The 144179-nt window shown below is 27.7% G+C and overlaps 8 protein-coding genes and 2 long non-coding RNA genes across 16 annotated transcripts in view; 8 read left to right on the top strand and 2 right to left on the bottom strand.

Moving 5' to 3' along the window:
* The window catches only part of LOC140667956 (aminopeptidase N-like), an 11402-nt gene extending 7911 nt beyond the window's left edge, over positions 1–3491 (top strand). The window contains exons 10-13 of the mRNA XM_072896405.1: positions 85–396; positions 484–553; positions 2985–3077; positions 3226–3491. Coding sequence (XP_072752506.1) covers positions 85–396; positions 484–553; positions 2985–3077; positions 3226–3327 — 577 coding nt within the window. The 3' untranslated portion in view covers positions 3328–3491. The remainder of the gene's footprint in view (positions 1–84; positions 397–483; positions 554–2984; positions 3078–3225) is intronic.
* A 2720-nt stretch (positions 3492–6211) lies between these two features.
* LOC140676204 (glutamyl aminopeptidase-like) lies at positions 6212–21274 on the top strand. Of its 3 annotated transcripts, none has more exons than XM_072911029.1 (13): positions 6212–6359; positions 7831–7923; positions 10768–11232; positions 11776–11965; positions 12480–12627; positions 12844–12922; positions 13229–13614; positions 14043–14323; positions 16365–16561; positions 18017–18328; positions 18420–18489; positions 20808–20933; positions 21083–21274. In XM_072911029.1, coding segments are annotated over exons 2-13 (2382 nt in total). In that variant the 5' UTR covers positions 6212–6359; positions 7831–7921; the 3' UTR covers positions 21209–21274. The 3 variants fall into 3 exon arrangements, with proteins under 3 accessions (XP_072767130.1, XP_072767107.1, XP_072767118.1); XM_072911006.1 differs by having other exon boundaries at positions 7336–7923; positions 21083–21271; XM_072911017.1 differs by lacking the exons at positions 20808–20933; positions 21083–21274 and adding an exon at positions 19737–19760 and having other exon boundaries at positions 7336–7923.
* Positions 21275–24132: 2858 nt separating this feature from the next.
* Positions 24133–37631, top strand: LOC140664144 (aminopeptidase N-like). Its single transcript, XM_072888998.1, has 13 exons — positions 24133–24273; positions 25232–25819; positions 28693–29157; positions 29707–29896; positions 30412–30559; positions 30862–30940; positions 31155–31541; positions 32004–32305; positions 32708–32748; positions 34396–34589; positions 34705–35016; positions 35104–35173; positions 37500–37631. The coding sequence occupies exons 2-13, from the start codon at positions 25263–25265 to the stop codon at positions 37629–37631; spliced, it is 2877 nt and encodes a 958-aa protein (XP_072745099.1). The 5' UTR covers positions 24133–24273; positions 25232–25262.
* A 3228-nt stretch (positions 37632–40859) lies between these two features.
* LOC140676206 (aminopeptidase N-like) lies at positions 40860–52630 on the top strand. The gene is made up of 13 exons (XM_072911045.1): positions 40860–40993; positions 41917–42501; positions 43355–43819; positions 44233–44422; positions 44933–45080; positions 45367–45445; positions 45751–46133; positions 46599–46879; positions 48982–49175; positions 49291–49602; positions 49690–49759; positions 52084–52197; positions 52363–52630. Exons 2-13 carry the CDS (start codon positions 41948–41950, stop codon positions 52501–52503), a joined length of 2931 nt encoding a protein of 976 aa, XP_072767146.1. The 5' UTR covers positions 40860–40993; positions 41917–41947; the 3' UTR covers positions 52504–52630.
* Positions 52631–56063: 3433 nt separating this feature from the next.
* LOC140664092 (aminopeptidase N-like) lies at positions 56064–67531 on the top strand. The gene is made up of 11 exons (XM_072888866.1): positions 56064–56193; positions 57127–57710; positions 58493–58957; positions 59467–59680; positions 60198–60345; positions 61604–61884; positions 63633–63823; positions 63943–64254; positions 64351–64420; positions 66984–67097; positions 67259–67531. Exons 2-11 carry the CDS (start codon positions 57157–57159, stop codon positions 67313–67315), a joined length of 2406 nt encoding a protein of 801 aa, XP_072744967.1. The 5' UTR covers positions 56064–56193; positions 57127–57156; the 3' UTR covers positions 67316–67531.
* Positions 67532–72601: 5070 nt separating this feature from the next.
* Smc5 (structural maintenance of chromosomes 5) lies at positions 72602–78587 on the bottom strand. The gene is made up of 14 exons (XM_072902950.1): positions 78191–78587; positions 77697–78024; positions 77288–77626; positions 77076–77204; positions 76774–76981; positions 75320–75451; positions 74705–75226; positions 74500–74629; positions 74167–74413; positions 73679–74086; positions 73353–73580; positions 73108–73287; positions 72904–72999; positions 72602–72837 (listed from the first exon to the last, which is right to left on the bottom strand). Exons 1-14 carry the CDS (start codon positions 78244–78246, stop codon positions 72697–72699), a joined length of 3144 nt encoding a protein of 1047 aa, XP_072759051.1. The 5' UTR covers positions 78247–78587; the 3' UTR covers positions 72602–72696.
* A 302-nt stretch (positions 78588–78889) lies between these two features.
* On the bottom strand, positions 78890–87330 carry LOC140671577 (uncharacterized). Of its 2 annotated transcripts, none has more exons than XR_012047767.1 (3): positions 87091–87330; positions 86783–86955; positions 78890–79071 (listed from the first exon to the last, which is right to left on the bottom strand). It is a non-coding gene; the product is annotated as an uncharacterized lncRNA (long non-coding RNA). The 2 variants fall into 2 exon arrangements; XR_012047766.1 differs by lacking the exon at positions 78890–79071 and adding an exon at positions 80612–82263 and having other exon boundaries at positions 87091–87328.
* Positions 83129–85700, top strand: LOC140671571 (uncharacterized). The gene is made up of 3 exons (XM_072902964.1): positions 83129–84358; positions 85389–85475; positions 85549–85700. The coding sequence occupies exons 1-3, from the start codon at positions 83129–83131 to the stop codon at positions 85648–85650; spliced, it is 1419 nt and encodes a 472-aa protein (XP_072759065.1). The 3' UTR covers positions 85651–85700.
* A 1249-nt stretch (positions 87331–88579) lies between the features above and the next one.
* On the top strand, positions 88580–129397 carry LOC140671548 (uncharacterized). 4 transcript variants are annotated; one of them, XM_072902937.1, is made up of 12 exons: positions 88580–89286; positions 118558–118663; positions 119378–119603; positions 120611–121138; positions 121242–122154; positions 122363–122476; positions 122572–122973; positions 123178–123524; positions 123665–124180; positions 124261–124373; positions 124452–124659; positions 124768–129397. In XM_072902937.1, the coding sequence occupies exons 2-12, from the start codon at positions 118573–118575 to the stop codon at positions 125327–125329; spliced, it is 4020 nt and encodes a 1339-aa protein (XP_072759038.1). In that variant the 5' UTR covers positions 88580–89286; positions 118558–118572; the 3' UTR covers positions 125330–129397. The 4 variants fall into 4 exon arrangements, with proteins under 4 accessions (XP_072759038.1, XP_072759012.1, XP_072759022.1 ...); XM_072902911.1 differs by having other exon boundaries at positions 124261–124659; XM_072902921.1 differs by lacking the exon at positions 88580–89286 and adding an exon at positions 103404–105554 and having other exon boundaries at positions 124261–124659.
* A 10030-nt stretch (positions 129398–139427) lies between these two features.
* On the top strand, positions 139428–143619 carry LOC140666704 (uncharacterized). The gene is made up of 2 exons (XR_012046821.1): positions 139428–140025; positions 141060–143619. It is a non-coding gene; the product is annotated as an uncharacterized lncRNA (long non-coding RNA).
* The last annotated feature ends 560 nt before the right edge of the window (positions 143620–144179 follow it).

Below are 144179 nucleotides of genomic sequence, written 5' to 3'. Positions count from 1 at the left end.
ATTTGTACATTCAATTATTGAATAAAGATGCAATATTATAGCGCTAAGTATGTTTAATCAAACTTTTATTTTTGGATGTTGTAGACTTTTACCGTGGTGGAAAGAGTGGATATACTGTAAAGGTTTGATATTAGCAGAGAGTAACGATTTGCGCAATGTGAAGGAACATTTAACGAAAAAATATAATAATGATAGATTTTTAGAATTTTTAGCTTGTGCTTCAAATGAAATTATGGAGGAATATTTAAAATCAATAATGTTCAAACATAATGAAACATATCATAAAGCACAAATCAAGAGAAATATGATTAGTTTCCTTTTTATTATTGCAAAACATACAAAGCACGATAATGTGTTTTTGTATATATTGGAAAATTTTGATAAATTAAAACCAAGGTATAACTGGAAATATTTTTTTCTTGTACGAACACTTTTTACAATTATGAACATTAATTACTTATAACTATATATGTTGTTTTATAGAGGTGTCAATGGAGTTGCCATTATTATTAGCATTATTAATCATGTGTATTCTGAAAAACAATTAATGCAGGTAAATTTTATAGATCCAGTTATTTTTTTATTATTAGGCTTATTTATATCAAATGTTTATATACACAGAAAAACAATTAAACGTGGTAAATTTTATAAATTCGGTTATTTCTTTTATTATTAAGCTTATTTATGTCTAATGTAAACATGTATCTATATATATATATATATATATATATATATATATATATACACATGTATACATTAGATATAAATAAGCTTAATAATAAAGAAAATAACCAGATCTATAAAATTTACCACATTTAATTGTTCTATATAATTATATATATTGCAATCTTTTATAAAAAACTGAGTTTTTTTTATAAAACGTTGAATCTTTATAAGTTAGCGTTTAAAGATTTACAAAGTGTCTGTAACACATATACTTTAAAAGATAATTCTCTGTTAAAAAATAATAATAATCTTTCATATAACCATATATTCCTATATCGCTCTCTTGAGAAATACACTCTTCTAAAAGGGGAGGTAAAAATTAAGTTTTTACTTATTTTTCCTAAATTTTGCACAAATTAAAAAAATGAAATTTGATGGTAATTTTTCACTAACAAAACGGATATTTTTTTATAATATTTAAAAAATTTTTCCGTATTATTAAATAAAAGAATTAAATTGTGCATGATATTGTATTTATTTATTTACTTGAAAAATTTTTAGATTGAATTATTGATTTTACAAAAATAATAAAACAAATAAGAAGTTCCTAAAGAAATCAAGCTTTTTAACGTGTATTTTTAAATGATGACATTCTAGGCTGCTAAAAATTCCTAATAAAAAATTGAATGAGGTATGCTTAATAATAAAAAAACATAGGCTTATTCTTTTACAACAATACGAGAGAATTAAAATTATATAAGTATTTTTTTAGTAATAAAAATGTCCATTAAATTTTATTTCTTTTAACTTGTCTAAAATTTGAGGGAAAAAATAAAAACCTAAATTTCACTTTTTTTTTAGAGGAGTAGTTCTTAACCGGTGTTCTGTGAACTTGTTACAAGTGTTCCGTGAAATTATGAAAGTTTCAGTGTAACTTTTAATAAAAGATATGTTTATATACATTTCTTTTGTTGGTTTTATGATCTTAATGATTTTAATGTTCCGCAAATTTTCTTTCTAATCGAAAGTGTTCCGTGACTTGAAAAAGTTAAGAACCACTGGTTTAGAGGAATGTAACTGCTCAGAGAGGAATATACACTTATATGTATAAAAAAACCCCTTTTAATTTTTGACGCATTATCTTTTAAAATTTATTGCTTTCATTTAGATCTATTATCTATGTATTTATATATCTATATATATATCTATATATATATGTATATATATATATAATATATACATATATATATAATAATATTTTATTATAGGTATATTGAAAATGAGAAATAATGATAATTATGCATATTAAGAGCATATTAAGAGATTTGAATAACCTTGACATATGTTGTAAGGGTCATGACCCTGAATAACATCCAAAAGGTTTTTTCGTCGCTCGTTGTTCATTAAAAAGTTATAAGCAAACGAATAAGTAATTTTAACGAATTTCATGCAATTTTTGACACTATGTACATTTAATAAAATGTGCTTTTAGTATATAGTATTTACTACACACCAGTAAATAAACTATACTAAATTTTATCACACTTTTCTACATGGATTTCCAAAATCCTTAGCAAAGCGAATTCTATTGCGACGTCACTTCTCTTTTCAATGCAAAACGAGATTTATTACTGCACGATTCTACATGGGTTTTGAACTGTTTACGCGAAGCGAGATCAAAATTATTAACGTATATAAGTATAACAGTTATGTACAAGTTGAGTTATGTTGCATATAACATACATCATATATTTACTTCTCAAATGTACAAGGAGTCGGAAAATGATAGTTTTATATCTAAAAAAATTTAGATTATCGAGCTTTATATACCTTTTTTACAATTTAAAACTGTACCCTAAAATCTAGAAATTATTGTAATTTGTGAAAATCCTTTCTTTATAACTTTTTAATAAACAATAAGAGACGCCTAAAACCTATTGATTACTCAAGGTCACAACACTAAACGTTAAGATCATTCATATTTGTGAGGTCATAATATATGTCAAAATCATTTAATCTTTAAAATCACCCTTTATTATGCATAATTACTATTATTTATTATTTTCAATATATTTAAAATAAAATATGCGTATATATGATACACAGACATACATATGATTTTAAATAGGAGAAATTTTTGGTAAAATTTAAAAAAATAATATTTTGGCAAAAATTAAGAAGGATTTTTCATATTATGCTTTTATTATGTTAATTACTGAAATACTATTCCGTTACACATTCTTGTTAAATTAAAAAAATTTTGTTAAATTAAATTACAATTTATTGACAATAAATATTAATGAAGTTATTCTTCATAGATCATGTACTTCATAAAATATATCATTAAGATTGAAGCATACAAAAATTCTAATAAACGTATATGCAAGAAATATGGAACTTGCCCTGAAATGGTAAACTTTATTCAAAATTAGATTTATATTAAGTTTCCTATTAATATTTATATCCGTAATATATGTCGCAAGTATTTTGTCCTTTAATTATGTGAGTCTTTTAAGATGGCACAAAATTATTACATTAATTCGAAATAATTTGATTTAGGAATCTATCGAAACTAATTTTCACAAGTATAAAAATCTTGCGAAAGGATGTCGGATATTGACAGAAAACTATTCAGACGTTTACATGAAATCGAAGAAATAAAGAAATATTTTAAGATACAGTTTTTCTTTCCTTAAAATATTAACAACTTTTCAAAAGAAATTAATCATAAATAATTATAATTACAGCAAAAGAAAAATATATATATATATATATAATATAATTTTTATACCATTAAATTATCATATATTATTTAATTAAGTATATAACATACACATTCATCAATATACTTATACATGTAACAATAATAACAGTTTAATATTATTAAACATAATATTTTGTTAATATTATTCTTAATATATTATTATATGAATTACTTTTAATTATTGTCTATGTGTATATATGTGTATATAATAAATAAAATACTAAATTTGTAGTAATGACAACTGTTCAATAATATTATATATAATATATTTTATTAATATAATTTTGAATATACATATATTATCACATAATTTATATTTAATTAATTAGTTAATAGTTATAATACCAACATAAAAATAGTTTTAGAATTTATAATATTTATTTATATTTTTAATATTATTAGTTAAATTTCTTTATATGTATCCATGTGTGCATTTTTTCATTTATAATAAATTATCTAATATTATTACTTTTGTTTAAAGATTCCCATAATTCTATAATCAATTCTATTCTTATAATATCAAAATATTTTTTATAATTTTTATAATATCAATATCTTTTTTATCTAGTTTATTATTTTTACTATACAAATAGTTTATCTATTTGTTATATAAATTCGGAAATAAATATATACTCGAATAAATATTTTACAAAATTAATTTGTTTTAAAATATTTTTCAACACAAAATTATAAAATTTTAGTTTACTTATATAACATGCATAATATGGATATTGCAATTACATACACAGCTTTCGTAATTTTAATATTTTGAAGTTATTAGTTTAATATTTTCAAATTGTTGTGACTTGCCATAATTATTTTTTTATAGGCCACAATTACTTCCTTAATAATATTTAAACTTAAATATATTTTGTTTGATGTTGTATTGTTCGATGACTTAAGTTCAAGTCAGAGTAAGAACGCAAACAATTAAATATAATAAATAATAATAAAATAAACTTTCAAAAAATAGTCAAGTAATTAAAATTTAGGTAACAAAAAGTCTCATAACATATTAGAATTATATACGTTTAGCAAATGATAATTAATCTATACTTTAAAATACATATTTTAATATTATAATTTTATATTTCACGTATAAACATATATGTAATAGTACTTGAAATATTTTGACAATAAATTAAAAATAACGTGGTGTATATACGTTGTAATGCGCTAATACTCTCTTTGTCAGCTTTGTTATCGTACAACGACAAGAGATATTAATATGACTAAAATGACTTTAATATATTATATTAATTAGTATAATTATAAAGTATTACGGATTACATAAAACAATATATGAAAGCACTCTGATATGGAGATTTTCCAAAGTGTAAAGATTAAAAATTAATAATTACAGACATAGGTAGACATGAAAATTAATTTCTTTTTGTTTATTAAATGTATACAAAATTCACAAAATAAAATACACAATCCATAATTCGTAAAATATGCATATAAATATTACTTTAAACATTTGTGTAGGATTTTATGTATGTATATATGTATTATAATATGTGACATATGTTATTGACATTGTTTATTTCCGATTATCTATTGGAACGGTAAGATTTTGATAGTGTAGATATAACAATAAGTAATAACGATATTAACGGTTTGCAGTGTGACCGTGTCAACTACAATTAATTCTCGTAAGAAAAGGAACTGTATGATAAATAACATAACATTTTTATATCCAAGATGAATCATTAGAATTAGAATATGATGTATCTTTCTTCTTAAAGATATATAATAGAGTAGAATTTAAATAGTACTGAAGTATGAACTCACACGATGAGTATCTTAATTTCTAATAAATCTTAATCTTTATCTTACTTCCTTTTAAGTTATTATTTTCAAAATTGTTGAGATTTTATTAATATAATTATATAATTTCTTCTATTTTTTTTTGTTTATTTTATAAACCTATATAATTCTCTAAATTTTCGTACATATACAGTGTGCATCTGACAAATACGTTAATTTTATTTATTATAATATTGCATATTGTTAGAAAATGTCTTTGAATTAAAAATTTAAAGACATTAAAAAACGGAAACTTTTTAAATATATTTTATATTTAATTCATATATTTTTAAATAAATAATAAAAAATTGGATAATAATATTACAATGTTAAAAATTACAATTTTTAATATCGTGCACACATTTATTCTATATACTTTTTCGTAATGGCATATAATCAATGATTTGCAAGATTAATTCGAATATTGCTTCAATGTACCTATTCAAAACGAGTGAAAAAGAAACGATAAATGTTTATTTTCTATCGTTGTTAAAAAAATGTTTGTACGATTAATGAATACATACTTAATTTTTATAATTAATATAGATGATAGAGATAAATTAATAGCATTTTAACATGATTAAAATGACTTTAATATATTTTATTACTTAGAATAATTATAATATATTATTTGCGTATTACATAAAAAATAAATATATGAAAGTACGTTGATATGGAAATGCTTTAATTCTCAAAATGTAAAGATTAAAAATTATTATTTATAGATATAAACAAACATAAATATTTTTTTTTCTATATTGCTTATTAAATCGTATATGAAATTAACAAAATATATAATAAATAAATAAATATCAAAAATTAATATATTCATTGAATCTTAAAATATCTTAAATATTAAGTAAAATATCATAAATTTAATTCTAAATTTAAATTTGGTAGGATATGATGACCTTATATGACTTGTAAATATGTTTGTATTTATATATGTATTTATTATGATGTCTATTACATCGACATTGCCAGTTTTCGATTACCTCTTGAAGCGTTAAGATTACGAGAGTACAGAATAACAGTTCACGGTGATAAAGTATTAATTGCAACTAATTCTGATAAGAAGAGGAATTTTGTCATAATTAACATAGCATTTTTAGTATACAAGGTGAGTAACTAGAAACAGAATATTATATAACTTTCTCTTTAAAGTACGTAAAAGATATATAAAACGCAATTTAAATAGTACTAGAATATGAACATATAAAATAAGATTATATTACTTTAAAAAATTTTTTTCAAAATTGTTGTATTGTTGAACATTTTATTGATTTTTTTTATTTTTTTCTCTTTTTTTGTTCTACAAACTTGTATATATATATATATATATATATATATATATATATATATATATATACATATTTTTTTAATTTTATATACATATATTGTATATTTGTCAAAAACACTAATTTTATGTATTATAGTATTGTTATAAAATGACTTTGAATTAGAAATTTAAGGATTAAAAGAAAATATTTTTTAAATTTTTTAAATATTTAATCCAAATATTATTGAATGAATAATAAAAAATTGGATAACTACAATGTTAATATAATACCGTACATATATTTGTTTTATATCTTTTTGCAATATTAATAATAATTTGCAAGATTACTTTAAAATCGATTACTGATTCGATATATTTATTTAAGCAAATAATGAACAAACGATAAATGTTTCTCTCGTTACTAAAAAAAATATGTATAATATATAAGATATATAAAAACATTCAACTTGTCTTTGACCTAGTTGCGCGCATACACACACATACACATACACACACGCGCGTGCACCCATATATGTATGAGTGTATACATGCCTGAAGAGTCATACCAACAAAGTCGAATAAAATTTAATTTTCCGTTGACTATTCCGTTGATTATTTTTATTGCTAGTTTTTGAAAACATGATCATCTACGAAACAACAAATTTTAAATATAACATGTTTATATATGTAGATCGGTCTGTTATTCATCACGGATGAAATTACGCAAGAAAATTAATTTTAAAAAATACTTTATAAATTTATTTGCAGTAAAGTTTATTATCTAAATTTTATTTTATATTTGTCTTTCTTTCAACAGGGACAGTTGTTACAGATACCTAAATATTAACATGGCATTACTAAGACTGTTATTTTATAGCTGTCTTATATTTAACACCTTAATAACATTTTCAATTAATGAAAATACAAAAAACTTATCGATAACATTTAATGATTATTTTGATGATATAATGCCAGTGGATTACGACGTCAAGTTAATACCATATTTCAAAGAAGACAAAGAACATGAAATATATCAATATAATCTTTATAACCCACATATAGATAATTATCAAACAAGAGGCAATTTTGTTTTCTACGGTGAATTAAGTGCCATTTTCAATATTTCCCGTTCATTTTCAAAAATAGGTTTAAATTCACCGACATTAATACACTATTTATCTGGAGATTTGGACAGATGTTTAACCGATGGATTTTCAAAATTTAAATATTTAGTGTCAAAATTTACATATAATGCTGCAAAGCAAATTTCCTTTTTCGATTTTAGTTTCTTATTATCTAGTGGATGTTACAGACTAAATACAAAATTTGTCACTGCAATTGATAACACGGAAAACATTATTACTTCTTTGAAGACTGTAGTCGAAAAGGGAAAATCATTCGAAATGTGAGTAATATTAAGAGTACAATATAAATTTTTATCATTGTGTTGCTCTCGCATCTTTTATCTTCTTTTTATAATATTTAATTATATAATATTATACATCACTATTTCTATTTCACTTTATATTACTGAAAAATGTCATCATAAATAATCATTAAGAAAAATCGAGCAAAATTTAAATATATGTTGGAAAAATTATATAAAATTTATTGTTCTAAATTTGAAACATATTAAAGTAAACGTTTCGGCTGTACGCAGCCTTTTTCAATACCATTTTATCTGTATATAGTGAAACGCGAAAAATTATAGTAAAGATAGATGTCACAAACGGGTCACATTAATATAAAAATTCTAACGTCAATGTACAAATAAAGATAAACCAATATTAACAATTCAACGCAAAACCAAAGTCCACGCGAAACGCAAGTCTCACACAATAATTTTTTTAGACAATACGCGACGATCATCATAATTTTTTCTTCGTAGGACAATCATTACTTCTTCGGTAGAGGGCGAGAAACAATAACCGTCCACTGCTGACGAATCATGCGTTTTTTCAAAAAAGGGGGGCGAGGTCGTGATTTCTATGAAAAGTAAAATAGGAAGAGTCTCACTATAATGATCGCTCAAAATAAAGTCGTGTTACAAATGTGGAGCTGAATTAAAGATTTTTAGCTTACTGTTCTTGTTCATAATGACTTTCAAAATAATTTTAAACTTCTCACGAAACGCTCTTACAAAAAGATAGAGAAACAAACTCAATTCCAATAAATTCGCAATTAAACTAATAATGTTGATCTAAAGGTCGAGGAACAAACTTTCTTTTATTCAGACAAACATTTTGTTTTTTCGAAATTATCATCGTCTAACAAACAAGTTGTTATGTGTTTTTTAGTTCCTGTAATATGTCAAAATATGATTCATTTAACAATACTGTATTTTTATTTGAATTTAATCCGTTATTCTGATCCCTAATGTGTAACATTTCCGAAATAAGTCTCTTGTGATAGTTAGATTCATAATCCAAAATTTTCACGTCGTTCCAATTAAATGTTTGTTTTTCTTTTAGTATATGTTCCGAAATAACCGAATGTTTGTCTGAACTTAGTTTTATGTTATTGATATGTTCTTTTATGCGTGTCTGTAATTGTCTCTTAGTTTGTCCCACATATGACGCATTACAATCATTACAATTTATTTTATATATGACATTTGAATTCGTCATGAAAAGATTCTTGTCTTTTCGTACTTTTATAAATTTATCCAATTTATTCAAGCATCGATATCCTATTAGATATTCTGCTTTTTCAATCTTTGAAACTGTCATTTCCGAAAGGTTTTTAACATATGGAACAACACAAATCTTTTTCATTACCCTGTCATTACAATTATCAGAAGAAGTTGTTGGTTCTATTTGGTTGTTTTTGACTAAAATTCTCTTGGAGATGAAGTTGTTGATTCTTCTGTTCACAAATTTGAAGATCATTTCAAGAGAATAACCGTTGCCTAATAATATATTGATAGTTAATATAATGTTCTTTTTATGGAATTATGGGTGTGACAACAATAATGCTTTATCAATCATATTGTAAATAATTCCGATTTTTTGGCTGAACGGATGATTGGAAAAGAACGATAATAATCTTCCTGAAAAAGTTTTTTTATTTTGAGCGATCATATAGTGAGACTCTTCCTATTTTACTTTTTATAGAAACCACGGCCTCGCCCCTCTTTTTTGAAAAAACGCATGATTCGTCAGCAGTGGACGGTTATTGTTTCTCGCCCTCTACCGAAGAAGTAATGATTGTCCTACAAAGAAAAAATTATGATGATCGTCGCGTATTGTCTAAAAAAATTATTGTGTGAGACTTGCGTTTGGCGTGGACTTTGGTTTTGCGTTGAATTGTTAATATTGGTTTATCTTTATTTGTACATTGACGTTAGAATTTTTATATTAATGTGACCCGTTTGTGACATGCTATCTATCTTTACTTTAGTTTTTCGTGTTTCACTATATACAAGTAAAATGGTATTAAAAAAGGCTGCGTACAGCCGTAACGTTTACTTTAATATATTTCAAATTTAGAACAATAAATTTTACATAATTTTTCCAACATATATTTAAATTTTGCTTGATTTTTGGCCATTTTTCTTAATGATTATTTGTAGACAAAATTACGAGCGTTACAGAGTTTTGTCTTTTCTTAATGTCATCATAACATTTTATACTATGTTTGAATTTTTAATTAATTCTATTTATTATTAAATACGTGAAATATAAAAAATATATCATGGAAAGTTGAATAGTTTAGATGGAAATGTAATAATTTATACTTTATGTCGTTTTATATATATATATAACAGGGTGAATTGTAACTAATTATTTTATATGTGAGTCATAATTTTTTAATCATGTTAGAGATAATTTTTCCTTAGTCAAAATACTGGGACATCAATTCAATAACTTGAATTATAAGCGATTAAGTAAGAAGGGTTTTTCGTAAATATTGAGGCTTCATAATCAAAAAATAAATATTTTATAGTTTATGTATAATTAAAGTAAAAAAGTTTATATTGCAAATAATTCATTAATATAAAAAATTTAAGATAGCTAAAAAAATGACAATGATTTTTAAAACTCGAAAACCTCACAAGTAAACAAAAATTTATTTATATGCACTTTGTAGCAGACTCAAAGTCATGTAAATTTTTCTTATTCAACTTTCTTCTAACTTTAATCAATTGCGACATTTGTTTGGACATTTACGGACAGACACTCTGTATATATAATGCTATTGATTTATAAAAATTATCCTTATTTATAACAATATTACTAAAATGTTGTAGGTTGGACGGAATACATTTTCAGGCGACTGGAGCTCGACGATTGTTTCCATGCTGGGATAAGCTGACAAGCAAGGCCACTTTTCACATTTCCATAAAGCATCATCGCAAATACCAAGTTTTTTCAAATATGCCGGTACAAGAAAAGGAAACCTGCATACATGAAATAGATAAAACTGAAACATATATGAAGTGGACATGCTTTCATACTACTCCTCCAATGTCCACTTATATCGTGATGGTTGTAATCACGCCAGCAGACTTTCTTAAAATTGAGACGAATCAATCTAAAATTATTATATGGCGTAGACCCGAATTAGATCATACGGAATTTGCTAAAATGATAGCAACCAGAGCAATGTCAAAATTTGAACATGAATGGAAAGAATTGGAAATACCAATAGTGCAATTTGTTGCATTCCATAGTTTGCAATATGACAATGAGAACTGGGGTCTTCTGTTAAATAGGTAATTCAAAAATTAGAAAAAATATGAATTTATTCAAATACAATTTATATATGAAGCAAAATTAGAAATAATTAAATTAAAAATATAAAATTAGAATTTAGAAATTCATACATTAAAATATAATTGTTTTAATGTAGAATTTTTATATGTACATTATTATACATATATTTTTATAACTAATTATAGGTTGATTTCAATCATATATACATATATATATCACGTATATGACAATAACTTATGTTATAATTTTTATGTAATGAGTATATATATATATATATATATATATATATATATAATTAGAGGTTGACTTTAATACATCATATATACATATGTACATCACGTATATGACAATAATTTATGTCACAATTTTTATATAATCGGTAGAAAACAGTATACAAAACAATATCCAATTATACCATATCGATTATATTATCCGTTTAGAAGATATTTTTAATTTTAAGTCAGAAAATATATCAAAATTATTATTTGGCCAAGTTTATGTAATTACTAAGCTCTTGCAAATTTAATTTCTATATTTTTTAGTGAAACAGATATTATTTACGATGAAAATCTGGATTCTGTTGCGCATAAAATAAAAGTAGCACGGTTGATAGGACGCAAAATGGCATATCAATGGTTTGCTGATATAATTAATTCAGTTTGGTTATCTGAGTTATGGTTAATCGATGGTCTTACTACATTGTATGGAATTGATGCTATCGATTCCATCGAGGTAATTTTTTTATATTTTTTTAGTAATATTCTTAATGTATCAATTATATATAATGTATATATTATATATTTTTATATGTTTCTTATGTTTTTATGTTAAATAAAATATTATTTTATTTATGTAAGTAGATATAATGTTTGCTATAATAAGAAAATAAAAAGCTTTTACACTATTTTTAACATTAAATATGTCGTATAAAAATTGCTAAAGCTATTTATAAACTTTTGTTTTATTTGGAAAGACTAAACTGTATATTGGTTCTCGATATTTTCAAATCGTTATAAAATTTGCAATGTAGAGAGAAATAATACCATAATTTTCAATTATTACAAATAGTTTTGAATGATATCATTATTTCACACACTACACATTACTTTATCGAACAATTTTACTATATTTTGTAATGTTGATAAAAAATTTTCAAATTTCCGTTTAATAAAACCATTAAATGTGTACCGTTAATATTTCATTCGGCTAATTATTCATTTAATCATATTAAATCTTTCTTCGTTAGGGTTACAAAAATTCCGAAATGTTGGATTTATTTATAGTTCAGGTTTATTATGAATCACTTCGTTTGGAGACCCACAATCAATCTTTTATAAAGGAAGCCAATTTTTCCGAAAATAATGCATTTTCTTCTTTTTACCGTTACGTTAAAGGTAAAAAAATCAATAAATTTATTTGAATAAATCAAGTCAATAAATATATTTGAAAATAAGTATATATATATATATATATGTATATGTATGTATATACATGTATAAATATACATATAGATATATAGATATATAGATATATATAAATTATGGAAAATGTAGTTGAAAGACTTCTAAGCCAACTTATATATAAATCACATTGTATGATTTGAATTGTAGCACCTTTAATATTACGCATGATGCAGTATGTAATTACAGATAAAATGTTTCAACGGAGCGTTTATGAATATTTAAAGTCGTGAGTATATTATGAAATATATTGTATATACTATATTAATATTATATTATTTACTTATACATTATAGAACCTAGCATATAAAATATTAATATTTTACGTAAATACTATTATTTAAATACAGCATTTATGTATAAAATATTAATATTTTACGTAAACACTATTATTTAAATACAGCATTTATGTAAACTGTATAAAGTGTATAAGTTAAATAACACTTTTATATTATATTATATTTATATTTTTTGATACGTAATTTAAGAGTACCGATTTTACTGTGTCAATAATGCCAAATTTTAACCAATATAGTGAAGTTAAGTCGAAGAGTCTTCTCCAACATTTATGGCTCACCATGCATGGTATTTTAAGCAAATTATATCCTGTGAAAGCACTAATACTTTCTTCAACAATAGTAAATGATTGGATGAAATCTATAAATTATCCTGTGTTGAAAATAACGCGAGATTTTTCGAATAAAGCAAATGTATATAGTATAACAATAGAAAATTATGAAATAGTTAAAAAATACGCTTTCTGGATACCTGTAAGTTATACCTCCCAAAATAATCTAGATTTTGGGGAGCTTAGAGTTCCTTACGACAATAGATTAATAGTTTTGTCGTCGTCCCAGCCGATTTATGAACTTTCTGGAACAATGGATAATGGTTGGGTGATATTCAATTTACGACAAACTGGTGAATATTGATTAACGAATTTATTATATTTCTACATAATTAAAGTATTAAACCATTATTTAATATTAATTATATTTTTTTTAATAACAATACGCAATATATGAATAAATACGTAGTAACGTTATATAATATTTCAAATAATATTGTATGACGTATTCTCTGCATTTTACTATCGATTAACGTAAAATAAATTTAATTTTGCATATATTATTATTTAAGCTAAAATAAATATAAATGGATTTATAATTTCTTATATAGTTTCATTTTACGCAATATTATCACAAATATCGTTCTAAAATAATGTTTTTCTTAATTATTATATTTTGTCTTTCTTTTAATTATTCTTTCTTCTAATTATAAATATTTTTTAATAAATTTATTATTTTATTTAAGTAAAAATCTAATAATATAAAAATTATTTACTACAGGATACTATCGCGTTAATTACGATCCTGAAAATTGGCAAAAAATTGCAAAATATTTGAACTCTACAGAATATACAAAAATACATGTTCTTAATCGTGCTAAAATCATCGACGATGCATTTTATTTTATGATAAATGGCCAACTCAATTCTTCCCTATTCTGGAACTTGACGAGCTATCTTGGACAAGAAACAAATTATATAGCATGGTATCCTATGATAAAAGCTTTTGAACACATGTCGAGCATCTTTCCATTTCCAGATAAAGGAGTCCAAAATATCAAGGTAAATAAAAATAAAATTAATCGGTTGACGAATTTTTAAATTATTTTATATCATATTTTCTAAGAAAATAAAATATATGTAGCTAAAAAGTTTCAAGTATGTTTTATTGTATTCTTATTTAAGATGAGGTAAAATTTCTTTTATTTAAAATAAGTTTTTATTTCAGTTTTATATTATAACTGTTAAACATACATTAGATTTTTGAATAATTATTTTTCTCATATTTTAAAGTAATTTTCTATTAAAATTTCAAAATAAAATTATATGTACGTAAAGTAATGAAACGTACGTACAGTAATATAAAAAAGAGCGGTAATTTTTGTAAAAGTATCAAATATTGTTAATAAATTAAAGTTTATTTTGTATATTTGCATATGCATCATAATATATAGGTTCTCCTTTAATTTTTTTTATTTTTGATTGTAGAAAGATATTTTAAAGACAAAAGTTGTTTGGCTCAAAAAGTATGTATGTATATATATATATATATAATGTGTATATATAATATGGTGACATTAGTTTGAAGCCAAAGTCAAACTAATTGCATTATCTCAGATTCTCTTTGAAGCCGAACAACTTTTTTGTGAAACATTGATTCTATAATTAAAAATAAAAAAATTTTTAGAGTGGAGAGAATAAATTAAAATAAGATGTATATATATATATATATACATATGTGTGTTGCTTGTACGGACTTAAGCCTATTATGTTTCTTAATACGTATAGGATATCTCATTTTACAGTTAGAGTATCCCAAAAGTGACTCTTTTTTATCTTATAAACCGAAAGAGATATACGATAATAAATATACATATATTAAATTAGTTTAAGCTAAAGATATATCAAAAATATAGGCTTGTTAGTATAAGTTGCTACTTTAGACAAGAGAGAGGTCAGATTTTTAAGACGAGAAGAGTATTTGCCTGAGATTGGCTCATTTCGATAAAAGTTGTTTGGCATTGGCTTAATTTCGGCAAGAGAGGACACTTATCTGACTTTTGCTTATAGACGTAATAAGTATAAAATGATTGTGAACGTTCGAGAATTGAGACTAAGCTAAACGTAGAAAAAGACACACTGTGAACTGTACCCTCACGTTCTCTCTCGCTCGCGCACGCTATGTCTGTGTGTATGTTTGTGGTTCAAACTAAACTGTATTGTGAGTATAGTGGTTATTTACTAGAGCTATCCGTTTTAACGAACAGGAGAGATATGTATAATTTCTTTTATTAAAATATATCTATTTCGATATAAGAAAATTTGTAGCGCTGTGATTTGAAATAAATACAACGACTTAATGTAAATACTTTACATATTATAAGAGTTTCATCGGCTTGAAATATCACAAGTAATGTCTGCCATTTCACTTTTAGTCCTGCGATATGCCAATTTAAGCGTTAAAGATGTATATCATATTGTCACTTAATTATATTACAAAATAAGTCGAGTGTAACATTTTTTTAATTTTTTTTAACCATCTAAGCTCAGATTTTTGTCAAGCATTGTGTATATATATATATATATATATATATATATATATATATATACACACATACAGACATACTAATATATGTATTCAGAATGTTTATGAAAGCCACCGAAATTTTAAAAAGTAACTTACTGAATTAAATCATATTGATTCAGTAAGTGAGATACATTTATTCTGTTTGCTCGAGCGTTTTTTAGTAACTTAAAAAGTTTTTATACGTATAAACCTAAATTTTTTACGTTAACATATGACGCTGTGACATAAATTTGATATTAACATTAATACATTAATTGCATAATGTTGAAAATAAAACGAGATTCATTTCTTTTTCAACAAATTAAAGTTCCACTCGAATCGTGTTTGTACAAAACTAGACATTCAAATTTTTTAACTGTTTTTTACATGAAGAAATAAAGGGATGTAATGTTAGGACTTTGCAGTAGCTGTTCGATCAGCCTGCTTCTCTTTCAATCTACTTGTTGAGTAATTGAATGTTCAATGCTACACACTTACTGTTAACCGATATAATCATTTGACTTGGATAACTTTTAGGAGAAAATAAAAAATATATTGACCAATCTACTTGAGAAAATAAAATACGAAGAAAATCCTGAGGAAAGTGATCTTACTAAATGTTTAAGGCAAGAAGCCATTAAATGGTTGTGCATTGTCGGTGACTTGAATTGCCTCATAAAAGCTTATGACAAATTGATGTTGCATATTCTAAATACAAAGTCGAATACAAATAAGTAATTTTCCTTGTTACAATTTTTTATTATTATTTGCATATTCAATAATTGCATCTTGATTCAATAATTGAATTAAAACCAATCTTTAATTACGCTCGTAATCAAGTTTTTATAAATAATAAACAATAGTTAGGCCAACTAACGAGCACATTTAAACGAGTGTTATTTAAACAATCTTTATTATTATTCCGATTCAATCTCAGAACACTTTACATAAACGTTTCGGCCTTTACATAAACGTACGCAGCCTTCCTCAGTATTGAACGCGAACGCAAAATACAATAACTACACTGAAGCATAAATCTTGATCATCTTAATGTTATGTTACATAGCAACCGCAACATTAAACTAACTTTTTTAAGAATCCATCGTACTACCTGACTAACATCTATCTATCATAGGAACGAGTTAATTGACAATTTCTGAACTGTTCCAAAAAATATATATACTTATGATCGTTATGATGTAAATACTCTGTTTTTTAAACATATTTTTATTCTTTGGGGTTGCCGGTGACCAATTGATCATTCACCAGTTGAGGGCGAGAATTACCGACCACCGGCCACAAAATCGGAATTATTTACAATTTACTGGATAGAGCGTAAACATGCGAAAGGTTGCTCCTTCGCTTATGTATATAACAAAACATATGTTTTAAAAAAATAACAGTTCCTACCGAGATATTGTTGGTAGCAGGCTACCTCTCTTATGAGGAATGTGTAGTAGTGAAGATGGTTTCAGACTTTTGACATATGTTACAATGTTAGGGAAGTAATAAGGTAATGTGAATGGTGTGATAATTATTAGACCTGGACGCTGATATAACGACGTTATTGAAAAACTGGCATTTGTTAATAAAATACACATGCAGGAAAAATGATTAAAAAAAATGGAATCAAGCACACGGATTGCATGTCGGTGGTCGGTAATTCTCGCCCTCAACTAGTGAATGATCAATTGGTCACCGGCAACCCCAAAGAATAAAAATATGTTTAAAAAACAGAGTATTTACATCATAACAATCATAAGCATATATATTTTTTGGAACAGTTCAGAAATTGTCAATTAACTCGGTTCTATGATTGATGTTAGTCAGGTAGTACGATGGATTCTTAAAAAAGTTAGTTTAATGTTGCGGTTGCTATGTAACATAACATTAAGATGATCAAGATTTATGCTTATTGTATTTTGCGTTCGCGTTCAATACTGAGGAAGGCTGCGTACAGCCAAAACGTTTATGTAAAGTGTTCTGAGATTGAGTCGGAATAATAATAAAGATTGTTTAAATAACACCCGTTTAAATGTGCTCGTTAATTGGCCTAACTATTGTTTATTATTTATAAAAACTTGATTACGAGCGTAATTAAAGGTTGGTTTTAATTCAATTATTGAATCAAGATGCAATATTATAGCGCTAAATATGTTTAATCAAACTTTTATTTTTGAATGTTGTAGACTTTTACCATGGTGGAAAGAGTGGATATACTGTAAAGGTTTGATATTAGCAGAGAGTCTGAATTGGCACTATGCGAAGATACGTTTAACGAAAAATTATAATAATGATAAATTTTTAGAACTTTTAGCTTGTGCTTCAAGTGAAATTATGGAAGAATATTTAGAATCAATTATGTTCAAACAAAATAAAACATATAATGAAACACAAATCAAAAGAAATATAATTAGTTTCCTTTTTATTATTGCAAAACATACAAAGCACGATAATGTGTTTTTGGATATATTGGAAAATTTTGATAAATTAAAACCAAGGTAATAACCAGAAATATTTTTTTCTTAAATAAATACTTTTTACTACTACACAAATTAATTATTTATAATAACTATATGTGTTGTTTTATAGAGGTGTCAATGGAGTTGCCATATTTATTGTCATTATTAATCATGTGTATTCGAAAAAACAATTAAAAAAGGTAAATTTTATAGATCCGGTTATTTTTTTTATTATTAAGCTTATTTATATCTAATGTTTATATATATATACAGAAAAACAATTAAATGTGGTAAATTTTATAGATCCGGTTATTTCTTTTATAATTAAGTTTATTTATGTCTAATGTAAACATGTACCTATATATATATATATATATATATATATATATACACATGTATACATTAGATACAAATAAGCTTAATAATAAAAAAATTAACCGGATCTATAAAATTTACCACATTTAATTGTTTTATATATATATATATATATATATATTAAAGGCTTGTATAAAAGACTTAGCTTTTTTATAAAACGCCGAATCTTTATAAATTAGCATTTAAAGATTTACAAAGTGTCTGTAACACACTACTTTAAAAGTTAATTCTTTGTTGAAAAATAATAATGATTTTTCATATAACCATATATTCCTATATCGCTCTCTTGAGAAATACACTCTTCTAAAAGGGGAAGTAAAAATTAAGTTTTTACTTATTTTTCCTAAATTTTGCACAAATTAAAAAAATGAAATTTGATGGTAATTTTTCACTAACAAAACGGATATTTTTTTATTATATTTTTAAAATTTTCAGTATTATTAAATAAAAGAATAATATTGTGCATGATATTGTATTTATTTATTTACTTGAAAAATTTTTACTTGAATTATTGATTTTACAAAAATAATAAAACAAATAAGAAGTTTCTAAAGAAATCAAGCTTTTTAACGTGTATTTTTAAATGATGACATTCTAGGCTGCTAAAAATTTCTAATAAAAAATTGAATGAGAATTGTTTAATAATAAAAAAACATAGATTTATTCTTTTACAACAATACGAGAGTATTAAAAAAAAATAAGTATTTTCTTAGTGGTAAAAATTGTCCATTAAATTTCATTTCTTTTAACTTGTCTAAAATTTGAAGAAAAAAATAAGAACTTAATTTTTACTTTTCTGTTGAGAGGAATGTAACTGCTCAGAGAGAAATATACGCATATATGTATAAAAACCCCTTTTAATTTTCAACGTTTTATCTTCTAAAATTTATTGCTTTTATTTAGAATTATTATTTATATATCTATATATCTATATATCTATATATCTATATATCTATATATCTATATATCTATATATCTATATATCTATATATCTATATATCTATATATATATATATATATATATATATATATATATATATATTATATACATATATATAATATTTTATTATAGGTATGTTGAAAATAAGATATAATGATAATTATGCATATTAAGAGCATATAAAAGTATATTCAGAGATTTGAATAATCTTGAGATATGTTGTAAGGGACCCTGAATAACATCCGAGAGATTTTTTCGTAGCTCGTTGTTCATTAAAAAGTTATAAGCAAAAGAATAAGTAATTTTAACGAATTTCATGTAATTTTCGACGCTAGGTACATTTTATAAAATGTGCTTTTAATATATAGCAGTATGTACTACACATGAATAAATGAACCTTACTTAATTTTATCACATTTTTCACTTTCTGAATTTCAAAATCCTTAGCGGAGCGAATGCTATTGCGACGTCACCTCTCTTTTCAATGCAAAACTAGATTTGTTACTTGCACGATTTCACATGGGTTTTCAACTTTTAACATAAAGCAAAATAAAAATTATTAACGTATATCAGTATAACAGTTATATACAGGTTGTTATGTTGCATATATTTCTGTATAACACACGTCATATATTTACTTCTCAAATGTACAAGGAGTCGTAAAATGATGGTCTCATACTTGAAAAATTTAGATTATCGAGCTTAATATACCTTTTTAACAATTTAAAACTGTACCCTAAAATCTGGAAATTATTGTAATTTGTAAAAATCCTTTCTTTATAACTTTTTAATAAACAATAAGAGATGCCTAAAATCTATTGATTACTCCAGGTCATAACACTATACGTTAAGATCATTCAAATCTGTGAGATCATAATACAATATATGTCAAAGCCATTTAAATCTTTGAAGTCACTCTTTATTATGCATAATTACCATTATTTATTATTTTCAAAATATTTAAAATAAAATATACATATATATGATTCACAGACATACATATGATTTTAAATAAGAAAAATTTTTGGCAAAATTTTAGGAACTAATGTTTTGGCAAAAATTAAGAAAGATTTTTCATATTATGCTTTTATTATATTAATTACCGAAATACTATTCCGTTACATTCTTGTTAAATTTAAAAAATTTTGTTAAATGAAATTACTATTAATTGACAAAAAATATTAATAAAGTTATTCTACATAGAACTTGAACTACATGAGAGATATTTTGAGAAATATCATTGAGAGAGAAGCATACAAATATTATAGTAAACAAATATTATACAAATATTGTAGTATGTGCAAGAAAAATGAAACTTACCCTGAAATGGTAAACTTTATTCAAAATTAGATTTATATTAAGTTTTCTATTAATATTTATATTCGTAATATATGTCATAAGTATTTTGTCCTTTAATTATGTATAGTCTTTTAAGATGGCACAAAATTATCACATTAATTTAAAATAATCTGATTTAGGCAACTATTGAAGTTAATTTTGACGAGTATAAAAATCTTGTGAAAGAATGGATGTTGAATGCTGACCAAAAACTACGCAGACGTTTAAAGGAAATCGAAGAAATAAAAAAATATTTTATAATATAGTTTTTCTTTCCTTAAAATATTAAGAACTTTTCAAAAGATATTAATCGTGAGTAATCACAATTACAGCAAAAAAATATATATATATAATATTGTTTTTATACTATTAAATTATCATATACAATATTTATCATAAACAATATTTATCCTTAAATATATAATGTACATATTAATATATACACATAAAGCACACACACATATATATATATATATATATATATATATATCTATATATATATATATACATATACTTATACATGTAACAATAATAACAGTTTAATATTATTAAGCATAATATTTTATTAATATTATTCTTAATATATTATTGTATGAATTACTTTTAATTATTGTCTATGTGTATATAATAAATAAAATAATAAATATGTAGCAACGACAACTGTTCAATAATATTATATATAATATATTTTATTAATATTATTTTGAATATACATATATTATCACATAATTTATATTTAATTAATTAGTTAATAGTTATAATACGAACATAAAAATTGTTTTAGAATTAATAATATTTATTTATATTTTTAATATTATTAGTTAAATTTCTGTATATGTATCCATGTGTGCATTTTCCCATTTATAATAAATTATCTAATATTATTACTTTTATTTAAAGATTCCTATAATCCTATAATCAATTCTATTCTTATAATGTCAAAATATTTCTTATAATTTTTATAATAGCAATATCTCTCCTATCTAGTTTATTATTTTCACTATACAAATAGTTTGTTTATTTGTTATATAAATTCGGAAATAATTACATACTCGAATAAATATTTTACAAAATTAATTTGTTTTCAAATATTTTTTGACACAAAATTATAAAATTTTAATTTACTTATATAACAATCATAATATGGATATTGCAGTTACATATACAGCTTTAGAAATTTTAATATCTTTAAGTTATAATTTTAATATTCTTAAATTGTTGTGACTTGCCATAATTATTTCCTTATAGGCCACATATAATTCCATAATAATATTTAGACTATATCTTTTGTTTGATTTTGTATTATTCAATGATTTAAGTTTAAGTCAGAGTGAGAACGCCTAACAATTAAATATAAATAATAATAAAATAAACAATCAAATAATAGCCAAGCAATTAAAATTTAGGTAACAAAAAGTCTCATAACATATAACGTTCAGCAAATGATAATTAATCTATATTTTAAAATACATATTTTAATATTATAATTTTATATTTCTTTTACGTATAAACATATATGTAATAGTACTTGAAATATTTTGACAATAAATTAAAAATAACGTGGTGTATATACGTTGTAGTGCGCTAATACTCTCTTTGTCAACTTTGTTATCGTACAACGACAGGAGATATTAATATGACTAAAATGACTTTACTATATTATATTAATTAGTATAATTATAAAGTATTACGGATTACATAAAACAATATATGAAAGCACTCTGATATGGAGATTTTCCAAAGTGTAAAGATTAAAAATTAATAATTACAGACATAGGTAGACATGAAAATTAATTTCTTTTTGTTTATTAAATGTATACAAAATTCACAAAATAAAATACACAATCCATAATTCTTAAAATATGCATATAAATATTACTTTAAACATTTGTGTAGGATTTTATGTATGTATATATGTATTATAATATGTGACATATGTTATTGACATTGTTTATTTCCGATTATCTATTGGAACGGTAAAATTTTGATAGTGTAGATATAACAATAAGTAATAACGATATTAACGGTGTGCAGTGTGTAATAACCGCAGTGTCAACTGCAACTAATTCTCGTAAGAAAAGGAACTGTATGATAAATAACATAACATTTTTATATCCAAGATGAATCATTAAAATTAGAATATGATGTATCTTTCTTTTTAAAGATATATAATAAAGTAGAATTTAAATAATACTGAAGTATGAACTCACACGATGAGTATCTTAATTTCTAATAAATCTTAATCTTCATCTTAATTCCTTTTAAGTTATCATTTTCAAAATTGTTGACATTTTATTAATTATTTCTATTTCTTTTATTTTTCTTTTTCTTATAAACCTATATAAATCTCTAAATTTTCATACATATAGTGTGCATCTGACAAGAACGTTAATTTTATTTATTATAATATTGCATATTGTTACAAAATGTCTTTAAATTAAGAATTTAAAGATTAAAGAACGGAAACTTTTTTAATATATTTTACATTTAATTCATATATTTTTAAATAAATAATAAAAAATTGGATAATAAAATTAGAATGTTAAAAATTACAATTTTTAATATCGTGCACACATTTATTCTATATACTTTTCCGTAATGGCATATAATCAATGATTTGCAAGATTAATTCGAATATTGCTTCAATGTACCTATTCAAAACGAGTGAAAAAGAAACGATAAATGTTTATTTTCTATCGTTGTTAAAAAAATGTTTGTACGATTAATGAATTGATACTTAACTTTTATAATTAATATAGATGATAGAGATAAATTAATAGCATTTTAACATGATTAAAATGACTTTAATATATTATATTAATTAGAATAATTATAATATATTATTTACGTATTACATAAAAAATAAATATATGAAAGTGCGTTGATATGGAAATGCTTTAATTTTCAACATGTAAAAATTAAAAATTATTATTTATAGATATAAACAAATAAATACTTTTTTTTCTATATTGCTTATTAAATTGTATATGAAATTAACAAAATATATAATAAATAAATAAATATCAAAAATTAAGATATTCAATAAATCTTAAAATATCTTAAATATTAAGTAAAATATCATAAATTTAATTCTAAATTTAAATTTTTTAGGATATGATGACCTTATATGACTTGTAAATATGTTTGTATTTATATATGTATTTATTACGATGTCTATTACATCGACATTGCCAGTTTTCGATTACCTCTTGAAGCGTTAAGATTACGAGAGTACAGATTAACAATTCACGGTGATAAAGTATTAATTGCAACTAATTCTGATAAGAAGAGGAATTTTGTCATAATTAACATAGCATTTTTAGTATACAAGGTGAGTAACTAGAAACAGAATATTATATAACTTTCTCTTTAAAGTACGTAAAAGATATATAAAACGCAATTTAAATAGAAGTACTAGAATATGAACATATAAAATAAGATTATATTACTTTAAAAAATTTTTTTCAAAATTGTTGTATTGTTGAACATTTTATTGATTTTTTTTATTTCTTTTTCTTTCTTTGTTCCACAAACTTGTATATATATATATATATATATATACATATTTTTTTTATTTTATATACATATATTGTATATTTGACAAAAACACTAATTTTATGTATTATAGTATTGTTATAAAATGACTTTGAATTAGAAGTTTAAGGATTAAAGAAAAATATTTGTAAAATTTTTTAAAATTTAATCCAAATATTATTGAATGAATAATAAAAAATTGGATAACTACAATGTTAATATAATACCGTACATATATTTGTTTTATATCTTTTTGCAATATTAATAATAATTTGCAAGATTACTTTAAAATCGATTACTGATTCGATATATTTATTTAAGCGAATAATGAGCAAACGATAAATGTTTCTCTCGTTACTAAAAAAAATATGTATAATATATAAGACATATAAAAACATTCAACTTGTCTTTGACCTAGTTGCGCGCACACACACACACATACACATACACACACGCGCGTGCGCCCATATATCTATGAGTGTATACATGCCTGAAGAGTCATACCAACAAAGTCGAATAAAATTTAATTTTCCGTTGACTATTCCGTTGATTATTTTTATTGCTAGTTTTTGAAAACATGATTATCTACGAAACAACAAATTTTAAAAATAACATGTTTATATATGTAGATCGGTCTGTTATTCATCACGGATGAAATTACGCAAGAAAATTAATTTTAAAAAATACTTTATAAATTTATTTGCAGTAAAGTTTATTATCTAAATTTTATTTTATATTTGCCTTTCTTTCAACAGGGACAGTTGTTACAGATACCTAAAAATTAACATGGCATTACTAAGACTGTTATTTTATAGCTGTCTTATATTTATCACCTTAATAACATTTTCAATTAATGAAAATACAAAAAACTCATCGATAACATTTAATGATTATTTTGATGATATAATGCCAGTGGATTACGACGTCAAGTTAATACCATATTTCAAAGAAGACAAAGAACATGAAATATATCAATATAATCTTTATAATCCACATATAGATAATTATCAAACAGAAGGCAACTTTGTTTTCTACGGTGAATTAAGTGCCATTTTCAATATTTCCCGTTCATTTTCAAAAATAGGTTTAAATTCACCGACATTAATACACTATTTATCTGGAGATTTGGAAAGATGTTTAACCGATGGATTTTCAAGATATAAATATTTAGCGTCAAAATTTACATATAATGCTGCAAAGCAAATTTCCTTTTTCGATTTTAGTTTCTTATTATCTAGTGGATGTTACAGACTAAATACAAAATTTGTCACTGCAATTGATAACACGGAAAACATTATTACTTCTTTGAAGACTGTAGTCGAAAAGGGAAAATCATTCGAAATGTGAGTAATATTAAGAGCACAATATAAATTTTTATCATTGTGTTGCTCTCGCATCTTTTATCTTTTTTTTATAATATTTAATTATATAATATTATACATCACTATTTCTATTTCACTTTATATTACTGAAAAATGTCATCATAAATAATCATTAAGAAAAATCGAGCAAAATTTAAATATATGTTGGAAAAATTATATAAAATTTATTGTTCTAAATTTGAAACATATTAAAGTAAACGTTTCGGCTGTACGCAGCCTTTTTCAATACCATTTTATCTGTATATAGTGAAACGCGAAAAATTAAAGTAAAGATAGATAGCATGTCACAAACGGGTCACATTAAAGGGTCACATTAAAGGGTCACATTAATATAAAAATTCTAACGTCAATGTACAAATAAAGATAAACCAACATTAACAATTCAACGCAAAACCAAAATCCACGCGAAACGCAAGTCTCACACAATAATTTTTTTAGACAATACGCGACGATCATCATAATTTTTTCTTCGTAGGACAATCATTACTTCTTCGGTAGAGGGCGAGAAACAATAACCGTTTACTGCTGACGAATCATGCGTTTTTTTAAAAAAGGGGGGCGAGGCCGTGATTTCTATGAAAAGTAAAATAGGAAGAGTCTCACTATAATGATCGCTCAAAATAAAGTCGTGTTACAAATGTGGAGCTGAATTAAAGATTTTTAGCTTACTGTTCTTGTTCATAATGACTTTCAAAATAATTTTAAACTTCTCACGAAACGCTCTTACAAAAAGATAGAGAAACAAACTCATTTCCAATAAATTCGCAATTAAACTAATAATGTTGATCTAAAGGTCGAGGACCAAACTTTCTTTTATTCAGACAAACATTTTGTTTTTTCGAAATTATCATCGTCTAACAAACAAGTTGTTATGTGTTTTTTAGTTCCTGTAATATGTCAAAATATGATTTATTTAACAATACTGTATTTTTATTTGAATTTAATCCGTTATTCTGATCCCTAATGTGTAACATTTCCGAAATAAGTCTCTTGTGATAGTTAGATTCATAATCCAAAATTTTCACGTCGTTCCAATTAAATGTATGTTTTTCTTTTAGTATATGTTCCGAAATAACCGAATGTTTGTCTGAACTTAGTTTTATGTTATTGATATGTTCTTTTATGCGTGTCTGTAATTGTCTCTTAGTTTGTCCCACATATGACGCATTACAACCATTACAATTTATTTTATATATGACATTTGAATTCGTCATGAAAAGATTCTTGTCTTTTCGTACTTTTATAAATTTATCCAATTTATTCAAGCATCGATATCCTATTAGATATTCTGCTTTTTCAATCTTTGAAACTGTCATTTCCGAAAGGTTTTTAACATATGGAACAACACAAATCTTTTTCATTACCCTGTCATTACAATTATCAGAAGAAGTTGTTGGTTCTATTTGGTTGTTTTTGACTAAAATTCTCTTGGAGATGAGGTTGTTGATTCTTCTGTTCACAAATTTGAAGATTATTTCAAGAGGATAACCGTTGCCTAATAATATATTGATAGTTAATATAATGTTCTTTTTATGGAATTGTGGGTGTGACAACAATAATGCTCTATCAATCATATTGTAAATAATTCCGATTTTTTGGCTGAACGGATGATTGAAAAAGAACGATAATAATCTTCCTGAAAAAGTTTTTTTATTTTGAGCGATCATATAGTGAGACTCTTCCTATTTTACTTTTTATAGAAACCACGGCCTCGCCCCTCTTTTTTGAAAAAACGCATGATTCGTCAGCAGTGGACGGTTATTGTTTCTCGCCCTCTACCGAAGAAGTAATGATTGTCCTACAAAGAAAAAATTATAATGATCGTCGCGTATTGTCTAAAAAAATTATTGTGTGAGACTTGCGTTTCGCGTGGACTTTGGTTTTGCGTTGAATTGTTAATATTGGTTTATCTTTATTTGTACATTGACGTTAGAATTTTTATATTAATGTGACCCGTTTGTGACATGCTATCTATCTTTACTTTAGTTTTTCGCGTTTCACTATATACAAATAAAATGGTATTAAAAAAGGCTGCGTACAGCCGTAACGTTTACTTTAATATATTTCAAATTTAGAACAATAAATTTTACATAATTTTTCCAACATATATTTAAATTTTGCTTGATTTTTGGCCATTTTTCTTAATGATTATTTGTAGACAGAATTACGAGCGTTACAGAGTTTTGTCTTTTCTTAATGTCATCATAACATTTTATACTATGTTTGAATTTTTAATTAATTCTATTTATTATTACATACGTGAAATATAAAAAATATATCATGGAAAGTTGAATAGTTTAGATGGAAATGTAATAATTTATACTTTATGTCGTTTTATATATATATAACAGGGTGAATCGTAACTAATTATTTTTTATGTGAGTCATAATTTTTTAATCATGTTAGAGATAATTTTCCCTTAGTCAAAATATTGGGACATCAATTCAATAACTTGAATTATAAGCGATTAAGTAAGAAGGGTTTTTCGTAAATATTGAGGCTTCATAATCAAAAAATAAATATTTTATAGTTTATGTATAATTAAAGTAAAAAAGTTTATATTGCAAATAATTCATTAATATAAAAAAATTAAGATAGCTAAAAAAATGACAATGATTTTTAAAACTCGAAAACCTCACAAGTAAACAAAAATTTATTTATATGCACTTTGTAGCAGACTCAAAGTCATGTAAATTTTTCTTATTCAACTTTCTTCTAACTTTAATCAATTGCGACATTTGTTTGGACATTTACGGACAGACACTCTGTATATATAATGCTATTGATTTATAAAAATTATCCTTATTTATAACAATATTACTAAAATGTTGTAGGTTGGACGGAATACATTTTCAGGCGACTGGAGCTCGACGATTGTTTCCATGCTGGGATAAGCTGACAAGCAAGGCCACTTTTCACATTTCCATAAAGCATCATCGCAAATACCAAGTTTTTTCAAATATGCCGGTACAAGAAAAGGAAACCTGCATACATGAAATAGATAAAACTGAAACATATATGAAGTGGACATGCTTTCATACTACTCCTCCAATGTCCACTTATATCGTGACGGTTGTAATCACGCCAGCAGATTTTCTTAAAATTGAGACGAATCAATCTAAAATTATTATATGGCGTAGACCCGAATTAGATCATACGGAATTTGCTAAAATGATAGCAACCAGAGCAATGTCAAAATTTGAACATGAATGGAAAGAATTGGAAATACCAATAGTGCAATTTGTTGCACTCCATAGTTTGCAATATGACAATGAGAACTGGGGTCTTCTGTTAAATAGGTAATTCAAAAATTAAAAAAAATATGAATTTATTCAAATACAATTTATATATGAAGCAAAATTAGAAATAATTAAATTAAAAATATAAAATTAGAATTTAGAAATTCATACATTAAAATATAATTGTTTTAATGTAGAATTTTTATATATGTACATTATTATACATATATTTTTATAACTAATTATAGGTTGATTTCAATCATATATACATATATATATCACGTATATGACAATAACTTATGTTATAATTTTTATGTAATGAGTATATATATATATATATATATATATATATATATATATAATTAGAGGTTGACTTCAATACATCATATATACATATGTACATCACGTATATGACAATAATTTATGTCACAATTTTTATATAATCGGTAGAAAACAGTATACAAAACAATATCCAATTATACCATATCGATTATATTATCCGTTTAGAAGATATTTTTAATTTTAAGTCAGAAAATATATCAAAATTATTATTTGGCCAAGTTTATGTAATTACTAAGCTCTTGCAAATTTGATTTCTATATTTTTTAGTGAAACAGATATTATTTACGATGAAAATCTAGATTCTGTTGCGCATAAAATAGAAGTAGCGCGGTTGATAGGGCGCAAAATGGCATATCAATGGTTTGCTGATATAATTAATCCATTTTGGTCATCTGAGTTATGGTTAATCGATGGTCTTACTACATTGTATGGAATTGATGCTATCGATTCCATCGAGGTAATTTTTTTATATTTTTTTAGTAATATTCTTAATGTATCAATTATATATAATGTATATATTATATATTTTTATATGTTTCTTATGTTTTATGTTAAATACAATGTTATTATATTTATGTAAGTAGATATAATGTTGGTTATAATAAGAAAATGAAAAGCTTTTACACTATTTTTAACATTAAATATGTCGTATAAAAATTGCTACAGCTATTTATAAACTTTTGTCTTATTTGGAAAGACTAAACTGTATATTGGTTCTCGATATTTTCAAATCGTTATAAAAAATTTGCAATGTAGAGAGAAATAATACCATAATTTTCAATTATTACAAATAGTTTTGAATGATATCATTATTTCACACACTACACATTACTTTATCGAACAATTTTACTATATTTTGTAATGTTGATAAAAAATTTTCAAATTTCCGTTTAATAAAACCATTAAATGTGTACCGTTAATATTTCATTCGGCTAATTATTCATTTAATCATATTAAATCTTTTTTCGTTAGGGTTACAAAAATTCCGAAATGTTGGATTTATTTATAGTTCAGGTTTATTATGAATCACTTCGTTTGGAGACCCACAATCAATCTTTTATAAAGGAAGCCAATTTTTCCGAAAATAATGCATTTTCTTCTTTTTACCGTTACGTTAAAGGTAAAAAAATCAATAAATTTATTTGAATGAATCAAGTCAATAAATATATTTAAATATAAGTATATAAATACATATATATATATATATATATATATATATATATTAGTATACTAAAATTAAAAAATTTAATAAAATAAGTATATATATATATATATATATATATATATATATATGTATATGTATGTATATACATGTATAAATATACATATAGATATATAGATATATATAAATTATGAAAAATGTAGTTGAAAGACTTCTAAACCAACTTATATATAAATCACATTGTATGATTTGAATTGTAGCACCTTTAATATTACGCACGCTGCAGTATCTAACTACAGATAAAATGTTTCAATGGAGCGTTTATGTATATTTAAAGTCGTGAGTATATTATGAAATATATTGTATATACTATATTAATATTATATTATTTACTTATACATTATAGAACTTAGCATATAAAATATTAAATAATGCAATTATGTAAGCTGTATAAAGTGTACAAATTAAATAACACTCTGATATTTTTTGATACGTAATTAACGATCAGTACCGATTTTACTGTGTCAATAATGCCAAATTTTAACCAATATAGTGAAGTTAAGTCGAAGAGTCTTCTCCAACATTTATGGCTTACCATACAGGATATTTTAAGCAAATTATATCCTGAGAAAGAACGAATCCTTTCTTCGACAATAAATGATTGGATGAAATCTATAAATTATCCTGTGTTGAAAATAACGCGAGATTTTGCGTATAAAGCAAATGTATATAGTATAACAATAGAAAATTATGAAATAGTTAAAAAATACGCTTTCTGGGTACCTGTAACTTATACCTCCCAGAATAATTTAAATTTTGAGAAGCTTAAAATGCCGCTTTTTGACAAAAGATTAAAAGTTTTGTCGTCGTTCCAGCCAACTAGCCAAGTTGGTCTAAAAGATAATGGTTGGGTAATATTCAATTTACGACAAACGGGTAAATATTGATTAACAAATTTATTATATTTCTACATAATTAAAATATGAAACCATTATATAATGTTAACTATATTCTTTTTTAATAACATTACGCAATATATGAATAAATAGTAATAATATAAATACATAGTAGCATTATATAATATTTCAAAATATATTGTATCAGGTATTCTTTGCATTTTACTATCAATTAACGTGAAATAAATTCAATTTTGCACATATTATTATTTAAACTAAAATAAAGATAAATAGATTTATAATTTCTTAGAGTTTTATTCTACGCAATATTACAATAAATATCACTCAGAAGTAATGTTTTTCTTAATTATTATAATTTTTCTTTTTTCTTTTAATACTTGGAATTACACAAATATTTAAAATGCAGATAATTATAAATATATTTTAATAAATATAATAAATCAATTAAGTGAAAATCTAATAATATAAAAATTATTTACTACAAGATACTATCGCGTTAATTACGATCCTGAAAATTGGCAAAAAATTGCAGAATATTTAAACTCAACAGAATATACAAAAATACATGTTCTTAATCGTGCTAAAATCATCGACGATGCATTTTATTTTATGATAAATGGCCAACTCAATTCTTCCCTATTCTGGAACTTGACGAGCTATCTTGGACAAGAGACAAATTATATAGCATGGTATCCTATGATAAAAGCTTTTGAACACATGTCGAGCATCTTTCCATTTCCAGATGAAGGAGTCCAAAATATCAAGATAAATAATAATAGAATTAATCGTTAGAAGAGTTTTTATATTATTTTATGTCATATTTTCCATGAAAATAAAATATATGTAGCTAAAGATTCAAATACCTTTTTCTGTATTTTTTTTAGGATAAATTAAAATCTTTTTTATTTAAAAAAAAGTCTTTATTTCAGTCTTATATTATAATTATTAAACATATATTAGATTTTTGAATAATTATTTTTTTCATATTTTTTAAGTAATTTTCTATTAAAATTTCAATTTAAAATTATATGTACGTATAGTAATTAAACGTACGTATAGTAATATAGAATAGAGCGGTAATTTTGTAAGAGTATCAGAAGTTGTTAATCAATTAAAGTTTACTTTGTATAGTTGCATGTGCGACATCATATATAGGTTCTCCTTTAATTTTTCTTATTTTTGATTGTAGAAATAGATGTTAAAGACAAAAATTGTTTGGCTCAAAAGGGTGTATGTGCATATATATATATATATATATATATATATATATATATATATATATATATATATATGATATGGTGACATTAATTTGACTTTAAGTGTACAAGCCAAGGTCAAACTAATTGCATTATCTCATGTTCTCTTTGAAGCCAAACAACTATTTTGTGAAACATTGATTCTATAATTAAATATAATAAAATTTTTAAAATGGAGAGAATAAATTAAAATAAAATGTATGTATATATGTATATGTGTTGCTAGTACGGACTTAAAACTATTATGTCTTTTAATATGTATAGAATATCTCATTTTAGAGTATCCCAAAAGTGACTCCCTTTTCTCTTATAAATTAAAAAAGATATACAATGATAAATATACATATATTAAATTAGTTCAAACTAAAAATATGTAGAAAATATAGGCTTAGTATAAGTTGCTACTTTAGCCAAGAAAAAGGTTAGATTTTTAAGATGAGAAGAGTACTTGATTGAGATTGGCTCATTTTAAAGGTTGTTTGGCATTGGCTTAATTTCGGCAAGAAGAGACACTCATCTGACTTTTTCTTATAGACATAATAAGTATAGAATGATTGTGAACGTTCGAGAAGTGAGAATAAGCTAATCGTAGAAAAAGATACTTTGAACTGTGCTCTCACGTTCTCTCTCGCTCGCGCATGCTATGGCTGTGTGTGTGGTTCAAATTAAACTGTATTGTGAGTGTAGTAGTTATTTACTAAAGCTATCCGTATTAACGAACAGAGAGATACGTATAATTTTTTTTATAAAAATGTGTCTATTTTGATATAAGAAAATTTGTAGCGCTATGATTTGAAATAAATACAACGACTTAATGTAAATACTTTACATATTATAAGAGTTTTATGGGCTTGAAACATCACAAATAATGTCTGCCATTTTACTTTTGGTCCAGCGATATGCTAATTTGAGCGTTAAAGATATATATAATCACTTAACATTGTCATTTAATTATATTACAAAATAAGTCGAGTGTACCATATTGCAAAATTGACTAAACGTTTTTTTAAACACTTTTTAATTTTTTTTTAACTATCTATGCTTAGATTTTTGTCAAGCATTGTATATATATATATATACATATACAGTGCTTAACAAAAGAAAATATATATATATAAATCCACGCACACATACTAATATATGTATTCAGAATGTTTATGAAAAGCCATCAGAATTTTAAAAATTAACTTATTAAATTAAATCATATTGATTCAATAAGTGAGATACATTTATTCTATTTGGTTGAGCGTTTTTTATTAAATTAAAAAGTTTTTACTCGTATAAACACAAATTTTTTACGTTAACATATAACGCTCTCACATAAATTTGAGATTAAAATTAATACATTAATTGAATAATGTTGAGAATGAAACGAGATTGATTTCTTTTCCAACATATTAGTTTTCCACTCGAATCGTGTTCGTACAAAGCTAGACATTGAAATTTTTTAACTGTTTTTCACATAAAGAGATTTGTCACATAAAGTGATGTAATATTAGGACTTTGCAGTGGCTGTTCGATCAGCCTGCTTCCCTTTCAATCTACTTATTGAGAAATTGAATGTCCAACGCTACACGCTTACTGTAAACCGATATAATTATTTGATTTGGATAACTTTTAGGAGAAAATAAAAAATATATTGGCCAATCTATTTGAGAAAATAAAATATGAAGAAGATCTTGAGGAAAGTGATTTTACTAAATGTTTAAGGCAAGAAGCCATTAAATGGTTGTGTATTCTCGATGACACGAATTGCCTCAGAAAGGCTAACGATAAATTGATGTCGCATACTCTGTATATGTCGGATACAAGTAAGTAATTTTTCTTGTTACAGTTTTTTACCATTATTTGCATATTCAATGATTGAATGAAGATGCAATATTATAGCGCTAAATATGTTTAATCAAACTTTTATTTTTGGATGTTATAGACTTTTACCATGGTGGAAAGAGTGGATATACTGTAAAGGTTTGATATTAGCAAAGAGTAACGATTTGCGCAATGTGAAGGAATATTTAACGAAAAAATATAATAACGATAGATTTTTAGAATTTTTAGCTTGTGCTTCAAATAAAATTATGGAGGAATATTTAAAATCAATAATGTTTAAACATAATGAAATATATCATAAAGCACAAATCAAGAGAAATATGATTAGTTTCCTTTTTATTATTGCAAAACATACAAAGCACGATAATGTGTTTTTGTATATATTGGAAAATTTTGATAAATTAAAACCAAGGTATAACTGGAAATATTTTTTTCTTGTACGAACACTTTTTACAATTATGAACATTAATTACTTATAACTATATGTGTTGTTTTATAGAGGTGTCAATGGAATTGCCATTATTATTAGCATTATTAATCATGTGTATTCTGAAAAACAATTAATGCAGGTAAATTTTATAGATCCGGTTATTTTTTTATTATTAAGCTTATTTATATCGAATGTTTATATATATACACAGAAATACAATTAAATGTGGTAAATTTTCTAAATTCGGTTATTTCTTTTATTATTAAGCTTATTTATGTCTAATGTAAACATGTATCTATAAATATATATATATATATATATATACACATGTATACATTAGATATAAATAAGCTTAATAATAAAAAAAAGAACCGGATCAATATAATTTACCACATTTAATTGTTCTATATATTTATATATATTGCAGTCTTTTATAAAAAACAGAGCCTTTTTATAAAACGCCGAATCTTTATAAGTTAACGTTTAAAGATTTACAAAGTGTCTGAAACACATATACTTTAAAAGATAATTCTTTGTTGAAAAATAATAATGATCTTTCATATAACCATATATTCCTATATCGCTTTCTTGTGAAATATACTTTACTAAAAGGGGAGGTAAAGATTAAGTTTTTACTTATTTTTCCTAAATTTTGGACAAATTAAAAAAATGAAATTTGATGGTAATTTTTCACTAACAAAAAAGATATTTTTATATTATTTTTTTTATTTTCTCGTATCATTAAAAAAAAAAGATGAAATTATGCATGATATGTTTTTTTTTGATAATTTTTTAATTGAATTATTGATTTTACGAAAATAATATAACAATAGAGTTTTTAAAAAAATCAATCTTTTTCACGTATATTTATAGATGTTGACATTATGGCTTGTTAAAAAGTTTTAATAAAAGTTGAATTGGGATTGCCAAGTTCATTCTTTTATAACAATGCGAGAAGATTAAAAAAATATAACTACATATTTTTTTTAATAGTAAAATGTCGACTAAATTTCATTTTTTTTAACTTGTCCAAAATTTAAGCAAAAAAAATTTAAAATTTAATTTTCACTTCTCTCTTTAGAGGAAAGTAGTTCATCATGGAAGAATTTAAAATATATGTTTATATGAAAATCCCCTTTTAATTTTCGACAAAGAATTATATCTTAAAAGTTTTTGCTCTTATTTATAGTTATCATTTAAATATCTATATGTATATATATATATATATATATATATATATATATATACATGTATAATATTTTATTTGAATTATTTGAATTATGTTGATAATACGAAATAATAATAATAATTAGGCATATTAAGGGCGACTTCAGAGATTTGAATGAATTTGACGTGTTGTAAAACTTATGACCCTGAATAACATCTAAATGTTTTGCCATCGCTCGTTGTTCGTTAAAAAGTTATAAACAAAAATAATTTTTACAAATTACATGTAATTTTCGATACTATGTACATTTTATAAAAGCACAATTTAACTTTTAGCATTTAGCATTTACTACACATGGATAAATTGACCATACTTAATTGTATTATACTTTTCCATATGGGTTTCCAAAATTCTATGCAAAATGCAGTTTATTCTACAGCACCTTTCTTTTCAGTACAAAACGAGATTTATTACTTGCACGATTTCACATGGGTTTTCAACTTTTAACATAAAGCAAAATAAAAATTATTAACGTATATCAGTATCACAGTTATATACAGGTTGAGTTATGTTGCATATATTTCTGTATAACACACATCATATATTTACTTTTCAAATGTACAAAATGGCAGAAAATGATAGTTTCATACCTGAAAAAATTTAGATTATCGTATTTAGTATACTTGTTTTACAATTTAAAACTGTATCCTAAAATCTGAAAATTATTGTAATTTGAATATCATTTTGTTTTTTTTAAAAAACTATGAGTGACGCTTGAAACTTTTTGATTATTCAAGATCATAATACTACACGTTAAGATCATTCAAATCTGTGAGGTCATTAATATGTCATTAATATTGGTCATTTAAATCTTTGAAGTCACCCTTATGCATAATTACTATTATTTATTATTTTCAACATACTTAAAATAAAATATTATACAGATCCGGTAAAGATTAAATCAAAGCAAATGAACATGTACAGCGCATTAAACTGAACAGAAAAGTCCTTTTCAGTTTTATGCACTTTATCTGCTTACGAACGTTGATTTAATCTTTACCGGACATCCTGTCTATATGATGTACAAACATACAGCTGTTTTTAAATAAGAGCAATTTTAGGCACATTTTAGGAAATAATTTTTTTTCTAAAATTACAAAAGGTTTTTCATGTTCTGCCTTTATTATGCTTAATTACCAAAATACTGTTTCGGTTACAAATTCTTAAATTAAAAAATTTATGTTAAAGTAAATTACTATTTATTGACAATAAATATTGATTAAGTTATTCTATGTAGCTCAAAAACGTCATGAAAAATATCATTGAGCCTGAAGCATACAAAAATAGTATTGAACGTATATGGGATAAAAAAAGAATTTTCTCTGACAAGTACTATTATCTCCCTGACAAGGTATACTTTATGAATTAAAAACTATATTTATATTAGGTTTTCTATTAATAAATTTATTTATATTTTTAATATACATATGTCATAAGCAGTATTTCGTTCTTTAATTACATAAGTCTTTTAAGATAGCATAAAATGATAACATTAATTCAAAATAATCTGTCTTAGGAAAATATTGAAACTAGGTTTTACGAGTATAAAAATTTTGTGGAAGAATGGATGTTGGACGCTGACAAAAAACTGCTGAGACGTTTACATGAAATCGAAGAAATAAAGAAATATTTTAAGATATATTCTTTTTTTCCTTAAAATAATAAGAACTTTTCAAAAGAAATTAATCGTAAATAATTATAATAACAACAAAAAAAAATGTACATATATTATTTTTATAGTATTAAATTATCATATAAACAATATTTATACTTAAGTATATTACATACATATTCATATATATACATATACATATACTTATACATGTAACAATAATAACAGTTTAATATTATTAATTATAATATTTTGTTGATATTATTCTTAATATATTATTATATGAATTACTTTTAATTATTGTCTATGTGTATATAATAAATAAAATACTAAATTTGTAGTAATGACAACTGTTCAATAATATTATATATAATATATTTTATTAATATGATTTTGAATATACATATATTATGACATAACTTATATTATATTATAATTAATTAGTTAATAGTTATAATACCAACATAAAAATAGTTTTAGAATTTATAATATTTATTTATATTTTTAATATTATTAGTGAAATTTCTTTATATGTATCCATGTGTGCATTTTTTCATTTATAATAAATTATCTAATATTATTACTTTTGTTTAAAGATTCCCATAATCCTATAATCAATTCTATTCTTATAATATCAAAATATTTCTTATAATTTTTATAATATCAATATCTTTCCTATCTTTATTATTTTTTATTATTTTTACTATACAAATAGTTTATTTATTTGTTATATAAATTCAGAAATAAATATATACTCGAATAAATATTTTACAAAATTAATTTGTTTTAAAATAATTTTCAACACAAAATTATAAAATTTTAGTTTACTTATATAACATGCATAATATGGATATTGCAATTACATACACAGCTTTCGTAATTTTAATATTTTGAAGTTATTATTTTAATATTTTCAAATTGTTGTGACTTGCCATAATTATTTCCTTATAGGCCAGAATTACTTCCTTAATAATATTTAAACTTAAATATATTTTGTTTGATGTTGTATTGTTCGATAATTTAAGTTCAAGTCAGAGTAAGAACGCAAAACAATTAAATATAATAAATAATAATAAAATAAACTTTCAAAAAATAGTCAAGTAATTAAAATTTAGGTAACAAAAAGTCTCATAACATATTAGAATTATATACGTTCAGCAAATGATAATTAATCTATACTTTAAAATACATATTTTAATATTATAATTTTATATTTCACGTATAAACATATATGTAATAGTACTTGAAATATTTTGACAATAAATTAAAAATAACGTGGTGTATATACGTTGTAATGCGCTAATACTCTCTTTGTCAGCTTTGTTATCGTACAACGACAGGAGATATTAATATGACTAAAATGACTTTAATATATTATATTAATTAGTATAATTATAAAGTATTACGGATTACATAAAACAATATATGAAAGCACTCTGATATGGAGATTTTCCAAAGTGTAAAGATTAAAAATTAATAATTACAGACATAGGTAGACATGAAAATTAATTTCTTTTTGTTTATTAAATGTATACAAAATTCACAAAATAAAATACACAATCCCTAATTCTTAAAATATGCATATAAATATTACTTTAAACATTTGTGTAAGATTTTATGTATGTATATATGTATTATAATATGTGACATATGTTATTGACATTGTTTATTTCCGATTATCTATTGGAACGGTAAGATTTTGATAGTGTAGATATAACAATAAGTAATAACGATATTAACGGTTTGCAGTGTGACCGTGTCAACTGCAATTAATTCTCGTAAGAAAAGGAACTGTATGATAAATAACATAACATTTTTATATCCAAGATGAATCATTAGAATTAGAATATGATGTATCTTTCTTCTTAAAGATATATAATAGAGTAGAATTTAAATAGTACTGAAGTATGAACTCACACGATGAGTATCTTAATTTCTAATAAATCTTAATCTTTATCTTACTTCCTTTTAAGTTATTATTTTCAAAATTGTTGAGATTTTAATAATTTCTTCTATTTTTTTTTTTGTTTATTTTATAAACTTATATAATTCTCTAAATTTTCATACATATACAGTGTGCATCTGACAAATACGTTAATTTTATTTATTATAATATTGCATATTGTTACAAAATGTTTTTGAATTAAGAATTTAAAAGTTAAAAAACGAAAACTTTTTAAATATTTGTTATATTTAACTCATATATTTATAAATAAATAATAAAAAATTAAATAATATAATTACAATTTTAAAAATTACAATTTTTAATATCGTGCACACATTTATTTTATATATGTTTTCGTAATGCCATATAATCTGTGATTTGCAAGATTAATTCGAATATTGATTCAATGTATCTATTCAAAACGAGTAAAAAAGAATCGATAAATGTTTATTTTCTGTCGTCGTTAAAAAAAATGTTTGTATAATTAATGAATACTTAACTTTTATAATTCTTATATATGATTGAAATAAATATAAAGCATTTTAACATAATTAAAATGACTTTAACATATTATATTAAATAGAATAATTTATATATATAAATATATATATATTATGTATATAAAAATGTATATATAAAAAAAAAAAAATATAAATAATATATATATAAATATAATATATTATTTACGTATTACATAAAAAATAAATATGTGAAAGTACGTTTATATAGAAATGCTTTAATTTTGAACATGTAAAGATTAAAAATTATTATTTATAGATATAGAAAAACATAAATACTTATTTTTCTATATTGCTTATTAAATCGTATATAAAATTAACAAAATATATATTAAATAAATAAATATCACAAATTAGCATATTCAATGAATCTTAAAATATCTTAAATATTAAGTAAAATATCATAAATATATAATTCTAAATGTAAATTTTGTAGGATATGATGACCTTATATAACTTGTAAATATGTTTGTATTTATATATATATTTATTATGATGTCTCTTACATCGACATTGCCAGTTTTCGATTACCTCTTGAAACGTTAAGATTACGATAGTACAGATTAACGGTTCACGGTGATAAAGTATCAACTTTAATTAGTTCTGAGAAGAAAAGAAATTGTATTAGAAATAAGATAGCATTTTTACTATACAAGGTGAGTCTCTAGAAACAGAATATTATATAACTCTTTCTTTAAAGTACGTAGAGAATACATAAAACGCAATCTAAATAGTACTAAAATATGAACACATAAAATAAGATTATGTTTCCTTTAAAAATTATTTTCAAAATTGTTGAACATTTTATTAATTTCTTTTATTTTTTTTTTATTTCTTTTTTCAAGAAACTATCTTTTTTTTTAATTTTTTATACATATATTGTGTATTTGACAAAAACACTAATTTTATGTATTATAATATTGTTATAAAATCTTTGAATTAGAAATTTAAGGATTAAAAAAAAAATATTTTTAAAATTCTTTAAATATTTAATCCAAATATTTGTAAATGGATAATAAAAAATTGGATAACTACAATGTTAATATAATACCGTACATATGTTTGTTTTATATCGTTTTGTAATATTATTAATAATTTGAGAGGTTACTTTAAAATCGATTACTGATTCGATATATTTATTTAAGCGAATAATGAACAAACGATAAATGTTTCTCTCGTTACTAAAAAAAACGTGTATTACATATAATACATATAAAAACATTCAAATTGTCTTTGATCTTATGGCGCGCACACACACATACACACACATACACATACATTCACGCGCGCGCGCATATATATGTTTGTATTTACACATGCTTGAAGAGACATACCAAAAAGTCGAAAAAAATTTAATTTTCTGTTGACTATTCCGTTGATTATTCGTTGCTAGTTTACTAAAAATATAATCATCTTTTGAAAATAGCATGTTCATGTACGTAGATCGGTCTGTTATTCATCACGGATAAAATTTCTAATTACTCAAGAAAATTAATTTCAAAAAATATTTTATAAATTTAATTGCTGTAACATTTATTATTATTTAAATTTTATTTTATATTTATTTTTCTTTCAACAGGGACAGTTGTTACAGATACCTAAAAATTGACATGGCATTTCTCAGACTGTTATTTTATAGCGGTCTTATATTTAGCACCATAATAACATTTTCAATTAATGAAAATACGGAAAACTCATCGATTACATTTAATGATTACTTTGATGATATAATGCCAGTGCATTACGACGTCAAGTTAATACCATATTTCAAAGAAGACAAAGAACATAAAATATATAAATATTTACGGAATAACAAATATATACTAGAGCTTCAAGAAAAAGGCAACTTTGTTTTCTACGGCGAATTAAATGCCTTTTTCGATATTTCCCATTCATTTACAAAAATAGGTTTAAATTTACCGACACTAATACGCATTTTATCTGGAGATTTGCAAAAAATTTCAGCTGTACGAAATTCGACATTTAAATATTCAGCAACAATTACACCTGATGCTGCAAAACAAATTTGCTTTTTCAATTTTAAGTTAACTTTATCTAGTGGACGTTACAAACTAAATACAAAATTTGTCACTGCAATTGATAACACGGAAAACATTATTACTTCTATAAAGCCTATAGTTTATAGGAGAGAATCATTCGAAATGTGAGTAATATTAAGAGTACAATAAATATAAATTTTTATCATTATGCTTTCGCATCTTTTATCTTTTTTTATAATATTTAATTATATAATACTATATATCACTATCTTTATTTCACTTTATATTACTCAAAAATGTTATCATAACATTTTATACTATGTTTGAATTGTTAATTAATCCTATTTATTATTAAATACGTGAAATATATAATATAAAAGATATAATAAATATAAAAGATATATCATGGAATGTTGAATAGTTTAGATGGGAATGCAATAATTTGTACCTTATGTCGTTTTATTACGTATGTGCATGAAATAAAATATAAAATTTCTCTGTACTTTATACGCGCGTGTGCTCTATATATGTATATATAACAGGGCGAATGGTAACTAAATATTTTTTATGTGAGCTATAATTTTTTAATCATGTTAAAGATAATTTGCCCTTAGCGAAAATATTGATTCAATAACTTGATTTATAAACGATTAAATACGAAAAGTTTTTCGTAAATATTGAGGCTTGATAATCGAAAAATAAATATTTTATTGTTTATGTATAATTAAAGTAAAAAAGTTTATATTGCGAATAATTCATAATTATAAAAAAATTAAGATAACTAAAAAAATAACAATGACTTTTAAAACTCGAAAACGTCACAAGTAAACAAAAATTGATTTATATGCACTTTGTAGCAGACTCAAAGTCATGTAAATTTTTCTTATTCAACTTTCTTCTAACTTCAATCAATTGCGACATTTGTTTGGACATTTACAGACAGATACTCTGTGTATATAATGCTATTGATTATTAAAAATTATTGTTATTTATAACAATATTATTAAAATGTCGTAGGTTGGACGTAATACATTTTCAGGCGACTGGAGCTCGACGATTGTTTCCATGCTGGGATAAGCCGACAAGCAAGGCCACTTTTCACATTTCCATAAAGCATCATCGCAAATACCAAATTTTTTCAAATATGCCGGTACAAGAAAGGGAAATCTGCATACATGAAATGGATAAAACCGAAACAGATATAAAGTGGACATGCTTTAATACTACTCCTCCAATATCCACTTATATCGTGACGGTTGTAATCTCGTCAGCAGATTTTCTTAAATTTGAGGCGGAAAAATCTAGAATCATTATATGGCGTAGACCCGAATTAGATCATATAGAATTTGCTGAAATGATAGCAACCAGAGCAATGATAATATTTGAATATTACTGGACAGAATTGAAAATACCAAAAGTGCAATTTGTTGCAATCCAAAGTTTGCTATATGACAATGAGAACTGGGGCCTTCTGTTAAATAGGTAATTCAAAAATTAAAAAAAATATCAATTTATTCAAATACAATTTATATATGAAGCAAAATTAGAAATAATTAAATTAAAAATATAAAATTAGAAATTAGATATACATACGTTAAAATATAATTGTTTTAATGTAGAATTTTTATACATGTACATTATTATACATATATTTTTATAACTAATTATAGGTTGATTTCAATCATATATACATATGTATATCACGTATATGAAAATAAATTATGTCGCAATTTTTATATAATCGGTACAAAACAACATACAATTATACCATATCGATTATATTATCCGTTTAGAAGATATTTTTAATTTTAAGTCAGAAAATATATCAAAATTATTATTTGGCCAAGTTTATGTAATTACTAAGCTCTTGCAAATTTAATTTTTATATTTTTTAGTGAAACAGATATTATTTACGATAAAAATCTGGATTCTGTTGCGCATAAAATAAAAGTAGCGCAGTTGATAGGGCGCAAAATGGCATATCAATGGTTTGCTGATAAAATAAATCCATTTTGGTCATCTGAGTTATGGTTAATTGATGGTCTTACTACATTGTATGGAATTGATGTTATCGATTCCACCGAGGTAATTTTTTTATATTTTTTTTAGTAATATTCTTAATGTATCAATTATATATAATATATATATTACATATTTTTATATGTTTCTGATGTTTTTATGTTAAATAAAATATTATTTTATTTATGTAAGTAGATATAATCTTTACTATTATAAGAAAATGAAAAGCTTTTACCCTATTTTTAACATTAAATATGTCGTATAAAAATTGCTAAAACTATTTATATAAAATTTTGTCATATCTGGAAAGATTAAATTTTATATTGATTCTCGATATTTTCAAATCATTATAAAATTTGCAATGTAGATAGAAATAACACCATAATTATTTCAAATAGTTTTAAATGACATGACTATATCACACACTACACATTACTTTATCGAAAAATTTTACTATATCTTGTAATGTTGATAAAAAATTTTCAAATTTATGTTCAATAAAAGCATTAAATGTGTACCGTTAATATTTCATTCGACTAAATATTCAGTCGATCATATTAAATGTTTCTTCTTTAGGATTATAAAAACTCCGAAATGTTGGATTTATTTATAGTTCAGGTTTATTATGAATCACTTCGTTTGGAGAGCCACAATCAGTCTCTTATAAAGGAAGCCAATTTTTCCGAAAATAATGCATTTTCTTCTTTTTACCGTTACGTTAAAGGTAAAAAAATTAATAAATTTATTTGAATGAATCAAATCAATAAATATACTTGAAAAAATGTATATATATTATATATATATATATATATATATATATATATATATATATATATATGTGTGTGTATGTATATACATATGTATATATTAGTACTAAATTAATATATATATTATAATTAATATATATTAATACTAAATTAGTATTTAAATTAAATAATTTATGAAAAATGTTGTTAAAAGACTTCTAAACGAACTTATATATAAATCACATTGTATGATTTGAATTGTAGCACCCTTAATAACACGCATGCTGCAGTATGTAATTACAAATAACATGTTTCAACTGAAAGTTTATGAATATTTAAATTTGTGAGTATATTATGAAATATATTGTATTATATATACCATTTTAATGTATTACATACTTATACATTATAAAATCTAGCATTTAAAATATTAATATTTTACGTAAATACTATTATTTAAATACAGCATTTATGTATAAAATATTAATATAAAATATTAATATTTTACGTAAACACTATTATTTAAATACAGCATTTATGTAAACTGTATAAAGTGTATAAGTTAAATAACACTTTGATATTTTTTGATACGTAATTTAAGAGTACCGATTTTACTGTGTCAATAATGCCAAATTTTAATTAATATAGTGAATTTAAGTCGAAGAGTCTTCTCCAACATTTATGGCTCACCATACAGGATATTTTAAGCAAATTATATCCTGAGAAAGAACGAATCCTTTCTTCGACAATAAATGATTGGATGAAATCTATAAATTATCCTGTGTTGAAAATAACGCGAGATTTTGCGTATAAAGCAAATGTATATAGAATAACAATAGAAAATTATGAAATAGTTAAAAAATACGCTTTCTGGGTACCTGTAACTTATACCTCCCAGAATAATTTAAATTTTGAGAAGCTTAGAATGCCGCTTTTTGACAAAAGATTAAAAGTTTTGTCGTCGTCCCAGCCAACTAGCCAAGTTGGTCTAAAAGATAATGGTTGGGTAATATTCAATTTACAACAAACGGGTAAATATTGATTAACAAATTTATTATATTTCTACATAATTAAAATATGAAACCATTATATAATGTTAACTATATTCTTTTTTAATAACATTACGCAATATATGAATAAATAGTAATAATATAAATACATAGTAACATTATATAATATTTCAAAATATATTGTATCAGGTATTCTTTGCATTTTACTATCGATTAACGTGAAATAAATTCAATTTTGCACATATTATTATTTAAACTAAAATAAAGATAAATAGATTTATAATTTCTTAGAGTTTTATTCTACGCAATATTACAATAAATATCACTCAGAAGTAATGTTTTTCTTAATTATTATAATTTTTCTTTTTTCTTTTAATACTTGGAATTACACAAATATTTAAAATGCAGATAATTATAAATATATTTTAATAAATATAATAAATCAATTAAGTGAAAATCTAATAATATAAAAATTATTTACTACAGGATACTATCGCGTTAATTACGATCCTGAAAACTGGCAAAAAATTGCAGAATATTTGAACTCTGCAGAATATACAAAAATACATGTTCTTAATCGTGCTAAAATCATCGACGATGCATTTTATTTTATGATAAATGGCCAACTGAATTCTTTCCTATTCTGGAACTTGACGAGCTATCTTGGACAAGAGACAAATTATATAGCATGGTATCCTATGATAAAAACTTTTGAACACATGTCGAGCATCTTTCCATTTTTAGATAAAGGAGTTCAAAATATCAAGGTAAATAATAATAGAATTAATCAGTAGAAAAGTTTTTAAATTATTTTATGTCATATTTTCCAAGAAAATAAAATAAATATAGCTAAAAAGATTCAAGTATGTTCTTCTGTATTCTTATTTAAGATAAAGTAAAATCTCTTTTATTTAAAAAAAGTTTTATTTCAGTCTTATATTATAATTGTTAAACATATATTAGATTTTTGAATAATTATTTTTTTCATATTTTTTAAGTAATTTTCTATTAAAATTTCAATTTAAAATTATATGTATGTATAGTAATTAAACGTACGTATAGTAATATAGAATAGAGCGGTAATTTTGTAAGAGTAGCAGAAGTTGTTAATCAATTAAAGTTTACTTTGTATAGTTGCATGTGCGACATCATATATAGGTTCTTCTTTAATTTTTCTTATTTTTGATTGTAGAAATAGATGTTAAAGACAAAAGTTGTTTGGCTCAAAAGGGTGTATGTGCATATATATATATATATATATATATATATATATATATATATATATGATATGGTGACATTAATTTGACTTTAAGTGTACAAGCCAAGGTCAAACTAATTGCATTATCTCATGTTCTTTTTGAAGCCAAACAACTATTTTGTGAAACATTGATTCTATAAATAAAAATAATAAAATTTTTAAAATGGAGAGAATAAATTAAAATAAAATGTATGTATATATGTATATGTGTTGCTAGTACGGACTTAAAACTATTATGTCTTGTAATATGTATAGAATATCTCATTTTAGAGTATCCCAAAAGTGACTCCCTTTTCTCTTATAAATTAAAAAAGATATACAATGATAAATATACATATATTAAATTAGTTCAAACTAAAAATATGTAGAAAATATAGGCTTAGTATAAGTTGCTACTTTAGGCAAGAAAAAGGTTAGATTTTTAAGATGAGAAGAGTACTTGATTGAGATTGGCTCATTTTAAAGGTTGTTTGGCATTGGCTTAATTTCGGCAAGAAGAGACACTCATCTGACTTTTTCTTATAGACATAATAAGTATAGAATGATTGTGAACGTTCGAGAAGTGAGAATAAGCTAAACATAGAAAAAGATACTTTGAACTGTGCTCTCACGTTCTCTCTCGCTCGCGCATGCTATGGCTGTGTGTGTGGTTCAAATTAAACTGTATTGTGAGTGTAGTGGTTATTTACTAAAGCTATCCGTATTAACGAACAGAGAGATACGTATAATTTTTTTTATAAAAATGTGTCTATTTTGATATAAGAAAATTTGTAGCGCTATGATTTGAAATAAATACAACGACTTAATGTAAATACTTTACATATTATAAGAGTTTTATGGGCTTGAAATATCACCAATAATGTCTGCCATTTTACTTTTGATCCAGCGATATGCTAATTTGAGCGTTAAAGATATATATAATCACTTAACATTGTCATTTAATTATATTACAAAATAAGTCGAGTGTACCATATTGCAAAATTGACTAAACGTTTTTTAAACACTTTTTAATTTTTTTTTAACTATCTATGCTTAGATTTTTGTCAAGTATTGTATATATATATATATACATATACAGTGCTTAACAAAAGAAAATATATATATATAAATCCACGCACACATACTAATATATGTATTCAGAATGTTTATGAAAAGCCATCAGAATTTTAAAAATTAACTTATTGAATTAAATCATATTGATTCAATAAGTGAGATACATTTATTCTGTTTGGTTGAGCGTTTTTTATTAAATTAAAAAATTTTTACTCGTATAAACACAAATTTTTTACGTTAACATATAACGCTCTCACATAAATTTGAGATTAAAATTAATACATTAATTGAATAATGTTGAGAATGAAACGAAATTGATTTCTTTTCCAACATATTAGTTTTCCACTCGAATCGTGTTCGTACAAAGCTAGACATTGAAATTTTTTAACTGTTTTTCACATAAAGAGATTTGTCACATAAAGTGATGTAATATTAGGACTTTGCAGTGGCTGTTCGATCAGCCTGCTTCTCTTTCAATCTACTTATTGAGAAATTGAATGTCCAACGCTACACGCTTACTGTAAACCGATATAATTATTTGATTTGGATAACTTTTAGGAGAAAATAAAAAATATATTGGCCAATCTATTTGAGAAAATAAAATATGAAGAAGATCTTGAGGAAAGTGATCTTACTAAATGTTTAAGGCAAGAAGCCATTAAATGGTTATGTATTCTCGATGATTTGAATTGCCTCATAAAAGCTTATGACAAATTGATGTCGCATATTCCGTATATGTCGGATACAAATAAGTAATTTTTCTTGTTACAGTTTTTTATCATTATTTTTACATTCAATTATTGAATAAAGACGCAATATTATAGCGTTAAATATGTTTAATCAAACTTTTATTTTTGGATGTTGTAGACTTTTACCGTGGTGGAAAGAGTGGATATACTGTAAAGGTTTGATATTAGCAGAGAGTAACGATTTGCGCAATGTGAAGGAATATTTAACGAAAAAATATAATAACGATAGATTTTTAGAATTTTTAGCTTGTGCTTCAAATAAAATTATGGAGGAATATTTAAAATCAATAATGTTCAAACATAATGTAACATATCATAAAGCACAAATCAAGAGAAATATGATTAGTTTCCTTTTTATTATTGCAAAACATACAAAGCACGATAATGTGTTTTTGTATATATTGGAAAATTTTGATAAATTAAAACCAAGGTATAACTGGAAATATTTTTTTCTTGTACGAACACTTTTTACAATTATAAACATTAATTACTTATAACTATATGTGTTGTTTTATAGAGGTGTCAATGGAATTGCCATTATTATTAGCATTATTAATCATGTGTATTCTGAAAAACAATTAAAGCAGGTAAATTTTATAGACCCGGTTATTTTTTTATTATTAAGCTTATTTATATCGAATGTTTATATATATACACAGAAATACAATTAAATGTGGTAAATTTTCTAAATTCGGTTATTTCTTTTATTATTAAGCTTATTTATGTCTAATGTAAACATGTATCTATAAATATATATATATATATATATATATATACACATGTATACATTAGATATAAATAAGCTTAATAATAAAAAAAAGAACCGGATCAATATAATTTACCACATTTAATTGTTCTATATATTTATATATATTGCAGTCTTTTATAAAAAACAGAGCCTTTTTATAAAACGCCGAATCTTTATAAGTTAACGTTTAAAGATTTACAAAGTGTCTGAAACACATATACTTTAAAAGATAATTCTTTGTTGAAAAATAATAATGATCTTTCATATAACCATATATTCCTATATCGCTTTCTTGTGAAATATATTTTACTAAAAGGGAAGGTAAAGATTAAGTTTTTACTTATTTTTCCTAAATTTTGGACAAATTAAAAAAATAAAATTTGATGATAATTTTCCACTAACAAAAAAGATATTTTTATATTATTTTTTTTATTTTCTTGTATCATTAAAAAAAAGATGAAATTATGCATGATATGTTTTTTTTTGAAAATTTTTTAATTGAATTATTGATTTTACGAAAATAATATAACAATAGAGTTTCTAAAAAAATCAATCTTTTTCACGTATATTTATGTCAACATCTTGTTGACATTATGGCTTGTTAAAAAGTTTTAATAAAAGTTGATTGGGATTGCCAAGTTCATTCTTTTATAACAATGCGAGAAGATTAAAAAAATATAACTAGATATTTTTTTTAATAGTAAAAAATGTCGACTAAATTTCATTTTTTTTAACTTGTCCAAAATTTAAGCAAAAAAAATTTAAAATTTAATTTTCACTTCCCTCTTTAGAGGAAAGTAGTTCATCATGGAAGAATTTAAAATATATGTTTATATGAAAATCCCCTTTTAACTTTCGACAAAGAATTATATCTTAAAAGTTTTTGCTCTTATTTATAGTTATCATTTAAATATCTATATGTCATGTATATATATATATATATATATACATGTATAATATTTTATTTGAATTATTTGAATTATGTTGATAATACGAAATAATAATAATTAGGCATATTAAGGGCGACTTCAGAGATTTGAATGAATTTGACGTGTTGTAAAACTTATGACCCTGAATAACATCTAAATGTTTTGCCATCGCTCGTTGTTCGTTAAAAAGTTATAAACAAAAATAATTTTTACAAATTACATGTAATTTTCGATACTATGTACATTTTATAAAAGCACAATTTAACTTTTAGCATTTAGCATTTACTACACATAGATAAATTGACCATACTTAATTGTATTATACTTTTCCATATGGGTTTCCAAAATTCTATGCAAAATGCAGTTTATTCTACAGCACCTTTCTTTTCAGTACAAAACGAGATTAATTACTTGCACGATTTCACATGGGTTTTTAACTTTTAACATAAAGCAAAATAAAAATTATTAACGTATATCAGTATCACAGTTATATACAGGTTGAGTTATGTTGCATATATTTCTGTATAACACACATCATATATTTACTTTTCAAATGTACAAAATGGCAGAAAATGATAGTTTCATACCTGAAAAAATTTAGATTATCGTATTTAGTATACTTGTTTTACAATTTAAAACTGTATCCTAAAATCTGAAAATTATTGTAATTTGAATATCATTTTGTTTTTTTTAAAAAACTATGAGTGACGCTTGAAACTTTTTGATTATTCAAGATCATAATACTACACGTTAAGATCATTCAAATCTGTGAGGTCATTAATATGTCATTAATATTAGTCATTTAAATCTTTGAAGTCACCCTTATGCATAATTACTATTATTTATTATTTTCAACATATTTAAAATAAAATATTATACAGATCCGGTAAAGATTACATCAAAGCAAATGAACATGTACAGCGCATTAAACTGAACAGAAAAGTCCTTTTCAGTTTTATGCACTTTATCTGCTTACGAACGTTGATTTAATCTTTACCGGACATCCTGTCTATATGATGTACAAACATACAGCTGTTTTTAAATAAGAGCAATTTTAGGCACATTTTAGGAAATAATTTTTTTTCTAAAATTACAAAGGGTTTTTCATGTTCTGCCTTTATTATGCTTAATTACCAAAATACTGTTTCGGTTACAAATTCTTAAATTAAAAAATTTATGTTAAAGTAAATTACTATTTATTGACAATAAATATTGATTAAGTTATTCTATGTAGCTCAAAAACGTCATGAGAAATATCATTGAGCCTGAAGCATACAAAAATAGTATTGAACGTATATGGGATAAAAAAAGAATTCTTTCTGACAAGTACTATTATCTCCCTGACAAGGTATACTTTATGAATTAAAAACTATATTTATATTAGGTTTTCTATTAATAAATTTATTTATATTTTTAATATACATATGTCATAAGCAGTATTTCGTTCTTTAATTACATAAGTCTTTTAAGGTAGCATAAAATGATAACATTAATTCAAAATAATCTGTCTTAGGAAAATATTGAAACTAGGTTTTACGAGTATAAAAATTTTGTGGAAAAATGGATGTTGGACGCTGACAAAAAACTGCTGAGACGTTTACATGAAATCGAAGAAATAAAGAAATATTTTAAGATATATTCTTTTTTTCCTTAAAATAATAAGAACTTTTCAAAAGAAATTAATCGTAAATAATTATAATTACAGCAAAAAAAAATATATATATATAATATTATTTTTATACCATTAAATTATCATATAATATTTATAAATAAATATATAACATACACATTCATAAATATACTTATACATGTAACAATAATAACAGTTTAATATTATTAAACATAATATTTTGTTAATATTATTCTTAATATATTATTATATGAATTACTTTTAATTATTGTTTATGTGTATATATATGTATATAATAAATAAAATACTAAATTTGTAGTAATGACAACTGTTCAGTAATATTATATATAATATATTTTATTAATACCCGGTAGAAAATTTATTATGTATAATCATATATGATATATGACCATATAAAATTATATAGAAATATATAAAATTTTATATAAGTTATGTTTAATTATATATAATAATATATGACTTATTGTATAATTATATATAATTTTATATTAATGTTGGCTACATGTCAGTCAACGATAATACAAAAATATGCATACTATACATAACTATACATAACTTATACAGAATTTTATATATTTCTATATACTTTTATATTGTTATATATAATTATATATAAGAAATTTTTTACCGGGTATGATTTTGAATATACATATATTATGACATAATTTATATTTAATTAATTAGTTAATAGTTATAATACCAACATAAAAATAGTTTTAGAATTTATAATATTTATTTATATTTTTAATATTATTAGTCAAATTTCTTTATATGAATCCATGTGTGCATTTTTTCATTTATAATAAATTATCTAATATTATTACTTTTGTTTAAAGATTCCCATAATCCTATAATCAATTCTATTCTTATAATATCAAAATATTCCTTATAATTTTTATAATATCAATATCTTTCCTATCTAGTTTATTATTTTTACTATAGAAATAGTTTATCTATTTGTTATATAAATTCGGAAATAAATATATACTCGAATAAATATTTTATAAAATTAAATTATTTTAAAATAATTTTCAACACAAAATTATACAATTTTTGTTTACTTATACAACATGCATAATATGGATATTGCAATTACCCGGTAAAAAATTTCTCATATATAATTATATATAACAATATAAAAATATATAGAAATATATAAAATTCTGTATAAGTTATGTATAGTTATGTATAGTATGCATAATTTTGTATTATCGTTGACTGACATTTAGCCAACATTAATATAAAATTATATATAATTATATAATAAGTCATATATTATGATATATAATTATACATAACTTATACAAAATTTTATATATTTCTATATAATTTTATATGGTCATATATCATATATGATTATACATAACAAATTTTTTACGGGAACAAAATACATTTAAGTTTAGATATTATTCAGGAAGTAATTGTGGCCTGTAAGGAAATAATTATGGCAAGTCACAACAACTTGAAAATATTAAAATTATAACTTCAAAATATTAAAAATACGAAAGCTGGATATTAATAATATATGATTTATTGTATAATTATATATAATTTTATATTAATGTTGGCTAGATGTCAGTCAACGATAATACAAAAGTATGTATACTATACATAACTATACATAACTTATACAAAATTTTATATATTTCTATATATTTTTATATTGTTATATATAATTATATATGAGAAATTTTTTACCGGGTTTGATGTTGCATTGTTCGATGATTTATGTTCAAGTCAGAGTGAGAACGCAAAACAATTAAATATAATAAATAATAATAAAATAAACTGTCAAAAAATAGTTAAGTAATTAAAATTTACGTAACAAAAAGTCTTATAACATATAACGTTTAGCAAATGATAATTAATCTGTACTTTAAAATACATATTTTAATATTATAATTTTATATTTTACGTATAAACATATATGTAATAGTACTTGAAATATTTTGATAATAAATTAAAAATAACGTAGTGTATATACGTTGTAGTGCGCTAATATTCTCTTTGTCAGCTTTGTTATCGTACAACGACACGAGATATTAACATGACTTTAATATATTATACTAATTAGTATAATTATAAAGTATTATTTACGGATTACATAAAACAATATATGAAAGCACTCTGATATGGAGATTTTCCAAAGTGTAAAGATTCAAAATTAATAATTACAGACATAGGTAGACATGAAAATGAATTTCTTTTTGTTTATTAAATGTATACAAAATTCACAAAATAAAATACACAATCCATAATTCTTAAAATATGCATATAAATATTACTTTAAACATTTGTGTAGGATTTAATGTATGTATGTATATATTATAATATGTGACATATGTTATTGACATTGTTTATTTCCGATTATCTATTGAAACGGTAAGATTTTGATATAACAATAAGTAATAACGATATTAACGGTTTGCAGTGTGACCGTGTCAACTGCAACTAATTTTCGTAAGAAAAGGAATTGTATTATAAATAACATAACATTTTTATATCCAAAATGAATCATTAGAATTAGAATATGATGTAACTTTCTTTTTAAAGATATATAAAAGATATATATAGAGTAGAATTTAAATAGTACTAAAGTATGAACTTACACGATGAGTATCATAATTTCTAATAAATGTTAATCTTTATCTTACTTCCTTTTAAGTTATCATTTTTAAAACTGTTAAGATTTTATTAATTTCTTCTATTTCTTTTGTTTTTTTTATAAACCTATATAATTCTTTAAATTTTCATATATACATCTGACAAAAACGTTAATTTTATTTATTATAATATTGCATATTGTTACAAAATGTCTTTGAATTAAGAATTTAAGATTAAAGAACGGAAACTTTTTAAATATTTGTTATATTTAACTCATTTATTTTTAAATAAATAATAGAAAATTAAATAATAAAATTACAATGTAAAAAATTACAATTTTTAATATCGTGCACACATTTATTCTATATATTTTTTCGTAATGGCATATAATCAGTGATTTGCAAGATTAATTCGAATATTGATTCAATGTACCTATTCAAAACGAGTAAAGAAGAAACGATAAATGTTTATTTTCTCTCGTCGTTAAAAAAATGTTTGTATGATTAATGAATACTTAACTTTTATAGTTAATATAGATGATAGAAATAAATATAAAGCATTTCAGCATGATTAAAATGACTTTAACGTATTATATTAATTAGAATAATTATAATAAATTATTTACGTATTACATAAAAAATAAATATATGAAAGTACGTTGATATGAAAATTCTTTAATTCTCAACATGTAAAGATTAAATATTATTATTTATAGATATAGGAAAACAAAAATACTTATTTTTCTATATTGCTTATTAAATCGTATATGAAATTAACAAAATATATAATACATAAATAAATATCAAAAATTAACATAGTCAATGAATTTTAAAATATCATATATATAATTTTAAATTTAAATTTTGTAGGATTTGATGACCTTATATAAGTTGTAAATATATTTGTATTTATATATGGATTTGTTATGATGTCTATTACATCGACATTGCCAGTTTTCGATTACCTCTTGAAACGTTAAGATTACGATAGTACAGATTAACGGTTCACGGTGATAAAGTATCAACTTTAACTAGTTCTGAGAAGAAAAGGAATTGTATTAGAAATAACATAGCATTTTTAGTACACAAGGTGAGTCTCTAGAAACAGAATATTATATAATTTTCTCTTTAAAGTACGTAAAAGATAAAACGTAATTTAAATTGTGCACACGATAAGAATATATATTTTTTAAAAATTATTTTCAAAATTGTTGAATTGTTAAACATTTTATTAATTTTTTTATTTCTTTTTCTTTCATTTTTTAAAAAAACCTATACATATTCTTAAATTTTATGTACGTAATTTCTATATCTGACAAAACATAAATCTTTTTTTATTATAATATTGTTATAGAATGTTCTTGGATTATAGAAAATATTAAAAAAGGAAAGTATTTAAAAAATTTTTTTTTATTTAATCCATATATTTTTAAATAAATAATAAAAACTGGATAATACAATTACAATGTTAAAAATTACCATGTTTATATAATACCGTTCACATGTTTATTGTATATTCTTTTGTAATATCAATAATAATTTGAGAAATTACTTTAAAATCCATTACTGATTCGATATATTTACTTAAGCGAATAATGAGTAAACAATAAATGTTTCTCTCGTTACTAAAAAAAATATGTATAATATATAAGACATATAAAAACATTCAACTTGTCTTTGACAAGTTGCGCGCACACACACACACATACACATACACACACGCGCGTGCGCCCATATATGTATGAGTGTATACATGCCTGAAGAGACATACCAACAAAGTCGAATAAAATCTAATTTTTTGTTGACTATTCTGTTGATTATTTTTATTGCTAGTTTTTTGAAAATATAATCCTCTACAAAACAACAAATTTTTAAAATAACATATTCATATATGTAGATCGGTGTGTTATTCATCACGGATAAAATTACGCAAGAAAACTAATTTTAGAAAATACTTTATAAATTTATTTGCTGTAAAATTTATTATTTAAATTTTATTTTATATTTATCTTTCTTTCAACAGGAACAGTTGTACAGATACCTAAAAATTGACATGGCATTTCTAAGACTGTTATTTTATAGCGGTCTTATATTTGGCACTATAATAACATTTTCAATTAATGAAAATACGGGAAACTCATCGATTGAATTTACTTATTACTTTGATGATATAACACCAGTGCATTACGACGTCAAGTTAATACCATATTTCAAAGAAGACAAAGGACATGAAATATATAAATATAAAATCTATAAAACGCATATAGAAAAGTATCAAACAAGAGGCAACTTTGTTTTATACGGCGAATTAAATGCCATTATCGATATTTCCCGTTTATTTACAAAAATAGGTTTAAATTCACCGACATTAATACGCTTTTTATCTGGAAAAATAAAAAAAATTACAACCGAAGGATATAGTATATTACACTATCCAGTGTTAGCAATTACACCTTATGCAAAGCATATTTGGTTCTTTCATTTTCCGTTACCTTTACCTAGTGGACGTTACAGACTAAATACAGAATTTCTCACAGCAATTGATAACTTGGAAAACATTATTACTTCTTTAAAGACTATAGTTTACAGGGAAGAATTACTCGAAATGTGAGTAATATTAAGAGTACAATAAATATAAATTTTTATTATTGTTGCTCTCGCATATTTTATTTTTTTCTTATAATATTTAATTATATAATATTATACATCACTATCTTTATTTCACTTTATATTACTCAAAAATGTCATCATAACATTTTATACTATGTTTTAATTGTTAATTTGTTGTCCTATTTATTATTGAATACATGAAATATATAAATATAAAAAATATATCATAGAAAGTTGAATAGTTTAGATGGAAATGCAATAATTTATACTTTATGTCGTTTTATATATATATATAACAGGGTGAATGGTAACTAAATATTTTTCATGTGAGCCATAATTTTTTAATCATGTTAGAGATAATTTTCCCTTAGCGAAAATATTGAGACATTAATTCAATAACTTGATTTATAAACGATTAAATACGAAAAGTTTTTCGTAAATATTGAGGCTTGATAATCGAAAAATAAATATTTTATTGTTTATGTATAATTAAAGTAAAAAAGTTTATATTGCGAGTAATCTAATAATATAAAAAAATTAAAATAGCTAAAATAATGAAAATGACTTTTATAACTCGAAAAAGTCGAGTAAACAAAATATTTTTATATGCACTTTGTAACGGACTCAAAGTGATGTGAATTCTTCTTATTTTACTTTCTTTTAACTTCAATCAATTGCGACATTTGTTTGGATATTTACGAACACACACTTTGTATATATAATGCTATTGATTAATAAAAATCATCGTTATTTAAATCAATGTTATTAAAATATCGTAGGTTGGACGTAATACATTTACAGGCGACTGGAGCCCGACGATTGTTTCCATGCTGGGACAAGCCGACAATCAAGGCCACTTTCAACATTTCCATAAAGCATCATCGCAAATACCAAGTTTTTTCAAATATGCCGGTACAAGAAAAAGAAACATGCAAACATGAAATGCATGAAAATGAAACATATATGAAGTGGACATGCTTTAATACTACTCCTCCAATGTCCACTTATATCGTGACGGTTGTAATCTCGCCAGCAGATTTTCTTAAATTTGAGGCGGAAGAATCTAGAATCATTATATGGCGTAGACCCGATTTAAATCATATGGAATTTGCTGAAATGATAGCAACCAGAGCAATGATGATATTTGAATATAAATGGACAGAATTGAAAATACCAAAAGTGCAATTTGTTGCAATCCATAGTTTGCGATGTGACAATGAGAACTGGGGCCTCCTGTTAAATAGGTAATTCAAAAATTTTTAAAAATATCAATTTATTCAAATACAATTTATACATGAAGCAAAATTAGAAATTATTAAATTAAAAATATAAAATTAGAAATTAGAAATACATACGTTAATATATAATTGTTTTAATGTAGAATTTTTATACATGTACATTATTATACATATAATTTTATAACTAATTATAAGTTGATTTCAATCATATATACATATGTATATCACGTATATGACAATAATTATGTTATAATTTTTATATAATCAGTATATATATATATATATATATATATATATATATATATATAATTATAGGTTGAAAATAATTTATGTCACAATTTTGATGTAATCGGTAAAAATCAATATATAAAACAATATACAATTATACCATATCGATTATATTATCCGTTTAGAAGATATTTTTAATTTTAAATCAGAAAATATGTCAAAATTATTATATGGCCAAGTTTATGTAATTACTAAGCTCTTGCAAATTTAATTTTTATATTTTTTAGTGAAACAGATATTATTTACGATAAAAATCTGGATTCTGTTGCGCATAAAATAAAAGTAGCGTGGTTGATTGGGCGCAAGATGGCATATCAATGGTTTGCTGATAAACCCATAATAAACCCATTTTGGTTAGGTACATTTTGGGGGTCATCTGGGTTATGGTTAATCGATGGTCTTACTACATTGTCTGGACTTTATGCTATCGATTCCATCAAGGTAATTTTTTTATATTTTTTTAATAATATTCTTAATGTATCAATTATATATAATGTATATATTATATATTTTTATATGTTTCTGATGCTTTTATGTTAAATAAAATATTATTTTGATTATATAATTGAGATATAATCTTTACTATTATAAGAAAATGAAAAGCTTTTACACTATTTTTAATATTAAATATGTCGTATAAAAATTGCTAAAGCTATTTATATAAATTTTTGTCATATCTGGAAAGATTAAATTTCATATTGGTTCTCGATATTTTCAAAATCGTTATAAAATTTGCAATGTAGAGAAAAATAACACGATAATTTTCAATTATTTTAAATAGTTTTAAATGACATGACTATTTCACACACTACACATTACTTTATCGAAAAATTTTACTATATCTTGTAATGTTGATAAAAAATTTTCAAATTTATGTTCAATAAAAGCATTAAATGTGTACAGTTAATATTTATTCGACTAAATATTTATTTGATCATATTAAATCTTTTTTCTTTAGGGTTACGGAAATTTCGAAATGGTGAATTTATTTATAGTTCAGGTTTATTATGAATCACTTCGTTTGGAGACTCACAATCAGTTTCTTATAAAGGAAGCCAATTTATCCGAAAATAATGCATTTTCTTCTTTTTACCGTTACATTAAAGGTAAAAAAAATCAATAAATTTATTTGAATGAATCAAGTCAATAAATGTATTTAAATATAAGTATATAAATACGTATATATATTAGTATACTAAAATTAAAAAATTTATGAAAAATGTATTTGAAAGACTTCTAAACAAACTTATATATAAATCACATTGTATGATTTGAATTGTAGCACCCTTAATAACACGCATGCTGCAGTATGTAATTACAGATAACATGTTTCAACTGAAAGTTTATGAATATTTAAATTTGTGAGTATATTATGAAATATATTGTATTATATATACCATTTTAATATATTATTTACTTATACATTATAGAACTTAGCATATAAAATATTAAATAATGCAATTATGTAAGCTGTATAAAGTGTACAAATTAAATAACACTCTGATATTTTTTGATACGTAATTAACGATCAGTACCGATTTTACTGTGTCAATAATGCCAAATTTTAACCAATATAGTGAAGTTAAGTCGAAGAGTCTTCTCCAACATTTATGGCTTACCATACAGGATATTTTAAGCAAATTATATCCTGAGAAAGAACGAATCCTTTCTTCGACAATAAATGATTGGATGAAATCTATAAATTATCCTGTGTTGAAAATAACGCGAGATTTTGCGTATAAAGCAAATGTATATAGAATAACAATAGAAAATTATGAAATAGTTAAAAAATACGCTTTCTGGGTACCTGTAACTTATACCTCCCAGAATAATTTAAATTTTGAGAAGCTTAGAATGCCGCTTTTTGACAAAAGATTAAAAGTTTTGTCGTCGTCCCAGCCAACTAGCCAAGTTGGTCTAAAAGATAATGGTTGGGTAATATTCAATTTACAATTTAAAATATGAAACCATTATATAATGTTAACTATATTCTTTTTTAATAACAATGAGCAATATATGAATAAATACATAGTAACATTAAATAATATTTCAAAAAATATTGTAGGACTTATTTTCTGCATTCTACTATCGATTAACGTAAAATAAATTCAATTATGCATATATTATTATTCAAGCTATAATAAATATAAATGTATTTATAATTCTTTATATAGTTTCATTCTACGCAATATTACGACAAATATAACTCTAAAATAAAGTTTTTCTTAATTATTATAATTTTTCTTTCTTTTTTCAATAATGGAATTACTCAAATATTTAAAATGCAGATAATAAAAATATTTTTAATTAATTTAAGAACTCATTTATGTGAAAATCTAATAATATAAAAATTATTTACTACAGGATACTATCGCGTTAATTACGATCCTGAAAATTGGCAAAAAATTGCAAAATATTTGAACTCTATAGAATATACAAAAATACATGTTCTTAATCGTGCTAAAATCATCGACGATGCATTTTATTTTATGATAAATGGCCAACTCAATTCTTCCCTATTCTGGAACTTGACAAGCTATCTTGGACAAGAAACAAATTATATAGCATGGTATCCTATGATAAAAGCTTTTGAACACATGTCGAGCATCTTTCCATTTCCAGATAAAGAAGTCCAAAATATCAAGGTAAATAATAATAGAATTAATCAATTAAAGAGTTTTTAAATTATTTTATGTCATATTTTCCAAGAAAATAAAAATATGTAGCTAAAGATTCAAATACGTTTTTCTGTATTCTTATATAGGATAAACTAAAATCTTTTTTATTTAAAAAAAAAGTCTTTATTTCAGTCTTATTTTATAATTGTTAAACATACATTAGATTTTTGAGTAATTATTTTTCTTATATTTTTAACTAATTTTTTTATTAAATTTTCAATTTAAAATTATATCTACGTATAGTAATGAAACGTACGTATAGTAATATAAAAAAGATCGGTAATTTTGTATGAATATCAAATGTTGATAATAAATTAAAGTTTACTTTGTTTGTTTGCATATGCATTATATTTAGGTTCTCCTTTAATTTTTTTTTATTTTTGTTTGTAGAAAAAGATGTTAAAGACAAAAATTAATTGGCTCGAAAAGGTATATGTGTATATATATATATATATATATATATATATAACCGTTACATTAGTTTGACTTTAAGTGTACAAGCCAAGGTCAAACTAATTGCATTATCTCATGTTCTCTTTGAAGCCAAACAACTTTTTTGTGAAACATTGATTCTATAATTAAAAATAATAAAATTTTTAGGGTGGAGAGAATAAATTAAAATAAAATGTATGTATATATGTATATGTATTGCTAGTACGGACTGAAGACTATTATGTCTTTTAATATGTATAGAATATGTCATTTTAGAGTATCCCAAAAGTGACTCCCTTTTCTCTTATAAACCAAAAAAGACATACAATGATTAATATACATATATTAAATTAGTTCAAATTAAAAATATGTAGAAAATATAAACTTAGTATAAGTTACTACTTTAGGCAAGAGGAAAATCAGATTATTAAGATGAGAAGAGTACTTGATTAAGATTGGCTCATTTTGAAGGTTGCTTGGCATTGCCACGATTTTGGCAAGAAGGGACACTCATCTGACTGTTTCTTATAGGCATAATAAGTATAGAATGATTGTGAACGTTCGAGAAGTGAGAATAAGCTAAACGTAGAAAAAGACACACTCTGAACTGCGCTCTCACGTTCTCTCTCGCTCGCGCATGCCATGTCTGTGTGTATGTCTGTGGTTCAAATTAAACTGTATTGTGAATGTAGTGGTTATTTATTAAAGCTGTCCGTTAACGAACAGAGAGATATGTATAATTTCTTTTATATAAATGTGCCTATTTTGATATAATAAAATTTATAGCGCTGTGATTTGAAATAAATACAACGACTTAATGTAAATACTTTACATATTACAAGAGTTTAATCTGCTTGAAATATCACAAGTAATGTCTGTCATTTTACTTTTGGTACAGCGATATGCCAATTTGAGCGTTAAAGATATATATAATATTGTCACCTAATTATATTACAAAATAAGTCGAATATGACGTTTTCACATAAATTTGAGATTAAAATTAATACATTAATTGGATAATGTTGAAAATAAAACGAGATTCATTTCTTTTCCAACAAATTAGTTTTCCACTCGAATCGTGTTCGTACAAAGCTAGACATTGAAATTTTTTAACTGTTTTTCACATAAAGAGATTTGTCACATAAAGTGATGTAATATTAGGACTTTGCAGTGGCTGTTCGATCAGCCTGCTTCCCTTTCAATCTACTTATTGAGAAATTGAATGTTCAACACTACACGCTTACTGTAAACCGATATAATTATTTGACATGGATAACTTTTAGGAGAAAATAAAGAATATATTGGCCAATCTACTTGAGAAAATAAAATACGTAGAAGATCCTAAGGAAAGTGATCTTACTAAATGTTTAAGGCAAGAAGCCATTAAATGGTTATGTATTCTCGATGACAAGAAATGTCTCAAAAAAGCTTATGACAAATTGAAATTGCATAATGGAATGTCGGATACAAATAAGTAATTATTTTAAGTGTTACAATTTTTTACCATTATTTGCATCTTCAATTATTGAATCAGGATACAATATTATAGCGCTAAATATGTTTATATCAAACTTTTATCTTTGGATGTTGTAGACTTTTACCGGGGTGGAAAGAATGGTTATACTGTAAAGGTTTGATGTCAGCAGAGAGACATATTTGGCGTATGGTAAAGGACAATTCAGCGGGAAAATATAATAATGATAGATTTTTAGAATTTTTAGCTTGCGCTTCAAATAAAATTATGGACGAATATTTAGAATCAATAATGTTCAAACATAATAAAACATATAACGAAACACAAATCAAGAGAAATATGATTAGTTTCCTTTTTATTATTGCAAAACATGCAAAGCACGATAATGTGTTTTTGAATATATTGGAAAATTTTGATAAATTAAAACCAAGGTAATAACTAGTAATATTTCTTTCTTGAACGAATACTTTTTACAATTATTGTACAAACATTAGTTACTTATAATAACTATATGTGTTGTTTTATAGATGTGTCAATGGAGTTGCCATATCTATTGGCATTATTAATCATGTGTATTCTGAAAAACAATTAAAAGAGGTAAATTTTATAGATCTGGTTATCGTTTTTATTATTAAGCTTATTTATATCTAATGTTTATATATATATATATATATATATACACAGAAGAACAATTAAATGTGGTAAATTTTATTGATCCGGTTATTTCTTTTATTACTAAGCTTATTTATGTCTAATGTAAACATGTATATATATATATATATATATATATATATATATATATATATATATATATATATACACATGTATACATTAGATATAAATAAGCTTAATAATAAAAAAAATAACCAGATCTATAAAATTTATTACATTTAATGTTCTACATATATATATATATATATATATATATATATATATATATATTGCAGGCTTTTATAAAAAATTGAGTTTTTTTATAAAACACCGAATCTTTATAAGTTAGTGTTTAAAGATTTACAAAGTGTCTGAAACACATATACTTTAAAAGATAATTCTTTGTTGAAAAATAATAATGATCTTTCATATAACCATATATTCCTATATCGATTTCTTGTGAAATATACTTTACTAAAAGGGGAGGTAAAGATTAAGTTTTTACTTATTTTTCCTAAATTTTGGACAAATTAAAAAAATGAAATTTGATGGTAATTTTCCACTAACAAAAAAGATATTTTTATATTATTTTTTTTATTTTCCCGTATCATTAAAAAAAAAGATGAAATTATGCATATGTTTTTTTTTAAAAATTTTTTAATTGAATTATTGATTTTACGAAAATAATATAACAATAGAGTTTCTAAAAAAAATCAATCTTTTTCACGTATATTTATAGATGTTGACATTCTGGCTTGTTAAAAAGTTCTAATAAAAATTTGAATTGGGATTGCCAAGTTCATTCTTTTATAATAATATGAGAAGAATAAAAAAATATAACTACATATGTTTTTTAATATTAAAATGTCGACTAAATTTCATTTTTTTTAACTTGTCCAAAATTTAAGCAAAAATAATTAAAAACTTAATTTTTACTTCACTCTTTAGAGGAAAGTACAATAGTTCATCATGAAAGAATTTAAAATATATGTTTATATGAAAAACGCCTTTTAATTTTCGACAAAGAATTATTTCCTAAAAGTTTTTGCTCTTATTTAAAGTTATCATCTATATATCTATATGTCATATATACATATATATATATATATATATATATATATATATATATATATATAATATTTTATTTGAATTATTTGAATTATATTGATAATACGAAATAATGGTAATTAGGCATATTAAGGGTGACTCAAGAGATTTGATTGATTTTGACGTGTTGTAAAACTTATGACCCTGAATAACATTTAAAAGTTTTGCCATCGCTCGTTGTTCATTAAAAAGTTATAAACAAAAATAATTTTTACAAATTACATGTAATTTTTGATACTATGTACATTTTATAAAAGCACAATTTAGCTTTTAGCATTTAGCATTTACTATACATGGATAAATTAACCATTTTATTATACTTTTCTATATGGGTTTCCAAAATTCTATGCAAAGTGCAGTTTATTTCTACAGCACCCCTCTTTTCAGTACAAAACGAGATTTATTACTTGCACGATTTCACATGGGTTTTCAACTTTTAACATAAAGCAAAATAAAAATTATTAACGTATATCAGTTTAACAGTTATATACAGGTTGAGTTAGGTTGCATATATTTCTGTATAACACACATCATATATTTACTTCTCAAATGTACAAGGTGGCAGAAAATGATGGTTTCATACCTGAAAAAATTTAGATTATCGTATTTAGTATACTTGTTTTACAATTTAAAACTGTATCCTAAAATCTGAAAATTATTGTAATTTGAATATCCTTTTGTTTTTTTGTTTAACAACTATGAGTGACGCTTAAAACCTTTTGATTATTCAAGGTCATAACACTACACGTTAAGATCATTCATATCTGTGAGGTCATTAATATGTTTTGGTCATTTAAATCGTTGAAGTCACCCTTATGCATAATTACTATTATTTATTATTTTCAACATATTTAAAATAAAATATTATACAGATCCAGTAAAGATTGAATCAAAGCAAATGAGCATGTAGAGCGCATTAAACTGAACAGAAAAGTTCTTTACCATCTTGCAATTTTTGCAATAATTATTGAGAAATTAATTAAAAAATATCGACCAATTCGTGTGAATATTAGCATGTGGCGAGGAAAGCCAGCTCATTGTCACGCGGTTGCTAGTCGCATGCATAGTAGCCACGTAACACTGTGCTGTCTCCTCACGCTGTGCTCCTATAGCGACCGCGTGACAGCGTGCTGTCCCTTTTTGCGGAGCGCTAATATATTGCGTGAATTGGTCGATATTTTTTAATTAATTTTTCATTAATTATTGTGAAAATCGCAAAATGGTAAGGGACTTTACTGTTCAGTTTTATGCGCTCTATCTGCTTACGTTCTTGCTTATGTTCTGCCTTTATTATGCTTAATTACCGAAATACTGTTCGGTTACAAATTCTTAAATTACAAAATTCTTTTGAATTAAATTACTATTTATTGACAATAAATATTGATTAAGTTATTCTTTGTAGGTCAAAAACATTATGAGAAGTATCATTAAACCTGAAGCATACAAAAATAGTATTAAACATATATGGGAGAAAAAAATAATTCTCTCTGATAAGAACTATTATCTCGTTGACAAGGTACATTTTATGATTTAAAAATTATATTTATATTAAGTTTTCTATTAATAAATTTATTTACATCTTTAAGATATGTCATAAGTAGTATTTCGTTCTTTAATTATATAAGTCTTTTAAGATAGCATAAAATTATTACAATAATTGAAAATAATCTGGTTTAGGAAACTATTGAAACTAATTTTTACAAGTATAAAAATCTTGTGGAAGAATGGGTGTGAGATGCTGACCAAAAACTATACAGACGTTTAAAGGAAATCGAAGAAATAAAAAAATATTTTAAAATATAGTTTTTCTTTCTTTAAAATATTAACAACTTTTCAAAAGAAATTAATCATGAGTAATCATAATTACGGTAAAAAATATAAATATATATAATATTATTTTTATACCATTAAATTATCATATAAACAATATTCATCCTTAAATATATAAAATACATATTTATATATACACAAACATAATATATATATATATATATATATATATGTATATATATATATTATATATACATATACTTACACATGTAACAATAATACAGTTTAATATTATTAAGCATAATATTTTGTTAATATTATTCTTAATATTATTATATGAATTACTTTTAATTATTGTCAATGTGTATATAATAAATAAAATAATAAATTTGTAGCAATGACAACTGTTCAATAATATTATATATAATATATTTTATTAATTAAATATTATTAATTAAATATTATTTTGAATATACATATTATCACATAATTTATATTTAATTAATTAGTTAATAATTATAATACAAACATGAAAATTGTTTTAGAATTTATAATATTTATTTATATTTTTAATATTATTAGTTAAATTTCTTTATATGTATTCATGTGTGCATTTTCCAATTTATAATAAATTATCTAATATTATTACTTTTGTTTAAAGATTCCTATAATCCTATAATCAATTCTATTCTTATAATATCAAAATATTTCTTATAATTTTTATAATATCAATATCTCTCTTATCTAGTTTATTATTTTCACTATTCAAATAATTTATTTATTTGTGATATAAATTCTGAAATAAATATATCCTCGAATAAATATTTTACAAAATTGGTTTGCTTTAGAATATTTTTTAACACAAAATTATAAAATTTTAATTTATAACAATCATAATATGGATATTGCAATTACATATACAGCTTTCGTAATTTTAATATTTTAAAGTTATAATTTTAATTTTTTTAAGTTGTTGTTACCTGCCATAATTATTTCCTTCTAGGCCACAATTACTTTCTTAATAATATTTAGACTAAAATATATTTTGTTTGATGTTGTATTGTTCGATGATTTAAGTTTAAGTCAGAGTGAGAACGCAAAACAATTAAATAATAAATAATAATAAAATAAATTTTCAAATAATATTCAAGTAATTAAAATTTAGGTAACAAAAAGTCTCACAACATATAACGTTCAGCAAATGATAATTAATCTATACTTTAAAATACATATTTTAATATTATAATTTTATATTTCACGTATAAACATATATGTAATACTACTTGAAATATTTTGACAATAAATTAAAAATAACGTGGTGTATATACGTTGTAGTGCGCTAATATTCTCTTTGTTATCGTACAACGACAGATTTTACCATGACTAAAATGACTTTAATATATTATATTAATTAGTATAATCATAAAGTATTATTTACGGATTACATAAAACAATACATGAAAGCATTCTGATATGGAGAGTTTCCAACGTGTAAAGATTCAAAATTAATAATTACAGACATGAAAATTGATTTCTTTTTGTTTATTAAATGTATACAAAATTCACAAAATAAAATACACAATCCATAATTCTTAAAATATGCATATAAATATTACTTTAAACAATTGTGTAGGATTTTATGTACGTTTGTATATATTGTAATATTTGACATATGTTATTGATATTGGTTATTTCCGATTATCTATTGGAACGGTAAATTATAAATAACATAACATTTGTATATACAAGATGAATCATTAGAAATAAAATATGATGTATCTTTCTTTTTAAAGATATATAATACGTATAAGATGTATAGAGTAGAATTTAAATAGTATTGAAGTATGAACTCATACGAGATAAGTATCTTAATTTCTAATAAATCTTAATCTTTATCTTAATTCCTTTTAAGTTAATATTTTCAAAATTGTTGACATTTTATTAATTTCTTCTATTTCTTTTGTTTTTCTTTTTTTTATAAACCTACATAATTCTCTAAATTTCCATACATACAGTGTGCATCTGACAAGAACGTTAATTTCATTTATTATAATATTGCATATTGTTACAAAATGTCTTTGAACTAAGAATTTAAAGATTAAAGAACGGAAACTTTTTAAATATTTTTTATATTTAATTCATATATTTTTAAATGAATAATAGAAAATTAAATAATACAATTACAATGTTAAAAATTACAATTTTTAATATCGTGCACACATTTATTCTATATACTTTTTCGTAATGGCATATAATCAATGATTTGCAAGATTAATTCGAATATTACTTCAATGTACTTATTCAAAACGAGTAAAGAAGAAACGATAAATGTTTATTTTCTCTCGTTGTTAAAAAAATGTTTGTATGATTAATGAATACTTAATAGATGATAGAGATGAATATAAAGCATTTTAACATGATTAAAATGATTTTAACATATTATATTAATTAGAATAATTATATTGTTTACGTATTACATAAAAAATAAATATATGAAAGTATATTGATACGGAAAATCTTCAATTCTCAACATGTAAACATTAAAAATTATTATTTATAGATATAGACAAACATAAATACTTATTTTTTTATATTACTTATTAAATCGTATATAAAATTAACAAAATATATAATACATAAATTTTATAACCAAAATTAACAGTCAATGAATCTTAAAATATCATATATATTAAATGAAATATCATAAATATAATTTTAAATTTAAATTTTGTAAGCTTTGACGATTTTATATAAGTTGTAAATATATTTTTGTATTTATATATTTATTATGATGTCTATTACCATCGACATTGTCAGTTTTCGATTACCTCTTGAAACGTTAAGATTACGATAGTACAGATTAACGGTTCACGGTGATAAAGTATCAACTTTAACTAGTTCTGAGAAGAAAAGGAATTGTATTAGAATTAACATAGCATTTTTAGTATACAAGTCTCTAGAAACAGAAAATTATATAACTTTCTGTTTAAAATACATAAAAGATATATAAAACGCAATTTAAATAGTACTAAAATATGAACACATAAAATGAGATTATATTTCTTTTAAAAATTATTTTCAAAATTGTTGAATTGTTAAACATTTTATTAATTTTTTTTTCTTTTTCTTTATTATGTTTTCAAAACATACACTTATGTATATAAATCAAGATCATTAACTACTTTTTATTCAAATAATTTAATTTAAATTTGAATTTAATATTAATTAATTTAATAATTAACAATAAATACATTGTATTATTATTATTATTATTAATATTGTTATTAATGTATACCTGACCTTAAGCATGCCGTTGTGTTCTGTTTTGTTCACACATTAGGTGGTATGCATGTTTCGTATGCATGACATGTGTATGCATTGTGCGCATACATGCGCGAACGAAGACGGGAGAGAACGCAACAAGACAATTTAAAGCGTCTTCTACATGCACATTTATCCCCACTCCTCAAATAAAGGCAAATGCTCGGTCTATATCTTAGAACATATAAATACAATATATATATCATATATATATATATATATATATATATATATATATATATTTTTTTTTTTTTTTTAATATCTAATGTAATTTAAATTTTATTCGTGACAAATCGCTCGTTTATATAAATAAATAAATAAATATATATATATATACACACATATATCCGGAGTATTATCATAATTTTGCACGTTCTTTTTTCTTTTGCATAGGTCACGAAAAAATCATCCTTCTTCGAATATTTTTATCTTATACGTACTAAATTTTTAAAATTTTATTTGTTAAACTAAACAAATGCATTGTTATGTATAAAAGTGTAATTAATGCAATGTAATTAAATTTAAGAAAATTTAAATAGGTCGAAATATATTTGACGTTTTAGATATAACATATGAAATAAAACAAACTTGTTGAAGCTGTGAAACGTTGCTATCTCTCATCGTGATTGACAATATTTTGAGAAAAAGATCATATACATATACATCGATTTGATAAGTCATTTCTCACTGAGTAGCGATATGTGTATATATTGTATTAAACTCATAATTTTTTATCTAGGAACTTTCGACGAGTAAATACATCACTTATGGCCTATATGTTTATATTTTATATATATTTAAAGTCAAGGTTGTTTAAGAGTACATACGTAAATTCGAAGATTTTTCACGCCGCAAATACGTAATAATCACTATAAAAGTCAACGGTTTTAAAATATTTTTACGAGACTTCATCTTCAAAACACCAAAAGTGCCAATTTTCGTCAGAATCTCGGAGAAGTAACTACCCGGAAGAACAAAAAGGTTTGTTGTTGTTTAAAAAAAATTCAACCTTTTTTGAAGACAAATTTATGTATAATAAAAATCAAAGTTCCGCCGTTCCATTTTATTTACGACGAAACTAACATATCAATAAATTTTTCATTAGCATGAAAAATATTTCAAATATCTTGTTTCGTATCGACTAATTCTGAAAAATTGGCTAGTTTTGCGATCAATAAAACTTACCTTCATTGATGTAATTATTGATATTTATTCATTGCCTAGATCAGTCAGACTCGAGTCAGACTTTCTACATACGAGAATGAAATAATATAAAATAAAAGAACAGTAAACAAAAGTATTTTAACATTATTTTAAAGGTAATTAATTAGTGGTAATTATATACGTACCAAGATTTTAACGAGTTTTTAATAACGGCGATGGGTAGCAAAAGCAAGAAAAAAGCCAGTGTGAAAACTAATGAAAAGAATGGAAAAAGTGCTAAAGATGGCAACGACAGCAAGAATAAAGGCTTGAAGAAATCGAAAAGTGGTGGGAAAACACGATTTGCTGTGGATATTTTTAATGAAGAGGTGATGCAAAATGCTTATTATATGTGTCACATCATGGACATGCTAAACTGCCGAGGTTTTCCATGGCCAGAAGCTCAAAAAAAAAGAAAGAAAAAAGAAAGAAATAAATAACAGAACTAAATAATTAAAAATGTGTTTTAATGAAAAATATATATCTATAAAGCACATAAATAATTTGCCATATTAATTATTATTTTAGTTCTATTATTATTGTTAATTATTGTTTTAGTTCTAATATTGATATAAAACTTTTTTTAGCATTAATTTGATTGCAAATGTTATCAAAAATGTAATTATATCTTAAAACTTTCTTAAATTCTATGTATTTTTAAAATATATAAAATAATTTCAAAAATTTTATATATATACACATTTGTATATATACAGGAAAAAATAATTTTTGCAACTTGGTAGAAAACTTTATTTCTTTGTATGCATATAAAGAACAAAATATTTTATTTTTATGTTTTTATCCTAAATATCCTAAGTAAACTAAGTATCGCTTGATTCAATAAAACGGTTGATGTAAGCTTCTGTATCGAATTCAAACTCTTTATCATTTGTGTTAACAATTGGGCTATTTAAGACACAATGTACCGTCACTGTTTCTTCATATGATAAATCTAATAAAAGCTATTAAAATAATATGATTAATAAAAGTTATTACATAATGAGAAATTGAATAATATTATTACTTACTTTTGGTGTGAGCAGAAAATATTGAGAACTGCCTGGTCTTCCTGTCATTTTAACGAGTAAGTTAAAGACTCGATTTTCATTAACTGCATCCATGCCCTAGAAAATAATCGCGAAATATTTAAATCGCAAAAAGATATAAAACATAATACATATATAAATTATGTAAATATGTCATGTACATACATGAAACGTATGATAACGAACCTGATTAATTTCATCCACACAGCGAAACGGTACGCGCGACAATTCTTGCAACGCAATCATATAAATTGCAGTAGTTACAGTTCTTTCGCCACCGCTTTGAAAATGTCTTGTTAATTCTTGCAACTCATCTGCATCTCGGAATTTTACTCTAATTTTTAAACCATATTGATCAAAATCCAGCTGAAAATATATCTAGTAATAAAAGAATTTTCATTTCATATGTTGTAAATACCATGTAAACTTACGACATCTTCACTATATGAAAGAGTAACTTCACCAGCACAATCCATCGCGGAAAAATAAGCACTAAAATTCGCATTTATCCTTTCAATCAGCTGCTCCAACAGTGGTAACCATTTTTCTTTTAATTCGTTGATCTCTTTTGTCATATCTTCTAATTTAATATTCTTTTGTTTGATAAACTCAGTCAAGTTTTGAATATCATTTTGTATTCCTTCATATTCCCGCAACACCTAAAGATAATATATAAAAAGAAAATACTCAATTATCTTTATCATATAAATAATTTTAATCTGTTAAAAGAATTATATCATTCATATGTTACACTTACATTCTCGGCATCTACGTTTTTAGCCATACAGAAAACTTTTGCTTGAGCAATATTTAATTCTTTATTTATGTCAGCTATAGTAGCCGGTAATTTTCCAAAGGCTTTATTCAGAGGTTTGAAGTCATTATCTTGTGGCTTAATATTATTTGTACTTGCCAATGCTTCATTATACAGTCTTTCAGTTTCCTTTTTCAAAGGTTGAAACTCTTCGTCGTAACGCTTAAATATTCTTTCTGCGTTTTTTAACATATCCTTCAATTCCGCAACCTCATTTTCTTTAATTACTAAAGTTTGTTGTTGTAAAGCTATTGCAAATTTGACCTCATCATTTCTTTTAACGCAATTGAAACATTCCTTTAGAATTGCATTATATTCTTTATACATTTGAAATTGTTTCTTTATAATAGCCTGTAGAAAATTCATTGAATATAAATACAATTTTGTAAGACAAAAAAATTTTTATCATAACATATATATTTAAAGAAAACCTTAATCTCTTTATTGCATGCAACTTTTATATTATCAATGCTCATTTGGTCCATCTCCAGTTGCTCAATTTTGTTGATAGCTATGCGTATTCTACTTTTCAATGCTTGAATTTGCTGAATGTTTTGTTGATATTTATTCCTGTCAGTCCGATATTTGTCTAATTCTTTAGTTTCCTCTTTTATTTTATCTTCTTCCTCTTTAATATCAATTAAAATTTGATTTCTCTTTTCTTGCAAATTCTTTAATCTAAAGAACAAATATAATATCGTTACATGTTTTATAATTTATTATTATATACTTCTATATATATGTATATTCGTTTTTTTATATACCGTTCTTGGAGTCTTTGTTGTTTGGATTTATCTAGAACAATAGATAATGTACCATTTCCATTGATCTGTGAGATTCTGGTCGATGTTGTGCGTGTGTATCTAGATATATTCACAGAATAAACATTGTTTTCTGCAAAGAAACATTACTGAATTTTAGTAGAAAATCGTATTTGTAAAGTTTAATGTGTTTAGAAAATTTACTCACCACTAAAGTAACAGTTTAAGCTGCGAGGTATATTATCTGTATTATTCTCGACTTCATTACTCCCAACAGGAATATTATTTAATTGATACATCGAAACCAGATATGCCATTATGACAGGTGGCGCTTCAAAAAGTGATGCTAAATAATGCTTAAAGCCAAACTTTTTAATGTCGTGTAATGATATATTCGGTGGCATAATATTTTTCGTTGTATCAGAATAAACTGCATTAACTTGTAGTTTCTGTTGATCTCTCAAGTAGTTCAGTAGCAGATTCATATCTTGTTTGTTCTCGCATGTAAACGCAACTAAATCCCGAAATGGTATTATGTTTTCTAAATACTTGGCATATGAAGCCTCTTTTACATCGATACTGAGCAACATGGGTTCATACACTGTAGCCGAAAATTTATCACGATTCTCTCTTAACCAAAGTACACCTTTATATGCGTCAGCGCTCATTCTTTTCAAACGTTCTAAACGTTTCACATCAATATTGAGAGATTGATGTTCTGCTTGTACAGCTATAATTATAATTTCAATTGGTAAATTTAAGCGAATAAATATAGGGACTCTATAAACTGAAAATAATAATAATAATGTACGAGTTTATTTACCTCTTATTTCACGGCTAAAATTTTCTTCTTCATGTCTCAATATATTCTTTTTATTGGTGAGATTATCCATTATTCTTCTATGTTCTTCCACATTACTTGCTATATTCTGTAATTGCTGTATTAAACTTTCCTCTGAAACATATGATACATATTGTAACACAAGAGTGGGGAAAGTTACTCTATATAAGTAACTCGTTATTGTTACCATTACTTGCAAAGTAACAAATCGTTACAATTTCCATTACCTTTTTTATATACAATACAAACTTTATATACATAATTTTTTTTTAATACAAAATCAAATTAATACTAAAAATTTACATAAAATACTAAAAATTTTTAAACATTATTTTACATTAAAATAATGAAAACGAGATATAATTTTTATGATTATATCATGTTGATATAAAGTATATAATAATTTTGATAATTATTTTGAATAAAACTTTTAAAAAGTTATAAACAAGCGTTCTTAAAAATTTTCAGATGATGTAAATTTAAATAAAAAATAATTTTCTTATTGTTAGTTTTCTTTCAATAGATTCATAAATATAATCAAAATTGTCTTTTTTATATCTTTAACTTTTTGCAGTTTTAAAATTTTAATACAATGTGCTAATTTTCATAATCTTGAACTTTTGACTAATCATTAATTTAAATGTTTTTTATAAAGTAGAGAAATATCAATATAAAAAACTTCTAGTTTTCATAAGATTCTGCATTCCAACACTCTTATCAATGTTTTGTTTTACATGAAAATTAAACAAAGTAAATTAAAAAAAAATAAAACTTAAATTCGTTATTCATTAAATTTAAATTGTTACTATTAAATTTGTTATCAAAAAATATAACGAAATTTCATGTAACCAAGTATTTTTCAAAAAATAAAATTTGCAATGCTGTTACCATTACAGTTAGAAAAAAGTAATTGTAACAATAATAGTGTTATAAGTAATGCATCACTTTCCAATCCTATATAGTACACACACACATACAGGGTATTCAGCAACAGGTGGGACAAAATTTAAAGAATGATTCTACACGATAAAATAAGATAAAAATCAAAAATAACAAAATTGCAATAAAGGCTTCATTTTTTAGTTATAAATATTTAAAAGTTCGTGTAAAAGGTATCTAAAGCTCGGCAATTCGCTGTATATTTTTGCGTCACAGAGTATTTTGAGAGTGATTCAGTCGATGTTAGTCTACGCACGCCAAAAATTTTGTGGTTTACCATGCTTTGGGCACCTTTTACGCAAATTTTCAAATATTTATAACTAAAAGACGAAGCCTCTATCGCAATTTTGTTATTCTTGATTTTTGTCTTATTTTATCATGTAGAATCACTCCTTAAATTTTGTCCTACCTGTTTCCGAACACTCTGTATAGGCACATTCTCTCTCTCTCTCTCTCATCAGTACTTATTATTATTGTAAATAATTTAATCGCCAAACCTGTTCCAATTTCATTAACCATAAGAGAGAAATCATTTTCCAATTTGCTTTTTTGCTGTTGTGCGAGTTTAATATCTTGATCTCGAGTTTGTTCTGTCTGAATTCTACGTGAACATGTATTTTCAGATTCTTTAATTCTATTTTCGTAACTGAGAATCTCATTTATTATAGTTTTTAATTTCTTATTTTTAGCATTTACTTCGTTACTCTAAAAATGTATAACATATTTTAAATTGTTAATATAAAACATAGCATTAAAGCAAGTAATTTTTTGGATTAAACAGCCTTATTTTGTTACTTACATGATCATTTAATGAGTTTTTTAATACTTTCATATCAGACTTCATTTTTTTAATTTTCTCATTTATTGGTTTTAGTTTAGTATCTATTGATATCATTTCTTTTGCTGCTGCTTCTCTGACTTCTTTAGACTGTTATAATAAAATTTCAGTAAAAATATAATACACAAAATACTACTTAACATTATGTAGTAAACAGAATTAATTTTTTATACCTCTATTAATTTCCTGCGCATTTCTTCATACAACATCCATGTCTTTTTTTGTTTCAGTAATGTAATTTTTTTCTTTATCAATTTTCTTTCTTTAATTGTACTAACAGTTTGTTGCAGTCCATCATGTCTCTGAATTTTAGATTCCAATAATCGTTTTTTATTTGTTACATCAAGCTCTAATTCCTTAAATTTGGCTCTTTGTTTCTTCAATGTTTGATGATATTCTAAGAGTTTTGAATCTCCGACAGATCTTTCAGTATTTTCTAACAATGCTTGAGCATCCATTTTTGAAAAATCCTGCACTTTATCTTGTGGTAAAAACTGACAAAGATTATCAACCTAAAAAAGCAACAAGTGTTATTGAAAAAATTTTATCAAAGACAGTATATAATAATAAAACAATATATACCTGAATATTAAGACTAGAGGTGAATCCTTGTACAACTTTAGCAGATGATAGAACACCATTAATCATCCATTTAGATGTTCCTTCTTTGGTAAATGTCCTGACTATTACATGATCTCGTTCATTGCCATTCTTCAAATGAATTTCTATCTTTGCGGATTGACATCCATACTTGACATATTCTCCTATATGAAGTGCTCGTCCAATAATACTAGGTCTACCACCTAATCCAAGAACTATAGCGGCAACAATAGTAGACTTGCCAGAACCATTAGGTCCAACAATAACATTAAGATATCTCGCAGGATACACTACAGCACTGTCATAAGTCCTGTTAAGTTGAGAAATATTGAAAATATATGCTAAACTATTAATTATACAATAGAATTAATATGTAATAGGTATAATATGTGCAATGTAATATAGTACAGTATATAAATGTTCAGAATAATATATAAATAACATATTAATAAAAATAAATAATTTTTCATACTTACACAAAATTTTCTAGAAATATGCGTGTGATAATTCCCTTCTCAATATTATCGGTCATCTCGTTAGGTTAAGTCAGATTTTAATACCAACAAAAAATGACTACAATAACTAATGTAATAAATGAAGATAAGAATTGAAGAATATCCAACGATAAAAAAAGAGGTGGCTGATTCTTTTTGTTACTCAATTTATACTTGAAAACAAGCACATATAAATATGAACTGAATAACTCTACACTGGCTAACTAGAATATACAGGGCAATGCAGGACAATAGACAATACAGAATGAGATAGAATTTTGTCGTAAAATCGCAAACCAACCAATGACAGTCAAGTATTTTTGTTACGTTGAAAGAACACTTGATTGTGATTGGTCGATTTGATTTTGGTCTTATGGTTACGGCTAAAATTTTTTCACAAACAATAGCCTTTTACCGCCAAACGAGATTAGAGACATCTAAAATGCGTTCAGAGAAACACTAAACTCGTGTTAAAATATTGGCTATGTTCCAAAATTCACTGCCAGTACTATCAGCATATCTTCATCCTTGTTGTTTTGTGAATACTATAGACAAAGATGACGACATGCTGACAATACTGGCAGTGAATTTTGGAACACAACAATTGTGTTATCTTTGTTACTTATTGAAAGTTGAACAAGGACAGAGCACACTAGCGTCTTTTCAAACATATCCCTGGTGGTAAGTTAGAATGTATCGGTTATTAGGCAATTGTATTCTTTCGCACACTTTATTCTTATTTTCATTGAAAACTCCGATTCATTTCTGAATCCATTTGCCAGCATGCTTGAAACATTTGTATCTTATTTTAAAGATAGAAAGAGAAAATAAGTATACGAGTCTCTCAGTGCACTAATCATGTGCTAAAAAATTAAAAATACAAAATATAAAATATTAAAATTAAATAATAAAATAGTAAAATTTACAAAATTATAAAAAATAGAATTTAATTTTTGAAAAGTCCATATATAATAACAAAACTAATAAATCTATTAATCTTTCGTTTCACAAAAGCGAAATATTGAATAGATAATGTAATAAAAAATAAAAAAATGTAAAATTCCAACATATATTTTAATTGTTTTAGAATTGATGAACATACACAAAAGCATATACTGACTGTACAAAGAAATTTGTTTGTTTTTAAACTCATGATAAAAATTTATTTTTCTTTTGATATTACAGTCGGACCTCTTATCCTACGACAAAAAATCCTCTCATGCTACGACCGCGAAAGGAGAATTATACCCCCACTCTCAAATTTTTGTCGTAGGATCAGAGATTTAAGGGAAAGATTCCGGTCCGAAAATGTCGTAGGATAAGAGGTCCGACTGTATATGTATATGTATATGACATATACATTACTGTTTATTTTCTTTTACTTGTTTATATATATACATATATATATATATATATATATAAGCAAGTAAAAGAAAATAAATAGTAATATAATGTATATGTATATATATATATATATATATATATATACACACATTATTAATATGTATGATGAAATATGATGAGAGGTTACGAAATATTTTGAATGAGTTAATTATTTTAAAGTATATTTCTAATATGAAACAGGTCGACATCTTTTAAAAACTCAATCTTTTTGGAAATATAATAGAAATCGTTACTATTTATTTTGTGATAAACACGAAGTTTTTGGAAATCTTGAAAACATCACGTTTCAACTACTTATAGAAATTGTTTTGTATAGATTTTTATTGATCGATGTTAATTTTGACGTTTTATTGAGACAAACTTGAAAATTATTAGAAAAAAGAATTTAATAGTCTATAGATTTTTTAAAATAAATTTTATATTGATTTTTCATCCTCAAGACGTATGCCCAAGTAGAATTAAAAGTCACGATAATATCAAAATAACGTCAAATGACGTCAAAATGACGAGTTATGACTACAAAAGCTCACTTTTCGATCATTTTTTGGCATTTTGACGTATTTTGACATTATTGTGACTTTCTATTTTACCTGGGATTTCTCGAATTCATATCAAAATATTTAAAAAAAGGAAAAAATTTAGAATAAAATTAATATTAAAAAAAAAATATTAATTTCAAATTTTTCTTTGTATACATGAACAAAATTATTATCTCATAATTTATGTTTTTTTTTTTATTTTTATACATACATAATGTCATTTTAATTATATAATTTCTTATTATCTAATAATTTAAAATATTCTATTAAAAAAAAATAAAGAATACTTTTTGTACCCTAAAAATATTGGAGTATTTTTACAGTTGCATGATTTTGAAACTATACCTGTATTTTTTAGAAATAAAAAAATAAAACAATTTTTAAAAATTATTAATAACATGTTAAAATTGAAACTTCAAAATTCAAAATTTTTTCATTTTTATCTGTGATGATTTATCGCCGAGTACCAACATAATGTCTAAAAAACATAATTTAATTTCAAAATCATGTAACTCCGTCAAAAGAAAATCGTAAGAAAATAAAAAAAAGCGTTTTATAAGTAAAATGTTTATGGAACTTGACTTAAATTCGAGAGAAATTTTTTTATTGAATAGAGTATCAAAAAATATATATTTAAAAAAAATCCTTTTTAAGACACAGAACTAACAAATTTTTTTAAAATAATAATAGTGCGTTAAAAGTGAAACTTCAAGCTTCAAAATGCTTTTCCAATTTCTTGTCTACGATAATTTTTTGCCGAGTTGCGACGATTTGAAAATAATCCAATTTTTACGAAAAGTATTCTCCATTTTTTTAAGTATATAGTATATATCTACTTAAATATATCTCAAAATGTTTTTTCTAGATATACTTTCAAGGATGTTTCGTCCATATAGACATCACGTATCGCATTTTTATGCATAAGGTTTTTTGTTATATTGTTAACATGATTATTATCGTTGCATTATAAAGATAAGTAATAAATGTGCTACTTTATGTGGAACGTCATGTGGAAACATGTAGAAATATTTAAAACGAAACTATTTATATGAAACAAAAATCTATGGCAAGTGCGCCGAACCAAACAAAATTACGTAAAATGTTCGCGCATAAATTGAAATTTTGCGCATAAACAATATATGCATTGTATGGAAAACATTCAAATAAGCAGCAACATATGATAAATATTCGTTTATGCTGAATAGCTTTTAAATTTTAATAGCACTTTTAAATGCGTTTAATATGCCTTTACATTTCAAAGAGTGCAGGATAATTTTTGCGCTCATCGCAAGAAGATACACAAAAGAGACTTTAAAAAAGCGATCGACCTGCATGTCTACATCTGTATATTAAATAAACGTCAGGCGATTATATTATCTATAATAAATCATTCTACACTTATAATGCAATTGCGTATTTATAATAATCTCTACTAACAATTATTTTGTCTATTTTAAATGTAATTTTACAGTTTGTAGATTTTAAATAAAAATAAAACGTAACAATAATATAAGAAATATCTGATAAGGAATAAACATGTGTGATACAAGTAATTCGCGACCAATTGTAAGAGGCAATCACAATTACAGGGTAGACTAAAATAAGCCTCTGTAGCAATCCTTTAGTTATTTCTGATATATAAAAAGAAAATCTTCCCTTTTATCTATAAATTCTTTCTTCATCAATTTGAAATCTCGACAATCTTGTGATGGAAATATCAGCTCTTAATTGATCAAAGACTTCATAAATTAAAAGATATGCTTTTTCGAATATATTACATATGCGTGTTATTTAGAATTTGTTGAAGAAATTTTCGATTTAAAAGGCTAACACTAATTTTGTTTTTCTATTAATGAATTTTTTATTTTAATTGTTTTCACGTGCACGCGTGTTTTTCCGTAAGTAGGAACGTAATCATACTTAAAACGGCTTTTAATGTTTAATTTTCGAAAGCAACTGGAATAGTTTTTAGACATTTGTTTGTCCTTCAAGTTTCACTTATCAATATAATTTGATGAAGTTTATAATTTGATAAAGTTTTGTCAAGACGTAATGTGATCGATGCATTATCGTAATGATAACATTTGTGCCATTTCATCTTTTTTGTTGTCGCTGGAACACAAAAAAGAAGAGAGCTTGGAGTAATTTGTTATCTGTGAACTATAATGTACTTGTTAACAATTTCATCAGTCGAGGGAATACGTCGATTAAATTTAATCTAGATAATAGCATTGTCCTTGCATCATAACTCGGTTTATTAACATTACATTCGTTACGCATACGCCTTTCACAGCGATCTATATCAGTGTTTCTCAAAACATGCACGGCGAATTCAAGAGCGCTTTAGTGTAGATTATGTATGCAGTATTATGTAGAAATATTTTTTAATCTTACATTTTTACAAATTTGTTTTTAATAGATTCGCAAAAATAATTTGTAATTTACAGTCATCTATGCAAAGTAAGCTCGAAGAATAAATATATCGCGATGGCAGTATATTTTAGATCGAATAAAAAATTTTTATATTTAATATTACGAGAATCGAACCAAAAATATTATATCTTGGAAAGATTCGTGGATACATAAAAATGTCGAACATTCTGTGTACACGATATATGTATATATATTTATATGAAAAAATGTGAAATATGAAACTAGACAGCCATTATTAACGGATTTTTGAGAGCTACTGAGCCACGTGGATACTGCGCAGCCGATGCTTCCTGTTTCGTGTGTACAGATGATTTGCCTTGTGCACGATCTAGATGCCAAGATGATGGGTCGTATGTCACAGCAATTACACATCATTACTTTAAGCGCTGCATCCCAGGGGTGACAAGTACCGATCGAAGAGTGCCATGGTTACTTCACGGCTAACAAATGATCCGTGCGTCTTTTGTCTTGCTATTCGACGTACGAACTCTTCGCAGTTTTAAACTTAAACTCGACGGATGTAGACAGAGATCACAAAAAGTCCATGTCCACGCATTCATCGAGGAAAGGCGAACTCAGAAGCTACAACTCAAAAAAGAAGCACTTGCAATTAAACTTGCATTACTGCTTAAAGTGCATTAATAATGTGATTAATAATTATAGTCTACGATTTAGATTGTTAGTCTCCCATGACACTCTACTGATCATGTTCCGTCCGTCATCGAAGTTTCAAGGACGAGCCAAGGGCAAAGTACGGAAAAAATGGCGGCTGTTCCATGCGACGGACTTTCAATCCCTGATGTACCCCTGCTTTCTCTTCTGCCAGATTCTCGGAATATTTCCGTACAAGATCAAAGGTTCGACCTTCGAGACCTCTAGACCGCGCTACATCATGTCGACCATTGTCATCTGTGTCTTTTGCGCTTATGGATTGTCGATGCTCTATGAGATTGACATCTCCGGAAGAATCAAGTTTGCCGGCGTACCCGGGACTCTTCAGGGTAACTGCTACTACTTGTTAGGTGGTTTTATAACGGTCGTTACATACATCTTGAGTGGTCCGCGAATGCGCCTACTCCAGACTGTGTTGGAGATCTCCTCAAGATTGCCCCCAGAAACATATGAGAAACTATCTAGGCTTATTCATGCCAAAGACATCTTGGGTTTCATCTTCCTGATCGGACAAATCCCGAACTGTTACTCCGCAAATTATCTTGATATCTTGGTCAAGATCCTTTCGATGTACATGACTTTGTTAGTCTTTCAGATGGATATGCTGTACATGAATTGCGTTTGTGTATTAAAGGCCTGTTTCAAGAAGATCAACGACAATCTTGCGAGTCTGCGGGAACTCGTGATAAACGATGAACCGCATCTCCTTAGACGGATTTATCATGAGCAGAGAAATCCGTTCCTGCTGATGGAGATCAAAGCTTTAAAGAAACGGCATCTGATGGTCAGCGATGCGGTACAGATGCTAAACGTGATTTTCAGTCTACAACTCCTCGCTACCATAGTCATGACCTTCGCTGAGATAACTTTCAGTCTATACTTTTATATAGTACAAAGAGAAAAAGGCGATACGAGAAATCTTGACAATAATTTGGATAAACAGATCTGGTACTCATACTACATCACGTCTATCTTGTATTACTCTACGAAAATAGCGTTGATAGTATGGGCTTGCGAGACCGGCAAGGACCAAGCTCTAGAGATTGGCACCACCGTTCACGAAGTGCTTATCAATACTAATGATAAGCAGATCAAAGACGAGGTAACAAAATATATGTATAATTTAATTTGTAATATATGTATTTTATACATATATGTATATATATATATATATATATATACATATATATAGGGTGTCCCAGAATTCGCGGACACGGAATACACAGCGTGATTGTCCGTGTCAAAAGAAGCAACTTTTTCTTCAGCAAAAATGTCGAAGCATCAATAATTTTTCAGTTATAAACAATTGAAAAAGATGGGTTTTGTCGCAAATCAAACTTTGTAGAATTAAAAGATTAATGCAATTATATTCTGCAGTTAATTTTAGGTAGAGTTTACTTTACTAAAATTTTTATTTCAGACTTAGTTACAGAGATATATAATAACAAAATTTGGAAACTAGTAAAAAATGATAACTTTTTTTGACATTTTTGCTGAGGAAAAAGTTGCCTCTTTTGGCACGAATAATCACGCTGTGCATTCCGTGTCCGCGAATTCTGGGACACCCTGTATATATGTATATATGTACATATACAGGGCGTAAATGTAATTGGTGAAAGACCTACTAATGGCAGATTCTTGCAATCATTTGGAGTCGATTTTTCTTCAGCGAAAATATCGAGGGACGTCATCATTTTTTGCAAGTTTTCCAATTTTTGTCATTATATGTATATCTTTCTAATTAAATCTTAAATTAAAATTTTGTCAGAGTAAACTCTATCTGAAATTTCCTGAGGAATGTAGTTTTGGTAATTTTTTAACTCCAAAAAGTTTAGTTTGCAAAAAGCGTCTTTCTTCGATCGCTTATAACTCGGAAATTATTGATGCCTCGACATTTTTCTTGGAAAAATCGTCTTCAAATGATGATCTCAACAATCTAAAACCATTAGCAGGTTTTTCATCAATTATAGGACATCCTGCATATAATTTAATTTATATAATTTGATTTTTTTTCATAAAAACAAATGCTAATATGATTTTATTAAATTTAATTTTTTTTTATAACAACGGTTCCAAATTTTTTTTTTAACTGTTTCATCTTTATTTAACTATTACGGATTTTGACATTGCAGTTGCAGCTCTTTTCTCTACAAATACTGCATCGAGAAAATGCATTTTCTGCGAAGGGTCTCAACGTGGACGCGACACTCCTTACTGCAGTGAGTAATTGATTATTAATGGTCGGATGGTATTATTAATTATGTATCGTTTATTTTGTAATCTTGCTTGTAGATAGTGGGTAGCATCACCACATACTTGTTAATCTTAATACAATTCTTACAAACGTCGCATGCTTGCAACGGAAAAGCTCCCAATGTTACAAACACAATGTAATTAAAAGAAAACACATTATCTCAAACAAAGAAACGTTTTTAAATGTATGAGAAATATTTTTTTTATATATATATTACGGTGAGTAAAATATTTTATCACTAATTGTATTAGACTTTTATAGAGATACGTGTACATGTACATTATATACAGAGACAATTGAAACCCTTGTACTCCTTTCCTTATATATGTCAAACAATACATCTACACTTTTTTCCTATATATGTCAATAATGCAAGTAAACTTTAATATATTTTATTTATTTAAATGCACTATGTAATGCAATAAGTATAGGTTTCTAGAAAATATTGTGCTTTGGACTCATTAAATATACCTCATATAATCTCTCTTTCTCTCTCTCTCTCTCTCTCTCTCTCTCTCTCTCTCTCTCTCTCTCTTTCTTTCTCTAAACTTAACTATTCTTACAACATTAAATCGAATTAATGCAAATATTAATAAGCTAAGTTCAATTTCGAATTCTCATTTCTGATATGCAAAAAAATATGTTTAATATTTCAAATTCTATATAACCTAATCACACACAGATGACATATCGTATGTTAGTGTTTTGTGATGATTATCAATGTGACTTTTAATAAAGCAGATATGAATAAAAGAATAATTAAATTTTTGTGTTTGAGATTTTTTTCATTAACGCCACGCATATCGGTGGCAACATTAGTTTGTGGAAATTCAGCGATAAATGCAATCGAGGTCTATAATTACTCAATCTGTGCTCTACAGAAACAGATTACTCTGCTTCGAAGTATGCATGTAATTTCCAAACATTTTCTTCATTATCGCTACAGAATTCTTATCGCTAGCGAGTGACTTATGGACCCTATTGACCCTACCGTTTTGTCGTGATCGCAAAATTTTCCCTTATCCCTGATATTTCTATAATAATAAACTATATAATAAGCATATAATTCGCATTGAAACAATAATGACTTAGCATTTTGTCGAAACGATTTAATAATTTCAACCTTTGTTATCTCGTATTTAAAAAAAGAAATGGAGATGCCGTTTCAATATCGTGTCAACGATTGATATGGTTGCATAAAATAGGTAAGTAATAATAAAATGAGTTCATGGAAACGCGCATATGAAATAAGAAATAACTTATAATACTTACATGATACATATATGTGAAATAATAATAGGTGTATTATGTCTACAACGATTTGTGTTATTTAATAGCGGCGACTTCGAAGAGCTGACGTTTTCATTCAGTGCGGAGGCATGCAGGGTGTAGCCGGATCGTGATCTATTGTCGTCAAGGTTAACGTTCTACTGCGCGATAATATCCTAACATAGTCACAAAGGTTAATTTAGATTAAAAGGCTAAATGCGTTAATGATTGTAGGATGATTCCAATCCTACTTTAACGTCGCGACGCGACGTAGAGTAGAGAATCGTGGCAAATAGACAACAGATGTTTACCGTACGTGTGACCGGCACAAATACTTCGTAAAGCAACAAGATAAGTCTCGACACACACACACACTGTGTACGAGAATATCAGTCAAATAAATTATTTTAAGTAATTCGCGATATTGTTTAATCTCGCTCTAGACACCGGTTCTGATCCAGACGAATATATTCCGGCAAACTAAACAGATTGCGATTATACACACTAGTAAAAATATACATCGCCTTCATCGCTATCTATAGAAAAACAATGTATGTAAAAACTAAAATGTCAACAGATCAAACAAAGTCAGAAAGCAAAATGATTGATTCGTAAGGAGTTTATGTTAAAAATATATTGCGTTATATAATATATATATATATATATAATAACAAGCAGGCTATGAACAAATAACTTTTCTATTGTTAAAACAACCAACAATTATAATTTTTTATCAATTATTTGAATCACACGTGTTATCCTGATAACGAACACTTTTAAAACAAAATAATATTATACATATTATCATCTTTATAATACAGACCTTTTCAAAGCTATTTTTAATGCTAAAAAATATTCGATCGATACAGACACTGGCGATAAACGTTGACTTATCGTTATCGTTAAAGAAAAATTCCAAATTCGCCCAAAAAAATCCATAAAGAGATGGTTTATTCAATTTAGAACATTGTGTTGTTCTAAATACGTCAAGCAATTTTTTGTAAAACTATCGTAGCATCTGCGATATATGTTACGTGCTGCAACTCGCATTCCTAAACATTTATGATTTCCTAAACCATACAACTTACAACAAATAACGCCTAAACTAAAACCAACAAACCTTTTTCATTTCCTTCAATTTTCCATGAACCATTAGGAAGATTCAGGAAATAATATATTTACTTTTTACTGTTTTCCTTTTTTATATTACCTCCGAAACACGCTCCAATCATTACTTTCAAGATTAAAACATATTCTATCATTGGTCGTTATTTCTACGGGTTCCGAAATTTTGTTCAACCCCCACAAAAGGCCTTTCTTGTATTTTATAGTTAGTTTTACAATTATTGAGCAGTTCTAAGTCGTCAGTCTTAGAGAAAACATCTTCGACTTGTAACATTGCGCCAAATAAAGTCTTGTAACCAGATAACTGTATCTATTTATTCATTACGTCACGTTCAACACGTAACATATAGCGTATGACATGCGTATTACATTTTATACACGCGGATACAACATACGTGTTGTATTCGTATCGATCGCTTGCACGAATATACGATATAAGTACGACAAAATCTCAAGCATTAATATTAGCGTGTGTATGAGATTCTTTCACAGAACCAAAGTTCCGTTCTTTTGTCTAATTTTGGCGGCGACGGTGACAGTACAAGCGAGAAGCGAGGTACGAGGAGCAGATACACGCAGCGCGCGCGTAGATCACGCGATTGCGCGCTCATCGCGCGCCGCGGCCCGCGGCCCGCGGCCCGCGGCGCCTCTCTTTGACCGATACGCAATTCGTAATTGTCAGTGCTGCGCCGACCGCCGCGCCGAGTGAACGTTGGGGGTTATTATTCTTGTACGCCGTCCATCGCAGTTTTTGAAATCGCGAATTGAAATCTTTCGAGAGAACAACAGTCCTGGTGCTCAGCAAGTGACATTTTGTTTCTTGATGTGAACGATGAAAAATTAAGGCGCTCTGAACGTTTGAAGCGAAACGGGGATATAAACAGAAAAAAAACAAGAAAACACGAGCAATATCCCGTTAAAAGCAAAAGTGACATGATTGCGGATATATAGGCCAATTTTGTGATCTTCGTGTTTATTATAATAAAAAAAAAAAATCGCAGACGCGTCGAACTTGAATAAAAGGCAAAACAAAAGGAACGGTCATTCATGCACGAAATTCATATGCAAGTTCGGATGCAGATTCGCGAGTGAACGCGGTGCCGATCTCATACCTGATCGATGCAAAAACGCGGCCTTGCCCGCGGGTTTTTAATGCCGCGCCACGGGCTTCTTTCGTATTCGCATTCACGGTAGCGAGCACACGACGACCAAGTCTCTCTGGGATATAAACAACCAGACACGTAATCGGCGAACCATCGGCGCGAGTGGGATGCAACGACTTTAATTCGCGCATGAGAGCGCGCCGTCGATCTACGCTTCAGCTGCGCTTGAAGAGACGCAAGGGCGCTTCTTGAGACTCATTTCCCGCCTCCCGACGAAGCGTAAGTTACCGGTATATTTATATACATATATGTATGTATATATCTCTCATTTGCTGCGCACATGAACCGCGGTGCTTCCCACGGCCTGGGATACAACCAGAAAAAAAAATTCCTATTACGACAGCTTAGTTTCACGCTTGAATCGATATCAATAACGATGTCCAAGAAGTCGAGTTAGCATCCGTTATCTCGTCTGCTTAAACTTCATCACGTGTAACCGAATGTTGAGGAATTTTTAGTTGTTCGTACGCAGCAAAGTGCAATTAAAACTGCTTATCGCACGAAAAGTTAATTGCGGGGCGCTTTTTAAACTTGCGCTTATTGTCTCAATATAATGTTTATCTATTCTTATCTATCTGTATTTAGTTCGGAAATTGACTATTTGGTCGGTACATTAAGTTAAAGACTTTAAAGATGCCGCTTATTATTATAGAATATACATATAATATATGTATATGTGTATATATATATATATATATATATATATATATATAGGTGTATATCTTTAACATAATATGCCAAATAATCAATTTCTGAATTAAATATAGATAAATAAGGATAGATACACGTTATATTGAAACAATAACCGTAAGTTTTAAATTTATTGTGTGTGTATATATATATATATATATATATATATATATATGTATATACATTGTATATTCCAGATATTTTAAATTCGTATCATCTGTCTTGAATTTTATAAAATTTTCATTAATATATTATTTGTAAACTAATATTATAAAAGTTTTATTTAAAAAATCATCATTAAGAAAACGGCGACACGGACAATAAAACAGAGAAGATTGAGTTCGTGCTATATTTATGTCGGCGCGACTCTTGTATCGTCAGTCCTACCGAGACGACGTGCCAAGAGCTGTGGATAAAACATTTGGCGCACTTTGCAGAATTGTTAGGGCACTGTCTCTCGTCATAAATAAGAATGCGTGACTGGTCTAATTCATATAAAAGTAACGATAATCGTCCATTCGGATATTGAAAAAATTAAACATTTCGCGCTTTCACCGAAACTATCGAATAAACTATCACCTGAGAAAATCTTCGATCAGAATATAATATGATTCTAAACAAAAAATACATTTTTAAGTCCATTTGTATTTAAAAATAATTTAAATAAATCTGTAGAAAAATGTAAATATTAAAAATACATTAATTAAAAGATTCATACAGAGTTCACATTAAAAAAATGAAAAAATGATTAATAAAAATTCGAATTGTTACGAAAAGTTTAATTGAAGTTTTATATGCGGAAACTCACGGCGGAAGTCAGTGAACTTTTTGCAGAATATATGCGACGTGATAGACATGACGTTTCCGTTAGACGTGCTCGACCGCGCAATAGCGTCTTTGAGTTATTACACGGTGTTAACAAAGACTAACGAGAATTTATGAACGCGACAATGAATCGTCTAGTTGTCGGCGAATGGTTCTCATACCAGCTTGACTCCTGAAGAGAGAGAAAGAGCTGCACTCTTCTATTTCCGAGACTCTTTATCCAATCTTTTGTTTGATAATTTTTAAATCTGTACGATTTTTTCGATCAACATCTCCTTATATACATACATAACTCTTTTGTTGTCGATCAATTATTGAATTCCAATTAATCGATATCGCCCACAAATATCTACTTTAAAAAAGATTGAAGGTAAAAACAAAACTTAAATATTGTTTTTTTGGATATTTTAAATTATTTTACAGATTATATTTGTCTTTTCAACTATAATTCTATCCTCGACAAATAAACATCACGACCGACGTCAATCATTATTTAATTCATGCTTATTGTTCAATTTGTGTTTATCGTCGCGCAGAACTGATGTGACGTAAACAGGCGATATAACGGATGCAAAATGTATTGAAAATGCGCTTGCCGAAAATGGATTCAACTTGTGTTAATATTGTCGTTCGATAAATTTTCGGTGCGAACAAACAGCGAGCGGCGCACACGATTATCGCCCCAGCAAAACTTGCATATACATACGAACGAGTTGTTTTAATTTTCATCCAAGGTTATTTTGAATCTGTATTGAATATCCAGCGCGTCGAAATGATCGTTGTAGGAATGATGCGAATGAAAAGTGAGCTCGCGTCGAGTTTTGATACACGAGCAAATTGTACAATGAATTATTGTTTCTGCGTCGTTGGGAATAGCGAATAAGCGATTTTACGAACTATCCGATGTGTGGGTATATCTAGACAAATCGTGGTGTGTTATGCGCCATTTATCATTGTACGTCGCATTTATTATCCACTGTGCGGTCACACGCGCGCTATAAAAGCGCGGCGATTAAAAATGTGTTCGCGAGAGCGGAGCGTTATCCATCTGCACGCGCCTATTTCCAGGGTTAACTGAAAGATTATCGCTTTTTTTTCTCGCACACAAAATTTTGCGAATAATCTTGCATCCAAAAATTTTGTACATTATACATAATAAAATATATATTTTAGAGAAAATATATTTTTTTTTCTTTTATACAATAATTTTCTTGAAACAAGCACACTTCCTGAAAAAGGTCGATTATTTTGTTACAATTTCTTCAAATTTAAATTAACTATAAAAGATTCTTTGCTAGTTTGAAATAATTTAAACAAGCCTTTAATAAAGTACGTCTATTCTCATTTCCACGGTTTATCGTGAAGTTTACGCGAGGCGTTCGAACGATAACGTGAGAATCGATTTCCGAAGTTATGGCCGACGCGATAATCGCGCTCGCACGATTATATGGCGAGGAATTGCGAAAACACAAAATAATCTACGCACATGAAGCGAACCCGAAGGAATGCGGACCCGCTATTTTTATCGAAAATAGCGACGCCCGTGCCTTCATTTTTATCGACCGCTCTCTTCTCTTCGAGATCCGCCTCCGTTCGCTCCTATCGTTCGACCTTGCCCGTCATAGTCATTGTCACGATTCCAGTCGATCGGAACTAGTATCAAACGAATGTGATCCGCTTGGGAAAACATATCGTAATTCAATGCTTTTGTTAGAATTAATCGATTCATTCTTTTCGAGGTCGTTTATGACGCTGCGCAAAAACGCGAGTTTAGATAATATACTTATTAACTCGTGAGTTAATTTCCTGAGACGATACCTATAGCCTCAAGCAAATAAGTTTCGCGCCAGTATAACATATACAGTTTAAAGCTCATGCGGACGGGAATTATTTTTAATTTTATCATCTTGTATATATATATATATATATATATATATATATATATATATATGTATTTACACATATGCGGTCTCTTGATTACACGAACAGAATTTCGATTTACGTCAGCCTGATTTGCGTTTCTCTTTTCGCGAGCGCGTAGCTTTCAAGTTACAGTCAATGTTGTTTTGCGCAGTTTATAATACGTTCCCAATTACGTCGTTAAGACTTTCTATTTATCTCATATATCTTCGAGCATGTTCCGATTACTACACTTCGCGTTGCTTGATTCCTCTTTCACAGTCCTATTGTGACACATTTCGGAGCTCTTGATAAAGTTTTCGATTCGTGACGTTACCCTTTCATTAATTATGCGAGAGGAAAAAGCCCGAGTATATGTATATGCGCAACGAATGCACGCGCGTGCGAATCGCACGCAAATGGCGACCCCGTTGACATCATGAGCTGCGTGCATTTACTATATACGCGTTCTTCACTTTTCTCGGGCTTCGACTTTAATCGAGATATGTGCATTTGCTTAGATAGGTGCTGTCAAGAAAATATAAAAAAAAATAATGCAGTCTCACTAATGTAAATACTTGTAAGCACAGCCATTATGCATCTCTTTCATTGTTCTTCATTATTGCATTTTCAATCTGCTAAATTTCCGTATGATATTAATCAAATCAATCACTTTTTTTTTTTTTTTTTTTTTTTTTTTACAATAAATGCCAAGTAAGAAGAAAAGATGTAAGAGTGAAAAATTTGATCGAGCGGGGTCTTTATATGTCTAAAGCCGATACTGCTCGTGACCCTCCGGGCTCCGGGGCTGATGAAATCGCGATCGCTGATTCGGCAAGTAGTAGTTTCGCGCGCTTTCTCCTTACGTTTTACGAAAGCGGACGATTCATTCATAAAAGAGCGAGAGGATAATAATTTTCTACAAATTGCGCAAGGATATACGTACGACGTACGATGTACGATGCACGGCGACACGCGGTTGTTTTTCTCGAGCCACGTAATGACATGATGCACGACGCGTTACAGCACGGAGATAAAATCGGATCTAGGTTGCGCGGTGAGTCGCGAGTGCGTGAGTCAGTTGCTGTTCGCCTCGTCCGCTGGAACAAACAGAATTATTAGACTGATGTACGAATAACGGCTGCTTCGACATTGACCGATGCATATTTTTCTACTCGGATAAACGTTTCCACGAAACCCGTTATGTAAGACATTCGGTAAAGATTCTAAGAGAGAGATTTCTCTCTTTCGAGTATGGCGTTTAATAATAATCCTTCCTGCAGGGAATGACTTTGTTTTTGAAGAAATTAGAATATATTAGTATTTCAGGATTTAATGAAATTCAAGAAAGAAGAGAAAAAAATACGTAAAAATAATAGAGATATTGTTCTATTCTAATAGTTTTTTTATACTCACACTATTACTCACACTGTCATGAAGATATTTGTCCTTATACCTATATTTTCTTCTTTCCTCTCTCTGTCGCTCTTTCCGTCTCTTTCATATACATAAGATAACTCTATTTTTCAACATTTTAAAATAAATTATCATATTTCTATTGCTTTTTACTTAAAATAAAACAAAAAATTCTTTTAAAGTTATTTTTATCTCATACATACACATACATAAAATTGTATTTAAATGAATATTGTGTATTAGTATATAATATATTTATTAGTACATTGTATTTGTAGTATTTGTACATTTTGCATCCAACAATCATTGTAATAAATTGACGAGTGTTTGATCTTCGTCTCGGATCATTAGTGTAAGAATAGTTAAGATCCTAATCGTCGAATATGATGCGCTATTATATGTCGATTATTGAAACAGGGGAAGGAAGATACGCAAAAACTAGTTAAAAAGTTATTTATTCTGTACATTAATATCTAATAGATATTTGCTCAATGTTACGTGAAGTATTTCATATATTTATATAAATAAATAGACTTTTTGATCACGTTACCTTTATTAATAATGTTATCATTTAAATTTATAATTACCGATCATGATAACGTTATTATTTAAATTATTGATAAACTTTATCATTATTTTTTCTCTTGTTATAATTACATTATTCAAAAATTTTGGAATTAAATCTCACGACAAATATTAAAATATTTTCTCGATAATTATGCGCATTTATGAGTCGTATAGAATGGCTGTGTAGGTTATCACACACATACATACATACGCATAACGCGACGTAAGTATCATTTTTTTTTTTTTGACGTATCGACGTAAACAAGTACTATTTTTTTTTTTATGAACGCAACGACGATGTACACTTACATAGTGATAATTACGTGATATTACACCAGAGATTCTTTAGTTTTCAATAAAGATGTGATCGCATGAATAAAGAACATTTCTACCATAATATTCTGCAGCTTATGATAATAACGCATCGTGCAAAATTGCTTCTTTGACAATTTTGTGACAAATCATCATACACGGTATACATGTTATCTCTGAATTATTAAAGCAAAGTATCTTTGATAAATCTGTTCTACATTTTTATCAAAAATATGCAAATATTATCCAACTCATTAATTATTAACTGCTTGTATTAAACGTATTGTAGATTAATTACATTATATGTTGGTTTTCTTAGTTTTTGAATTGGATCGAAAATCGAAACAACTTCTAGAAATTTTCAAACCAGACTGTCATTGCTTTTTCGAAATTATTTTCGTATATTTGCAAGGTATATATCATCGTGAGTCACGTTGACATGGCGTATAGTCATGATGACGCATGTGATGATGACTCGCTGTCATGCTACTCGCGAAGAGGTCACGAGGTGCCAGAAAGAAAGACGGAGAAAGAGCTCTAGACGGGTTAGAAGGCACCCGGAAGTGATCTGTATCCGAGTGCCCGTTTATAGGCGCCGACGAAGGCATGCACGTGTCGCCGAATTAAATTAAGCGCGGCCACTGACGTTGGCCAGCTGCGTCTTTTGATGTTTCCACAGACAGAGAATTAACCTCTCAAATGATATGAGTTCACTCACTTTTGTATTTTTTCGACTGGAAATTATGAGAACATTTTTAGACGTAGCTAGGAAGTACGGACAAAGCATTTTAAAATATTAATTTTGTTTCAAGATTTCTCGGGGTAATTTATCTTTAATTACAATTTAAATACATTTAATCTTGAGATTATCGAATGTCAATGTGTTTATTATCATTGCAAATATAAAGGGTGGAAATAAAAAGCAAACTTGCGTTCGTGTTTCTCTGCGACATACATAATATATAGATAAACCGGTTAGAAACGCTTACGATAGATTGAAACTGGGGCATCGATATTTTTGGTGAGTGTCGATAACTGCGAAGAAGGTATCTGTACAGAAGAATATATATACAGTGAGCTGTCCGAAATATAATCCGATATTTTGAACCATCCGATATATCCCATATGTGATACATCGATGTAACATTTTTCACAAATACTTATTCACTTATGCTCTGAAAACATACATTCACAATTTCTCAGTTATCTGCTCGGTTCACTTTAATTTATCATTGAGATACCGGTCGGACAAAAAGTTTTTTGCAAAGAAAACATCCAGTGTGTTATTGATATATTTGTGTTATTTGATTTGATATTCTGAGTAAATGAAATGTAAATTGATCAAGTGTAGGTTTATTTATGTATATCTCCATCGATTTATATACGTACGATTAATTATACTTCGCAATAAGTAGTTCACGATACAGATATCACCAGAAAAATATATTTTTTTTTTAAACTAACAGAAAAATAAGAATCAGGTACATAACATCGAAGCAAAATAGCTTCATGTATTCTTTTACATTTATTAATATATTAATCAACACACAATTAAATGTTATCAAAATATGTTTTTCATTCATAAACTTTATCTTGAAATAAAAAATAAAATTTTTTTATGCAATCTACCTGTTCTTTTTTAATATGAATAAACAAAGTATCGATTTCCTTTTGACGCCACAAGTTTGCAAGTTAGACTTCTAGGACTTCGAAGAGAACCGCACAAGTCGTCGTCATGCACGAGAGTAACGGTTCAACAGTGTGACTATTGCTTGGAACAATTCGCTCGCATCAGTCATGCAAAGCGGTGAACCGTGGTTATAACGCCATTATGAGCAAACGCTTCAAAGCTGTCGTATTTATGACTGTGCGTTTCACTGTTAAGTAGGCAATTCTTAGAGCTCGGAGAGTATATTCAAGTATAAGTATTCCGCGAGTTGAACGTGTCGAAAATAAACATTGTCGAATAGTTTGTAATTTAACACTGTAATAAAATCCATATATCTCGAAGACGCAAATACAAAATTTTGCCTTGTAATTGTAAATAAGCATAGCAAAAAAGACACTTATAATTATGTTGTTATTCGATTGTTTCACTATCTGTATCTTATTTGCGTCGGTAGACGGAAGTTTTTCTTTATCTTAATTGGTTTTTTTTTTTTTTTTTTTTTTTTTCAGTTGCAGTTTATTCAGCTGTGAATAATGAAAAACGACAAAAATATTATTTTATACTGTTTGTATCTTACAATCAGAAAAATCCACACAAGTGTCTTTTATGCCGGCTTTCGAAAATACATACCTGCAAAAACTGATTATTTGGCAGATTGAAAACAGCGGTGCGCGCCACGTTCGTATGACGTAGCGATCAGCTGATCGTCATATCGCATGGAGGCGATGAAAGTGCAAGTTGCATCTCTGATGGTGCAACGTCAGTCAACGTGACTAGTTCTGCATCTTTGTTACGGCATCGAATTCCGTATACAGCGTCACGTTACGTCGTTTTTATACCGTGTTGATAGCCACGTGCTGGTCAACGACAGATTTCCTCGCGTGTAAGGGACGTCACTCTCTTCGGTCGATCTCACCGTTGGTTCAGCGTGTAAATACAATGCAGCTTGTGCTACTCTCTCATGTGTCACACTCGCTTAATCATTCTTGCTGTTGGCAAAGATTTCTTAAAAAGTGCAGTGGTGCTTCGATAGGACTGGAATCTTTAACAATCTACATATGGAAAATATTCAAAATTCATAATTGTGTAATTGTCAGTTTTAAAAAAAGTCACGAAAACATTGCGCTAACAATATTTTTCAATAGAAAACTAGTTATCAAGTGCTACATTTGATATAAATGAACAAATTGTAAGATTTTGTTGGTGAAGCTTCTTCTATAAGTACCACTGTAAAACAGACCATTGTTGTTGAATTCATCGCTCTTTTTTCTCTTATTTCCTTCCTCCTCTTTTTCTCTCTCTCTCTCTCACTCTCCTTCTCTCTCTTCCTCGACGGAGATTAACTCGTGTATGCGAGAATTTTTTTCGGATTATGACCGCGCATTGGCCTCGGCGTTACATTGGCACACATGTGGCACACTATCATATCGGCTGCCAAGCGCATATACAAGCATATACACTTGATACGAACGTCTTTTCGATTTAGCGATACATTATGCGTTGACTCCATCTATACTGAATTTATTTGCGACTATTGTTATTGCTGTGGTATTTAGTCAGTCGTCAACTGCGACGTTGAATCGAAAATATCTAACAACGTCGTCTTTTGATTTGCACGCTCACTTGATTTGCACGGAATCGCGCACGTAGGTGTAGACTTGTATAGACGATCACGAGAAATAAATTCATAAATACGAATATATCTCTCATAGAGAAGTTACGTCTTTTTTGTAAATACAATAAATACTGGACTCATCTTATTTACCAGTATAAAAACATACACATATTTTGTATTCTAATATATTATGATTTTAAAATTAAACATATATATATTTCGCGATGATTTATGTATCTGTGTATTATAATAATATAATTCTATGACTTTATCTATGACTTTATCTATGATATTGCACTGACCAGGGTTAATATTCAGTTTTATTAATATCGATTAATTGTTTGTGCAAGCTTAAATTATTCTTTATCTTCTTTATAATTTTAGTATTGGAAATCAAGATTAGATAACCTTCATATATAAGATAAAATCGAATTATTTTTTCATAAATGACAATCTCTGATCCCACTTATATTTTCAGGGTCACAAGAAATTTCTCAGAAATCATAAACCGTAATTCAACAGAATATATGTAAGATATCCTATGACTTTTTCTCCTTTTTACATGAGCTGATTCGCTAAGGCTTAAGGAGAAAAGTACATTTCGCTACCTGCATTTACGATTTCGTAAACAAGGGAGTAACTTTGTCGTAGAAGAGTTAACTGACTGTAGAGGAAATGGGCCGCCGAATAGTCTCTCATAGTCCCTCGTGTTCCGGGTGAGCTACGCTCATGCCGCGTCGATGAGCGGCTATGCAAGCGTTCTACAAGCGGACGCTATTGCACGCGCGGATAAGTATGCAAGTAAGCAGGTCGATGCACTCCACCCACACCTGGTCCGCGCAAAATAGCCGTTCTGTCCTTGACACGACATGAACTGTCTCAGAGCGGAATTCACCCGTGGGAATCGCTCGGCAAACGAGATTATCCGATTATATTCATTCGAATACGTGAAATTTTTACCATTGTAGCTTGTCTACAAATAAATTACTCATTATCACATACGCATTAATATGGTGTTATTCTGTGATTAGATATCGGCTGTGTGCAGAAATAAAATGAGATAGACTAATCTCATGTTTATCTTCCCCTAATTTTTCCCGTCAGCTACACAGTAAAAAATTGTTTGTCCATATCTTAAAATTTTCTTGTTACTACTACTTTTAATTATTACTTTAATGTAAAATTAATATACAGCTGATATGTTATTATTTCTATAACATTTTCATGTGTTACATTTATATCAACTTCTTAACTTAACACAATCAACGTGTTTCAAAATCAGTTTAACATTCTAAGAAAAGTTAAAATAAATCTTTGAATAACCATGAACTTTAAAATGTTTCATGTAGTTTTTAATTAATTTGTATGTTATTTTTATATCACATTTAAAATCACAATAACAAAAATAAATGTAAAGTTTTATGTCAATTACTTAACATTTTTAGTTTGCCAATAAGTAACACACAATAAATGAATTATTTTAACTTAAAATTTAGAGATTTTCTGGGACAGGGAAAAAATGATAAAATTAGCATTTTATTTTTTTCTGCGTATTTGTCACAATTGATTTTCATTTACTGATAGTATTAATATAGCTTTTTCATATCTATTCTGAACGCTTTACAGTACAATATTGATTTGCCATATTTCAATCGTGTTAAATCGCGCAACAGTACATCGATATGTCGATCGAAGCGTTTGCTCCATTGTTGGATGATTCAGACAACAGATCGGCTATTATCGGTTTTATGTAACGAGAACATTGTTTTAAAAAACAGCTTTCTTACTAAAACCTTTTATTTATATGATAATGCTAACAATGATATAAAAGAGATTATAAACCCTAAAGAATTTACAGATATAAAATATGTGTTTTAATTCAATTGATGTTATATATTGTATTATCATAGTGAAAAAAAACTTCAAATATGTACGTCTTAATCTTTTTATAAAAATAAATCCGAAGTCATGCAGCATATTTTATACATTCTGTTGAAATATGTATATATAAAAGATAAAAATATCTTTAAAATTTTAAAGAAGATGCAACATGGCCGTGAAAGAATAAAGTGACGTTCATGGAGAGATACGACTAGTATAATAAATAGTATAATAAATCTTCTATAATAAATTGGTGAGAGAAGCAAGAGAGGGAGGCAAGAGACGTCGAAATGCTGGATCGACACTGCGTGTATACTCTATAATACCCGTATGACAGACAGCTGCATCCCCGTTTTCTGGCATTCGCGTCGCATCAAACGGCACACGTGCCCTCACGCACAGCCCACGCGCATATGAGACCGATGAGGAATTGCCACGCGGCGCGGGAATGGGCACGAAACTTGTTTACGCGACGGAGCAACGTTGTGGCATTCCGCGACGTAAGTTGCAGTTATTCAGGGAGCCTTGACTCGTGGCCGTCGCGTAGGTGCACCTCGTCGCACATATACGGGCATGAGACATCCGCTGGGGTGAAAGGAGAGGGGGAGGATCTTGCGGATCACGGACCTGAATTAATTGTAGACTGCGAATGTGCACAGTACACGTGCGCAACATACGTATATATACAATACATATATATGTAAGCGTGACGAGTATTCTCTCGTGCTATTAATCTTTAGATCAGTCCGTAGCTTCATAATATGCTTGTCGTGATCAATTTCCGACGTATAGACGAAACGAAAAATAAATTGTCAACAAGATGGTAATAAACGATCAAGCAAGAAGACGTACACGTGTGTCTTTGATCTGAAAAATAAAATGATCATGACTGTTTGCTCGATGTAATTTGAATCTATGTATTTTTCATTTCGATATTTACAACGGAAAAAAGTAAATAAAAAAAAGATGTTTTTTAATTGATTACCGTCATTTCGTATTTGCATTATCTCGCATATTTTATTTCTTCGTTAGAAACTCTTTTTTTTCTTCTCATACACGTGTTGTCTGTTTCTGTAAGTAGAATATTATCGCGATTTTAATTAAAAAAATTTAATTAAACACAATTAGCGAATAATGTCGCGATACGAGTAATACTAGAGCTATAATTTTTCTTTTTTTTTTATTTTTTTCTGTTTTGCTATAGAGAGTTGCGTGTTTAATTCAAAGTACTGACACGAGCCAATCAATGATCGCTGTTTTTGTTTCGCGTGACGCAAGCGTAATAATGCCATTGCACGAGGTACGAAGACCTTGCATCATTTCAAGATCAATAAATCGAGGTCATCGGAATTTGCTCGAAAGCAGCGCGGGCGCGTGATAGAAAAGCCAACCGCGCGAACAACGGTGTGCGTTTTGCCATGCTTTATCTGCCGCGTGGGAGGTCTGGATCAATGTAGTTTACGATGGAACGCGAAAAATGACGTCGTGGTAATCGCGGCCGGTGGTTTATGGGCCGAGCAACTATCCGCTAGGAATAATGTGCGTGCGCGTCGGTCGAAGAGTATCAAGAGAACGCGAGGTCAAGCACGCGATGATAATCTTTTGTACGTCCGGAATACCTGCTTGGACAAAGAAACTGTGCATAAAATATGTACCCTGTGAAAGAAAAGAGGAGGAGTACTTACGAGAGTTTTCCCACATGCCGTCGAGATCTGAAACTCCGATTTACATGCCCGAATTGTTAAACATGATGATTCCTTTCCTTTCCATTGAATGTCATAATTATTTCGGTGAATATTTATGCATAGAAAGCGAATCTCAAAAATTCCTACCTATATAATAAAAGTTGTTGTTACATCTTATAAAGATTTCATGTTTCAAGTATGCAAATTAATGTTTGCAATAGAATCTATTTGCGCATGTATATGTGAATTCATAATCTCTGAATGAAATATTTATTGTCCTAAATATCTGTATGTATATATATACATATACATCAAAATTTAATGAATATGCAATTATTTCTCATTTCAATTCATTTTACATTCATGTTATGCATGTATAATTACGTACCATAAATTACGTTAAAATTTTTATACATACATATAGAAAACGAGATATAGAGTACGAGCTGGATAAAATTTTCTTTTCACCTTTTAGACCTGTCACGTACTTAAAAAAATCTGCGAAAATTTTCGACTTTCTAATGTATTTTACTTATATATGTATAAATACCTGACAAAAGTTATTAGAGGAATATAATTTCTCTCAAAAAATATACAAAATTCGGCCAGTTGTAACTTCGTTAAAAATGAACAAAATTTAAATTCATAAAAGAGTTTTATAGTTTAAAATCTCTATCAAAAAATCACTATTATTTTTCCGTTTCTGTAAGTTTGGCAATTTTTACATATAGAAAACTATAGAGCTGGATAAAATGAGAAATTTTCTTCTCATTTTGTGGGCCTATCATATGTTTAAAAACTATCTGCAAAACTTTTCGACTTTCTACTGTGAAAGTTTAAGTTAAAGTTTTCTCTACAACATCATTTTTTAAAAATATGTTTTTCTTTGCAAAGATTTTTTTTGTTATTAGAGTTATCGCGGATTAAATAAAAAAATAAAATAATTACTATATATTTTTTTAAAAACATGCTACAAATGAATGAAAAAATAACGTAAAAATTAGCGATTTTCCCTTTTTTATTTTGATCTAGAAAAAATTGTATAAAACAATAAAAAAAAATTATTTTTTAATAAAATTATATTTTTTATTTATTTGTTTTTTATATTTTTAAATGCTCTGCACTTGAAAAAAATTTGCTGAATAACTATTGAGATTTTTTCACGGTTTTATGAAATTAAACATACAAGAAATTGTGAAATTTCCACATCATGTCTAGATACATGTGTTTAAAAAAAGTTGACAATTACACCACTCGATAGACCAAAACGTCAGTTTTAAGAATTTGTCTTTTTTATTTGCGATCCGATGATTTTTAACGGAGTTATGAGCAATCAAAGAATCAAAATGTTTACTTTTTTATTTAATTCCCGACAATTCAGTAACAAAAAATTTTAGAAAAAAAAAAAATTTTGGATAAAAAACTTTACATTAGGAAATCGAAAACTTTCGCAGATTTTTTTGAAGCACGTGAGAAGCTTAAAAAGTGAGAAGAAAAATTTATATTTGGTCCAGCTCGTAGTTATCTATGTAAAAATTATCAATTCACAGGAATGCAAAAATATAATTATTGACCTTTGGAAAGTAAAGATTTTAAGCTTTAAAAATCTTTTTTTGAATTTAAATTTTGCTTATTTCTAACAAAGTTAACTGGTTGAATTTTGCCTGCTTTTTAAAAAAATAGTGTTTTAAGTTTTGTATGAGAAGTTTATATATACATACATATAAAGTGCTCTAATAATAAGTGTTCTAATTTTTTTTAGAAGTAGGCAAAATTCAATTAGAGCTGTAACTTTGTTAAAAATGAACAAAATTTAAATTAAAAAAAAAAGATTTTTAAAGCTTAGAATTTTCTTTATTTTCTTTACTTTTTTGATCAAATTATATATACAGGAATGTATAATAGTATATATGTTGTTTAAACTTCACGTAATCGCACGGTGTGTATGTTTCTCGCGCGCTTCATACATGTATATTTCGGTCAACCGGCATATACGCCTCGTGGGCAATTTCGAGTATAGACCTGTGATTTCTCCGGCGCTCACGTACGGACAAGGTTAACCGGTCGATGAGCTCAGGAGTCAAACTGGAAGCGATCGTCCGGTATTCACGTAGCGAATTGCTGTCACGCACGAGGGCTTTCTATTCCTCTGCGGCAATGAAATCGCCACGTGTGGAAATCCGGTTTCCGTTCTTCCGACATTTATGTCCGTAGTTCTTTTTCTTGTGTACATACTCTCGTATCTTGTATCCATTCGAAAAAGTTGATGACTATCCCGGGTGCAGCCGAGCAAACAAAAGAACACAGCTCGAGATCGAATAGAAAAGTTACTTCTCCATAAGAAGTCCCAGGTATACTAACTACACGGTTGTACTCAATCTTGGATAAGTATGCGTCTTGGAATGTGCGAGGATATAAATCAACGGCGTACAGAAATTCCATACTAACCGTACTCGGATTGTCTACTTTATACACTTGCCACATCGAAATTGCAACGGCAATTTTCCTTTTGCATCCCAGAGTCTCGCGAGAAGATTGCGATAGCTGTTCTCGCGGACTTATAATTAGCATTACGCGCTTCGCTACCTAGGTAAACAGTAGTTCTGGGGAGCTATTTGCATCACTATTTCCTTCTCGCAATCATTTCTCTTACCGTTTGATCGCACACATTTTTTCATGTATTTTTCACCAAGACATCCAGCGCACTAATGAATTTGTACATTCCTTGAAAAATATTGGCTATAACGGTTTAGATCGGCGATAACGGTATCGGAATATTTCTTAGCATTATTGTCTATTAACATCGGTTCATTATTTCCGAACACGCCCACGAATAATGCTCTATTAACATGCATGCATATTTCGTTGCAAGTAAATGAATCTTAATTAGCCAGCCAATGAGTTTATATTTATCGTCAATGAAGGCATTTCCGCGACGAGATAAATCGCGATGGCGATTTTTCCGCGAAAATCAATCACTATGCGTAAACACGCGAGCAGCGAATGAGCTAATCGAGTGATTAATTTGCGCGCCTCTATAATGTTGATGATACATACTCATCACGACCGAGCCTCTTCGCGTGAAAGTTTCCATTGGTATTATATCGTGGCGCCTGATGTAATCAAAAGTCTGATAAAAATAATCAAATTAAAGTACGATTAAAATGTGCAATAATTTTTGCAATTTGAGATCCAGAAATTATGTTCTATAGGACATTACATTATTTTATTATTAAAACTTAAAAGAATAAGCGATTATTGAAATTGTTGTGGAATACGCGTAAAGATAAATGTGTTTGCACGTTCAAACAAAATGCGCTATTAATGCATTGATAATAGTAAAGATACGCATAGAATAAGAAATGAGAATAAATAAATATCATTAACGTTAAATGCGGCTGGCCGACAATGTAAAATAGCCGGTGGCATGCACACGAAAATGATATTTATCGTAATGTCGTGGATCGTATCGCACGGTCGTGACAAACAAGTGTCATCGTGACGTCAATAAGGCTGACAAGTGCGTACGATTTGCTACACACAACTCTTCTCTTTTATCTATACCGATTGTCGGCGCTCACGGTTTTTCGCGATGAGATGCAACGTCACAGCTCGATGAATTTTATCGTCGTATATTATTCGTCGATCTGCCATTTCGCGTTAGTCGTCGATTAATCGGATATCGGGTTCGAACAAATCTCGAATATATGCGACCACGCGATATACGTGAGAAACCGCTCGCTCGTCTTATCCATATTTTATTTTTTTTTTCTTAAGCATATTTATAAAGTATGTTTACGTGTCTCGTAACTTATCGAGGAAAGTGATGAATTACAACCGATCGATCGATTGATGGATTAATTTTTTCCATTCAACAATATATTGTATTGGATTTTCTTCATAATGTATTCTTTTTCTTTCGGCAAAGGTAATTTTATTTCTTATTAAAAGAATTATAATTTAGATAATTAAGGATTATTATAATTGTTATTATAATTTATTATAATAAATTATTATAATTTTAACATAATTGAAATAGTGAAGTTAAAGAACAGAATGAAGTAGAAAAATGTGAAACTAAAAATTATAATGTTATAGATTTGTGAAAATATGTAATTTTATGTTATTAGTTATTCTTTGCACTTTGTTATCTTAAATAAAATTTAGATTTTTGTAATAAAATCTTTTAAGATGTGCACAAATTTTTCTTTTTAAAATTTTTAGAAACACTTACTGCGATCTTTGTGTAATTTTACAAATTATTTACTTGTTTTTGTTGTTGTGGCCAAGAGCCAGCAATCTCGCGTTTTCTAATACGATTCTTAGACACAGCTTCACAGATCGTTTCTATTACGTAATTTTAATACCTGTAACTATACTACCGGTACCAATGAGAACCCTGTTGCTTGTGATAGATTTAAAGGCGTAATATTCATTGATTTCTTTAATAACCAAAAATTTATAATAAAATTTATTTATATCAGTAATAAAACAGATAGTTGAAATTAAACAAAGGATAGAGAGTTTATATGTATATATATATATATAGCAAAAGTGTATTATTTAAACATGTCGCTAAAGGATTTTATATAATTATACGAAATATCTCGTTTAAATTTATCTCGTTAAAAGATTTTATATAATTATTAATTACAGATATCTAGTTTAAATTAAGAGTGCGAACTTTAGTTTGCTATTGCTATTTATTATGACATTTGTTACATGCTATCGAGATCTCTGGCCTCGCCAGCGTAAATTTCGTCAGCGCGTATCGGCGATATCGTCGTTTATCGTCGTCGTTGAAAACGCACACGTTTCCGTCGCGGAAAAAACACTCGATAAGAAGGCAAATTGCGCCGATTTGCGATTTTCATTCGCGCTTTTCTTCCTCTCTTCAGCGCCACAAAGTCGCTCTTCTTTTCGCAATTCCGCGCGCGATTCCGTTTGTGCGCGTTTGATTGCGCTCACGTTCGTCACGTTAGTGTTTTTCCATGCGCGCAATAACGCACGCACGCGTGGAGACACTTTAATTCGCGCGCGAGTGTGTTTGCTCTCCAAAAATAGACGGTACAGCTGTCGTTCGATGTTTTGTAGCCCGGAACTTTTATTGCCCCGTCGACGACTGGGAGAGACAGGGATATTTCATTATGCAGTAGAATAAAATCTTTTCAGCAACTAGTTGAAAGTAAAGAAAAAGAGAAAACGATAGCGTGAACAATCACGCAAATTAATTAATAATATGTAGATGAAGTGTAGCTAAGTTAAATTTAAAAATTGATTTACATATAAAAATATAATGAAAGAAAGAGAAAACAAAGTTTTCAAATAAAAAAGTTTAAAATGATTATATATACAAGACTTATAAAATGTTGAATGTTAAAAAAATAATACAATATATTTATATGTGTGCATCACATGTGGATTATTTTACTACCTTTAAAATTTAAAGTGGTTTTTTTGTAATTAAATATAAATTAAACGAAAGTATATTCAGCAGAGAAATCTCTATTTACGATGATTTCGCCAATTTATTCTTGACGTTTTTCGTCATTTTATACATGAGACTGACTGCTTATTCTTTGACAACGCATTTTTTGCGTGTTAATGATAATCACGTCATTTGCTTATATTATTTCCCAATGTTTCTTGGATGTATTTTTTCTCGGAAACCTAAATACCTGTTTTATAAGAAGATTCGCGATACTGACATTTTTCACTGCTCTTGATGACATTGGCTAACTAAATCTCGACAGACTTTCCTTACCATCGTAGTATTATCAATTACATCACTTGGTTGTATCATTTTGCAACGTTTCTTTCGTTGGAGGTCTTCTTTTCTCCTACCATTTGTTTAAGATAGATACGCAATCATTCTATCTCGAATCGTTCTCATGCGATGATTTCAAACGACAAAAACATTACTTAGAAATTGATAATCTATTTATTATTTGTTATCTTGCATGCAAGTCCCCCCCCCCCCTCTCTCTCTCTCTCTCTGTCTCTCTCTCTGTCTCTCTCTCTCTCTCTCTCTCTCTCTCTCTCTCTTCTCTCTCTTCTCTCTCTTCGTTACATCGTATTTGGCAAAATTTTATTTTACCAGCATGTGTTGTGATACTTTAAATTTGTTTGCTTCTGCGAATGATTGTGGCAAATATTGCCTTAGTGTATAAGCAAATTTTGAGCGAGAATAATAACAAGGAAATTGACGTAAGAACAAATACAGACTATAAATATTAATCGAATCGAAGGAAGTCAAATAACTCAATGCATTATCGAAAATGCTTGGAACTCTACGATGTTTGTTGGAAAAATATTTGATCTATCATTTTTTCCATATGTTTTTGTGGAATCACATTAAATGTAATTATACGAAGCGTTAAATTGAAGTACTTGATGGCAAGAGTAAATTATTCAACGAGAAAGGAAATACTTGAAAATACCATTCGCAGTAAATTCGAAATAAACGCATTTATAGGAAGGCATGCGATGCGATAAAATTATTTCGTGATCGTATTAAATGCAATTATGCAAAATATTCCAATTAATGGGAAATTTTTTGCACGTGAGAAAAAGATAGAATGTCAAATGACGAAGTTGCGCCGATTCAAACGACTTTTATTCATGCACACAAGTCCCGACGCACAAACACGATACTATACGCGTCATCGTAGTTTAATTTTTATTTACACGCGAAGTCGCGTGCACAGTCGCGTGTTCGCATCACCCCTTCGTGTACGAGGTTGTTAAAATATTCGTCCACCTATCAGCACCCAGCATCTAAAATAGCGGATTCTGCATCCGCCCATGCAAAACGTTCATTTTGCCACCTGAGGCAGCAGATTTCGATCCTGCGTCTTGAGAGCGCTTATCTCAACTAACAATCAGAACAGAATTAACGTTACAATGTTATCGTATGACGCAACTAGACTGTGATGCACATGCCCAAGATCAGAGGTTATAGCTAAACGTGCTTTAGATATTCAAACAATATTTTTTTACATTTGATTATATGTGTGAAAGAATATTTTAATATTTTTTTTATACTTAAAAATGTTTTTTTTTCTTAATTAATTGATATGCATTTGCAGCTTAAGTTTGAAATCACAATCTAACGTATTAATGTATTTGATATAATTAATATGGCATATTATATCTGATTCTTATTCTAAAATTAAATATAATAAAGAAAAAAAGTCGAATAAAAAACACAATCGTATTATTTGATTATTTTTCTTGTTCTATATTTTATATTATTTTACGGCCAATGTGTGTGTACATCTCTTTTTTATTTTCGCGACCAAGGATAAGTCAGAATGAGATGCTTGTTAAATTTATTTTGAAGACAGATTTAAGAGTCTAACGGGCAGCAGACAATGTATCTTTTGTTATGATAATATAATCGGAACAAAACTCAGAGGTAATATAATCGACATTGGATGGCGGAAGAACTATGGAATACACGTTGTCGCAATAGAGTGGATTTATCGCGACAATTGCGTCTAGATCTTGGAATTAAAACAACTAATATAATTCAGTTCGCATTAATAAAAGAAAGACGTCTTTAGAGAAAGATCACATATATTGAGATGCAGTGTTGTTAGATGAGTCAGATTTTTTCGCGTTCAATATGAGATTGAAGTAAGTTAATTGAAATAAAATCCTGTACGACTTTTTAATAATTTTTAAAAATTATTAAAATATTTTTAATAATATAATTAAAACCATGAAATAAAAAAAATAATACGTACCAATAATATTAATTTATTTACTTATTTATTTATTATAGGTATATTAATTTATTTACATAATTATTTAACTAGTTTTCTGTGAGATTTAATCAAAATTGAGATGTTTATTATATATGTAACTGTAAACATTATCGATATGTCATGAAAGGAAGAGAAAACCCGGCTTATCTAACAACACTATTGAGAGGTAGGATAATTAATCTTACAAATTTTATATTAACATAATTGGAAAATTAATCCTAACTGAACGGCTCACGCTCCGATGCTTCGTGTTTGTTCGTGTATTTTATTCAAAATATAAAAACATAAAAATTTCATTTTGTTAAATATATACAAATGATTTTCATACAGTATTTTATATATAAAAAGTTAATAGGTACGTCGACGCGGTCAAATATCAACTATATTGAAAATTATAAGACACTTTAGTAAGTCAAATAGAAAAAGATTTACGTATATGTATATAAAAGTGTAAAAATATCTAATTTTCGCTGAAACTTTTTCCGTTTCTCATTCATAACAGTACCAATATTATGTAAAGATTTTTTGTGTAAAAGAATTCTGAATGACAGTGACGAAACTCAAAGCACAGCATCCGTACAAAGTTCAACCGATGTGTGTCTGATAATGTCTTATTCATGAGTGATAACGGGGGGCGTAGGTCGGACTCGCACTTGGACGCCTCTGCAGTGCATCTAAATTGCGAACGTTTCATCATTCCTCCGGTCGTTTTGTCTTCTCGTCTTTGCGTCACTTCGTCGTTTACTTCGAGATGTCGGGATGCGATATCTTGCGTCGCTTTCTGTATAATTCTCAGTCAGTACGACACATAAACGGAGTTAAAATATTGTCAGCATCCGTTCACAAAGATCGAATCGTTTGCGTGGCGTAAAATTTGCTCGATCCAGTGAAACAAAAATATTCCATCTGATTAAGCATATCTACATATATGCAGACGCGTATAGATATTCTTGTATTTTACAAATTTAATATAAATGCATTATGCAACCAAAAAAAAAAAAATAGCCACAAAATATGATATGCAAAGACGAGAAGAATTATTTTTACTTTTCATCTTAAAAAACAGCTGCGTAGATTTATCGATAAAATTAATGAATCCTCATTGTCGATTCTTATAAAGCTACATAAGACAAATGATGGACATTTGTACGCACTACTCGTCAACAAAACTAATGGATGAAAAACTACACGACTGCGAATTCTGCGCTGTCTTTTTAAATGAAATTTGCACCGCTGGATGTGTTGATAACTCGTGAACTGATCTTTGTTGCACAAAACTACAAGTTTTATTTGTGGTTGCTTCTCTTTTTAAAAAAAATAGTATTTTAAAGGAAAAAAATTATAATTATGTTGAAAAATAAAATTATATTATGCAATATTAATATAATATCTTTAACTCTGTTTATGCATCCGGTTAAATTATAATTTTTATTCGTATTTATGTATATCGATTTATATAGAGACAAAATTTATATTATTTCTAAGTTTTTTTTTGCAAATACTATATGAAATAATACGCTTAATTTTTGAATAAGCGTATAAAATAGAATTTCTTGTTCACGCGCGGAAGTTCTGACTCTGACCCACACTTTTGTGTCGTCTATCGATTTCGCAATAAAGAAACACGTCGCCACGCTCAAATGGCGTGATAAAATTTGTCGTGTTCTGACGCAATGGTTGCTTTATACCCTCCAAAGATACGACCGAGTTTCAGACGTCGCGGCGGCATCCGGGCGCCGACGAGTCTGAACTTTTCGAGCATATGCGGCCCCTACTTCCTTTCTTCTCGACGCCCATTTTGCATTTCAGACATAATTCCCAAATTAATATAAATTGCGCATGCAATGAATCCGTAACTTTGTAACTCACACATATTTATCGATGTTACATCAAGCAATGCGCAAAATTTTACTCGGTTGATAAGAATTAATCTTTTTAAAAACATTTAATAAGGCTCTTTTTATTACAAATATATTAGCAACGAAAAAATAGAGGCCAATAAGAGTCAAACGTAAGGTCATGCACCCAAATTAACATAAAAATATCACTTATATAGAAAAGAAGCTCTTTTATTAACATACGTTTTGATCTTATTTCAGGCCATCTTCAGTAAAAATACAAATAAAAAAATAAACATGTCAAAAAAACATTGATTCCCTTAACATGATCCTTTTAAGATAGATTAAGTAACAATATTGCACTTCCTCAATGCGTTGGTGCACTGATATAATAACGCAGTGACCATATAGACATCTTTAGTTGACAAAGCATATATACTTTTTCCTCCAAGATTTCAATAGAAAAATCTTGAAGCAATCGTTAACATTCTCTTGGGTATCAATGGTATTAATTAACGAATCTCTCAATGTTCTTTTTATATGCAATCATTGAATAACAACTGGTACGATTCTAATAACAATATTGTTATTAATACGAACAAGAAAATATCATATTATAACATATCACATACATCTCTTATATTTCCGAACAATTCAGAAGAGCTATTAAAGATTTAGATGCCAAATTGTCATACACAGCTATTAATAAAGTTTCGCTGTTTTATTAAGGCACAAAAAGATATATTATCAAAAAGAATTACATAGCAACGTAGTATATAAAATTGTCTATAAAGACTGCGTAGACTATTAAAGATTAGAAATAGGAGAACATAAGAAATACATTAATAGAGTTTGTTAATATTGACATGAGGCATAGACTATTTAATCATAAGTTCAAATGGAACGAAAGTTGAAATCTTGGATGAGGAACCGATTCTTGGCAAAAGATTGTTGTCTGAGATTATCCATATAAAGGAAGAAAAAAAAAGTTTAAATCTGCGATACGAAATCAAACATATATTTACCGATATTGGAGAATCTATTTAAATTTTAAAGTTATCTTGTTATGATATTATATTTATTTATTTTGTCTGTCTCTTTGCTTGACTTTGAGTTATTAGTGACATATGTTATTATCATTTGTAGTTGATCTATTGTCGTGAATGCTTCCGATAGTTTGTGACTTTTTATTTTCACCTGCGATCTTTCGATAAGTGCCTTTTTTCCTTTTTTAATATAACATATGCATTTACACGTTATTATAGTGCACTAGCGCAATGAAGGAGTGCAAAATCCTTGTCTCATTCATCTTAAGGGGTATTTTGTGAAAGGTATCATCAATGTTTTTAACATATTTATTTTACTTTTTTTTGTATTTTACTAAAGATGGCCTAAAATAGGACCGAAACGTACATTAATAAAAGATTTTCTTTTTTACATATCCGATATCATTTTTATGTTAATTTATGTACATGACCTTACACTTGGCTCTTGTTAGCCCATATTTTTTATAATTAACTCAAGTTATGCATAATTATAATCATAATCTTATTTATTTTGTATATAGTATATTAAGAATATATTGAGTAAAACAAATAATTGTTTTCTTTTTGGTGATTTAATTTGATTAAAATCAATTTTAAATCAAAGATTATACACGAAATTTTTAGTTTTTAATTTAGGATTTAAGTATAATACAAAAAAATGTCGCGACTACTTATACATATATTTATTTTTTAATTACATATATTTATTTTTAAATCTTGATAAATGCAGACTTTCGGACAATACAAAATAATGGCAGATCTTATCCACCATCGGCGGAAATATATCAAATAATTTCAAAAAAAATAAAGGAACTCGGAATAATATAACATCAAAACACATATATGTTATAATTAATGAAAACAGCAATAAGTTTAAAGATAAAATTTTGAAAGCTTTCAATATTGACATGGAAAATACAGAGATCTCTGCTGACGTATCACTTTCATTCAATGAGAGCATTATAACTAATACTTCAATGAATACACTTGTCAAAGAATTTGTATTGATTATACCAAGTGAGCAATGGAAAACAATTGTGCCTATACGAAAACTGTACGGAAGACACTATAAACACATGCTTCAAAGTGGCTGGACTGAAATTATAGCTGAAAAAGCATGGCAACAACAAAAATTTAATTGCACAATAGTGTTTAAAAACCAGAGAGTCTGTCCATCTAGTTCCGCAAAAAATTATTTTAATTTCAGTGGTATTTGCAAAGATTGCAATGCCAAAATAAAAGGTAAAATTATACATCAACCGCGCGATAATGTCGATGTAAAAATTCATTTCAGAGCGGATAATATAATAGAAGAAAAGCATTCTAACAAGAATAAACGACCGAAAGGTTTACGCCGACAGACTGTTATTAGCACTTTAATAGATAAAAAATTAGACGCTGTAACATTTCGCAGACAGGAGGCTAAACGTCTTACGAATTTTGACAATATTGAACTCTCAATAATACCTAACGCTGCTGCGATACGAAAAGTCAAAGAACAAGCATTAAGAGAACGTCACGGTTTTTTATTTATAAATCCAAGTCTAAATCTTTTACAGAGCGCAAAACAGGGCAAATATTATGGAGCTATACACAATATTGGACTATTAGAATTTTTTTGTATCTATTGGAGCATTGAACAACAATTATTGTATAGAAGTAGGAGCAAGAAAAATCTAACAGGTTTTATGACAATCGATGCTACTGGAAGTATCATAAAACGAAATTCTAATTGTGAGCCGCCAGTTTTTTTATATCAGTGTATGTTTGTAAATGACGATGGAAGTATTCCAGTCTTTCAGATGGTATCAGCGGATCATAAAGCAATGCAAATTGCATACTTTTTGCAAAAAATAATATCTGCAGGAAACGAGCCTCCGCGTATGGTTGTTTGTGATTTTAGTTGGGCAACTTTAATCGCTGTGGCACAAGTATTTGCAAAATGCATTGACTTACGAAATTATTTGAAGAATTGTTTTAATATCTTACATTATTTTAATAATACACTTCCGTCCTGTTTTATAAGATTAGATGTAAGTCATTTTGTATCCATGATATCAAGATGGAAATGTTTTAAACAAAAAAATAAATTAGTGCGACAATTTTATTTACGTTCCCTATGTCAAGCATACAAAATGACTTCTCTTGAAGAATTGCGTTTATTTTTTGAAGCTATCATTGTTGTGGCATTAAGCGAATATGTTGGTTTTAATAAAAATGGAGAGGAATTGCCATCTGAGTCGCGTTTACAATATCTGAATAATATAATAAAATGCGTATCAGTGCCAGAGATTTCAAATGACGAAACAAACGAAAATCTTAATTACAATGACATATATGATCTGCAAGAAGTGGATGTTCAAGATGCTTCCGACTGGGTTCAATGGAGTACCAACATATACGATAATGCTCAACAAATAATAGTTAATTGCACAGAGGGAACAACAATAAATGCTTGCTATCATCCTAATTTTGCTCAAGTCTTAAAAATCCGTCTCATACCATACTTGGCGCTTTGGAGCGGTGTAATGCAATCGCATTTTCAAATAGCTACAGAAATTTCTACTTCTACTTCTGTTGAGGCAGAATTTGCAGAGCTAAAAAATCGTGCGTTTAAAGGCCAATTACCAATGAGTGCCGATATATTTGTACACGAACATTTGGACTACATCGACGGTAGAATAAAATTAGCATCGTATCAAAAAGATGTTTCAAGTATAGATTGCGAACAACTGAACAACGTAACGCACAATTATTCTTCTGCAAGTTCCATCGAAATAGAAAATTTCGTAGAAAATTGTTTTTCTTCTGATGCAATTAACTACGATATAGGAGAAGATATTTATATACAAAATGTTAATGAAAGCAGCATAGTGAGTGATGACACTGTTGATAAACAGGATCAACTAAATTGTAATACGTACGAAAATTCGCGAGGTCTTGTTTGTAAATCATCAAAGGAAGAACAATGTTCTGCTGTGAAAAAACAATATAAACCTTCATATTTAGACAAATGCCCGGAATGGGATTACATTAAATTAGCGAGAAACCAAAACATATCACTCATGCGGAATGGTAATGTATGCAAAAGCGTTATAATTGATGGAAAAGTTTTTACAATTTCTCAAACTTGTTCATTTGATGCAATATTTCATCTAATCGCAAACAGCATTGCAACTATAAAAAGTTATAAAAAGAAAATAGAAACAACGAATAATCGTACAATTAATTTAGTCACATCAATATTGTATAGCGGTAAAATAACAAAAAATCATTATAGCGAAAGAGCAAAAATATTGATAGAGCTTCCGCTTTTTAACGACAGTGTAACTATGTACAGAAGTACAATTTCTAAGTTAAACGCTAAATGCAATGTCGTAAATTTAATCAATTATTTATTTGCTAATATACCAAGTTGTCGAGTAACTATTACTTGTCCTTGTGGTTATTTACAAACAAGACAAATAGTAGAATTAAATATTAATGTAGATCCACTTCTATATAAAGGATTGCAATATATGCAAGAAGCAATCGACACTTCGACGATTAAAATAACATGTAGAAAATGTTCATCTATCGCCACAGAAAATATTGAATACGGACCACACTTATTTATAGATACAACAATCTTTACCGATGCCCGATACACCAAACGCGATGAAACGATAATACATACTATTGAAAGTATTGCAACAACCATTACATTAAATTGTCAAACATATATTTTAGTCGGTGTCATTAATTATATAAACTCATCTGGCAGCAAAGATGACGGTCATTATGTCACATACGCGCGATGTGGAAATTATTGGTATGAATACGACGATCTTAAAAGAAAGAGGAATATTGCAAATAAAAAAACAAAAATTACACCACATCTTATATTTTATATTAAGGAAACATAATACTTATTGTCAACATTTTATTGATTTTTAACATGTTATTAAATCTTCAAACGATATTAAATTATTTTCAAATAAAATATCTGATTAAAACTTTTTCCCACTAAGCCTCTCATTACGCATTGATAATAAGTGATATTAATATTATATATATATATATATATATTATTTCATATTGTTATATAATATAATATTGTAAGATTTAAAAAAAATTGTCGAATATGATTCGATCATTAATTTAAGAATTATTTAATGTAAAATATACGACGCGCACGAAATTTGTTCAAGTCAAAGCTAAAATCTTTTTTAAAGCCTCGAGCAGTACAATTTAGATCTATTGTCAGTAATATCGGAAATAGTTATGTAGTATGATATTTTTTGATTAAGTGTCGTGCTGACGGCACAAGTTAAAATTGCTTTAAGAAATGTTTATAAGACGGAACAATTTTTGAAAATGATTAAACTGCATAGAACTCGGGTAGAACTATCGTCACTAAGTTCCTCATTCATTACATTAAAAAATAAAAATTGAAAAATGCCGTGCTAACTTCGCGAATTTAGTACGACACTCTCCTCTCTAAAGAACTAAAACGAATTGAAAATTCTCATTTTTTACAAGAGTTCCCGATAGTTCTAATTGAGAGTCACATATATATATATATACAATTTCAGATCAATATTTCACCAATTAACTTTTAAACAATTTTTGTTTTAATTGCGTATTACGACACTTAGTATAAATGTATCGTGCTGATGATTTTCGGCAATTCTAACGACAGTTCTCGACAGTTCTGCAAGAGTTCTATGCATTAAAATTAGTTTTAAACAAAGTTCTGATCATTACAATCGATGATAAGAAAAGATGAAGAAAAGTTTAGATATTAGGTCGATTCTGTCATCATATGTGATTGTTTTCTAGATAAATTTATTCATATCTATCCGCGTTGTACTGATAAGAAAATCTTATATAAAACGAGTCACTCTTTAGATTTATCAAATTCTGCTAATTTATTCAGGTCGAATGTGTTTAAATCGCAAGTCATCGCGCGGATCAGCGCCATTAGACAATCGTTTATTCGGTATAGTACCGAATAAATTCTGATGATATTCCTTCTCGTTGCTTAGCTAACGCTCGTAGAAACCGGAAGTTCCTGTGACTCGCTTTTCGCACCGTCCAGTGTACTATCGTGACGGTAAAAGTACCTCCTTTTGATCCCCATGGAAAGATAAGATCAGTACACTGGTATCCCGCTGGCTGAACACGTTCGTTACCTTCGTAACGATCCCCTTGCGACCCTATCGCCCTACATCACCTTGTCCTGATAACAGAGCGATATCGCTTATCATGCAAATAGACATGCGTAATAAATGCAAAAAAAAAGTAATAAGTGCGACAGAACGTGCGCGAAATAATATCGCAGTGTAATTAGAATAAAACTAGAGTGAGAAAACGTGTTCGAATCGTATCGAGTATTGAAGATGAAAGTGAAATAAATATATAGAGAGATTGGGTTGATGGATGAGACTTTGAATCTCATGAATTATATATTTCCATACGAATCTAACAATAAGTTTTAATCTTGATTCAAATTATATGGTCACTGCAAGTTCACGAGGACTATACAAGAGAAAAACTTTCTTTTTTACTTGACGCTTCATGAAATATATCGCATTTTATAGACTGAATTACTCACACAGTTATCTAAGTCACGTGCATTGGATCAGTATGCACTTGTGTGACACTCTCTAAGCGTAATGTCACGCGTGAATGTTATTTATATATGTCGGTTGATTCAGCAAAACATGATATTATTTTGCGATTTGATATCCGCGATAATAAAAAACTTTATTTATCTGGTCATGCATATATTTGCTGCACTTGCAACAATGTTTGTCACTTATTTCTGATATAAATGAAATAAACACGTTTCAAGTAAAGCGGCAAGAAATTGTTGATAGTGAAGGAATATACATAATCGAGGGAAAATTTCAAATTATTATGTCTATGCGTACATATACACTTGGCTATTGCGATAAATTAATGTGTTTTGTTTGCTTCTTAAAACAAAATTCCTTAAAGATAATTATATAAACTTATCTGGTTTTAAAATAACATCGATAACGACTATAGATGTGTAAATATTTAAAAAAAAAATTATGTTTTGATGGAAGAACAGGATTCAAGAATGATTGATTAATGCATTACCATTTTCTATTTTTTTCTCATGGAGTCCAACTCGTTTAACATTCAACTCGGAATAATGCGATTACCTCTAGAAAAACCGTTTTATTACTCTATGAATCGATTTTACGACTAAATTAATCTATTTCTAACGAGCAGTCTCAATAGAACACCGATCATCTTGTTTGTTGCAGGATGAGAAGGTCACGATGCTGAGACCCGGATCCTTAGTAGGCCTGCTGGTCTTCGTGGCCGTGCTGAAGATCGCAGACTCGGACCGCTGTCTGACGATGTTAGAAGGTAAATCACCGGTCATTATCGTCAGCCGATCGTTCTGGCTCAATTACGGTGCATTTGTCAGCTCCGAAGATGCTGATATCATTGATTCGTCATCGGAAAAACGGCGCCACGTGGAATAATCGCTAATTGGCGCGATAATGAGGCGCGGTCTGGACATTAATTGAATCGCGTCCAATTAATTCATCCGTAGACGAATTCATCACTCGTCGTTTCTGATGAATAATTAGATATATCGCTTTAAACTTCGCGACGGGCTAATGAAGAGCTGAATTCGCATTCCGTGCGAGTTAATGTAACCGTGCCACGTATAGTTTACTCGCTTATTATCGAGCTTTTAAATATAGTCATCGCGCAGATTGGCAATGGCCGGAAACGTTCTTCCACCGGCTACATGTTTTTCTCAGATGTTTACATTGCTCAGATCGAGTGATAGAACGACCTTGCATTTCTACGTTAGCGGCGGTTCTCAACTCGTTTTTTCCAATTGTCAAATAACAATTTTTTATCATTATTTATTATATACGTTCAAATTACAAAGTCTTTCACAGAGCTTCTAATTGTTGCGATTACTTTAATTCTAATTTAATTCTAAATTAATTATTTAATTTACGATGTATTAATTTAAATCTTTTTATCGTATATAAGTTTACAAAAAAAAAAAAGAAATTAAAATGAAGAAACTTTTTTTGAGGAAAATTTCTTTATGATTTACAGAAGTTAATCCAAAGAGAGTGATTCATCATGAAGGTCACTTCTTGAACATCCAGTTCGAAGTATCGAGAAGAATCACGCAACGATTGACGTCAGAGATCATGAAAATTTTTTTGACCGAAGTACTGGGTTACACCGGCATCGGCATTATCAATAAGGATGACAAATTCAACGCATCCGAAGTCTTCGAGAGGCTATCCGAAAAACCAACGTACAACGATCACAAAATGTAAAACAATATGTAAAATGATACAATTGAACACAAATGAACAAGCGATCGTTAATGCTGTTTTACGCGATTATGATTCTGATCTCTTTGACTTCTTGAATTCTTTATTTTATTTTCTATTTTTATTTTCGTTTTACAAACATAATTATAATAACTTTTTTTATCATTTGCTTCTCAACGAGTTTATAAATAACATTAAATAATAATATTGAATTGTAATAAAATATTGAATTTCTAATATGTTTGCATAAAGTGGATAGAATTTATAATTTTGATATGTATATTCAATTAACGCACATAAGAAATATCATCTCATATTACACGTATTTGCGACACTAGATTAACAATCGAGAATATCTACTATCATGTTGATTGCAAATATGCTTTGCATCTTCTTCGCCGAGCGATCATATTTCGTCTCGGCGCTTTCTGCGACAAATAATCAGAATGTATCAATACTTACATTAGTTTCTCATATGTTTCTTGATCATTTAATAATATTTATATTAATAGTTATAATATTTATTTTATATTAGTGTTATTATATTTATATTTTATTATTTAATGGTTATATTAAGTTTGCCGCGCATTATTTCTCAATTATTTAATAATATTTAATTCTGTGCAACTTTAAATCGGTGTACCTGTTTCGACATATGAGATATTTCGATTGCTGATATATCCAACTATTGCGAGATATGCAAATTATTTATTAATAATTCGCGTGTAACATATAATTCATTATTAATATTCTGCTACAAGCAAAAATGCAAGTATTTAAAATTAATCCCTATTTATTGCAATACACAATGAACAGATTATATAAATTATTAATAATGATGTATTTCTAATATTCTTCTATACATTAGCTACATAAATGTCAGAGCATTGAATCGAACGAGTAGCTATTAAATAAACTCGCGTCTTCGCGATCTTTGAACTCACAATCAGCAGAAAAATATACGCGCATTTAAATCGGACGATTAACATTTTCTTTTCGCTAACAGAGTTCCAGAAACGATGGTGAACATGGAAGTGTGGATTCCGCCGCAGCAGGACACGTCGCCGCTGTTGAATAAATACAACGTGAAGGAATGTGGCTCGATAGCGCCACCGGGATACTTCGGCTGGTTCGTTCCGGAGGCGTTAGCGAGACTCGATGAGAGCTGGCTAGTTTTTTCCAGATTAGAGACTGCCAACAGATTCGCCATTGACGAGGCATATCTGCCGATCATCAAGAATTCCACGATGAATCCGGATACCAGAGATTACTATTGTCGCGAAACCTTTTGCCAGCACGGAATGTACGTGCCGGAACACTGTCAAAACCAAGAACAACAGCAGAGGACGCCGAAATGCGCGCTGCTGCTGGCCGAATACCCGGACATCACGCTCTTTGTGAAGAAGCATATCGATCAGATGAAGCTCTTCGTCAAAGTGGCGTGGGTGGGTCCGAATCTCAGAACCTTGACCAAGAACTTGACCAGGGAGTACATGCAAAATGCGCGGAACTCGTCGGCTTCCACCGAGAATAGGTATGATTTTGTAAAATGTATGTAAAATTTATACTTGTCGAAAACAGTCGATACCAATGAATAACAATTGAGATATCTTGTGTCTCATAAAAATTTCTTTCAGATCGCTGGTGATTTTGCACTATTCACCGAGCAGTGTAATCCCGAATGAGAAAGAATTTACAACGATAGATTTTCCACGTTGCGGAGCGAAAAAGGGTTCGATCGGCTGTGCCTATGAGTCGAATAGACTAACAAAGCTAGTGTGGGATAGATTGGAATTGATCGCGAAAATTGCTTTTCAGACGATCAGTCGCGCGAAATTTAGCCAAGAAATGTACGAAAATTTGATCGCGCGACGTACATTGGCAGCGAGCAACATCTCGGACGAACAGATCGCCTGCGATTGGTTGAGAGAGAATCTGAATTATACATTAACGGAATGGAAACCCAGCAACGATGATAAGAATACCTTATTTGTCGGCGGAATATTTCCCATGACTGGCAACTCATACATGGCTAAGTCGATCGTGATCGCCGCTAAAATGGCGAAAGACATTATCAACGTTAACAATAGTCTACTGAGAGATTACAACCTGACCTTGCTGGCCAACGATGGCCAATGTAAGTCGGATATGGTAATGAAATCCTTTATCGATTACATTGTACACAATCATTATCAGAAGCTGGTCGGTGTATTGGGGCCGGCTTGCTCGGAAACTGTGGAGCCATTAGTCGGAGTGTCAAAACATTATAAAACAGTGATTATCAGCTACAGTGCCGAGGGATCTAGTTTCGACGATCGCGACAAATATCCGTACTTCTTCAGGACTATTGGCGAGAATAAGCAATACAAATACGTTTACCTGCAGCTCTTGCAGAAATTGAATTGGCATCGAGTGGCTTCTTTAACGGAAGACGGACAAAAGTACACCGAGTACATATCTTATATGCAAGACATGCTCAGAGATAACGGCATCGTTTTTGTAGCGAACGTCAAGTTTCCAAGAGAACGAGAACCCGATGTCATGACGAATGTATGTTTAGTTTATGAGAAATATTACGCAATATGTTAATATAATATATTCATAGAAAAAAGTTGGTTTTAATTAATTTTTAATTTATGTTTAAAAACAACATAATACTTGTACAAATCGTAAAATTAATTTTAATATTTTTAATAATATACGAAAACATATGAATCTCTATAAATTGTAATGGATAATTTTACATATTAATTTTCAGTATCTACAAGATTTGAAAAAAAATCGAGCAAGAATTATTATCGCAGATGTGTATGGGGAGGTGGCTCGTCAGGTCATGTGCGAAGCATATAAATTAGAGATGACAGCTGTTCAGGTAATAATTATATTACATCTCATTATTTACGAATAAATTGCAAAAACCAAATTAAAGATACAACAATTTCAATGATTTAATTTTTTTTATCAAAGGGCTACGTCTGGTTTCTTCCGCTTTGGCTTCAGCAACAATGGTATGATACCGATTATTACAATCGAGAGGGCGAGAAAGTACCCTGCACTACGAGCGAGATGATGACGGCTATAAACGGACATCTCGGTCTGTCACATGCGTACTTCGCTCGCGACGACAGCATAATGCAGGAAGGAATTACAGTACGCGAGTGGCGCAAACGTTATGAGAATATGTGCCGAATGCAGAATCCTCCGCTACAACCCTCTAATTATGCCGGTTATGCCTATGATGCTATGTGGACTTACGCTTACGCCATGGATCGACTTATCCATGAAAATGAGAGCTACGTCTTTGATCTTCACAGTGATCACACGGTCAATCGTCTGACGACTATTATCGGAGAGACTGATTTTAATGGGGTTGGTTCAACAAATTTATCGATTAACTTTATTGCATAACGATATAAAATTAAATATAAGACGATAACTTTTCATCAAGAAATAATTCAGTTAAGATTTGTCAGAGTCTGTTATTAAAATATTTTGCGACGATAGTGTATATAAATGATGTTTTACGATAGCTAAATATATACATATAATATATAATATAACCATTTTTCTTAGGTATCTGGAAGAATACAGTTTCTAGGGAGGCCCTCGAGATACTCCATTATTAATATAGTACAGTTTATTGATAATGAGACACATATTGTCGGTAATTTTTATCCGAATACCTCGGAAACCAAACATGAAGTAATCGGCGGTACATTGGATTTAAACATATCGGCTTTCGTTTGGTTATCGGAGACGATGCCCGACGATGGTTCGGAGCCTCCGCCGAGATGCGTTTTAGCTGGATTGGCAGAACTGCTGGATGTCTCTTGCGAAGTAGCAATAGTAATCGCTAATATTATCGGCTTTGGCCTCCTCGGAGCGATTCTTATCATTGGCTTTATTATGGTTAAGCGAAAGTACGTTCATTTTAATCGTTACTCTATATTTATTATGTCGTAAGTCGTAATAGACATACATATATGTAGAATAAAATAAATGTTCTCCACTATTGTATTCTTGCATTTCCGCATTTAATTATATCTGCTATTTTTTATAGATACGACGAAAAAGTACGGCAACATGAAAAGTATATGAAGTCCCTGGGTATTGATTTATCACAGACCGACACTTCCAGTTTGGACGTCTGGGAAATTCCTCGAGATAGAGTAGTAATCAATCGAAAACTCGGAGAGGGAGCTTTCGGTACCGTCTACGGTGGTGAAGCTTTCTTCCCTGATAAGGGCTGGCTAGCCGTTGCCGTGAAAACTTTAAAAGTCGGCAGTTCGACTGATGAGAAGCTTGATTTTTTGAGCGAGGTCGAGGTCATGAAAAGATTCGAGCACAAGAACATAATAAAATTATTAGGTGTTTGTATAAAGTGCGAACCTGTGTTAACGGTAATGGAATTTATGCTTTATGGCGACTTGAAGACCTATCTGTTGGCCAGAAGACATTTGGTCAACGATCGGAGCTACGAAGACTCCGACGAGATTTCAAATAAAAAATTAACCGCCATGGCGTTGGACGTTGCTAGAGCGCTTAGTTATTTAGCGCAATTAAAATATGTTCACAGGTAGACGGAAAGTTTTTCAAATTAGTAGTCGTAACGCTAATATTAGCGATGTCATATTTATTAATTTTTTTTTCTTTCAGAGATGTCGCTTCTCGCAATTGTCTGGTGAATGCCCAGCGAGTGGTGAAACTCGGAGACTTCGGTATGACGAGACCAATGTATGAGAACGACTATTACAAATTTAATCGAAAGGGTAAGAGTATGTCATTTTTGTTTTTACAGCACTACAATTTCATAAAAGAATATATTGGCAAATTTTTATTTTGCCCAGGCATGCTACCAGTAAGATGGATGTCGCCAGAATCATTAGCATTAGGTATCTTCACGCCGGCATCCGATGTCTGGTCTTATGGCGTATTGCTCTATGAGATTGTTACTTTCGGCAGTTTTCCTTTTCAAGGGATGAGTAACAATGAGGTGCTCGCGCACGTGAAGGCTGGCAATTGTCTTACCGCGCCGAAGAAAGTGAAAATACAGCTGTAAGTGGTTACCTTGACGATTGTAATATCTTGTTTAGCAATTCTGCTACATTCTATTATAGATATATTTCTATATTTCTGCTATATTCTATATTTCTATATTTGCAGCGAAAGTTTAATGTATTCCTGTTGGAATGTGGACCACACAAAGAGACCATCGGCGCCGGAGATTGTTGATTTTCTGGCGACGAATCCTCGCATTATCGCACCATGCCTAGATGTGCCTCTGTCAAGTGTGCAGCTGGAACACACCGCGCAACTTGATATACAACTAACAGAGAACAACCGAAAGTTCTCACTTTCGTGGCCATCGCAGCGTTCAGTCTCGCAAACTCAAGAATCGAAATCCCTGAATTCGCCAACGCCGCTTCTACTAGACTTGAACGGCCAGGAAGACGATCAGACTTTAGATTCTCTACTGATCGGCATTTCCTGCGAACAAGATAGTTCTAGTCCACTGTTGGACTCTACGAGAGCCTCGATTTTGAAGCAAATGTGGCTCCAAGAAAATTCCAACGACCAGGCTCACAGGTACGTCAATCTTCAGCCAGGTATGCTAAAATTAACCTGCGATTCTGGCAGAAACGGTAGCGCTGGGAACATACAGATGGAAGAAAGAACGTCCATGCTGCCCGAGAAGAAAAGCACTGATAACGTATCAGTGCTCTGACATAAGTAGATGATTTTGTGAAAAAAATTGGAAACTAGTCAGATACCTCGAAGTATGTGATGTTCTATTAAAAAGAAATAACTATACAAGCTCAACATCAAAATCCAGAAACATTCTGAATGTCCTGGAATAAAACAAGAGAGTTGACACGAACGATTTCAAGGAATTTGCCTTTATCGGCGAATGTAATCGCTTAAGTCATACCAAAGGATTTTTTTTAACAAGCCCAGACAAATCGGCTTTCTGGTCTTGTTATTTGTACGGCATTTTAATAAATTAACCAAGTATATATTCTCCGAATTCTGTCAATATACAGAAAGCATATAGAGCTAAATGATTATGATGGTAATGAAAACGTTGACTCTCATAAAAGAATTCCTAGTGCGTTTGGGAATATATGATGTCTCTAAATATGCGTACTCGTATAGTGAAACTCTGTCTCGAATAAATTAATCCGAGTAATGAAACAGAGGTATGTAGTGGAGAGTGGGATTGAAAACAATATTAATTTTTATATGGAATATTGTTAATATTTGGAATATGTTCCAAATATTGTTAACAATTTAAATTAAAAAATAATCACTATTGATAAAAAAAGTAACTACACAAATATATACAGGGTGGGCCAAATAACCTGTGACAGGCTATTTTCTCCGAAACTATTGGAGATAGAGACTGAATTTTTTTTACGTTAAATGGCACATGGGGGCTAATTACGTGGCGCGTAGGAAAATTTTTGAAAGAATTTTTAGGGGGACAAGGAATGGTACTCCTTATTTTTTAAATGGAATACCCTATATATTTTTGCATATTCTTGTAGCATATCTCAAGAGCTTTCCGAAACACTATAATAAAATGTTTTTTTATTAAATATTTTTCGAGTTATAAGGCTTTAAAGTTGCAATATTTTGACATAAAATACAATATATCTCGTAAAATATTCATTTTTCGATTATCTTACCCTAATACTTTTATGCACAGAATAATAAGACAAATTAATTGACGTAAAAAACACATAGTTATCTTTAAGAAAAAATCTGAATTTGCGACTAGCAAGTTACACACACATTTTTACTTTAACATAATTATGTGTTTTAATTACGCCAATTGATTTGTCTTGGAAAGCTCTCGAGATAAGCTACAAGAATATGCAAAAATATATAGGGTGGTCCATTTAAAAAATAAGGGGTACCACTTTTTTTACCCCTAAAAGTCCTCCCAAAAAATTTTCCTACACGCCACGTAATCAGTCCCCATGTGCCATTTAACGTGAAAAAAATTCAAGTCCCTATCTCCAATAGTTTCGGAGAAAATAGCTTGTCACAGGTTATTTGGCCCACCCTGTATATAGAGGGTAATTCAAAACAACCTGATGTCCTTAAAATGACATGTTCTTGAGCGAATTCTAAGGCAATTTTTAGTTTTACAAAATTTTGTTTGAATCTTAGTTTCTGAGTTATAATTGAAAATAGTTAGCTATTTGCGAGCCGGATACAACGGGCATGCAGGGACGAATGGCTTCCCTACGGTCATTAATATTGTATAATATTGTATAGAATGCAACAATAATTCAATAAACTTTAAACGATATTGTATAATAATATTGTACAATAATAATTATTATTATTGTATGATATTGTTAACTGTCTAAAAGAGTCATTTATTTCATGACGCGTTGCATTGTCTCTGCTTGCCCGTTGTACTCGGCTCGTAAATAACTAACTATTTTTAATTATAACTCAGAAACTAAGCTTCAGACAAAATTTTGTAAAAGGAAAAATCGTCTCAGAATTCACTCAGGAATATGTCATTTTAAGGACATCAAGTTGTTTTGAATCACCCTGTATATCGACAGAGAAATAAATATACCGATCTCTATGGAAATATGTAATATATAATAGAACATATATAATAATCGAGACAGCTAGCTATCACGGCGAAACTAATTTACTGGATCCAGTTTTGAGACTGATTTCCATTGTGAAATTTAATCGCATCATCTGACCGGTCGTAGACATAGATGACCGACACTATTCATTATCGCAGGCAAATATCCAAAGGATATAAAAAAGAAAAAAAAAAGAAAAATGGCTTCTCGTAGATGTGTATTTCGCGAAACCGAAGAGACGATCGACGTCAATGCATCCTTCATCCATCCAGCAGTTCCGTCGTTTTTCTGCTCAATGCATCTTTAAGACTGATTCTCGAGATGCAAGGGATGCATCGTTCTTTATCCTTTGTTTTCTTTTATTTCTTGTCGAATAATAATTCTTGTTCGAGAAAAAGCTAACGCATTTGAATAAATAAGACCCAACTTTTTACGAGTGACAACGTTCGCGTAACCATGACATTTTTTCACACTTGTTACACTTAAAAGATCCGTGAACAATTATTCCTTGCTTCTTAATATCCCCTCGCGAATGCGACTATACGTTTGTCGATCGCATGTCACCACCGCGTTCTCGCCAACACATCACAAATTAATTAATATTTTAAGATTAATCACCGACTAACTGCGTACTAGTTGACGATCGACAGATGCAATTATTTATTGATATACATGTATAACATGAGTGGATTTCTCTTGCGAAATATTTTTATACGGAATATGTTTCTCATTAATCAAGGGTCCACTTAATAGCATTCTTGTATAAAGTAGTGTCGCCAGATGACAGATAGCACATCATATTTTTTGTATAAATAAATTCACATAATACATATATTTAACCCTTTCCGGCATCAGTCGACAGTTCCTTGAGAATTGCTTCTTTTTATGTTCCTGTATTCTCGAATGAATAATAGATGAAACGTTGAAATATGTATATAAAATATATGAGCCTCTTATTTTCAAAGTGACGATTATGAAAAATTTTTTAGATCTAGACTCGCATGCCGCTTTCGAAATAAGTGACTTGTATGTAAGAGTGTGCCATTTGTTACGTAGCAAATGTAAACAATTATGCAATCACATGTTACTACACTTGAGTATAATTTAAAGAATTGTTATCATAGGATTATAAAGTATGCTGGAAAGGGTTAATTCAGCATCCGCTGTTCATTCTGACTGAATAGCTGTACAATTAAGAAAGTTCACCGAAAATGTTCAGGTAGAGCATCAAAGACTCCGATAGAAAAGTATTTTTAATTCTCGATTCCAATTCATAATTGTTCGCGCATATTCGGTAACGTTGAGAGAAACATGTCTTCAATTTTACTATATTGTATGTAATGCGCAATATTATACTATTCTTTGCATGAAAGGCAGTATAGATGATATTCATTCAAGCATCACTATCCGATAATCTTTCTAAGACTTATTTTATTATAGTTTTTTTAATACGTACATATATTTGCAAAAGCTCAAATAAAAAGATAGACAAAAAAATCTATGTAGAGATAAACAATGAAGATATATAAAAATATATAAAGTATATAGGATATCTAAAATATGCAGGATGAGTTAAAAAATAAGAAAATATTTATTTTATTTAAATTTTTTTATATTTATAAAAATATAGTGGCTTTATTCAAATATAAATCACTCGAGTTTCATAACGACATTTATGCACAACTATATATGTGTATATTATAAAGAAAAATATAGATATTATAGCTAGTATCGCACATATACGTCACAATGATTAGAAAATTAGTTATTATTAGTTATTATATAGAAATAAACTTTTTTACTATTCGTCTGATCGAAGAATAACACCCGCGAATGTATCGCAATCGAATATATATTCCTTTAATAGATATAGACTATAAGTTCTTGTAAAAAAAATTTTACATATGTTTGTACATACCGCGGCATATTATGCTAAGTCCTTCCTAGTAGTAGTTAACTTTATAAAAATAATCTCGGCGACTTTTTGCCAGATATATACAGCGATTACTCCTAGAGCTCGTATATACAACCCTTGATTTTACTCGCTATCGATTATACCAGTGTTATTTATTGTCAAATTACATATGTTGTAATTAAGTCTATGGCGAATAATATTCGTAACGTACGTTCCTTGAGCGCATACTTATTGTGCCTTTTGGAATTAAATAATATTAAACATATACTTGTTTTGTTTATTACTTACACACAGCCCTATTTTATTTATTATATATATATATATACACACACACATGTTTTTACATATATATATACTTTTAAATTTATTTCAGATTTGGAAATGTATGACTTACAGTATGTTATATGTATATTTAACATTATTTGTTTACAAGTATAAAATTACAAAAATGTATATATATTACGAGACAAATGTGCCACTTTGGTGTATTATATTTTTATTTCAGATTTTTTTCTGTAATAATTATTGCTTTATAATGAATTATTGAAACGTTTTATAATTTTAACTACGATTTTAAAATAAAAAAATAGATGAAAAAAGCACTAAAAGAATTTATAAAGAATAAATATATATTCTAAAAAATTAACGTGTATAGGTCATTGCATTGCTCCTTCTACATGGCAACGCAAACATCTTCTGTAACATATGGGATAGCTTCATTCAGGCTAACGGGCTGAAAAACCAAGCAGAATATAACAGTATTAATTTAGTTATAAATAACATTAAACGCAAAGATTTCTTTAATTAACAACTGTGCTGTTTAATAACAAATTGTGCTATTAAAATAAAATCACGTTAAATTGAAAAAAAAAGCAATGTGATATTTATTCCTCTTTCTTCGAAATAGTTTTCATATCATCAGCAGCTAAATGATTTCAACAATAGTCTTCACGTTTACGTTTCCTCCGATAGCTTGCGCCACTATGAACTAGTCTTGTATTGATTCTTTGGTGCATCGTTTTGTATGTTACACAATAAAATATTTATAAAATATAAAATCAGCTCTTTTTTAGTCTATTATATTAATTAAATTCAAATAAATATTAAATATTTCTGGAATATTAGTTTACATGTCTTTTTAAATGTTAATCAAATATCAATGTCTTTTTTAAATAATTATATTGTGATAATTTTTATATAGAATATTGTTAACCATTCCAAGTAAAAAATAATCACTGCTAATAAAAAAAGTAACCACACGAAAATATATCGAGAGAGAAATGAAGACACCGATCTCCACGGAAGTAATATATGTATAATAGAACATATATAATAATCGAGACAGCTATCACAGCGAAACGAATTTACTGGATTCAGTTTTGAGACTGATTTCCATTGTGAAATTTAATCGCATCATCTGACCGGTCATAGATGACTATTTATAATTCTTTGGATATATATATATAGATATATATTCTCATGTTACTCTCCGTTTATTTAATTTACACAACATATAATAATAATATGTATGCGCCAGACATTTTTCAGTCTCGCGCACTATAATATCTCCATTCTCGACCTTTTGTTTAGCGGTAGATTATAAAAAAAAAAAGAAAAGAAAAGATCGCGACATCCGAGAAATCTCTACGACAGTAAGTCTTTTCGAGTGACAACGCATACATGCGGGTATTCGCGGCGAAATACCGCAGATATTCGTGATAATAACGGCAATTTTGTATCTCAACGTGCCACGCAGCTACCTGCACAGGTATCTTTACAATATATATATATATATATATATATATATATATATATATATATATATATATATATATATATTGTATCCGCTCTAAACTCTAAATGATTAAAAGTCGTTCGACCGGTCCATTGTTTACGATGGCATGTATCGTCGGCTCCAGCTCCTTTTCTTCTAGCTTCTCTAAATCGAGATAGATGAAGATAACATCGTATGCGCCAGCGAACAGAGGCCGCGGGAGGTCCGCCCGCTCTTTCGTAACAGGTCTTATAGTGTATTCCTACCTGTTCCGACTGTTCTCAGGAGCCCGGTCATTATAATGTTAAATGATTCGGCAGAGACCTGCGTTAACGTGTCAATGCTCGTATCAACGAGCATTTTTTTCTTCGACAGAGCACTGTTATTACATGATTTAGAAACGATGAGCATTTACAATAATGTTATAGCAATATTTTTTTTAATTCCAGTAGAATGATCGAGTTAAACTGTGGAAATTTTAAAGAGACAATATATATATTTCAATAAGCTCTTTATACTACATACACACACATTCTCTTTCTCAAAAAAAAAAATATCTTTCAAGATTATTGCCCAAGCATATATAATAAATGAGATTGTACTACGTTATCATGCCTTTTTTATCATGATATATAAAGCAAAACATAGTTCTTAATTTTTCATTCTTCATAGTTAGGAAATTTTTGATGTCCTTGGCGATCAGCAAATGATAATTTGTCCTGTGAACTGGTTTTTGCGGAGGCTTGCAAAATTATATTTTGTAGCAGATATTCGATAAGAATTAAATAATGACCAGACCAGAGCCAGCAAAAGCTTATTTGTAACGAAGCAAGAAATTCTAAAGTCACATGTTTATTTTTTATTATTTAATATTTACATACGTTTATTGTTGGTAATAAATTTACTTCATTTTAGGTATTCAATGATAAATTTTATATATATTGTTTATGTTTAATTTAATGTATATTAAAAATATAATTAATATTATTTTCTAAAATATTATTTTCTAATATTCTTTCACTGATAATAGTATATCATTATTTTCATCAACACATTGATATGCTATAATATAATAGAATTTATACAGTATATAGAATATATAATTTTAATATATATTTTATTTATTTCTAATATATTTTGATCATATATAATTTTAATATGTCTATAGCACTGGACAAGGAACATTTTCAACTGACGTAATTTGTTCAATATAGAATTAATGTTAAACCGAAGAACTTTTACAACCGGAAAATACAATTTGCGGTTACGTTGTCATGTTCGTTGCTATGAGCAATGAAGATTATTAATACTCTGCAACGTGTACGTGACGTAACTTGATCGTAATGCGTGTTGTCTAGTGTCTAACAGGTCTTAACACTGTTTTACAGCACGTGACCATTGTGTCACGATCAAGCGTCAACCGTTTCTGATTGCGGTCTGGCGATAATCTCTTCATTCGATGACATTTTGCTGTCAGCAAATCCTTCGGATTTTCTTCCGACTAACTAATTAACATCTTGAAGTATCTTCTATTGCCTTGATTTTAATTTAATCTAATCTGGGCACAATTATTTTCGAATACAATATGGATAAAATATATGTGTATATCTAGTGATAGCGAGGGTAGACTATTATTTGTAAATTACTTTGTAAAAAATTTAAAAGTTAAAGTTAAAATACTTTGTAAAAAATTGTTCAAGAAAAGTTTATAATATAAAATATAAAATATAATATAAATTATAAGATAATTATAAGATATATATAAAATAATTTTATATAATTTTATATATGTATAAGATAATTTTAATTTTCGCCGTGCAAGAACTTTTCCTTCGTTTCTTTAAAAAAAAATGAATTTTTTGAAATGAATACTTTCAAAGGGATAAAGAAATATGGATATTAATTTTTTCTTAGAATATATATGTGTGGCTTAGAATATATAAGTGTATATAAGTGCCGTTTTTTAGGCACTATTATACATTTATTGTTAACATGAAGAATATATGAGATAACGTGCAATGATCGGAAAATGATTGAAACATATCAATGCACTTAAGGGGTCATGCTCAGTCAGAAATTTTGAAATAATCGATTTTTGGATTTTGACATTTTCTGTAAATATAACATCTGGAAAATATTCCCTGTAAGTTTCATGTTAATCCGAATAAAATTGACGGAGTTACAAGCATTCAAAGTATGTTTCGCGCTCGATCGTTAGGAGCAAGTATAGTGCAGCAACTGCACGCAGGAAAGAATGCTTTGTCGGCAGCATCAAATTGATGTTTTAGAGGCTACAACTTCTTCCGAAAATTTATTATACGGGCCTGAAATGATTCTATGTAAGTTAAGAAATGAATATTTTATTCAAGTGTAAACCTGTTTTGAAACTTTAAACGTGTTTTTCTCAAAACCGCATTTTTAAAATCGGTGACCAATAGCTCGAAAACTATTGCATCAATTTATTTCAAACTTTACCGGCTTATTTTAGATATAAAAAACTAGTCTTTGAACAAAGAATTTTTTTTCAATATAGTATAGGTTTTTTTTTAATTGACGAAAAACGAGCAATTTTTTCATGAAAAATCGAAAGTTTAACTTTAGACGTCTGCCATTTCGTCCCAAATTAATATTTCGAAAAACTGTTTGTTCAAGAACTAGATAATTTAATAATTTAATTAAATAAATCTTTGCGTATTTTTTATTTCGGATGATCCGAGTAGCAGTGGTCACTGTAAAACAAGTTTTTCAAAAGGACCTCCGAAAGAATTGTTATATCTGTTTTTATTTTCTAATACTTTTTAATAAAAAAATTATATGAAATTTGTAAAAACATACTCTCTTCAAATATAAATTTTTTTTCAAGTTTTACAGTTTTTGAGAAAAAAATTCCTAAAAATCACGTTTTTTGCGCTTTCTGACTGAACATGACTCCTTAAAGATATATGAACGTACTTAAGCGTATAGACCATTGAGAATACACTGATCTCCTGCTTCTCTTCTTCTTGCCGAAAGAGAAAATCGAAATGTTGACTAGAACGTAACGCATTCTTATGCAAGAATGTGCGGGCGTTCATGATTATCTGATTGTTCTCCATAGAGCTGACCAGAAATCATTTTTCGAAAGTTATGCAACCGTTTTATTATAATAAAAGTTTAGTGAAAGAGAGAGAGAGAGAGAGAGAGAGAGAGAGAGAGAAAGAGAGAGAGAGAGAGAAGTTATAGGAAAGGGAACAAAGAGAAAACGAAATAACGGAGACAAGGTTGGTATACTATATCGAGAAATGTTGCAGTAAGAATTGTCACATAATTCTCACCGTGATCCCGTGGGCTATAGCCCGCGATTAACGAGGAAACGAAATTGATTCGTTATACCGTTCCCTACTTTGCATTTGCAATTTGATTCCACAAAAAATTCGACTGCATCTTGGATGACGTGTCAAACCACGCGAGCGCGACGGCTGTCTCTGTCTCTAGAATTATACGCAGGTAACGTCGGCGACGTATCCTACGCGATATCTCCCAGACGGCAATAACCGCGGGTGCTTTTCCTCATTGTGTGCAAATAGTCATTAACCCCACGAATACATCGCAGCGTTCCTCATTAACATTCCTAATTGCACGTGGCGGTTGACCGCAATTCGAGCTTTTACTGCGAAATTCCTCCATCTGCTTGAATATTCCTCCATTTCTGACTCATGTAGATATTGTTATTCGAGCCAATTGAGATAATTTGATATACAGGATTGTTTTTACGGAGAAATCGGCAAAATTTTAACTAGAATAGATTCATTTTTATGTAAGTAACAAACACATCTCCCATTCTTTAAATATTATATAGTTATTTTAGTAAAATGAGAGGCTTGTAACGAGAATAATTATATATCGTAGAATTACTCGTATGCTTTTTAAATAATGTATTCCATTTGTGTCGTGTGTTCAGCGAGAAATCAAATGCAAAGAGACATTAACGATGCATTATCTTAACCGTGATACTATTATATATACAGTTCAATATTTATTCAGCTGAATACGACGACGCATTGTCTGGCAAGGTCTTAGAAAGTGTCTTTCTTCAACTTGTTAGTTTCTTATCAGAGATTTTTTATCAACTACCTTTTAGCATTTTTGTTTTGATATAAATAAGTCTAGAAAAAATTGTGACTCTCTCTCTCTCTCTATATATAATATCTAATGCTAAATTTTATACACAATAATTAAAGTTTCTTTAGCAATATTAAATGATTCATCTTACAAACTCATTTTTTAACTTCTGAGCATATCTTATCATTGTAAAAGATAGCGATCGCGGTACATTATCGCCTCGAAGAAATTTTCAGTGGTCGCCAACGCGATCAATGGTAGCGCTTACAATGCCAGTGAGACATGAGGTGGCAATGTCGACAAGTACGACGTATATGTCTACCATCGCGGAGGTGGTTTGAAACGTGGAATAATCACGCGTGGTCGAGCAAGAGACGTCGAATGAGTCATGCCGCGTGTGATATTGTGAACCGCGAATATTGCCATCGTGAAGACTATTAGCGGACGAAAGGCGAGGAGTAGGTACGTTATTAATTTGAAAAAAGTTTAGATATAATATCTAAGCAGATAATATGAATAGAGAATAACTAAAAGTTTTCTACGGAGAATATAAATATTTTACATAAATATAGTTTAATTATATATATAATAATATTTTATTATAAAGATAACAGAATATATATATGTAATATTTCTAATATTTTGAAGAAAGGTTTTTGAATGAAGATTTAGAGATTTTAATAATTAGAATTTCTAAATTAATTATTGAAATTAAAATCTAATTATTATGGAGATAGGTTAAATTAATATTGAAGAGATAAATTAAGAATATTGGAATAACATTTTTGCGAACGAGTCTCCCACGGTATATTCCTAGCTTGTTCATGAGGAATAACACACAATTTTCTTTCCGTTCTTCGTGCAATTCTACACGCGGCCGCAATAAATTTGCAATTAACGGAATCCGATTGCGCCGTGTCGAGTCGATTGGACACGCGTTCTGAAAGTGTACAGTGCCACACACTCGCTTCCCTCGGGATTTGCACGTGGGTGTCCCATTAAGATTGCCCATCCCCGCGACAAGTGTTCCGACTGTTATTTGAACATTTCCTGAATCTTGGGTAAAAATTAATAAACATTCTTCTAAAAACTGAATTATTAAATTGTGTAAAATCTATCTTGTCATGAGTACAGTCACTAAATTAAATTCTTAGTTATATTCTGGTTCATGTAAAAAAAAAAAATTATACGTTTAAGTACAATTAATTTAAGACTAATGTGCGATCAACTGGAAGGCTTTCAACCTTTGAAAGTTCCATTGATGTAACATATAAAGTTCACGACTGTCACGAGAACCTTTATCTCGGTCGTCCGCGATCAGTAGAATGTATTCTTGCTGCAAGGATATGACATTGCTCTCATTCGTGGTTACGATTCAGGTAGCTTCGTTCAAGAGTTGCCCATAAACGAGATCGTTATCGCGCTACAGTTTATCGTATCCGTTCGTTCGCGGTATGTGTATGGCTACTGATCGCGGACCCCGATGACATTCGTGGGATAACAATAACTATGCTGATCATGATCTATAGCTACGTTGACTATGTTTGTATAGCTAGCCATGGATACTGATGTCGATGAGCAAGTCGTTATCATTTCCGTTTACATATGTATCGATTGACTGAAAATATGACCTAAAACTTATATATTGAATGTCACACTGCTGTAATTTTAATCGGCCGATTATTTTGTAAAAAATTTATTTCGAGTAAGAACATACATTTGATTAATCGAAATATTATTATGACTGCCTTTCACATCAAAGCATGGAAAAAATAATAACGAACATTAGAGATCTATTTCCGCTCGAAGCAAAATTTTAATGAAATCGTTATTCAAGACAGTCATTAATGAGACAAATCAACCATTGCGGACGCTCGATACAACAGACTGGAAATTTGCGAAGGTGGCGAGATTTGCATTGTAAATTGTTCATGATGGATACGATGCGTGGACCATTTGGCCATTGTCATTATGAAAATGACAGCGTTCGAAGAATGGTAGTCGCGCACTTGTGTACCGGCACGCAAATGTATTTTTATCGTTTTAAAGACAAATGCATTTTAATTCACTCCGAAGCTAATTTCTATTGTCGTTCACTCTCTCTTATTTGCGATCTCCGTATCTGATACGAGACATGTTACGTTCTCGATATTAGAAAACAATTTAATATTTATTTTTATTAAATTTTTGTTGTCGTGTCATAAAATTTTGAAACATTGTATAGATCATTATCGACGAAGGATTTCCGCGGTTGATCGCGATGGAAAGACGCGGGAGAGATCGAGCAAGGATGGCTCGAGGCCTTCGCGATTTGCATACTGCGATCAAGAAGGCACGTGGGCCAATGTGGCGTAATGAACCGCACTTATGTATACATGTGCAGTGACACCTTCCCTCCTCGAAAGTGTGAATCATCATTCGAGAGCTGTATTCTGGCTCCAACTTCAGGTTCAAGTTTCCAATATTCAAATCTATATATATCCGCGACATATTCTCATAACATCGCCCACTATTTTCAGAAAAATTATATCGGTCCATAAAGCGTACAGATAAATTCTCACGGAATCTGTGAAACGAGCATCCATAGAAATTTTTCGCAGGTGTACACAAGTTTTAATATATTATGATTGTGACAGAAAGATAACTAAATGATCAAATAAAAACAAATAAATTTACTTATCAACTAATATTTGTAAGCATCAAAAGCACGAAAGCATCGTCGTTGTCAGTTGTATAAAGTTGCCTTCAGCGAATGTCGGGAATGTCGTGAAAATGGCAGAACATCGCGTTTGTTCACATTTTATTTGCTTGTCCGAGTTTACATATGTATCAAAAGTACCGTATGTACGAAATAATAAACAATCAATGTATCGCATTCTCTTGAGTCTTGAATATCTAATATATATACACGGTATCAAATGTTCCCGGACTGAATTTTTAAATTCAATACTAGTGGTGCGATTTGCCTGTACTTTTGGGAGTATGTTGAGGAAACTTATCACGCACTTCGTGTAAAGTTTCAGCAAGCTACGTTCAAATTCAAGCAGTGTTCAAACGTTTCGCATAAACGATGACGTGCGGTACTTATTGTAAAATGGACATTAATATGGAGCAACGTGTTGCAATTAAATTTTGTTTTAAAACCGATTTGAATGCGACGGAGATGTCTGACTATTTTCTTTTTCCGAAGATAAAGTTGCAGGTGAAAGGAAACCGATTTAACACGATTGAGGACATCCAAAAAGCAATAACAGAGAAGCTGAAGATTCCGCAAGAAGACTATCCGTGCTATGCGAAACTTAAAAATGCCAACAAACCAATGCATAGCAATAAACGGAGACTATTTTGAATAACCAATATGCTAAATAAAGTGTTTTTCACTTTTCCGAACATGCAGTACTTCTCGATTACTGCTTTTTGGTCCTCAATCGTGTTAAATCGGTTTCAACTGTAACTTTATCTTCGGAAAAAGAAAATAGTTTGGCGGACATTTCCGTTGCATTCAAACTTTAAAACGAAATTTAATTGCTGTATAATCATTACATTATAGTTGTATGTATATATCGGTAAAGATATTACATACCGGTGGAAAATAAGAAGTTCTTCTCATATTATTCAGCATGGCACACACAAAATATCAAATTATTTCATTATTACTTTAATGTTAAAAGGAAAAAATCTTAAAAGGAATTAAAATAAAAAGAAAGTAGAAATATAAAAAATTTAATTTCGATAGACATTAAAAAAAATTACAATTTGAATTTTTTTGCATGCAGATATGTTTGTAATTGTAACGTACAACTCAACTGTTCTTCGAAATTTGTAGATTCTACGTGTATGTTACGCATATCATAATCTTCAGTCGCAACAATGAAAAATTATACACACTATCATATTTTTTTTTAATGGTGAGAAACCTTTAAAAAGTGTCATCAATTTTGATGAGAGTAAGATTTTTTACTCATTAAAAACCCCTTTGCGTGGTCTTCCTTGACGTTTTTGTTTGGGGCCACCCGAGAAACTGGCAAAACGCACTACTTCCAGGACAATCATAACTTTCACTTGCGAACTAAATAATTATCCGTAATATAATAATTAATATATTTTTAAAATAATGTCTATGTTTTTAAATGTGTCTAATGTAAATAACGTATTATATGTTTTTTTATTAATGCAATATTTTTTAAGTCTCTCGAATATCTTTAACATCGCGTTTGACGAGTCGAGAATGTCGAATCTAGAGATGGACGATGGTTTCGATCTATTCATTGAATTACACGATTGTGTATCTCTGTCATTCTTGGCCAATATCTCTCGTTTTTGGTGTCTAGTGTTTGTCGCGAAATATCGTTCTCCAAACACGTGTTATGTCTATAGTTTTTTTGTGATACTTGTTCGATTCAACATTTAAAGATGAGATTTCATATTTGTTGATGTCGGACATGGAGATTGGCTATCAAATAGAAAACTTTTAGAGTCTCTATCGAGATTCTAAGAATCCTCTATCTAATAATCAATTCTCTATTCGTTCGGCACGTCGACAAACGTTAAATGAAACCTCACTCTTAAGCATTGGAAAAACGTCGAGACATTTTGAAATTCGAAAATTTTTAAAAGAAAAGAAAATTTTGCATTTGAAAACAGATGTCAAGCTTTACTAAATTAAAATCTTTAATTTATTTTAAATTTTTATATTTCAAATAGTGATTTGTCGGGCGCATGCGATACATTATGTAAATTCTATGGAAATAAAATCGTTAGGAACTGTATATTGGCAGCAAAATAGGGAATAAAAGTAATCAAAAATATGTAAACATTCAATATCCTGTTGTGTGTATTCGTCCTTGTAATATCAAATTTAACTGTGGCGAGTGGCTGTTGGTTTGACAGTTCAAAGTGAGACGTACAAGTGTGACAACGTGTGGTAACGTTAGCCTGTTAAATAAATTGCAAAAGCATATTCTAATTCCAAAAGCAATTTATTTAACATATTATACGGAGACATAAGCAATAAAAAAGTAAGAAAATATATATTTATAATATTTTTATATTATATTATTTTATAATATATTGTAAACTTATAATTTTTATACATTGACATTTAAAATTTTTTTTTAAATAAAAGCAAGTTTTAAATATTATAAGAATATATAATAAAAGTCGTAAAATAATAATAATAATGTTCTTTTTATAAAATCAACAAAGTAAAACCGATTTGAATAATCTATTTTTTAAATATAAATAAATTTAAAAAATGCAAATTATTAGTCCTTTTATTTTTAAATTCTGAGCATCACTCACGTTTTAGAAGAAAATTATCTGAATTCAGATTTTTATACGTATATCTATACGAATATGACATAGCATTTTGGGTAAATATCTAGAAAAGGTCACACCTCGTCGATGATGTTGACCTTGATATATGTTATAGAGAGAAAAGTACTGATCAACTTTTCTTAATAATTTAATTGGCGGTCTCGTTTGGTTGATGTGACCTTTTCTACATATTTACCGCATTTTGAAAAAAGGTAATCTAACTTTAAGAGAAACAGAGAAATATAAAAAATTCGTTATTATTGATTTATTATTTGCTTGAAGTTGAATGTTTTCAAAGTCACCAAAAGTTAACGCTAATTTTGATAGTTGGAACACAACAATATAAATAATATTAAAATAACATTAATAAACAATAATAGTAACGATAATATAAATAAACATAATAAGAAAGATACAAAAAAGACAAAGAAATACAACAAAATAATCTTTATCTGCAGAGATTTAATCATAATAGATCAAAATATGTATACATATATAGAATGTTTCAAGGTAAACAGTAGAAGTGTCATGTACTGAAATTTAAAAATTATATATTTTTTACAAGTTTGGAAATGTCATGTAAAAATTAAAAGTTTTTACATTGTAGTTCAAGGCTCATTTTCCTACAATTAATTTTTTTCTGTATAAATTGTACGAACTGCTATGTGTGTGTTTGTAACACATATAAAAATATACTATTTATCTAAAATAATATAGTTAAAATGGCTTTTTGTAGTGTTTCAGAAGCCTGACAAGTCAACAAAAGAAGAAAGGACATCTTTAATTTCAAAAGAAAAAAAGGAAAAGACTCCTTCAAGCTATCAATGTGATGTATGCAAGAAATCTTTTTCAAACGCGACAGATCTAAGAAGTCACATGTTTAGAACTCACAAGAAATAAGTTTGTCCTAATTAATCCCGATAAAACAGATGCAATCCAAACCAAGATAAATCTCAAAATTAACTTCAGCACATGTTTAAATGCATCGTACGCAATGAAAGTTTTAAAAGTAACAACGCTCTTGTAAGACACAAACAATTTATACAAATGATCATTAATTTTAACTATTGAATACCCTAAACTATTAGTATTAACTAACTAAACTAAACTATTGGTATTAATGACTCATTCCCAGCAGAATTGATAATGACGACTAACAGCGCCTTTTTGATTTTTAACTTTATCGATTTTTAACTTTTCCTTTTTCTTTATTCACGAGATTCGCAAAAACTTCAGTTATGAAAAGATACTATATTACGTTTCTAATATATTCTATTAATATTCCCGTACTGACTTCTTTCTATCATAAGTGTGTATAAATTATTATGTAAGGTGTCATATTATTTTATCCTGTGTGGTATATGGTATAATTTAAAATGTCAAGTAAAATCATTTCTTTATGAATAATCGCTTCTCTTTTTAATGTTATATCTATAAAACTTAATATTTATAAAACTTTTAATTTACAAATTCTTTTAACAATTTATTTATATAATATATATTTAAAATTAATTTAGAAACACATGTTGAATTTATATTACATATTTTCTTACTTGAAATATTAAAATTAAATCTATGAAAAGACCCATATTTTCAACTGTTAATTATTCAAAAATTTGATATGTTTTGTCTGAACAATTTCGCAAAAGAAAAGTCACTTCTAAATTAATTTTAAAAATGTATCATTAAATATTAACATGATATAGAGTGACAAGATAATTCTAAATACAAAATGCAAAATATTACAATGTACAATTTTTATTATTTTAATATATTTAATATTATTTTAATATTTAAATAATATTAATTAATATGAAATAATATTAATTAAATCTATATTATACATTATGTATGTATACGTATAATATGATTAAACGCAGTTATGTACACCTGCTAACTTAATCTTCCTTTAACGGAATATTATTTTTTAAAGAAGCTTCCAAAGCAAGACATTTTTTCTTTAAAAACTTTTTTAATAATAAACATCAAATAAAAATATTAGTTTGAATTGATTCTCCTAGGTTGAATACTATTTTTCGCTAATTTATAAGACATGAATTCACCACACAAAGGAGGATTAAAAAATCTGTGTTTGCATCGTCATTATTGCTACGCGCGACATCGATACAATACGACCGGGTAACAATTTTTAATTTTATTAATACAGCTTCATTAGATCTTAAATGATACAGTATTGCTAACAGTATTGACGCACGCACGTCTCGCAACGCATGCATTTACACATCGCTTAATAGCATGTGGGCTTTGCGACTGGAACCGTTCATTGCATATCGATACATCATTAGCGGATTGTTATACAATCGCTTGTGCAACATACGTTACGGTGTTAATTAATTCGACAGTATAATCGGCATAAAGAAAGATCTATATTTACACTCATTGTCGCACTCGTTTAACTACAATTCAATGTAATATTTAATAATTATTTTAAATTTAGAAAATATATATAGAACACTCTTTTTTTATATAAAGGAATAAACAATTTCGAGCGCAAATAATTTCAACAATTGAATTTTAAGTAAGATTTGAATATAAGAATGCAAAACACATGACTCGTAATATATAATTCTTTAATATTTGTTTTCGACATAATCATATATATCTCAAACTAATTGACATTTACGGTTTATAATAGATGACAATTTTTGCCGTAACGACTTCATTAATGTCAGCACGTCGATTGTGTGACATCGGCTAATCGGATATTTTCAACGAGAGTGTTTTAGCGACTATCGATATGCTGTTAGTTGATCACTGTAACGACTGATTGTAATGGCGAGCAAGCGGCTTAATTTATCCGATTAATTAATCCGATAATATGACCCAGTTAACGTGTTGCGTGGTATACGACATACGTAACGAGTGCGTACGAAAGTGTTACCCCGCGGTGTTATTACAGGCCCGTTCTATCGATGATAGTGCTTGTGGAAGTGTCGCTAGTTTGAGTAACGAGCTAAATTAATTTATACTCATTAAATTCTGTTGTGGCAGAACCGCTTTTCGAGAAGTCATAATAAATGCACTGTTAGACGTTTCAATTATTTAATGCCTAAGTCCTTTGTTTTCGTCTTTGTAGCATACGTATAAATATATGTATATCACAAAAAATATTATTACAATTTGACATTTCTTTTTTTTAATGCTTTCCCGTTTATATTTTAAATTAGATACAACTTTTTGTCATCCGTAATATGCAAATATATATATATATACTTTGTAAAAACATTGTATCTTTAATAAATTGTAATAAAATACATTTTCATTATAATAAAAAATTAGTAAATTGTTACGGTAAATGAAGAATGTGCTCAGGTGCGTTGCTTGAAACAAAGAAAGTATATTTCGGAAGGTACATATATATTACATGTGTTATCAGTACGAATCATTTGCGCGAATTAAAGAAAATTCATTTCACGATCTATGTATATTCTTTAACAAAAATATATTACAAAATTACGTAATTTTACGTACTTTTTGCATAGAACAATTTTTATATAGAAAATTATTTTTTTATATTTCTTTTTAGGCAATACGTAATTCAGCCTGATACATTTACATTGTTGCACTATAAATTAAGATTATACTTTTAGTTACTATTTTTTTCTTGCTGAGGAGAGCACACTTTTATAATCACGCTTTTATAATCGACGACAGCCATTCCGATGAAACGAAATTACATGTTTGCGAGACAAATCAACGCGTGCACATGTGCGTAATATGTAGTGTGATTCTAGTCGTATGACGATGTCGATGGTTGCGCGCTCATTCACCGACGAAGAAACAAAGCAGGTGCATGTTAACGGATTACACTTGTAAGCATTGTCTACTGCGAGAT

The sequence above is a fragment of the Anoplolepis gracilipes genome, chromosome 1, assembly GCF_047496725.1.
Source record: "Anoplolepis gracilipes chromosome 1, ASM4749672v1, whole genome shotgun sequence".
Classification (NCBI taxonomy): domain Eukaryota; kingdom Metazoa; phylum Arthropoda; class Insecta; order Hymenoptera; family Formicidae; genus Anoplolepis; species Anoplolepis gracilipes.
Note: the sequence above shows the minus strand (reverse complement) of the source record. Positions and strands in the feature narration are given on the sequence as shown.

What these genes read in the sequence shown, in the direction of transcription:
- LOC140664092 (XM_072888866.1), top strand. Translation starts at nt 57,157, where the DNA reads ATGGCATTTCTAAGACTGTTATTTTATAGCGGTCTTATATTTGGCACT. An exon ending in TTTTTACCGTTACATTAAAG is followed by an intron (nt 60,346 to 61,603) that starts GTAAAAAAAATC and finishes TATTTACTACAG; the next exon opens with GATACTATCGCGTTAATTAC. An exon ending in GGAATGTCGGATACAAATAA is followed by an intron (nt 63,824 to 63,942) that starts GTAATTATTTTA and finishes TGGATGTTGTAG; the next exon opens with ACTTTTACCGGGGTGGAAAG.
- LOC140664144 (XM_072888998.1), top strand. Translation starts at nt 25,263, where the DNA reads ATGGCATTACTAAGACTGTTATTTTATAGCTGTCTTATATTTATCACC. An exon ending in AATTTACGACAAACGGGTAA is followed by an intron (nt 31,542 to 32,003) that starts ATATTGATTAAC and finishes ATTTACTACAAG; the next exon opens with ATACTATCGCGTTAATTACG. An exon ending in CTGAAAAACAATTAATGCAG is followed by an intron (nt 35,174 to 37,499) that starts GTAAATTTTATA and finishes TATTCTATGTAG; the next exon opens with CTCAAAAACGTCATGAAAAA.
- LOC140671548 (XM_072902911.1), top strand. Translation starts at nt 118,573, where the DNA reads ATGCTGAGACCCGGATCCTTAGTAGGCCTGCTGGTCTTCGTGGCCGTG. An exon ending in TAGAGATGACAGCTGTTCAG is followed by an intron (nt 122,477 to 122,571) that starts GTAATAATTATA and finishes TTTTTATCAAAG; the next exon opens with GGCTACGTCTGGTTTCTTCC. An exon ending in CAATTAAAATATGTTCACAG is followed by an intron (nt 124,181 to 124,260) that starts GTAGACGGAAAG and finishes TTTTTCTTTCAG; the next exon opens with AGATGTCGCTTCTCGCAATT.
- Smc5 (XM_072902950.1), bottom strand. Translation starts at nt 78,246, where the DNA reads ATGACCGATAATATTGAGAAGGGAATTATCACACGCATATTTCTAGAA. An exon ending in ATATTTCTAGAAAATTTTGT is followed by an intron (nt 78,025 to 78,190) that starts GTAAGTATGAAA and finishes TCAACTTAACAG; the next exon opens with GACTTATGACAGTGCTGTAG. An exon ending in GGTTAATGAAATTGGAACAG is followed by an intron (nt 75,452 to 76,773) that starts GTTTGGCGATTA and finishes CATATGTTTCAG; the next exon opens with AGGAAAGTTTAATACAGCAA.
- LOC140671571 (XM_072902964.1), top strand. Translation starts at nt 83,129, where the DNA reads ATGTCCACGCATTCATCGAGGAAAGGCGAACTCAGAAGCTACAACTCA. An exon ending in ATAAGCAGATCAAAGACGAG is followed by an intron (nt 84,359 to 85,388) that starts GTAACAAAATAT and finishes TTGACATTGCAG; the next exon opens with TTGCAGCTCTTTTCTCTACA. An exon ending in ACGCGACACTCCTTACTGCA is followed by an intron (nt 85,476 to 85,548) that starts GTGAGTAATTGA and finishes TCTTGCTTGTAG; the next exon opens with ATAGTGGGTAGCATCACCAC.
- LOC140676206 (XM_072911045.1), top strand. Translation starts at nt 41,948, where the DNA reads ATGGCATTTCTCAGACTGTTATTTTATAGCGGTCTTATATTTAGCACC. An exon ending in TTTTTACCGTTACGTTAAAG is followed by an intron (nt 45,081 to 45,366) that starts GTAAAAAAATTA and finishes TTTGAATTGTAG; the next exon opens with CACCCTTAATAACACGCATG. An exon ending in ACTATTATCTCCCTGACAAG is followed by an intron (nt 52,198 to 52,362) that starts GTATACTTTATG and finishes AATCTGTCTTAG; the next exon opens with GAAAATATTGAAACTAGGTT.
- LOC140676204 (XM_072911006.1), top strand. Translation starts at nt 7,367, where the DNA reads ATGGCATTACTAAGACTGTTATTTTATAGCTGTCTTATATTTAACACC. An exon ending in CGAAAAAACAATTAAAAAAG is followed by an intron (nt 18,490 to 20,807) that starts GTAAATTTTATA and finishes TATTCTACATAG; the next exon opens with AACTTGAACTACATGAGAGA. An exon ending in ATGAAACTTACCCTGAAATG is followed by an intron (nt 20,934 to 21,082) that starts GTAAACTTTATT and finishes AATCTGATTTAG; the next exon opens with GCAACTATTGAAGTTAATTT.